The sequence below is a fragment of the Phacochoerus africanus genome, chromosome 9 (genome assembly GCF_016906955.1).
Source record: "Phacochoerus africanus isolate WHEZ1 chromosome 9, ROS_Pafr_v1, whole genome shotgun sequence".
In the NCBI taxonomy this organism is placed as follows: domain Eukaryota; kingdom Metazoa; phylum Chordata; class Mammalia; order Artiodactyla; family Suidae; genus Phacochoerus; species Phacochoerus africanus.
This window is the reverse complement of record NC_062552.1, coordinates 101054294-101175650: the sequence shown is the minus strand read 5'-3', so window position 1 is coordinate 101175650 and position 121357 is coordinate 101054294. Positions and strand designations below refer to the sequence as shown.

Genomic DNA, 121357 nt, shown 5'->3' with positions numbered 1-121357 from the left:
GCACATCTCTTCATGGGGAGGACGGTGAGGTCCTGTTCTCCTTATTGCCTCAATGTAGGGAAATCTTTCTGGATCAGAGGACTGGGCTTATGGGAGGATAGACAGAGCAAGTCCCAATGACATTGACTGACCATTTTCACCTTCGCCTTGGTCCTAAAAGATTGAACAATGGAAAATGTGTAGTAATTTCACAGTCTTGTGGAAGAACATGACTCTCAGCCCCAGAAAGGTCAACGACACCTTGACTACAGCATGAAGATCAAAGCTGACTACCACGAGCCCGCCTTCCGACGTTTCCCCTGTGAGACTGTGGTCTGGGAGTTCCCGTTGTGGCTCAGTGGTAACGAACCCGACTAGTATCCATGAGGATGTGGGTTGGATCCCTGGCTCCGCTCGGTGGGTTAAGGATCGGGTGTTGCTACAAGCTGCAGTATAGGTTGAAGATGCGGCTTGGATCCTGCCTTGCTGTGTCTGTGATGTAGGCTGGCAGCTGCAGCTCCGATTTGACCTCTAGTCTGGGAACTTCCACATGCCGAGGGTGCGGCCCTTAAAAAAAGAAGAAAGAGACTGGGTCTGAACATTTATATGGAAGAAAACACTGAACAGGGGCTGTGTTACTTTATGCCTCTTCATCTGGGACTTTGGAAAAACTAAACTGATCTATGTGTGGGGACCAGTAATTACTGTGTGGTTTGAGTGATCCTCTGCAGGGCCTGCTTTGGATGTGGCTGGGCCACTGGCAGTACGAATGGACCTTTGCTTCACTCGCAAATTAAATATGCTTCCAGGTGGCACCAAGGGGTAACTTGGAGGTCTTTAACCCCCTCCATCTTTCTATGATATCCATTAGGTCTCCTCCATTATTTGATATGGATGCTTTTTAATTTTATATAGAATACTGTGTAAACACAGCTTCAAAATCTCCAGCCACATTGCCCCCTACTAGGCCCCTCTGTGTAGTCATCGCCTCTGGAAGTGGCTGGATGGAGGGGCCATAAACTGGCTCATTTATATAGATGTTGGTCTGCTTCGCCCTGCCTTGCTGGTTGGAGCTGATCTACCTCTAGCTCTCAGGGAGGAACAAGTGACCCAGGCTAAGGCAGTTTAAATTTAGGTTTCCTATTACCTGCAACTAAAAAAGTCCTGAATGGGGTTCCCGGGGGGCTTGGTGGATTAAGGATCTGGAGTTGTCACTGCTGTGGCTTGGGTCACTGCTGTGGGATGGGTTCATTTCCTGGCCCGGGAGCTTTCACATGCCGCAGGTGCACCCAAAAAGAAAAAAAAAAGGGTCCTGATTAATACATCCAGCCCTGGCCAATGGACTGGCTCAGAGATTGCCATCTATCCCAAGTGAGTCTGTGTGAATCCGCTAGAAAGAGAAGCTGCCAGAAGCTGGATCTGAAACCACCAGAAGCTACCATGTGGAGAGAGTCTACGAGAGTGAAGCTAATGCAAAGAAGAGTAGAATAGAGCCAAGCAGCAGAGGGAAAGACAAATCAAGTTCAGACAGCATTGTCTGAGTTCCTGAATCCAGCCATGCCTGACATTAGCCCTACCTCTGGTGTTTTTAGTTATAGGGAACTGTAAATTCTAGCTTACTTAAGGCAGTCTGAATTTAGGAGTCTTGTTATTTGCAACTAGAAAAGTCCTGATTAATACACTAGGTTTTGCATCTGACTTATTTAGATATTGCATTTTAAAACTTACTGGGTATTGACAAATCCCAACCTTTTTGCAAACAGGAAAAAGTGGACCAGCAAGGTAAAATAATAATTTCCCCAGACCTGTTCTTCCAACATCAAAGGATGAAGTGATAGTTCTGGTTAAACAACCAATTAACTAGTCTTTTTTGTTTTTTTGGTTTTTTTTGTCTTTTTGCCATTTCTTTGGCCGCTTGCACGGCATATGGAGGTTCCCAGGCTAGGGGTTGAATCCGAGCTGTAGCCACCAGCCCACGCCAGAGCCACAGCAGCTCGGGATCCGAGCCACGTCTGTGACCTACACCACAGCTCATGGCAACACCGGATCCTTAACCCACTGAGCAAGGCCAGGGATCGAACCCGCAACCTCATGGTTCTTAGTCAGATTCGTTAACCCCTGAGCTACGACAGGAACTCCCAATTATCTAGTCTTTATGCTAGTGAAGCGATATTGTGTGCCTGTGAGGTATCCAAAGTTTAAGAAGTGATACCTCACCAGTTCCCACCTCCCATTTAGTTTGAAAGAATGACTTGAACACTAACGAACCCCTGGACCAAGAGTAACAAAGAGCTATTAAGTGACACAGACTTCAAGGAGCTTAGACTGGATTATTGCACAATAGAAAAATCATTCGTTAATCCATTCTATTCTCTACTCAAACTGTTTAGACTAAAAATTGCAAACTAGCAGCTGCCAGACCGAATTTGACTTTGCTGGCTCAACCTTAAAATATATATATTTTTTAACTTATCAAAGATTTCACGGAGTTCCTGTTGTGGTTAAGTGGTTAACGAATCCGACTAGGAACCATGAGGTTGCGGGTTCGATCCCTGGCCTTGCTCAGTGGGTTAAGGATCCGGTGTTGCCATGAGCTGTGGTGTAGGTCACAGACGTGGCTCGGATCCCGTGTTGCTGTGGCTCTGGTGTAGGCCAGTGGCTACAGTTCCAATTAGACCCCTAGCCTGGGAACCACCTTATGCCACGGGAGCGGCCCTGAAAAACGGCAAAAAGATTTAAAAAAAAAAAAAAAAAAAAAAACAGATTTCACACAAAAATCTAGATTCCTAATCTCTCCTGAAAAAAATCAAAGTCAGGTAACATGTACAGTCAGGGTAGGACAGGTTATGCTTCAGTGGCAAACATCCTCCAAATTGTAGTGGCTTAACACGAAAACTGTGGATGGAGGTAAATGCTCAGGATGACCGTCCTACAGGTGAGGGCTCAGTATTGCACCGCCATATCAGCACATATGTCCTCTGTCAGGAGCACACAGAAAGAGGGAGAGCTAGAAAGAGCCATGCACCAGCAGTTAAATGTTTCCTTCCAGAGTGACATATGCGGCATTTTAGCTTACATTGCATTGGCTAAAACAAGTCACACGAAACAATTTCAGAGAGGCAGGGAAGTTCAGTCCTCCTATGTACCAGGCGGAGAAGGGAACTGCCTATCAGTGAACAATTAATATTTGCCACATCGTGGACTCCCTAATGGCAACAATGGGCTACAACCCACTTGAAGCTGACCCCCCCCTCCTTTTTTTTTTTTTTTTTGCTTTTTGCTTTTTAGGGCTGCACTCGCGGCATATGGAGGTTTCCGGGCGAGGGGTCTAATCGGAGCTATAGCTGCCAGCCACAGCCACAGCCACAGCAATGCCAGATCCAAGCCAATTTGCAATCTACACCACAGCTCACAGCAACGCTGGATCCTTAACCCACGAAGCGAGGCCAGGGATAGAACCTGCAACCTCATGGTTCCTAGTCAGATTCATTTCCGCTGTGCCATGATGGGAACTTCCTTGAAGCTGCCCCGTTGAGATGATTCTTACCCTAGATTGACACAGTTTCCAACCAGCCTGCCAGGGCATTTACATGGCCTGCCCGATCTCTAGGAGCATTTGACTTTACAGCTTAAACAAAGCCAATGTCAATATCAGTCTTTCAGAGTCCCTTGTGATCCACAGAGTTATCACACATTTTTCAAAAACACGGTTTTTTAAATTTGCTAATTAAAATAATGCCATAGGGTTTCCCATGTGGCTCAGCAGGTTAAAGATCCAGTGTTGTCACTGCAGTGCTCAGGTCGCTGCTGTGGTGCAGTTTCAGTCCCTGGCCCAGGAATTGCCACATGCTGCAGGCATAGCCAAAAATAAATTCATTAAAAAATTAAATCAGATTTTGAAATGCCTTAGAGAAGTCTTAGGTGCAGGGCAGGGTGGTATCATAAAATCAAACAAGAAGCTGAGACTAGCTGTTATGTATTCTGCAAATTACAAAGACCTGTTTATGGTGGTTGCTTCCTCCTACTCTTCCCTTTTGCTCAATCAAATACCTACCAGGAGAGACCAGGACAAATGAGCCTTCCACTGTCTTCCATAGGGTAGGAGGAGAAGTAACATCGTAGTCATTTAGGGGATGGTCTGGTTTAAAGTTTTAAATTTTTCCTATATATATATATATATATATATATATATATATATATATATATATACATATATATATATATTCATGGCTGAAATATTAGAGAAGAAAATTTGAATTGAGAACAGAACTAACTGCTGCTTCTCTTCCACCAATAAGAATTTTATAAAATAACAGGAAACATGTCTAATGTTGTTTTTGTTTTTTTGGTTTTTGTTGTTGTTGTGGTGGTGGTGGTGGTGGTGGTTTTTGCTTTTTAGGGCTGAACCCATGGCATATGGAGGTTCCCAGGCTAGTGGCTGAATCAGAGCTGTAGCTGCTGGCCTACACCTAAGCCACAGCAATGCAGGATCTGAGCCACCTCTCTGACCTACACCACAGCTCATGGCAACAATGGATCCTTAACCCTCTGTGCAAGGCCAGGGACTGAATCTGCATCCTCATGGATGCTAGTCAAATTCCTTAACCGCTAAGCCACTGGGAACTCCTAAAGTTTTAGTAATAAATCAGCATCCACAGAAATACAGCCATCTCTTGGGAAAGCCCAGCATCTTCTCTTTGATCTCCAAACACAATTCTCTCGTTTAGTGCTGGGCCAGATGGGGTTAGGAGAGGAGTGTGGTGGAGATACGCTGTTCTCCCGAGCACTCCTTTCTTTGGAAAACCACTATCCTCCCTCTCCCTGAGGCCCTGAGGTGTTGTCAATTCTGGTGCCTCATCATCCCCACTCGAGTGTGGGTGTGTGGCCTCAGCTGGCCAATTAGAACAGTCCATTTCCTAAGCTACAATGATTGGTTCAGGGATGGGCCAATCAGGGCCAATCAGAGTCATCCCTGAGATTCATATGTGAATGTCAGGGAAGAGGGGAGCTCTTTTCCTTCAAAACACCAATGCAAGGATGTAGTTTGTGGCTATTGGTGGCCATTTTTTTCTGGTCATGTGATAAGAGACTGACTGAGAGTGGAACACATACAAAGACGGAAAGAGAGCCAAGACATGTAAAGAGAGAACAACCATGAGATCATCATTTGCTTCCTGAACCTAACAGGCTATGAGAACATGCTGAATCAGTCTTTGGACTTCACAGTGATGAAGTCAATACATCCACTTTCTGTTTCTTACTAAGATAGTTTGAGGGTTTTCTGCCACTTGCCACCAAAGAAAGCTGAAAAATTTGTGAGTAAAATGACCCACAGTCAAACTCACAAAGCACTGTTAAACTGACATTGGGAAATTTTATCTGCTTACTATTCTTGCTTCATCCATCAAATGCCACTCAACTATCCAAGACTAAATACAGAACTACACTGAGCTCCCTTCTTGCAGTTCAGGGTTCAGCTCGGCATTTAAATAATTTAGTCAGATGGCCTTGTTTGAATATTTGCTCTGAGCCATAGACAACATACCACCCTAGGAGAGGAGGCAAAGCGCAAAAAAAAGACATCCCTGACCGTAAAGATGACAGAATAGAGACCCAGGAAGATAGATAATATTCATTAAAATGGGGAAATGAGGACTTAAGTGGTCTAGAGAAAACCCAATGCATTCTGCTCTCAAAATATTATGTTTCAAAATATGCCCTGAAAAGAAGATGAAAGGTCCACGTAGGGATGTCACAACGTAAGTCATCTACATATAGGTGCTCCCTGAAGTTGACACCAGGATTGCAGGTTGAATCACCAAACTCCTTTAGATCAAAAATGATCTTAAGAAATATTAAACTTCAAACAATAGGTGATTAACACATTTTGAGTTTATGAATGAACAAACAGAAGCTGGTCTAGGACTCAGTCTTAAGAGATGCTGACAATGAACAAATGGGCATATAGGAGGAGGTAAAGTAGTTAACAAAGGATACCCCCAGAAAATAGAAGAAAGGAAGGCAGAGACAGAAGCACAGAACCTCAAGATTCCTCAAGTCCCCTGTCCCTTAACCCAGGAGTAGGCTTTCCCTCGGCCATGAAAGCCAAAATGGGTGGTCAATATGGTCAAACGTTATAGAGATAAATAAGATCTGAGATGAGTCCACTGTATTTGTTTAGATCTAGAAAGTACACTATTACCATAGGGATATATATTCAAGAGGCCTCAGTCATTATTAGAAGAGGGAGTTTAATCTGAAAAGGTAGGCATTATGCCACGAAGAAGTTTCCTCTTGACACCCACAGAATGCTGGTCTAGAAGGCTCGGGGACCTTTCCTTCTTGGTTTTTTTTTGGGGGGGGGGCGGGGGCATGCCCTTGGCATGTGGAAGTTCCTGGACCAGGGATCAAACCCATACCATAGCAGCAACCCAAGCCCCTGCAATGAAAAAGCTGGATACAGAACCTGCTGGGCCACAAGGGAACGCCTCCTTTTTCTTAATCCCTGTCCCCTCACACCTAGAAGGTGTTACTATGGATTGGCCAGATTCCTCAATAAAACATTTGGACCTCGGTTTCCCCATCTGCTCAATGGGGACAAGAATGGTGACGGCATTAGAAGGTCGATGTGGGGATTAACTGTGATACTTACAAAGCACCCTATCAATACCTGCCACTGGCTAAGAGTCCAAGAAATTTGGCTGCGTTCACACCATCACCGTCATCGCTACCATCACCGTCAATGTCACATTTTAGGCGATCCAAGCTTTCCTGCTAAGGAGCCTTCTTAGATCTGTCAAGCCCAGAGTGATTCCTCCTTCTTCCAACCTGAAATATCACATCCCTACCCACCTAACGATAATCGTACGCTATTTTGAATTCTTTTTATTTCATTTGCGTAGTATCATTTCAACGTGCTTGAAGTCACCTTCGTGTTAGGGACAACATCTTATCATTTTAAAATCCCTGTAGCCCCTACCATCTACTGACTTTACGGTTGACTTTGAATGAACACCTAAATAAGTGACAGCCAGAGGCCAGAAAATAAATTCTTTTGTATCCCCAGTCATGTCAAAAGCAGTCTGGGCTCTTGGCACTTAAAGAATATTCGTCCGATCGCTGCTGGGCAGAGTGAATGTTAAGATCAGTGACCCCTTGTGCAGCGCACACTGGCAGACCATTAAAGTGAGGAAGGGGCCATATTTTATAGACGAGGAAATTGAAGCCCACACTGATGACACAGATCTAGCTGAACAAAAGTTATGATGGGAATAATTCTCAGGACTCTTTTTATGCCTCGTGTTTTAAAACAACCACCAATAAAAAGTTATTTCAGCAAATGTTTATCGAAGGGGAAAAAAAGTCCCCTAGGTTTTCTGCGGGAGGTGGCGTTTCCTCTTACACTCAACAATTTTGGTGGTGCGGTAGAGCGAAGTGTGGGATGGAGCCAAGGGGGCCTTGTGACTGGGCTCTTGTGTGAGCCCCAGCCAGCGGGGGAGGGGTGGGATTTTCACTTCTAGGAAAGCTCTTCCAGCTCCAGGCGATCCAGGCCCAGTTTGGACACCTATGTTCCTAAAACACAGGGCCCTAAGTTGGCCCCAGGCTGCCTTCCAGAGAGCCCCCTTTCCCAGCTGAGTAGCTGGGCTGGGGGAGTCCCCAGGCCGGCTCACAGAAACCCATCCCAGGAACCAGACAAGAGCCCCACACTCGGAACCTGGGCAATGAGGCTAAACATTTACAATTAAAAGTCACTGCTGTACAAGGAGACATCTCAGGGCCGGCCCCAGGACGAGGCCCTGAGGGAGGCCACGCGTCCGCAGAGGGAGAGCGCAGGACAAGGGCGTCTTTGGTAGCCCTGGCCAGGCTCACAGCCTCCCTTTCAGGTTTTATGCCCACATTTCCCTACCCTCGACTCTCACCAGTGTTTCTCTATCTCTTAAATATACCTCCCTAATCCTCTCCTTCCTCCTTTTTAAAGCCTGCTTTTCCTTTCAAATACTTCCTCAAATGCCAACTTGTTATTTCTGTGCCCTCCCCTTCGAGAGCCTTCCCAAGAGCTCTGACTGAAATACTGGAGACCACAGGGCCAGACTTTCATTCATTTCTTCATTCAATCATTCAACAAATATTTGGTTATGTGGACAGGGCCGCGGCAATACAACCACACTCAAGGATGGCCCAGTTCTCCGGTGAGTGAATAATTAGCTAATTGACTAAATAATTACAACTGTGCAAAGGAGAATTAAGGGGTGTGATGAGATGGGTAGAGAAACAATGGGAATCAACCTTTCTCTGCTTGTCAGAGACTCTCATCCAAATCAGCTGGATGCCCCAGGCCCCTCCCTCTCAAGCACAGGAGCAGGTGTCCTGTAAAAAGCTCTCCTAGGAACTTGCATCCTCCTCCCTTGGGTCAAAGTTTCAGCGCTCCAGGTTGGGGGGGGGGGTCTCCTTAGACCCCACTGCCCAGCCCTAACTCTCCCAGCCCTCTTCACCATCTTGGGGCTGGGGCCCAAGGTAGTTATCCACTGCCATGCAAATACAAGGTTTTCACCTAGTTACCTGGTCTTCTAAGGTTAATGCTTCGTGCAAGGCAGTAGAGAATAGCAGTGAAGCCCGTGGACTCTGGAACCGGGCTATCCCTGTCTCTGATGCACACTAACCGTGTGGCCGTGAACACGTTACTTAATGGCTCTGTGCTCAATTTCATCATCATTAAAATGGGGTGTGTGCGTGGATGTGAGGTAGGTGTGTAGGAGATAACACTCCAACCATAGGGGTATCATAAAGAGGTAAATATATAAATATACAAGGAGGCACTGCCTGTAAAGCCCTTGGAACTGTGCTTAGCCCAAGTCGAGGCTCAGGAAAGGTGCTCTTGGATGCTACGGTTTGAAACTCCCCTGGCAATGTGTCCAGCCTTGGCCTGAACCCAGCCCAGGTCAGAGTCTCAGACTGCTCACCAGGAAGGAGAGGCTGGACCTTTTTAAAAGAGACAAGATGCTGGCAGCAATGAAGACTGCCCGGAAGCTAAACAGACAAGGGCACTGAAGCCGGCTGGATGTGCGGCAGGTTGACCTCAATTCTCTAAGACCAGGAGCCCCTCCAACTATCTGTGGCTTGAGAAGGGAGTCCGAGGAAGATCTGCTTTTGAGCAGGGCTCACCTACCTCTAGCTTCTTATGTGACCCCAAAGATCATTTCTATGCTTCGATTCCATTTTTCCATGGCAGAGGATAAGAGTCATAGTATCATGGAGTTTGAACTAAAATTGACCTTAGTGAGTCCATAATACAACCCTTTTATTTTCTAAGGAAAGTGACACCCAGAAATGTCACGTGACATGGGCAGCAGGGGCTAGATTCAAATCCCAGCCCTAGGACTTATGCTTGTCTCTGAGATTCATGATCCTCTGAGGTAAAGGGAAGGTAGGAATTCCACCTGCATAGGGTCACCATGAGAACTAAGAGGACCACATATGATGCACCACACCCAGGGCCTGGGTGTGGTTGGGTAGGAAGTCATAACGGCATTTCCCAGTGGCAAGTGACTGGTTGCTAATCCCTTCCTTACCTTCTCCACTGGGTTGACAGAAGAATAAAGGAAGCAGTAGAAGACTCTGAAAATCGAAAAGCCGTGTAATCATTCTGTGCTGTTAATATTACCCATCCAATTAAGATTTACTAAACCAATTTGGGGAACTGACCATTGCCTCAGGAACTAAAGGGTTAAAGTCCATATATAAAAACTCAGTTTCTGGTTCTTGGAGGTTTCTCATTTGGGACTAGGCTTCTCAAGAAAGGGCTTTCAAAGCCACAGTGCTTGGTAATCATGGTCTCACAGAGAAAGCTCACTTAAAGCAACATTCCTCCTCCTGCTATTACTGAAGCATCAGAGTAAAGCACATGTGTGGTGGGGGCTTGGCCCCCAGCCTCCTCTGAGAGCAACTGGGGGACCTGAGTCCATGATGCTCCAGTGGGACCAGCCCCTTGGGCTCATCCAGCAGAGACAGCTGCACCCACTCCCTGGGGGGAGGCTCCTTGTCTTGGGCCAGTGTGGAATTGCAGCCAAGTGCCTTCAAACCACCCAGGACCCAGTCTGGTGTCATCAGAAATGAGCCAAAGCCCACAGGCCCAGAGTCAAAGAAAGATAGCTAGGTGCTCTTTAAAAGAGGTCATGAGCAGTAAAATAGGAATCAAAATAAAATGAGGAAGATTTTTTTTTCCTCAATTTTTAATGTCAGAAAAATCTCTTTTTTTGGAGTTCCCATTGTGGCACAATGGAAACGAATTTGACTAGTATCCATGAGGATACAGGTTCGATCCCTGGCCTCACTCAGTGGGTTAAGGAGCTGGCATTGCTGTGGCTGTGGTGTAGGTGGTGGCTGCAACCCAGATTCCACCCTTAGCCTGGGAACTTCCACATGCTATGAGTGCAGCCCTAAAAAAAAGGAAAACCCTTATTTAGACATCCCCTCGCATCTCATCGGCCAGACTGAGTCACATGCCCACCTCTAGACCAATCCCTGGCCGGCATGTAGGGTTGATCAGTGATTGGCCTTCTCAGTTGGAGGAGGCATGGGTACTAGAACTAAATAAATAGAAGCTCTGCCTGCCCACCAGGAAGGCAGAAGTGAGCTGTTAGATGCCCAGCTCTAGCCACCAGTTCACAACAAACAAAGGGAGAAAACATTAAAACCTAAAGGATTGACTATGGCTTTGAAGCCCAAGCACTGGGTCCTAATTGTGCCTCTTACCAACTAAAAAAATTGAGTGGGATCCTTGGCCTCTGAGAGCCTCAGATTCATCTAACAAGGCTGTTGTGAGGGTCAAATGAGGTAATTCAGTCTTCATACAAGCCCTTGGCAGACTTTCACATCCCGCCTGAAAGGATGTCCTCTATCCAGTTATCATTGTCAATGAAAATGGTAACACGAATGGATCTTCTATGGAAATGTGTTTAGAGTTGACTGTTGGGGCACTCACTTCTTAGCCTCTATAAGCTATGGCTAAGTGACCCTTTGGGGCCAAGGTCAGCTATAGTATTTGTTTTTAATTACATTAAGACCTGGCTCATTCTTTATCTGAAAACAATATATGTCATTTAAGTTTCTTAAATCCTTTTTAAAAATAATCCAAAACCCCATCAAAAAATGGGCAGAATCTAAACAGACAATTCTCCAAAGAAGACATACAGATGGCCAAAAAACACATGAAAAAATGTTCAACATCACTAATTATTAGAGAAATGTAAATCAAAACCACTATGAGGTACCACCTTACACTGGCCAGAATGGCCATCATCAAAAAGTCTACAAACAATAAGTGTTGGAGAGGGTGTGGAGAAAAGGGCACCCTATTACACTGTGGGTGGGATTGTAAACTGGTGCAACCACTGTGGAAAACAGTATGGAGATTCCTCAGAAAGCTAAAAATAGAATTACCATTTGATCCAGCAATCCCACTCCTGGGCATCTATCCAGAGAAAACCATGACTCGAAAAGACACATGTACTCCAATGTTCATTGCAGCACTATTTACAATAGCCAAGACATGGAAACAACCTAAATGTCCATCGACAGAGGAGTGGATCAATAAGCTGTGGTACATATACACAATGGAATATTACTCAGCCATTAAAAGGAAAGAAGTAATGGCATTTTTAGCAATATAGATGGACCTAGAAATTATCATACTGAGTAAAGTCAGTCAGACAGTGAGACACCAACATCAAATGCTATTATTTACATGTGGAATCTTAAAAAAGGACACAATGAACTTTGCAGAACAGATACTGACTCACAGACTTTGAAAAACGTATGGTTTCCGAATGAGACAGGTTGGGGGGTAGGGGATGGGCTGGGGGTTTGGGATGGAAATGCTATAAAATCGGTTTGTGATGATCATTGTACAACTATAAATGTAATACAATTCATTGAGTAATTAAAAATAAAATAAAAAGAATCCAAAATTGCCATGCAAATTTCTTGTATTAAAATGCATATGTATCAATTACAAACAAAATTATGCCATTAGGGCTATTGGGGATAATATTTAATAAACATAAAATGTATAATAAGCATGTGACAAAATGTCGAAGTACATCAGTGGTTCTCAAGTAATCTCTCAAAGGTCAAGGTCAAGGTGGTCCAGGGTGTCTGCTGTGGTCGAAGATGACAGGATCACCTCAAGCCTGAACACCAATCTTTGTGCATCTAACACAAAGCTTTCTTCCCCAGAGCAGAAATAGAACAGAGTTTGGCTGGTGAAGGAAAGAGTGGAAAATGGGGGATCTGCCAGGTCACTCAGGCAAATGAAAAGCAGGTACATTACTCTTTCCCCTGCCTGATCCACTGGCATCAGTCCCATCAAGAGGCATGTTCTTTGGGCCTCAGAGCGTGTGCAGACTTGAAAGCCCTGGCTCTGAAAAAAATCTTCTACCTCAACATAATGTGGAGAGAAGTTCCATTTGGTCAGTCACCTGATCGTCTCTCCGAGTGCAAGGGATGGCCATGGCCCAAGCGTAGCAACAGCCAATCGATTGGCATCAGCTCTTAAAATGGTTCGCTTTTTTAGTAGTAGGCTATATATATGTATATATATATATATATATATATATTGGTCTTTTTGTCCTTTTAGGGCCACACCCACGGCATATGCAGGTTCCCAGGCTAGGGGTCGAATCCGAGCTATAGCTACTGGCCTACGCCAGAGCCACAGCAAGGCGGGATCCAAGCCATGTCTGTGACCTACACCACAGCTCACGCCAACGCTGGATCCTTCACCCACTAAGCGAGGCCAGGGATTGAACCCGCAACCTCATAGTTCCTAGTCAGATTCGTTTCCCCTGTGCCACGACGGGAACTGCAATAGTAGGCAATATTGACTGAGCACTTACTATATGCTACTCACTGTGCTAAGTGCTTTAGATTTATTATTTCCTTTAATACTCACAAAAAACCATGGAGTAGGAATATTATTATCCCCATTTTACAGATGAAGAAATGAAGGCGCAGGATGTTCAGCTAATTTGCTATAGATCACAGCTAGGTAGCAGGCAGAGTTAGGACTCAAATTCAGATAGTCTGGGTCCAAAGCATATGTTCTTAACCATACACAACATGGTGTTTTTTTTGTTTGGGGGGGGGACTGTTTGTTTGTTTGTTTGTCTTTTTAGGGTTATACCTGTGGCATGGGGAAGTTCCTAGGCTAGGAATCAAATCTGAGCTGTAGCGGCCAGCCTAGACCACAGCCACAGCAACATGGGATCCAAGCCGCATCTGTGACCTACACCACAGCTCATGGCAATGCCAGATCCTTAACCCACTGAGCAAGGCCAGGGATTGAACCTGCATCCTCATGGATGCTAACTGGGTTTGTTATCGCTGAGCCACAACAGGAACCTCCTGGTTTTGGTTTTTAATAGACTTTACTTTCAGGAGTATTTTTATTTTTATTTCTTTTTACCGCCGCATCTGTGGCATATGGAAGTTCCAGGGCTAGGGGTCAAATCCAAGCTGCAGCTGTTGGCCTAGGCCACAGCCATGGCAACACCAGGTCTGAGCCACGTCTGTGAACCATGCCACAGCTTGCGGCAATGCCAAATCCTTAACCCCCTGAGTGAGGCCAGGAATCAAACGTGCATCCTCGTGGAGACAACGTCAGGTTCTTATCCTACTGAGCCACAGTAGGAATTCCCTTGGGAGTATTTTTAGGTTCACAGCAAAACTGAGCAGAAGGTATAGAGATTTCCCAAATACTTCCTTCCCCCACAGAAGCTCAGCCCCTCCACTAGTAGCATCCTCACCAGAGTGATACCTTACAATCAATGAACCTACACTGACACATTCTCATCATCCAAAGTCCATCATTTACGTTTGGGTTCATTCTTAACGTTGTCCATTCTCCGCATTTAAACAAATGTATGAGGGCATAAGTCCCCCATTATAGTACCATACAGAGCAGTTTCACTGCCCTAAAAGTCTCCGTGCTCGGAGTTCCCGTCGTGGCTCAGTGGTTAACGAATCCGACTAGGAACCATGAGGGTTGGATCCCTGGCCTTGCTCAGCAGGTTAAGGGTCTGGCATTGCCGTGAGCTGTGGTGTAGGTTGCAGACGCGGCTCGGATCCCACGTTGCTATAGCTCTGGCGCAGTCTGGCAGCTACAGCTCCGAATGGACCCCTAGCCTGGGAACCTCCATATGCCGTGGGAGCGGCCAAGAAATGGCCAAAAAGCCAAAAAAAAAAGTCTCCGTGCTCCACTTCTTCATTCTCCCCTTCCCACTAGCCATCATAAGCCACTGATCCATTTACTGCATCCATAATTTTGCCTCCTCCAGAATGGCAAATAGTTGGAATGACATCGTATATAGCCTTTGCCGATTGGCTTCTGTTACTTAGTACTATGCGTTTACGTTTCCTGCATGTCATTTCATGACTTGATAGTGGGCTGCTTTTGAATGCTGGATAATAGTCCACCGTCCAGATGTACCAGTTTATCCATTCACCTACTGAAGGACATCTTGGTTGCTTCCTAGTTCTGGCAATTATGAATAAAGCTGCTGTAAACATTCCCTTGCAGGCTTTTGTGCAGACATGCTTTCAACTCATGTGGATAAACACCAAGGAGCACAATTGTTGGGTCATAGGATAAAATTATGTTTACCTTGGTAAGAAATCGTCAAAATGTTTTCCAGAGAAACTGGACCATTTCGACTTCCCTCCAGGAGTGGGTGAGAATTCCCATTGCTCAACATCCTCACCAGCATTTGGTGTTTGGGATTTGGGCCATTCTAATAACGTGTAGTGGTTTAATTGTTGTATATCTTCTCATTGCTTTTTTAAATGTTGTATATCTTCTTTGGTGAGGTGTCTGTCCAGATCTGTTGCTTATTTTTTTTTTAACTAAATTGTTTGTCTTCTTATTGTTGAATTTTGCAATATAGCATTTTTAAGGATAAAATTACGGATTCATAGAATGTCAAGGATGGAAACACCTCAGAAATCACCCAGTCCTTCCCCCTCACTTTACGAATGTGAAAAATAAGGCCCAGGAGTTCCCACTGTAGCTCAGAGGGTTAAGAACCTGACTAGTATCCATGAGGATGCTTCACTCAGTGGGTTAAAGATTTGGCGTTGCTGCAAGCTGCAGTGTAGGTCACAGATGCAGCTCAGACCCCACGTTGCTGTGGCTGTGGTGTAGGCCAGCAGCTGCAGCTCCAGTTCCGATTCAGCTCCCAGCCTGGGAACCTCCATATGCTGCAGATGTGGCCCTAAAAAGAAAATAAATAAATAAATAAGGCCCCAAGACACTCAGATGGGGCAAATCTGGAACCAGAGCCCGAGAATTCCTTCCCTCTCATCACAGTGCATGTCATCAGGCAATTTCCTCTGTGAGCAGGTAGCTCCCCAAGGACAGGGGTCACACCTGGCCATCTGCCTGTCTTTCCTTCGCACCTCATCTGGCACACAGTCAGTGAATGTCTGTGGGAGAGGGCAAGAAATGACCTTCCCCTGGCATTTATGCACCCTTTTCAAAAGGCAGGCCCCTCTGCCCTCTACTCTAATCTGTGGAATTGAAGAGAATTAAGAGAATTAACATTCTAGATCTTTCATGGTGCAATGTGGTGCTGGGGTCGGGGTGGGGGTGGGGTAGGGTGGCAGTGGCTGGCAGAGGCCATGTCAGCATGTAATTCTTAACATTGGCTATGCATCAGCATCACTTAAGGGCCTGGTTAAAAAAAAAAAAAAAGGAGTTCCCATCGTGGCACATTGGAAATGAATCCGACTAGGAACCATGAGGTTGCAGGTTCTATCCCTGGTCTCACTCAGTGGGTTAAGGATCCGGCATGGCTTGGATCTGGCGTTGCTGTGACCGTGCATAGACCTACAGCTGTATCTTCAATTAGATCCCTAGCCTGGGAACCTCCGTATGCCTCGGGTGTGGCCCTAAAAAGACAAAAAAAAACAAAACAAAACAAAAAAAAACCATCCCCAGCCATTTGGATTCCATGCATTATTTTAAGGTTTACCATTACCAGGTCCTAGGCTAAGCCCTTCACATGCCTTCACATGCAGGATCCTATTTACTCCTTATGCAAGCCTACAGGATGGGCAGTATTATCCTCTTCCACTCTGCAGATGAGGAAACTGTGATTCAGAGAGGTTAAGACACTCACCCAGGGTCACACAGTCTAGCATGGACTAGAGCCGCCATGCGAATAAAACAGCCTAACTGCTGTCAGAGCTATTGGTCAACCCGTGGCGTGCACAAAGGCACTGAGGTGTTTACGCTCAACCCTGTGCAAACCCTACGTTTTGAGACCCTCGTAGCTAAAAGGCAGGGACAGGGCACCCCCCCAGAAGGCTTCTAAGAGAAAGTTCTTCACCAGGGTGTGACCATCTAGGGGCTCTGAGAACTCTGTGTGAGCCCCGAATTCCAGCCCATCAGCTCCACCAAAAGACAGATCACAGACGCCCACACTCTTGTTATGATTTGCACACCATTCAGACAGAGTCCTGACTCTTTTACTTTTTTCTACTGGCGTGTAACATACAAAAAAGCCCACCAATCTTCAATGTACAGCTCCACCGCTGTTCACAAAGTGGACGTCGGGTAACCTGCTCTGCTTATTGCAGGTAACATCTTTAAACATCTCCAGTTATCTTAAGAGGTTTCATTGAAGGCTTCAAAGCAAATATTTTATTTTATTTTATTTTATTTGTCTTTTTGCCATTTCTAGGGCCACTCCTGCAACATATAGAGGTTTCCAGGCTAGGGGTCTAATCGGAGCTGTGGCCACCGGCCTACACCAGGGCCAGAGCAACACAAGGTCTGAGCTGCGTCTGCAATCTACACCCCAGCTCACGGCAACGCCGGATCCTTAACCCACTAAGCAAGGCCAGGGATGGAACCCACAACCTCATGATTCCTAGTCAGATTCATTAACCACTGAGCCAGGACAGAAACTCCAAAAGCAAACATTTTAAAACTGAGTCTTGGGAGTTCCCTTCATGGCTCAGTTGTTAAGGAATCTGACTAGTACCCATGATGATGCAGGTTCAATCCCTGGCCTCGCTCAGTGGGTTAATGATCCAGCATTGCTGTGAGCTGTGGTGTAGGTTGCAGATGCGGCGCAGATCCTACATGGCCGATGTAGCTCCAATGTAACCCCTAGCCGGGGAACTTCCATATGCTACGGGTTTGGCTCTAAAAAGCAAAATGAACAAACAAAAAAAAAGAGTCTCATTTCACAGATAAATGCCCTTTTACAAAAGGAATATTTACAATAATAAAATGGGTGGTGGCTGTGAGGGCTTCAGGAGAAGTCTCCAGGCTCTCAGGGGAGCGTGGCTGGGAGGATGGGGTCGGGGGTTTGGGGGGTGGCGGTGGCCACACTCCAGGGCAGGCGCTCTGCAGCAAGACAATAAATGCATCCCTGGTAAGGTGCCAGGACCCCTCGGGTTTCCTCTCCCTGCAGCTGCATGGACGTTGCATGAATTTCTCATGTCTTTTCCCACCCCTCTATAGAAGGAAAATGTGGGTAGTTGCTCCCTTTCTTTTGTGTCTCATGACTGATGCCAATTCAGAAAAAAACAAAACAAAAAAAAAACAAAAACAAACAAAAAAAAAGCTCCTGGATTTGATATTCTAGAAGGGCTTTTTGCGGGAAAATTAAAAACAAAATGAAATTTAAAAAAATAAGAAAACCAATAACCAACCAAAAACAACAGAGTGCTGCAAGTCTGAAAAGCCTGGAAATCACTGCGCTGCTATTTTAAACCAAACACAAACTGTTTAGGAGGCAGGTTGCTATTTCTTCCGGATCTCACCCTGGGAGGGGTCCTCTTACACTTAGACACGTCGGTTTTCTCGGCAGGCCATGGCACGGCAGTGACGGGGAGGGCCCTCTATGCTGCGCCGCATTTATATTTATACATCTCACCGTGATCGGTGCTCCCAGGCTGTGTGCTCTCAAGCCTGAGACTGAGAGGCAGGACGCAGGCAGTTCCAGCCTGGGCTTGACAATCGGACAAGCTGGGCTCCGATCCAAGCTCTATTACGGCCTGGCTCCATGACCCCAGGCAAGCCACTTACTCTCCCTGGACGTCAGTGCCCCCATGTGTAAAATGAGTCCTTGTCTGCACCTTCTGTGACCAGAGTGAGCATAAATGAGGCGTGTAAAGGGCTATCATCATGCCTGGCATGTTGATGAACTACTCCTCCAATCTTGCTAGGATAACCTGCATCCTATTTTCTGAAAATGCAGAAGAGAGCAGTGGATCCAGTACCAAAGTAGCAGGGGGGAGGGAGACAGTGAAAGGGTGTCTGGGGAAGGTTCTGAGTTCAGGGGACATTTGTTTGTCATCTGCCTTCAGGTTCAAGGGGCAGGTGTATGCCTGCAGGTCAGCAGAGAGACGTCCGCCCCGAGCCAGAAATAAAAATATTGATTCTTGAAGTTCAGTCCTGGAAGTCTGGGGTGTCAAAGCCAGAAATGCAAAGGTCTCTTTATCTGGATGGGCTTTCAGTCCAGGTTTAATCAGCGCTGCCAGCCAGGAAGGCTTGCCTTTAGAAACACCCGGATCAACAGGAGACTGGTCCAAGGAGAGGTTGCCATGACAACCCAGGGGCCAGGTCTGCTGGTCGCATTTGAACCCTTCCTCCCACACACATAGGCAAACACCACACACTCAGACTCACCTTGCAAGGACCCCAGCTCTCTGAGCCACAGAACTTGGGTCTCCTAGTTAGGACACCCTTCAGCGCGACCTCTCCTTGAAGCATTCCAAGCTCCAGGCTCCTGGAAGCCACAGGAGATTGCTAGTAGGAGATGAAATTGCCCTCAAGATCACTGGCCTCCCTAAGTAGTTCGCTGGAAATGATCAGCTTTAGAGCCCCTGGGACTCGGATAGAAAGGTAACCCTGGGCTCATCAAGGCTCCAGGGGAAAGGGACCCTGAGCCAATTAGACACTTTCATTCTGCCCCCTTCTCCCCATCCATCCCGTGTCCTACCCTCATTGTTCTCCCTTGGGACTTGTCCATTACACTCGTCCTACTCTAATGCTATAAAAGAAAGGTTTTGGAGAGTTTTCTTCCCAGGGACTTTTGCATTTTAATGAAAACTCTTGAAAATCAAAATGCTTTCAGCCTCAAGGAATAAACTCCTTAATGAGGAATCTTCAGGCTCCCAGGGAGGGGTGATGGGGAGTAGAAAGCAGAAAGAAGAGAGTTGAGGCAGGAGGTAAGAAACACACTTAATGGAGTGCCTGTTCTGGCTCAGCAAGTTAAGAACCCGACTAGTATCCATGAGGATGTGGTTCAATCCCCAGCCTCACTCAGTAGGTTAAGGAGTCAGCGTTGCTGCAAGCTGCAGATGAGGCTCAGATCTGGCATTGCTATAGCTATGGGATAGCCCAGCAGCTGCAGCTACCATTCAACCCCTAGCCCAGGAACTTCCATATGCTGCAGGTGCAGCCTTAAAATAGAAAAGAAAAGAAACACCCTTACTGAGAATACTAGATTTAAGGTCAACAGGCCTGGGTTTGAGTCCTCCCTGTATGACTTGGGTCAGAGCCTCAATTCCCATAGGGGTTCATAATGCTAAAGTCCCGTGGCTGTTAGCACAGATCCTGGCACAATGTTGCAAGCCCCAGGGTAGAAGCAAACAAGAAGACTGTTGTGCACCCCAACCAAAGACCAGGATTGGTTCTGACGTCCTGGGCCTGGGCTGCAGTGCTTCTCAGGGACACTCTGCCCAGCTACCAGGGGTGGACAGTAGGAAAAGAGGGGCCTGAAAGAAGGAACACATTCAGATGCAACTCTGTTTGTAAGTCTGTTTGTTTGTTTTCCTCGGGAGGAGACACTGAGAAAGTAGGAAAGCACGAGACGCTGAGAGTAGGGAAGAAGGGTGGTGCTTATGAGGACAGAGAAAGGGAAGCAGTGGGGACCATCTGCTCAGTCCCCAGGGGCCTCCAAGACACAAGCCCTGCTGAGTAAAATGCCTGAGCTACAGGCAAAGGACATGTTTCTCTGAGGACGTTCCTGGCCGTGACAGTGGCCAGTTTTAAAATTAGTGATGATTAGTGATGTAGGACAATCTCTACCACAAAACTGCTCTAACTACAGTGGATTGGCGTCTATAAAGCCAGTGCAGCTGCTTGACACAAAGGATGTTGAGCTGAAAGAATCCTCGTCAATTTAGGGGCGGTCTAGATGAGAGACACTCCCCCCAACACTGCCCCCACTGCCATATCCCTTGGCCAGCACCCTCTCTTCAGGGCAGCAGTGGGATGGAGCAGAGAGAGATGACCCCATCCCAGCTCTACCAATGCCAGCTTAGGAGATTCCTGCAGGTCTTGGGCCATCGTTGCCGGGTCTGTGTAATGACAGGATATGCGTCTACTTGGACAGTGAGGTTAAACGTTATATCTATGAGGGAACTAGTGTAATAACCAGGGACTTATCAGCACTCAACAAATGTTAACTTCCTTCTCTAAGAAACTAAAGAGCACATCCCCCCAACACACACACTGTTTTCCTCTTCTCCCTACACCCCTGGTGGTAGCATGGACATAGATTTTGTCAGGCATGCTCTCAATTGCAAATAAAATAAAATCCATCTAACAATGGACTAAACAGGCCTTCATTTTCCTCAAAGAAGAAGAAATCTAGAGATAGGAGGCCACTGGTTCTGGTTCTGTGGCTCAGCAACTTTCAGACTCTTGTTTCTTTGATGCTACTGCCCTTTCCCTCGTGGTTATAATATGGCTACCACAGCTCCAAGCATCACAGCCCAATTCCAGGCAGGAAGAAACTCACCAGCCGTGAGTTCCTTTTATAAACAAGGAAAAAAAATGTCCCCCAAATTCCCGGCAGATATCTTATTGGCATGACCATGTCCCATGGTCACTTTATGTATGAGGGAGCCTGGGAAAGCAAACCAGCCTATAGACTTGAGGCAGGCAAGGAAGAAAGAAAGAAATGAAGACATGGCAGTTGAGTAAGCCAACCCACAGTGTCCGCCACAGCTGTACATCACGTTGAAGACAATGCTTCGTTTATTTATTCAACAAGTGAGTACTGAGCACCTACTATGCCTTGAGCTGGGCGCTGAAGAGGACAGATGAGTCATATCAGACTTGGTGCTGGGGGTGATGGGTCCTTGACATGTCTGCATGCAGGGGGTTGTGGAAACAGCACCAGGTTTGGAGGTAGGGGCAAAAAGACTCCCTGGATGGGTGCTGACAATGACTGGGAGTAAGTCAGTTGTTTGGAGTGGAGGGAGGCAGGCCAGCTGCCCAGACAGTGCTCCAGGCAGAGGGAACAGCATGTGCAAAGTCCTAGCAGCAGGAGAGAACTTGGCAGGCATTCAGGGAACTGAAAGGAGATCCCCGAGGCCACCAAAGGTTATTCAAACAAGAAAGATCAAAAGCAGGCCACACAGATGTGAGTGAGTCAATTTGACTAGCGAGAGCATTAAACCGTGGTCTGCCAGTCCCTTCCCATGGGGGAGAGAAAGCACTGGTAGCTTCTTTAAACACAGAAGCTGCAGGAGAAGCAGAAGCCCTGGGGAGCTGCTGTGGACAAACTCGACTACCTTGCTGGCAAGATCCCTGAGAGAGAAGACACTGCAGACCTGGCCACCTGGGTCCTGCAGTCAGGGTGGGCTCTCTGCCTCTCTCTGACTTGTCTGCAGAAGGTCCTGGCACCTGCTGAGCCCTTGGCCGGGAATTCGCTTCCCCTGAGTCTGCACTCTCTTCACTCTCACCTCCTGTTCACCCTTCAGATTTCGCTTCCCACCCCCTCCCTGAAACACATCAACTCATGACAGTGCATGCACCAGGGACCTCCACCGTGTCACCAGCACGAAGGGACTATGATTTTACATTGATTTGTGTGGAATTTTTTTAAATTGATGAGCATCTCTCCCAGTGGACTGCAAGCTCTATGAGGGAAGGGACCATTGCCAGAAGGTATTTCCCTAATACCTAGCATCATGCCTGGCACGTAGGAGCTCAATAAATACTAGGAGCTAGGTCATATCAAACTGACAATATGCAACCATTTTTGAATGGTGCTTTCATATGATTTGGCCGAATATTAATTGAATGAAGGAAGCTGAGTTTTTCTGAACACTATTTACTGCAGCATGGGAATCAGTACAAGGAGGGTCCACGCTGGCACTGTTCAAAGAGCTGGTTTCCCTAAAATTCTAAAGAGCTGAGTATCTGGTCCCTGGTCATGTTTTTTTTTTTTTTAAATTATCAGAGCTGCAGCTGCCAGCCTATGCCACAGTCACAGCAACGCGGGATCCAAGCCGAGTCTGTGACCTACACCACAGCCCATAGTAACGCCAGATCCTTAACCCACTGAGCGAGGCCAGGGATCGAACCCTCATCCTCATGGGTCCTAGTTGGGTTCATTACTGCCGAGGCACAACAGGAACTCCTTTAGTCACGATCTGGACCTGAACAGGGCTTCTCACACTTCAATACGCAGCAGGAGCCCCAGGGGAGTGTGTTCAGATTCTGATTCGGTTGGTCTAGGGTGGTCCCTGAGAGTCTGCCTGTGTAACAGACTCCCGGGTGATGTCCATGGGGTGACAGCCAGAGGGAAGGAGGCCAAAATACAGACTTGGAGCAGGTTGGCATAGGTCCTCTGTACCATTAAGGAGCTCCCAATAAGGCTGCCCTCTTTTTTCTTCCTCAGCCAATACAAAAATCCAGAAACTCATTTGCAAAGAGTTGGGGAGTTCCCATTGTGGCTCAACGGGTTAAGAGTCTGACATAGTGTCTGTGAGGATTCAGGTTCAACCCCTGGCCTTGTTGAGTGGGTTAAAGACACGGCATTGCCAAAAGCTGCAGGTAGGTCCAAGATGAGGCTAAGATCGGGTGTTGCTGTGGCTTAGATGAGTTTTCCAGATCACCGAAGCTTGGCCCTCCAAGGGACGCAAACTTATTTTAATAGTTATTGATGGAAATGCTTTAAAGTTATTCAGTGCTATCGTGCCTTCTTCAGTAAATTGGACAGAACCCGACTCTTGCTGATATTTCCTTCCTTCTTGAAAAAAAAAAAATCTTTGAGAGTTCCCACTGTGGCTCAGTGGTAATGAACCTGACTCATATCCGTGAAGATGCAGGTTCGATCTCTGGCCCCAGCCCATTGCTGTGAGCTGTGGTGTAGGTCACAGACACAGCTCAGATCCTGAGTTGCTGTGGCTGTGGCATAGGCCGGCAGCTGCAGCTCTGATTCGACCCCTAGCCTGGAAACTTCCATATGCCACAGGTGTGGTCCTAAAAAGAAAAAAAAAATAAATCTTGGTGAAATACATCACATATGTGAATAAAACACACACGGACAACTTAAAAAATATAAATCCGTGCTTGCTCGCTCCAGCAGCATATATACTAAAATTGGAATCATACAGAGAAGATTAGCATGGCCCTTGCGCAAGGATGACACAAAAACTCGTGAAGTGTTCCATATTTTGTATATATTTTATATATATGCGTGACTGGGTCACTTTGCTATACAGTAGAAATTGACCGAACACTGTAAACCAACTATCATGGAAAAAATAAAAATCATTAATAAAAAAATTAAAAATACAAAAAAAAGAATATAAATCAAGTGGATAAGGTTAGGCCCACCATGGTAAGAGAAGGCAGTACAGTGCCTTCCGAGCCCCCTCTTTCCTCATTAACTACTACACCAGTGCACGTGTCTTCGCTTTTCTTTATTGTTTTATCACGTGGGAATGTGGCTCCCAACAATGTAATTCATTTTGCCTGTTCTTGAACATCATAGGAATTAAATCCTACTCAAGTATGATGGGGTGACTAGTTCCTTTTGTTGGACATTGTAGTTTTGATGATTTATTTACCTATTTGTTTATTTATTTTGTCTTTTTAGGGCCACACATGCAGCATATGGTAGTTCCCGGGCAAGGGGTCAAATAGCCACAGCAACGCACCCGAGCTGCACCTGCGCCTTCGCCGCAGCTTATGGCTATGCCAGACCCTTAACCCATTGAGCAAGGCCAGGGATTGAACCTGCATCCTCATGGATACTGGTTGGGTTATTGGCCTGCTGAACATTGTGTTTTTTTGATTCATCCCCGTTATCATGTGTCACTTGCTCTGTGTCTACACAGAGTAAATGGACCCTGGAGGGAGTTCTAAATGGCTGGACTGCAAGTAAATACATACACTACAGGGGATGAATCCTACGACATTTATTTTGGCTGTGAACAGTCTTTTGTTTTGTTTCGAGAGTGGTTGTTTTCTTACCCATTTGAGGGTTTTGTTTATTTTTGCTTCTTTTCTGGTTCCTGACAGTGTTCCAAATAACTGAGGTCGCTGTATACATCGCCTCTGGATAAGTGAGGTGCCGCTGCCCTTTGAATATGTCTAATTTAATTTCATATTAAATTTAATTAAATTCTTATTTAATTTTGCTTTCTGGTATCCGCCCCAAATAGCATAGCTTCAACTAGTAGGTGGCACATATTCCTGAGACAAGAGACACCAAAGATTCCAAAGAGCCTTGTTCTGCTGCCACCAGAAGCCTCTTTTAGAAACAGAGGTGTTTTGGCAAGAGAAGAAGTCGTTTCTATATACATTAAAAAAAAGAAAGAAAGAAAGAAACAGAGGTGTTGGAAAATTCTTTTATTAGATGGAATTCATGCATGCCTCATGGTTAGTTTGAGTTTAAGTCATTTAATGGCAAAAGGGAACCATCTTGGTGATATCTTATTGTTGAAAAGTATTTCAACTGTGGGTTACTGACCAATTCTGGCAGATGTGAGCAGAAAGGGGACTTATTGACAAGATATTGGATAACTTACGGAATCATCAGGTAGCCTGGCAGACCAGGTTTGAGACCATGCAGCCAAGAATGGTACCCAAAATCACTGGCCTAATGAGGACCTACTGCCACCACCAACTACTAGGCACTTCATCCTGCTTGCCCCCACCCTCAGCACTAGACCCTGGGTGCAACCCCTACTGCAGGAATTCAGGGTTCCTGCTGAGGCTGCCCTGGTAGAGCCTGGTCACATGCTGCACCCTAGCTGCAAGAGAGAGTGGGAAGACAAAGGCATTATTCAGGCTTGGAGTCCACACCACATGATAGAGAATTCAAAATACCTGTGGTTTTATACAAACCACAAAATAAAACAGCAATTTATTTCTCCCAGTGTAAAAAAGTTGAAGGCAAAGAATGCATGCACAATGCTCTGAAGCTCCTTCAACTCTGCCTTCGCATGCTGCCTTATGGACCAATATGGCTGCTTGAGCATCTACCATCAGGTCCACATCCCAACCATCAGGAAAGCAAAAGGCACAAAAAGGATGACCTCTTCCCTAACTACGACTTCATCACACACTCTGCTCATATCTCAATGGTTGAAACCATCATTTGGTCAAATAGAACATAAAAGAGAGTCTGGGAAATGTGGTCTTTAATACAGGTGGCCATGTGCCCAGCTAAAAAAAAAATGGGGGTTTCTCTTACTAAAGAAGGAGAGAATAGATATCAGGAGAGATGACTGACTGGTGGTGTCCACCGTAGCAAGTTCCTAGCATTTTCATCATCCCTCCTGGCTTAGGACCTCTGTTCCCTACCAAGGCACATAAAAGTGTGTATATGCAGGATATTTCCCAAACCCAGAAAGGGGGTTCTGAGCTAGACAACCCCCCCAAAAAAAGAGAGAGGGAGCAGAAACTGGCCACCGTTCCATTACTGCTGCCCTCACTGTAACTAAGGCAAGCTTAGTAACAGATTCACATCGTATGGAGCCTTTGAACAAAGGCATTTGCCAGAGGAGGCCTGGGACATGAAGGAAACGAGATCCAGAGGCACAGCTGGAAATAGAGGCATCCATACCAGATAAAGCTCTGTTCCCTCACAAGTTTGGAGGACTGGGGCAAGAATTCAAAGACAGACCGCATGTGAACTATCTAAAAGCGATTCAGCAAGCTAACGACTTGAATAAAATACGTCCTCTCCCTCGACCTTTACAGACTTACCTTCCTAACATTCTGGAAGGCCAAGGTCAACTTTAGAATGCTCAGGCTCCTCAGATCAGAAGGTGGAAGCACAGGGATGGACAGCCTGGGGTCAGGGCCTGTCTCCCTTTTGCTCAACCCTCAGTTCAGGGTCTTGGCCACCTGTATGTTCCGAATTTGGGCCACTGCCTGTGCCCCAAGTGGCTCTCCCTTGGCCCCTGGCTGCTCTGGCCACCCAGGACTAGGGAAACATGCTCCCATGGGCTCTGGAAGCAAGCGTTCTGGCCTGGGTCTCGGGGTGGTACTGGGTCGCATTGTCACACTGACCCAGCAGGGTTGTCCATAAAGTGAACTGAGAATAACTGGAAGCTCTTTTGAGAGTTTTTCCTATTAGCCCCAGCCTCTGGATTACTGGCTATGGGAGAGTATTTCTTCTGCTGCAACTGCATTGGGGGCAGATTTCAGCAATAAATGTATGTCTCCTCACCTCCGGAAACAAGCCCAAACAAAAAACCAAAACCAAAATAGAACAAAACAAAACCAGGAATCCCTCTTCCGTCCTTGATGCCCTCTGCCTATTTCTCTGTTTCCTCCTCTGACACCCTCCCATCAGGCTGTCTCCCATCGTCGTCCTGCTTTTTTCCCTGCTCACTTTCTCCCTTCCGCCCGCCTTCCCTGGCATGTCTTAACCCCTGCCATAGCGACAGGGAAAACAACAAAACATTGGGGCAGATGAGAGCTGGATTTCAGAGCCCTGAGAAGCACAGGCTCGCAGGGGGCCGGGACTTTCCATGGCGAAAGAGACCAGGGGAAAAACTTGAAATCTTGGAGAGGTGATGAGGAAAACTCGAGGGCTGAAAGAACAAGGGGCATCTCAAAAACCCATCAGAAGCTGACATAAAAGGAATAAGGAAGTGGTCCTGCAAAATGAGCAAAATGGTGATATAACGTCCCCCCCGAGCTGCAGAGCCTATGACCTTCCCAAAATACAGTCAACCTCCAATGGGATGAACTATTAGCAGAGGGGGAGATACTGGGGAGCAGATATTCAGGAAAACCAAGATCCCTCTTCTGGAGTTCACATCATGGCTCAGCAGGAACGAACCCGATGAGTAACCATGAGGACATAGGTTCGATCCCTGACTGCGCTCTGCGGGTTAAGGATCCGGCGCTGCTGGGAGCTGTGGTGTGGGTCACAGATGCAGGCGGCTCAGATCCCTTGTTGCTGTGGCTGTGGTGCAGGCCAGCAGCTGCAGCTGCCATTCACCCCTAGCCTGGGAAATTCTATATGCTGCAGGTGCAGCCCCCCCCCCCAAAAAAAAAATCCCTCTTCTGAAAGGAGGTAAAGAGTTAATATTTCTATGAAGTGGAATTCTAGCATTTTAGGCTTGGTGAGATGGTAAGGGGTTAATGCTTTCAGGGAGCAAGCCTGGGGTAACTTGGATGGGTGTGGTCCTGAAACTGATTTGTTTTAGAAGCATGGAAAGCCAATGAATGTACTTCTGGCCACAAGACACAACAGGTGAGAAAAAGGAAAAGCAGGAGGCCTGGTTTCTGCTTCCTGGAGAGGAGGTGTTGTTACAGATCTCCCAGGGAGCACACATGCCTCTCGTGAATGTGTATAAGTCTGGAGCACTCAGCTCTCTCTCACCACCCTAACCACCCTAGCTCTCCCTGGTGGCTGCTTCCCCAGCGTTCTGGCACGCTGGCTGCCAGCACCTGCCAACAACAAGGAAGCTGAATATCGTGGCTGCAGCTTTTGGAGGCTACTTACGAAAGAGATGACTAAGCCCTAGGGGCAAGAGGAGGGTGCAGCTAACTCCTAGCTCAGCAAGAACCGGTCTGCTATCAATTCCATCCAATTCAGCATTAACCAAGTGCCAGCTGTGTGCCTGGCTAGTCCCTGGGGATGTGAAGATGAGGAGGCATGGTCCCTGCTCTAGAGGACCAGGCATGCCCATGAGAAACTGTAATCAGAGACATGAATCCACAAAAAAAAAAAAGGAAAAAGAAAAAGTGGCAGAAATGATTTCATGGGGGTACGGTGATGGAGGCAAAAGGAGGAAGAGAGAGCTTCTCCATGTGTATGGTCAGGCTAAGAGTTCTAGAGTCCTCCCCAAACACACCCTTGTCCTCAAGCCTTCTTATCCAGTCAGTCTGCTTCTGTCACTTGAGTGACTCTCACACTGTCCCCCTCTCCTGTCTTGGCTCAGGTTCTCATTCAGAAGTTGGTCCAGGCTCTTCGCACTCAGCTCCCTGAGGCAGTTTCCTAGAACTCAGGTCCAATCAGCTCCTTCCCCTGCTTGGAAACCTTCCACCGTTTGCCTCTGCCACCAGAATAAAAGCTAAGCCCCAAGGTCCCTCACACCATAGCCCAAACTTGCCTAAGGCTTAAGAGTAGAGTGGGTTTCAGGGTAGTGACTTAATAGCTCAACATGTCATCAACACCCCCGCCTCCTCTGGATGTCCTCTCTGCCATCCATAGTGTTGTATTTAACCTTGGGCAGACTTCTCTCATGGTGATAAAATGGCTGCAGTAATTCCTGGTTTCATACCCACACTCCATGCCATGTAGAAGGAGAAAGAGAGAGAGCTTCTTTTCCTAAAGCTGCCAGCAAAGCCTTAGGTCAGAACTGGGTCACTTGCTCATTCTCAGGCAAGAAGGGATTTTGCTGATGCGTCCGTATTGAGGCAATTTGCCCCACCCTTAGGGATAGGGTGGAGTCAACTTCCTCCCGAGTACATTGGAAGTGTACAGAGGGTGGCCACCCAAGGAAAATGGGGTAGTTACCAAAAGTATATGGATGTGGAGGAGGCCACCACAGTGTCCACTGTAGCACCCTTCCAGCACCTTCTCCCCTCAAACCCCACCCAGATTCTTCCTTCTCCCTAACCGGTCTTGTGCCTTGATGTTGCTAAACCTTTGCGTGTGCTCTCTCTTCCACCTGAGAATGCTGCATTTTCTGCAGTGAATAACAATGTGTGTATTGGTGGGGGTGGAGCGGGGAGGGGGTCCCCCATACTGACAATAACCAGCTGAACTGAACCTACAGTTCCACTCAGTTCTGACATGGCATGAGAGTCCGCAGGTCAAGAGCTCAGTCCCACATCAGCCCTCTGTTTCAGGATACCCGTCCCAAGCCCAGACTGTTACATGTGCTTTGGATTGACTGGCTATGGATCAGAGGTTCTCATGACCCCCCTCCTCAGATTCCATTAATTTGCTGGAGTGACTCACAGAATCCAGGAAACCACTTACTCACTAGATTACTGACTTTTTATAAAAAGATGTAACTCGGGAACAGCCAAATAGAAGAGATGCATAGGGCAAGGTTTGAGGGAAGGAACAAAGAGCTTCCATGCCCTGTGCAGGTGCACCATTCTCCCCACATCTCCACGTGTTCACCAACCTAGAAGCTGTCCAAACCTCTTCCTTTTGGGTGTTTATGGAGGCTTCATTTCATAGATATGGTTGATCAAGTCATTGGCCATTGGTTGACTGATTCAACCTCCAGCCCCTCTCCTTTCCCAGGAGCTCAGGGAGTAGGGCAGAAAGTTCCAGCCCTCCAGTCGCAAGGTTGGTTCTCCTGGCAACCAGCCCCCATCCTTGGGTTCACCCAAAAGTCACCTCATTAACATAACAAAAACACCTTTGTCATTCTCATCACTTAGGAAATTCCAAGGGTTTTAGGAGCCCAGTGCCAGGAACAGGACAAAGACCAAATATATTTTCCTTAATATAAATCACAGTATCACAGATGCCTTTTCAGTCCTGGTTCTCAGTGTACACCTATTCACTTTTCAAGCCCTTGCCCAACAACACTTTTTAAATTCTTTAGATATTATGATCACTGTAAGAAAAGAAATTAGGTTCTTATTCACTCTCAGCATAATGCAACACCTGACACACAATAGGTACTCCATAGAGGCTTGTCCAGTAAGTGAATGCTGCAGCATTTCGAAAGCCTACAACAAGGAACTAATGTCTCTTCAGAATCTCTTCCAAATGCCTAAAATGCAAAAAATGTAAGAAGAGCTGTAATGTATAAAACACTGAGGAGGAAAGGATGGTGCCCCCATGAAGTTCAGATAGAGGAACGTTGAAGGGCAAGAGTTTGTCCAAATGTCTCCAGCATCATCCCGGAGAGATGCTTGGGTTAGAAGGAATGTTTTAGTTCACTTGGCAGGTCAGCATACCCTTAAATGGAAAGGGGTCAATCAGGCCATCATAGCCTGATCCATTAATCTTCCAACCATTTAGATTATCCTACTGGGAAGATATTGCAACATCAGCAGACCCAGGCACACCCCCCTCGCTTGCAATTACCATCTCATAATCCCCTCATAAACTGGCTTTCTGGTTTATCATTCTAATCTACATTTCTTAGTGTCCATTGGCCCAAGACCAACACTATGGTTGATTCCCAATTATCTTTTCTCTTTTTCTTCCTTAGTCACAGAACTACAACCACTCCAAATTTTAGATGGTCCCATGGTCACCTAAAATATAAACTATATTTCTCAGCCTTCCTTGTAGCTAGTTAGGGCCATGTGACTAAATTCTGGCCAATGGCATATAAATCAAAATAATATGTGTGTAACTCCTTGGAAGCACCATTAAAAGAGGGTGGTGCTTCCTTCATCTTCCTTTTCCCCTTTCTGCTGGCTGGAATGTAGATGCTCTGGCTGGAGCCAAAGCAGTCACACTGGACTATTAAGGGATTTGTAAAAGATGTCATTGCAGGGCAGAGCACCAAGATAGAAGGAGCTTGAGCTAAATATAACCGCAGTGCCATCTCAGATAGCCCTCAATGCCTACTTGAACATTTATATAAGAGAAAATGTAGTTCTGTCTTATTTAAGCCAATTTTGACACTAATGGCCTAACCTAATTCCAGGCTAGCAACTGTACTATCCCATACATGTGACAATCGAGCACTTGAAATGTGGCTAGTACAAACTGAGAAAGCCACACTAAGTTTTGACTTAGCACTCCAAAAAAGAATGTAACGTGGCTCATGAATAATTTTTATATTGAATATATATTGAAAGGACAACACCTGAGATATATTGGGTTGTCCTATTATTCTTTTTGCTTTTTAAAATCTTACCAGTAGTAAATTTTAAATTACATTATGGCTTACACCGTATAGCTATTGGACAGGGCTTCCGTGGGCCTTGTCATCTCTGTCCGAACTGATAATATCAAACTATTGAACCATGTAAAGCTGAAAGATGACCAGAAACTGGGCTCAGGCTGGAGTTCCTATTGTGGCACAGCAGAAACAAATCCAACTAGTATCCATGAGGATGTGGGTTCAATCCCTGGCCTCACTCAACTGGCCTGGGATCCAGTATGGGTCGCAGACACAGCTCAGATCCCATGTTGCTGTGGCTGTGGTATAGGCCGGCAGCTATAGCTCCGATTCCACCCCTAGCCTGGGAAATTCCATATGCCATGTGTGTGGCCCTAAAAAGCAAGCAAGAAAGAAAGAAAGAAAGAAAGGAAAGAGGAGTTCCCGTCGTGGCGCAGTGGTTAACGAATCCGACTAGGAACCATGAGGTTGCGGGTTCGATCCCTGCCCTTGCTCAGTGGGTTAAGAATCCGGCATTGCCGTGAGCTGTGGTGTGGGTCGCAGACGCAGCTCAGATCTAGTGTTGCTGTGGCTCTGGCGTAGGCCAGTGGCTACAGCTCCGATTAAACCCCTAGCCTGGGAACCTCCATGTGCCTCGGGAGCTGTCCAAGAAATGGCAAAAAGACAAAAAAAAAAAAGGAAAGAAACTGGGCTCAGGCTTACTCACCAAAGTCCAGACTTGAACTTTGCCTCTGGCTCTATCTGTCTTTCTTCTGTTCGTTGCAATCCCGTAACCTATTTGCCAAACTACCTTATCTGCAGCAAGAATAGCTATAATGCTTGGCACAGAGTATGGCTAAACTTAGAAAGAATGAGAAGAGAAGACAGGAGGTGATTGGAAAGTTTAAAAGGCACAAATCGGGAGTTCCCGTCATGGCGCAGTGGTTAACGAATCCAACTAGGAACCATGAGGTTGCAGGTTCGGTCCCTGGCCTTGCTCAGTGGGTTAACGATCCGGCGTTGCCGTGAGCTGTGGTGTAGGTCTCAGATGCGGCTCGGATCCTGCGTTGCTGTGGCTCTGGCGTAGGCTGGCAGCTACAGCTCCAATTCGACCCCTAGCCTGGGAACCTCCATATGCCACGGGAGCAGCCCAAGAAATGACAAAAAAAAAAAAAAAAGGCACAAATCTGGAATCCAGGCTCTAGTACCTAGCTAAGGTACAAGACCAGTCACACATACATGGTTTATCCGTTGCAGAGAACCAAATTTCAGCCATGCCACGCTTTCTTGGAAAGCTTCAGAAAGGGTTTTATATTTGGATCTCCAGGAGAAATACAATCATCCGTATAAACCTAATCCTCTGTCGATCTGAGGGAGACAGAGGTGCTTGGGGCACAGGTCTACATAAAGATTTTCAGGTAGGGCTCTGAGTCTTAGTGGAAACCACCTTGAACTTGCTCAGGCAAAAAAAAAAAAAAAAAAAAAAAAGGAAAGCTTCCTAGAAGAATCCTAGAGTGTCCATGGAAGCCATAACAAGGCTTTTCAAGGGATAGAAGCCAAAGGACTGAAAAACCACCAGGAACCCCAGCAGTGTCTCTGCCAACATGTTTCATCTGCACTTCTCTCTGAGGGTCAGTTTTTTTCTCCTTTCTCTGCAAACCAACCTTCTCTGCTTCTCTGTCCTCCCAGCCCCAACACACACACACACACACACACACACACACCCTTTCCCATCTTATCCATTCAAAAGACCAAATCAAACCAACTAGCTGTCTCTCTATCTCCAAATTGTTGATTGTTTTCTTATCTTGTTGCCAAACTCAGTGTCACCTAGATTTTCTCCTGTTTTCTTCCAGAAGCTTTATGGTTTTGCATTTCATATTTAGGTCTGTGATCCATTTTGAGCTCATTTTTGTGAAATATGTAAGACCTGTGTTGAGATTCTTTTTTTTTTTGCGTATAGACATCCAATTGTTTCAGCATCATTTGTTGAAAAGACTACTCTTTCTTCATTTAATAACCTTTGCTCCTTTGTCAAAGATAAAATTTGACTGTATTTGTGTGATGCTATTTCTGGGATCTCTGTTTTGTTCCATTGCATGTATTCTTTGATCAGTATGACAATCTGGATTACTGTAGCTTTATAATAAGTCCTAAAATCAGGTTGATCAGCCCTCCGATTTTATTCTTCTTCAGAACTGTGCTGACTATTCTAGGTCTTTTGCTTTTACATATAAACTTTAGAACTTGCTGATATATACATGGTAGTTCTGGGATTTTGACTGGATTATATCAAATCTATAGATCAAGTTAGGAGTAATTGACATCTTAACATATGGAGTCTTCCAATCCGTGCACGAATCCAACTAGGAACCATGGGTTTGTGGGTTCCATCTCTGGCCTCACTCAGTGGGTTAAGGATCCGGTGTTGCCATGAGCTGTGGTGTAGGTCGCTGATGCGGCTCGGATCCCACATTGCTGTGGCTCTGGCGTAGGCCGGCGGCTACAGCTTTGATTTGACCCCTAGCCTGGGAACCTCCATATGCCGAAGGTACGGCCCTATAAAAACAAAAAAAAATTTTTTGACTGTTTATTGCTGGTATATAGAAAAGCAATTGACTTTTGTATATTAACCTTACAGCCTTCAATCTTTCTATAGTAGTTGCAGGAGTTGGGATTTTTTTTGTTAATTCTTTGAGCTTTCTACATAGGCAATCATGCCTTCTGTGAAAAAAAGACATTTTTATTTCTTCCTAGTATGTATAAATTTTATTTCCTTTTCTTGTCTTATTGTGTTAGCTAGGATTCCCAGTACAATGTTGAAAAGAGTGGTGACAGAGGTTACCCTTGCCTTGTTCCTGCTTTTAGGGGAAAAGCATAAAATTTCTCACCATCGATCATAATGTTAGTTGTAGGTTTTGTGTAGATGTTCTTTATCAAGTTGAGGGAGTGTCCTTCTATTCCTATTTTTCTAAGAGGTTTTTATCGTGAATCAATGTTGGATTTTGTCAAATGTTTTTCTGTATCAGTAGATATGATGGTATAATTTTTCTTCTTTAGCTTATTGATGTGATGGATTACGTGGACTGATTTTGGAAAGTTGAATCAATCTTACAAACCTGGAATAAATCCCACTTGCTTATGCTGTATAAATCTTTTTATAAATGTTGGATTTGAATTACTAATACTTTGCTGAGGATTTTTTACATTTATGTGCATGAAACATAACAGGCTCGCATTGTCCTTTCTTATAATGTCTTTTCTGCTTTTGGTATTTGGGTAATGTTGGCCTCACAGAATGAGTTAGGAAATATTTTCACCATGTGAATTTCCTGGCAGAGATTATAAAAAGTAATATCAATTCTTCCTTGAATGTTTGGTAGAGTTCATCATCTGAACCTAGTGCTTTCTTCTTTAATAGATAAATACCTATTCACACTACCTATTTCTCATTATGTGAATTTTGGTAGTTTGTGTCTTTAAGGACTTGATCCATGTTATCAAAGTTATCAGATTTGTGAGCATACCATTATTCACAGTGCTCCTTTATTATCTTTTTAATGTCCATGGATCAGTTGAGATGACACCTTTTTCATTTCTAATACTGATAATTTATGTCTTCTCTCTTTTTTTCTTGTTTAACCTGGCTAGAGGTTTGTCAATTTTATGATCTCCTCAAGGAACTAGTTTATGAGTTCCTTGATTTTCTCTGTTGCATTTAATGCTATAAATTGCCCTCTAAGCACAACTTTAACTGCACCACACACATTTTAATAAGTAGTATTTCTATTTTCATTTAGTTCATGTACTTTTTTTTTTTTTTGCTTCTTAGGGCCACACCCATGGCATATGAAAGTTCCCAGGCTAGGGGTCAAATCAGAACTACAGCTGCCGGCCTATGCCACAGCCACAGCAGTGTGGGAGCTGAGCCACATCAGCAAACTACAGCATAGCTCATGGCATGCCAGATCCTTAACCCACTGAGCAAGGCCAGGGATCAAACTCTCATCCTCATGGATTCTAGTCAGGTTCTTTAACCACTGAGCCAAGAAGGGAATTCCTAGTTCAAATACTTTTAAATTTCTCTTGAGATTTCTTTGGCCTATATGCTAGTTAAAGTGTGTCATTTAATCTCCAAATGTTTGTGGATTTTCCAGCTATCATTCTATTATTGATTTCTACTTTAATTCCATTGTGATCTGAGAACATACTTTATATGATTTATATTCTGTTAAATGTATTAAAGTGTATTTTATGGCTCAGAATGTGGTCTGTCTTGGTGAATGTGCCACGTAAGCTTGAGAAGAATGCATGTTCTGCTGTGGTTAGATTGAGTGTTTTATAAATGTCAACTAAATCAAGTTGGTTGGTAGTGCTATTCAGGTAAACTCTATCCTCACTGATATTTTCTCCGCTTGATCTATTAGTTACTGAAAGAAAAGTGGTAAAGTCTCCAATACAATGGTGACTTCATCTATTTCTCCTTGCATTTCTATCAGTTTTGCAGCATGTATTTTGATGTTCCGTTTTTAGAGGCATACACATCATGGATTGTTCTAGATTCTTGGACAATTGACTCCTTAATCAGTCCTTCTCTTTATTCCTGATATGTATTGTTGTTGTTGTTGTTGTTCTGATGTCAGCTGTACCTGAAATTAATGTAGCTATTCCAGCTTTCTTTGATTAACGTTGGCACAGTATATCTTTCTCCAACTCTTTACTTTTAACTTACCAGAGTCAAGATATTTAAGTTGTTTATAAACAATATATAGTGGGTCTTGTTTTATTTTTCTGTCTTTTGAATTCACTCTGACAACCTGTCTTTTAATATTTATACTTATAGCATTGATATTTAACATGATTATTCATATAATTGGATTAAATCTACCATGCTTATAACTGTTTTCTACTTGTTACACTTGATCTCTCTTTTTCTCTTCCCTTTTCTCCTGTTTTCACCAAGTGTTTAGCTGAGTGTTTTATGATTCCATTTTATTTATTCTGTTAGCATATCAATCATGCTTCTTTTTAAAAAATTTTTGTGATGGTGGTTGAACAGCTATGAATATAATAAAAATTCATTGAATTTTTAAAAGAATTTTAATGGTTGCCCTAGAGTTTACAATATACAATTACTACTAATTTAAGTTCACCTTCAAATAACACTATTGTACTTCACATGTAGTACAGGATACTTACAACAGAATATTTCCCAATTTCTCCTCCCATCCCTTATAACATTGCTATCATTAATTTTACTTATCCATATGCCACAGTCACCCAGTTATAGTTTAGACTAAGGAATAAGAAGAAAAATAAAATTTTATTTTACATCTTTAATTCCTTCTCTGGTGCTTTTGCTTTTTTTAATGTAATTTGATCACACATCCTTTGCCTTCTCTCTGAAGAACTTCTTTTAACATTTCTTACAGGGTTGCTCTACTGGAAGTATTTGCCCTCAGTTTTTGTTTCTCTGAAAAAGCCTTCATTTCTTTTTCGTTTTGAAGGGTGAGTTCCCTGGATATAGAATTCTGGGTTGGTGAGGGTTAGGATCCAGCATTGTCCCTGTGGTGCTGTGGATTCCATCCCCAGCCCAGCACAGTAGGTGATGGATCTAGCGTTGCCACAGCTGTAGTATAGGTTGCAGCTGTGGCTTGGATTCCATCCGTGGCCCAGAAACTTCCGTATGCTGCGGGTGCAGCCAAAAGAAAAAAAGGCAAAACACATAGTAGTCTGGGCCTACTTAGTGTGGGTCAAGTTATCCTGTACACGAATCATATGATTAAAGTTTGGGTACCTAAGTTTTAACACTTTAGAACAACTTATCTTTCTTTGGTTTCAATAGCTGAGGTCTTACTACAAAGGCTCAAAGTAACTGAGTGAAGAGATTCTAAATCAGGTTGAGGTCCCCTTTCCTCACCTTAGTTATTACTTAAGAAAACAACCACAGGGAGTTGCTGTCATGACTCAGTGGTTAACGAACCCAATTGGTATCCATGAGGATGCAGGTTCGATCCCCTGGCCTTGCTCAGTGGGTTAAGGATCCGGCGTTGCTGGGAGTTGTGGTGTAGGTCGCAGGCGCAGCTTGGATCTGGCATTGCTGTGGCTGCAGTATGGGCCGGTGGCAGCAGCTCCAATTCAACCCCTAGTTTTGACCCCATGGGAACCTCCAAATGCTGCAAGTTCAGCCCTAAAAAGGCAAAAGAAAGAAAGAAAACAACCACGGTATAAATTTTTACACAAATCAGGCCCCATGTAAACAGCCCCTGAGCCATATTCTTCCTGGTGGCAGGAGGTTGGGTCCTCAGTCCACTCCTTTAGGGATAGGTTTCCAGCTCTGCCCTGACTTGGAATTCTCTACTTGGCTCCTTTTCTCTCTGACAGGCAAAGCTGCCTTCTCAGGATTCCCCCAGATGTCCTGGGGGCTGGGGTTGCTGAAACAAAGGTGCCATAGCCAATGTGCTAATGAATTCTTGAAGCTGCCTAGTGGAAAAGAGGTTACACGGAGCTGTTAAAAATGTTCCTTTCTCTCTTTTCTTAAAAAAGCGGGAGGTTTTCTTTTTTGTGAGTGGTGTGCACGCGCACACCCCCACACACACACACCAGGCCTCTAACCCAAAAAACTTTCACTTTCTAACTGCCCCAAATTACTCCAGTAATTTTCCCATCTCTGCGATCTCAGAATGCTCAGGTTCTGACCTGATTTCTGTTCTTCCCCTTCTGTAACCCAATCCTCTTTCTCAACACCCAGTTGTTACTACTGGTCTCACTGGCATGGCATTCCTTCTGTTTGCTAGTGTACTCTCTCTCTCTCTCTTTTTTTTTGTCTTTTTGTCTTTTTGCCTTTTCTAGGGCCGCTCCCAAGGCATATGGAGGTTCCCAGGCTAGGGGTCAAATCAGAGCTGCAGCTGCCAGCCGATGCCACAGCCACAGCCACACCAGATTCAAGCTGAATCTGTGACCTACACCACAGTTCACAGCAGCACCAGATCCCCGACCCACTGAGCAAGGCCAGGGATCAAACCCACATCCTCGTGGACACCAGTCGGATTCGTTTCTGCTGCACCACAACGGGAACTCCCTCTTCTCTTTTCTTATGGACCGAAAGCTCCTCAAGAGCAGGGCCCATACCTTAGTCTTCTTTAACCTGTATCTCCCAAAGCTCCTGGCATCCACAGTCCCTCATTCAAACGCTCAGCAAACGTTTCTTATTTTCATTTAACTCCTCTAATAACAGCGAACATCTACTGAGACACTGTTCTAGGTACTTCACATAGATGAAGTCACGTAATTCTCCTAAAAAAAACCCTCACATTATCCCCAATTTGCAGATGGGAAAACTGGTGCCCAAATTGGCTAAGTAATTGTCCGCAGGTCACAGAGCCAGTAAGTCACAGCAGAGCTGAGATTTGAACCCAAGTCTGTATCTGGCTCCACTGTCTTCTAAACGACTTGGTTATATTATCACACAATGTGCATAAGCCCCTGAAAAGATTTATCAGGTTAGTCTCCCTTTGCTGTCATAGCCAGAGAACAACTGGCTGGTGTTTAACTTTCCAGGAGTATTTGTCTGAAACTAATTGCATCACATAAGTGTTCCTTGATTTTGCTCCCACCCACACAGTCACTGGGAAATCCTACTTTTTTTTTTTTTTTGCCACACCCATGGCATACAGAAGTTCCCAGGCTAGGGGTCGAATGGGAGCTGCAGCTGCTGGCCACAGCCACAGCCACAGCGATGCAGGATCTGAGCCGCATCTGCGACCTGCACCACAGCTCACGGCAATGTAGGGTTCATTACCTCTGAGCTACAACAGGAACTCCCTGAGAAGCCCTACTCTGTATAGAGGGGTGAAGAGCTATAGTTGACTCCTCTTCAAATTTGAGAGTCAGGTTAAAAAGAAAAAAAAAAAGCAAACTTATGACTCTGGTAAAAAGCAAGAACATTGGGATGGAGGTGCCCCAGAGCTAGTTAAACAGTATTTCTGGGTGTGTCTGTGAGATTAGCATTTGAATCAGTAAAGCAGGTGGCTCTCCCCACTGTGGATGGGCATCCAAACGCCAGCTGGAGTAGAACAAAAGGCAGAGGAAAGAGGAATCTGCCCCTTTTCCTTCCTGCCTGCCCATGTGAGCTGCTAGGCACCTCTTGATGTGGTCTCTTCCTGCCCCTAGACTGGGATTTACAACACTGGCTCCCCTGGTTCTCAGGCCTTTGGACTCTACTAGGATTACACCACAGCTGCCTGGGTCTCCAGATCGTGGTCCATAGTGAGATGCAAGAGAGAAACAGGACAGCCCTGGCCTATAGGCCAATTGCTTCATTTTAGCTTCCACCATCATCAGATGCTTCTTTAGAGTTCACTGCCTTTTGTCCTTTTGTTGAAACATAAACATTTCCAGAAGAAAAGTCATGCATGGCATAAGCCAAAGGGGCCTCTTGTTGTGGAGTAGAGAAACCTGGTGTCTAGTCCCAGCCCAGGCACTATCTCTGTAGACAACAGAGATCCACCATCCACACACGCCATGCCTTGTCAAATAAGGTTGGGTTTGCTATCTCTGAGGACACTTTCAGCTACTAGAAACTGTGGTCCTTGATGCAGGTATGGGTGGGCCCCTTGGACAGCCTTCCTCCAGGATAAGATAGATAGTGCAAAAGCCTGATCAGAAGGCTGGCATCTCAAGACTGTTGCCCCTGAGTTGGATCTGGCCAAGGACAAGGAGAATGTGGGCCTGTGGACACTGCCAGGCCTCAGCCAGCTCCCACAGCTCCACCTTAGCAAAGTTCTGTTTTGGAAAGGTCCAGGGAGAAATTAATTGGTATAAGCTGGAAGTTGGTTGGCCACATTGAGAACTCAGCTTCCCCCTTCCCTGGGTCCCACTGGCTACAAAAGGAGCTTTGTCTGCCATGGGGCAGCCGGTCCAGGATGTGACCACCAGACGGAATTCAAACTTTAATAGGCTGCAGTGTCTGCTCAGAAATATACAACTCCAAGCTTCTGCACCTCTGCATCAATCCGGGAGATGGGGACTGGGTCTGGCCTGGCTCTGAAGTGTAGGGCTTGGGATAAGCCCCAGCTTGGGCCACCCTTCTTCTTCTCTGCCCCCCATGCCTACCCTGAAATGAAACAGAAATGGCCAGGAATTTCACCCAGCAGAAATGGCTGAATGGGTTAAAGGATTTCCCTTTCTCTGTGGTTCCCTCAAAGGTAGAATTTCAAGGCGCTGTCCAGGGTCTTACCTGGGTCAGGAGAGAGTATGGCACACGAATGGGATGGGCAGAACCCTATATTCAGAGGCCACATCACCTTCCCTTCCACCCTCTTCCCAGCCTCCTGCCCTGCTGAGGACCAACTGGGCTCCATCATACCTAAGAGCTAAGTGGTAAAATAAAGAAAAAACTGTCTCAGGTACTCCCCTACTCTATGGAGCCTCTTCCACCCAAGCCCTTTTCTTTCAGGGAAACCACTGTTTTGGTGGAGTCAAATCCCAGTGGAAGAGATGTGTGATGGCAGAGCACTTTCCCAGTGGCCATAAGACCTCACCCCATAGATGATTTCCATAAAAGTAAAGTTGACACTTCCATGGGGTGAAGGTGGGGAGGGATGGTTTGTGGGGGAGGAGAGCTGCTCTGGCAGGAGAGAGGAAGGAAGCAGTAGTTTTTTGGCTCTGAAAATGTTGCCTAGAGGCATCTTGGATTCTGCCCAGCCTGCAAAAAAAAAAAAGGATCATTCACCACTGTGGCTGCCCCAGCTGTAAAGAAGCATTGAGAGGGTTTGGTCCGTTCACCGGCAGCCAGCCAAGTGTGTGGCCATAACAGCTCTAATATCCAGTTCAGGCCAAAGGAGAATGCCCACTTGCTTATACTGGAAATCGGGGAATGATGCACAGTGGAGGGAGCGCTTGACAAGGGAAATGGGTTTAGACACACAGACATTATGGGAAAGGCTTTCTAGGCAGAGGGGGCAGAGTCAAGGTCCCATGGCTGGAAGACAAAGGTGCTGGGGGGAGAGTTTGGCAAGGCACACAGTATATGAAGGGCGTAATAGGAAATAAATTTGAAAAGGTCAATTGGGATCCAATTATGGAGGGAGGGCCTCGGGCCATGTTAAAAAAAAAAATTGGACGCTCTTCCACAGGCAATGGGAGCATTTTAAGATCTTAGCCAAAAAGTGGCTTAATTAGGGAAATAAACCAAAATTTGCTCAGCACCAAGGAGCAGGCACTCTAGCAATGTTATTACATATAATCCCACAGTGATCCCAGGAGGTAGGTGACAGAATCCCCATGTTGTAGTTGAGGAAATTGAAGTACAAGGAAGCTGGACACTTGTCCAAGTCACACAGTTAAATCCTCACATAGGTACAGCTGACGCTTGAACGACCCGGGTTTGAACTGCACAGGTCCACTTAAACACAGATAAGTGCTTTTTTTTTTTTTTTTTTTGGCTTTTGTCATTTTAGGGCCACGACCCTCGGCATATGGAGGTTCCCAGGCCAGGGGTCCAATCAGAGCTATAGCTGCCAGCCACAGCCACAGCCACAGCAACACCAGATCCAAGCCATGTCTGCGACTTACACCACAGCTCACGGCAACGCCAGATCCTTAACCCACTGAGCAAGGCCAGGGATCGAGCCCACAACCTTATGGCTCCTAGTTGGATTCGTTAACCACTGCACCATGATGGGAACTCCAAACACAAGTATCTTTCACTGAATACATATTACAGTACTACGCAATTGTTGGTTGATTTCTTGGAGGTCAGGGGCTGGCTATGAAGTTATATGTAGATTTTCAACCACAGAGAGGGTTGGTGCCTCTAATCCTCATGTTGTTCCAGGGTCAACTACACTAGATATTTCCTTCTTGTGCACGCCTCATGGATAAACTAAATGAGAGTGTTCTCCAGCAAAAGTGGACTGACCATCAAGGGAATACCAGGATAATGTGAGAATACAAGAAATGATGGAATTAACCCAGAGGCTGTTCAGCAAGCCTCAAGAGAAACTGGTGTCCAACAAAATGTCAGGGAGTCCCAAGGAGAAGGACTTCTAGGAGAATCTAATGGATCCAAGAAACACATAAAAGAAGTGAAAATTTGGATGATAAAATTGGGGCAGGATGGCAAAGACCCATCTTTCTTCGCCTAAAGAGAAAAAAGGAAACGATCAAAAACCCTGGGGAAAACAAACTGCTAAATGAGAAAGTCATGGTCCAAAAATGAAACAAAATAAGGAGTTCCCATAGTGGCTGAGCAGCTAACAAACCTGACTAGCATCCACGAGGACGAGGGTTCGATCCCTGGCCTTGCTCAGGGGGTTAAGGATCCAGCATTGCCATGAGCTGTGGTGTAGGTTGCAATGTGGTTCGGATCCTTCATTGCTGTGGCTGTGGTGCAGACTGGCGGCTACAGCTCTGATTGGACCCCTAGCCTGGGAACCTCCATATGCCGTGGGTATAGCCCTAAAATAACAAAACAAAACAAAACAAAAAAGGAAAGAAAGAAACAACGTAAGAGATAAGATGCATTTGAGCAAATGGTTGCACAGAGTAAGAAAATCTATTTGAACTTGGGGCTAAAAGTACGGTCCTTGGAGGGACACAAGTGTCTACCCTTGGACATACAGGGAAAGAAATAAAACTATTGACCATCACCAGGACTTACACTCATTTACTCATGCAAAATACGCTATTTCAGTTGCTGTTTAATGGTCTTCAAATTTTAGAATGGCTCATGAACCAAAAGGGAAAGGTTCATTAGAGTTTTAGGTCAGGATATAATGTTAACACACTTGACAATATACAAATTTTATAGAAAACGTGACAGGAAGACAGGGGTGTTGATGCTAATATCTTATGGGTAAAGAGTCCAATACAAATGAGAGCTGATGAAATGAAGTCATCAATAGGGGAACAAAAAAGAGTGACCACAGAATTCAAGAAAAGGGGGACTATTTTATGGGAATTAGACCTTACACAGTCATGGGACCTGATTCAACAGTCTATGTAAGCCTGTTGCCTCTGTGTCTGGAGTTGGACCTGTGGTCAGCAGGACCAGCAGCTGAGAAGGAAAGATGGAAGCAAGGAAGAGGAAGGACACCCTGGAATCCACAAGGACACCTGGAACCTGAATCTGTCTCCACCTCCAATCACAGTGGCGTGGATGAATTTCTGGATAAGCAGCTGGCCCTGCATGGAGCTGCACATGCCCTTTAGCCCAGGACACAGACGAGCTGAAGGAGAACTAGGAGGAGTGGAGGAGCCCCAGTCTGCAAGCTAACAAGGCAAGGCGTGTGTCAATGATAGATATGCGCTGCAGTGGCACCTGGCCCTGCACCAAACTTTCAGAGAGTGGAAATGGCTGTTGCCTCACCTCTGCCTTCCGAATTTTGCCTCCAAATGTCCCTCATAGCTAACCCTAACTTGGAACCCTGATGGGGAGGGTACTTTGGGAAATGTAGTTGCCGCTAAGTTGACTGTACATGCAAATGGATATATTCAGAAAAACTGGAAGAGGGACAAGGGCAACTGTTAGAGGATGGGTTCCCTGGAAGTCGACACTGAGACGGTCCTGTGAAAAGAGCAGGACCTTGCAGGACATTTGGTCTTCTCCAAAACATCCATAGGACATTTGGTCCATGCCAAGAGGCCCTTGAACCTGGGTTCCGTTCAAAACTTCCATGAACGTGTTTGGTACATGCTCCATGGACCAGTACTAAATTTCAAGGGCTTTTGGGACATAGACCAAATGTCTCCGTGGGCATTTTGGACAGGATCAAATATCAGGGACCTTGTGGCGTGGGCCAAATGTTGGCCTAACGGATGGGAAGGAAACAGGTTGGGCAGAGGAAGAAGTCAAACTTCAATGCAGACTCCACAACGCCTCCACTGACCAGCCCAGAACGCTGAGGTGAACACTCACTGGTCAAGTCCCGCACTGAGCGGAAATAGCCTGGCCTTATTCCCTCCCGTGATGCCCTGGGTAAAGTGGCTCTGTACCACTGAGGCTGATCCCAAAGGAGCCGGCAGCTGGCAGCCATCTGCTGACCACTAGTCCCACAGCTGGACAGCAAGTCCTTTTTTTTTTTTTTAATGGCTGCACCTGCAGCACCTGGGAGTCCCAGGCCAGGGGTGGCATCAGGGCTGCATCTTCGACCTATGCCACAGCTTGTGGCAACGCCAGATCCTTAACCCACTGAGCAAGGCCAAGGATCAAGTCTGAGTCCTCATAGAATCAATGCCGGGATCTTAACCCCCTGAGCCACCATAGGAACTCCAGCAAGTCCATTTTTGAAGAGGGTGTTTGGATGGTGCTTCTCCCGGTCTACCCAAGTTTATGGATGAGGTAAATCCTGCTTTATCCCAGCAGAGAGACAACAGATAAAGTTCCTCAAGGAACAACCAGGACACAGCAGGATGAGCATGTTATATAACTTAGAACCAAGAACCGAAGCAGTTGAGAGCTACTGCCTCCAAGAGACAGGACTACACCCAAGGCACATGGGACGGAGGTCTGCTTTGAACTATGAGCCCTTCTGTACCATTTTATGTTTCTAACCACGTGCATGTCGTTCTTCAGTTAAATATTTGTAAAGTTTTAAAAATTGGGGGTCTGTCTGATTCCAAGCGACATCTCAGAGTCACGGCCCTGGCAGGCCCATTTGAGGGTGAGCAGATGGAAGCTTCGCTTTCTCCAGGGGTGGGCAGGCACAGCTGTGAATGCCTGGCATGGCTTGGCTTGGCCAGCGGTACCTGGCCCATCCATTCTCAAGGTGGGAAACTGGCCAAGGCTTTCATCTTCTGCCCCAAATGGATGTGCGCCCAGGCCCTGAGAGTTGGGGGCAGTGTCAGCCCCCACATTCTGCCGGATGGGGACCTCTCCATTTCTACTGGAGGGCTGCTGAGTTTGCCCTCCCAGAGAAGAGCAGTGCTGTTTTGCACATCTGGACCCCTCCCAAACTTTAACATCTATGATTCAATCTCCAAATAGCAGAGCCTGACACCTGGGAAAGGTCAGCAGTCGGTTGGCACAGGAGCAGCAGCTGGTCCAGTGTGAGGGGCTCCTCAAAGGCTGGCTGCACCCGGTGGTTAATGGGGGAGGGGTTCTCGGGTCAGATGCTGTCCCTTCTTCTTTTCTTTTTTTTCTTTCTTTCTTTCTTATTTGTTTATTTATTTATTCGTCTTTTTAGGTCCACACCTGAGGCATCCAGAGGTTCCCAGGCCAGGGGTCCAGTCCAACCACAGCAACACAGGATCTGAGCCACGTCCGCGACCTACACCACAGCTCACGGCAACGCCGGATCCTTAACCCACTAAGCAAGGCCAGGGATCAAACCTGCAACCTCATGGATACTAGTCAAGTTCATTTCTGCTGAGCAACGATGGAAACTCATGTGTCCCCTCTTATTTTCTTACAAAAAACTTTGAGAAAAATGTATGAGTGGAATACAACTCCAGTACAGGAAGTGAGGAAAATAAAGACAAGTTCGCCGTAACTGCACCCCCACCCCACAGTCACTACCTCCTTGTCATGTTTTCTCTCACTTCACTCTCCAACTATCTTTTTTAAAAAATCCAGTTGTCATCACATTGTACATCAGTTTTGCTGCTTGCTAAATGTATATCATAAGTATTTTCTATGTTGTTATGTAAGCTTCATAGCTATAATTTTAAATAGCTGCATAATTTTTTTTTTGTCTTTTTGCCATTTCTTGGGCAGCTCCCGCAGCATATGGAGGTTCCCCGGCTAGGGGTCGAATCGGAGCTGTAGCCACCGGCCTACACCAGAGCTATAGCAACACGGGATCTGAGCCATGTCCACAACCTACACCACAGCTCACGGCAACGCCGGATCATTAACCCACTGAGCAAGGCCAGGGATCAAACCCACAACCTCATGGTTCCTAGTCGGATTCGTTAACCACTGCGCCACGACGGGAACTCCAATAGCTGCATATTCTATAACTGGAATCTAATATATGGCACAAATGAACCTATCTACAGAAAAGAAACAAACTCATGGACATGGAGACCAGACTTGGGGTTGCCAAGGGGGAGGGGGAGAGAGGGGGCTGGACCGGGAGTATGGGGTTAGTAGTTGCCAACTATTGTATTTGGAGTGGATAAGCAATGAGGTCCTGCTGTATAGCACAGGGAACTATATCTAATCACTTGTGACGGAACATGAGGGAGGATCCTGTGGGAAAAAAAAGACTATATAAGTGTATAACTGGGTCACTTCACTACAGAGCAGAAATTGACAGAACATTGTAAATCAATTATAACAAACCAATAAATTTAAATTTAAATAAATATATAAACAAATAGCTGCACAGGGAGTTTCCATTGTGGCTCAGTGGGTTAAGAACCTGACTGCGTCTATGAGGATGCAGGTTCAATCCCTGGCCTTGCTCAGTGGGTGAAGGATCTGGCGCTGGCGCAAGCTGCGGCCTAGATTTCAGATGCGGCTTGGATCTCATGTTGCTGTGGCTGTGGTGTAGGCCAGCACTTGCAGCTCCTATTCAACCCCTAGCCTGGGAACTTCCATATGCCACAGGTACGGCTATAAAAAGAAAAGGAGAAAAGAAAAAAAAAAATTAGCTGCATAAGATGAAGCCAAGGACTTTTGTCCCAGAACCTAATAACACGGGACCCTGGTGCAGAGTAGACAATTAAGTCTTTTTTTTTTTTTTTCTTTAATGAACAGAATGTACGATCAGGTCATAATTTGTTTTACTATTATTCTCTTACTGTGAGGTATATCAGGAACTCGTTTCCAGTTTGTCAAATACAAGTCTTATTTCTTTCCTGCAGAGCCTTCCTTTCTCAGTCAATTTCCCCAACGAACCCCTATACTCCGCTCTTTGCCCACTTCCCCCAAATCACACGCACTCTATCCTTCACTTACCATAAATCGGCCAGGGGTGTGTGGAGCAGGCCTGAGTGCCCAGCACTGGGTTAAAGAGAAAAGGCAAATCGTGCTCACGGTGGGTTAGCGTAGCTGGAAGCATGGGTCCCCTCTGAGCTGGGGCCCTGCGTGGACTTCAGAGGCAGCGTGTTCTGTCCACACTGCTGTCACCATCAAGTACCCTTCATCCTAAAATAGGGGCCCAGACCCTGGCCATTACTTCATCTCAGTGCGTAGGTTTTTTCATGTGAATTTAAACATTCAAACATCGTGAGCATGTAACATAAACACTCAACCCGCCACGGCATTTTAATGAGGTTCAACTGGGTTCAGCACTCCCACTACTTACAATCGTGCAAAAGCTTTTCGACCCAGATCACTTCCTTAGGCCTGGCCCGTCGCAGCCAAGACAAACTCTGTGTTTTCTGAGCACTTGAAAGTTTGGGGAGACTTATTCCAGGCAGATGGTGAACACCCACAGGGCCCTCCCCGGCTCTGCTTCGCTGGCCCAGCAGTTTGACTGAGCTTCTCAAAAACTCCTGGAGAGGAAATGACTGAGCGATAAACCATGATTGGGAGATGATGCTCCCCATGTGCCCTCGCCCTGCTCCTGTGCTTTGCTTTTTCTTTTTTTTTTTTTAAGGGCCACACCCACAGCATATGGAAGTTCCCAGGCTAGGGGTCGAATCAGAGCTGTAGTTGCCGGCCTACATCACAGCTACAGCGACGCCACATCCAAGCCGTATCTGAGACCTACGCCACAGCTCAGGGCAACACCAGATCCTTAACTTGCTGAGCGAGGCCAGGGATTGAACCCACGACCTCATGGATATTAGTTGGGTTCGTTACCACTGAGCCACAAGAACTCCCATGCTCCCTCACTTTTCACATTTCAGCCTCATCTGCGGCTCTTAGCCACTTGCCACAGAGCAAGGAAGGAGTTATTTCCATTTGACAGATGTGGCAACTGAGGTCTAGAAAGATAAAGTGACTTGTGCAAGGCCACACAACAAGGAACTAGTTGTCCAAGGTTTCTTCTACTAAACGGATTTAGGTACAGACTAAGCTGTTATAATAAAGAGGCTTTAAAATGTCCAGGACAGGAGTTTCCATCATGGCTCAGTGGTTAATGAATCTGACTAGGAACCATGGGGTTTCAGGTTCGATCCCTGGCTTTGCTCAGTGGGTTAAGGATCCGGCATTGCCATGAGCTATGGTGTGGGTTGCAAACAAGGCTCGGATCCCGAGTTGCTGTGGCTCTGGCGTAGGCTGGTGGCTACAGCTCCAATTCGACCCCTAACCTGGGAACCTCCATACGCCACGAGAGCAGCCCAAGAAATGGCAAAAAGACCAAAAAAAAAAAAAATTGTCCAGGACATGAGTAGGTGGTCTGGGCCATCAGGTGACTCTACCATCGTCAACATACAGCTTCCATTGCTGGGTCCAAAATGGCTTCTCCAGTGGTCCTTACCACCTGCCACAAGAAGGGGGAAGGGGAGAGGTCTCGGGTTCCTTATAGGGCCAACTCAAACATGGATCATGCCTACTCGCATTCCAGTGGCTGCAACGTAGTTGTACAGACATACCAAGAAGCACAGGAGGCTGGGTGGCATGAGCCCGGTTCAACCTCAGCTCTATCACGGAGAGAAGGGGAAGGGGTCTCAGTGGACAATCAGCACAGACATCATGGGTGATCCCAAAGGTGGCTGAGGAGGAAAGCTCAGGGAGGGCCCAGTTTCGGCGGCTCTGAGTAGCCTGGAGTTTGCTGCCTAATCACTCTGTCGCGCTCGTGGCCAGGCTCTTCTGGCCAGGGGATGGGGTTATGGTCCATACTGTCCCAGGCTGAGCATACACAAAAAACCAACACATGGAAACTGACCTTGACCACTAGGAGCTCACATTTTAAGGGGCAAAAAACATAAACAGGACATGCTGACCAAAGAACAAAGTATGAAACCAATAGATGCCTGAATGGCAAGACTTAGACCCATAGGAGACCAGGGTTTCCCTAGCAAGGGGCCAGGGCATCCAAGGATAAAGTGGAAATCCCTGAACTGGTCCTCAAGCCTTGTCTCCTTCCCCCCTTTCTTCCCATCACCTCCCCCTTACTCTCCCCACTCATCCTCTAAACATGACCTGCATTCACCTCTCTCCTTTGCTCTGCCAGCTTAGCTCAGATGACATCTCCTTATCAAGAGTTCCCTGAATCTCTCAAACAAAAATTCGTCTCCTTTGTCTCTATAATACCAAAGTACTTTAAAAATAATTTTTTTATAGCTACACCCACAACATACGGAAGTTCCTGGGCTAGGGATTGAATCTGAGCTGCAGCTGCGGCAACACCAGATCCTTAACCCACTGCACCAGGCTAGGATGGAATCCTCACCTTTGCAGCAAACCAAGCTGTTGCAATTGGATTCTTAACCCACTGTGCCACAGTGGGAACTCCTGATATGCATATTAAAAAGTACTTTGGGGAGTTCCCATGGTGGTTCAGTGGTTAACAAGCCTGACTAGTATCCACAAGGACGAAAGTTCAATCCCTGTCCTTGCTCAGTGGGTTAAGAATTCAGCATTGCCGTGAGCTATGGTGTAGGTCACAGATGCAGGCGGCTTGGATCCCTTGTTATTGTGGCTGTAGTGTAGGTCAGCAGCTACAGCTCCAATTCAACCCCTAGCCTAAGAACCTTCTTATGCTGTGGGTGCTGCCCTAAAAAGACAAGAGATAAATAAATAAATAAATAAATAAATAAATAAATAAATAAATAAAAAGTGCTTTGGGGAGTTCCCACTGTGGCACAGTGGGTTAAGAATCTGACTATAGGGAGTTCCCGCCATGGCTCAGTGGTTAACAAATCTGACTAGGAACCATGAGGTTGCCTTGCTCAGTGGGTTAAGGATCTGGCGTTGCCGTGAGCTGTGGTGTAGGTTGCAGACGTGGCTCGGATCCCACGTTGCTGTGGCTCTAGCGTAGGTGGGTGGCTACAGCTCTGATTCAACCCCTTGCCTGGGAACATCCATATGCTGTGGGAGAGGCCCTAGAAAAGGCAAAAAGCCAAAAAAAAAAAAAAAGAATCTGTGGTGGTTTGGGTCACTGCAGAGTAGAGTGTTCAATCTGAGCTCATCGCAGCAGGTTAAAGGATCAGGTGTTGCCACAGCTGCAGCATAGGTCACAGTTGTGGCTGGGATTCAATCCCTGACCTGAGAACTTCCATGTGCCACAGGTGCGGCCATTAAAAAAATGCATATCAAATCATTTATTGCATTGTATGTATTGTGATCAGTTGGGCATAAATGTGTCCCTCACTCTATCTAGAATAAGAATTTCACCAAATCTTGTACACCAGTGCTTAACACAGTAAAGTACCTGGAAAATAATGTGGGTTAAACAAATGAGTGACCCTTAAAATGACCCTCAAAATTGGGTCTTACATAGCGCCCTACATCTCCTGCACAATGTGTAGACAATGCCTAGTATGTAGTTGGTGCTCAGTAAATGGAGTTTGACCAACTTAACTTGAACTTAGTTAAAGAGATGTGCTATCAGGAACAGCAAAGATGGGGCCCAGAAGGCACGACTCACATGATGCCAACTCAGTCCAGTTGCCCTGATCAGATTTTCATAGCCTCTAGTTCCCATAGGTCCAGCTTGGTCTGCCCAGCAGATGCGAAGCTTGTGATACATGCAGCAGAGTTTGTCTGGAGTTGGGGCTAACCTCGCTGCTTTTTGGCTCCTACCCCTTTTCTCTCCCCACACTCACTCCCCAAGGCTCAGTCCTTGTCCTGCAGCTCTGGTCCTCACCCACCATCCGCCAGGGAGTCTCGGGTCCTTAACAGGACACTACTGGGTCTCTTTGTATTCAGGGTCTCTTTCATGCCAAGCATACCACCCAGCACTAAGGCAGAGTAGTGAACTGGAACAAAAAGATCCCTGCCCACATGACATGTAACACCTAGCAGGAGATCATACTAAGCTAAATGACCCCAAAGTGACATGCTCAGGTGCAACTGCCACCTGGAGAGTAGCTTCTGCCTTCAGGACCCCAAGCACTTCACACTCAGCATGTCTTCCCTCTGGAACCAGGATTCAGAGAACATGCATGTGTATTCACCATCCGAGTCCCAGACCTGCCTCCTGCCAGCCGTGAGCACATCCGTTATCCTCTCCAAACCTGTCCCTCATCTCTAAAATGAGGTCAGTGACAACATCTGTTCTGCCTTCCTTTCAGAGTTAGATGAGGACTTAAGGTGTGTGAAAGAGCTCTAACAACTGTGATAAATGTTGCTCTTAGAGCTGTAATAAATGGTGCTTATTACTGTTGTTATCATTAGTATTGTTATTCCTAAGTAACCCTTCCTCCTAATTTTTCCCCTCTGATTGTCAAGGGTGCTAGCATTCTCCCAGTTCCCCTGCCAGAAGTGATCTGTTGTTTCTCTCTCTAAATCTTTTCTCTCCTTCATCAGATACTGAAGCTTCCTGAGGGCAGCATAGCTCAGAGGCCTCCATCCCCCTGGCTACAATGATTGGCTCAAAGAATGGGCACATGACCCAAGCCAGCCAATAGGAATCCTTCTGGGATTTTCTCACCAAAGCTATGAAAGAAATAGTCCCTTTCTGGTGAGAGGGTATGATTTGGGGGCTCCAGCAACAACTGATACCTGTCATGTGAAGACAGCTTGTCTAAAGAGTAAGCCAGACAGAGTCAAGAGGTGGAGGGAAAAAAAAACTATCCTGGATCACACCGTTCCTAAACCCAGATGCAACCCAACCTCCTGGGCACACAAATGAAGGTAAGCTCTCTTTTACGTAAGCTTATTGAGTTGGGTTTCTATCATGCAAAAATGGAAGACTCCTGACCAGTTCAGGCCAATTTCTATTTGTCCATTTGTTTCAACCCCAGCATTTGATCCATTGGAGCTTAAACAAAGCCCCTTCCACTACATGGTTCTGCCACCATCCTGGCCAGACTCCGTCTCACACCTGGAGGCAGCCTGGTGGGGAGAGCTGAGGGATTAGAGCCAGATAGAGCTAGAGTGAATCCCAGCTCCAATACTCATCGATCATGTGATCTTGGGCTTCTTTGGCCCTCAGCACTTTCGTCTATAAGACGCAACAACTAATCCATACCATTCATGACTATTATGAATATGAAATAAAAAGATATCTATTAGGGCCTGGTGGACTCAATAAGAGGCAGATAGGGATTTCCCTGGTAGTCCAGTGGGTAGGATTCCATGCTTTCACTGCTGCAGCCTGGATTCAATCCCTGGTCTGAAATCTAGACCTGGGCTTGGGACTGAGAATCCCACCTTGAGCCATTGCATGCCATGGCAAGAGAGAAAGAAAGGAGGGAGGGAAGGAAGGAAGGAAGGAAGGTAGGAAGGAAGGAAAAGAGAGAGAGAGAAAAGAAAGAACGCAAGAGAAAGGAAAGAAGAAATAACGAAAGAAAGAAAGAAAGAAAAGAAAGAAAGAAAGAAAGAAAGAAAGGAAGGAAGGAAGGAAGGAAGGAAGGAAGGAAGGAAGAAGAAAGAAAGAAAGAAAGAAAAACAGCTATAATTGTCATAAAAATATAGTGACCTCCTAAATTTGAAAGTAGGGAGAAAGCAATGCATTGATCCCGTTTTCAGTTGGAGGCCCTGATTATCTTTCTCTGAGCACAAACATTAAAAAATGACCATAGCCCAGTCGGAGAAAATGGGGCCCTGGCAGCTGCGGATGCTTGGGAGTCACTGGGTAGAACAGGAGATGACAGAAGTGCTGGAAAAAGGGATGCTTGGGCAGGGATAGCCTCCCAAGAACCACGCAGCCAATCAGAGGCAAGTACCTAGAGACACCAAGCCAGGGGAGGTTGGGGCTGGGATAAAGGTCTGGTCCCGAGAAATAAGGAGAATCCTCTCCCAGGAGACGTTGAGGACGGGGTCACTGCTTAGGAACTCAGTAGATTCTTGATTGGCTATGAGTCTATAGTTTGCAGGCTCTCTGCAAAATACCAAATTGGCATCTACCATTTCCTTTTCACCACCAATGATCTGGCTCATTGTTCCTGAAGGAAGAAAACAGCACTAGGAGGCTGGTGTCTGGGTCTATGACCTCATTTGCAGTTGGCGGGCTCTGTGACCTTGGGAAAGCAGTCTCCCAACTCTGGCCCTTTGTTCCTTCACCTGCTTAGAGGGATGGAAAATGGGAGGTGGCTGATGTTCTTTCAATTCCCTTCCAGAGCTAACATTCCAAGTCCAGGCCACCCTCAAGCCTTAAGGGGTTAATCAGGCTGGGCCCAGCCCCCCACCACCCAGACCACACCAAGGGCTTTTGTTTGCAAAGAACCCCAGGTAGGGTGTGGGGAGGGTGCAGCCTCCCCAGTCTCCCTAGATGTTTATCCTGAGAGGAATGATGGGGTGTGCATGAAGGTAGGCAGCCCTGGGGACATTCTCCTTGCTGGACAGTGCTGCCTCTGTGACACCTCCACGTGGAGAAAGGTGAACCAGGAGCTAGGGGGTGAACGTCCCTGTTTAACAGCTTTCCGTTTGTTTACCCAAAAAATATTGTTCCATCATAAAAATTCCCAAAATAGTTCCTTCCCTGGCCAGACTGACTGGCGGGCGCCCAGCTTGGAAGCCCAGCCTTGCTGGAGACACACTCTCAGGGAGGCAAAATTAGCCAGGAAAGTTGGGGGCTGCAGTTTGGGGACCACCAGCTCCACACATCCTGTGGGGTGCAACACAGGGTCTAGAGCCACAGAAGCCTCTCTCGGGGTGGGGAGCGGGAGGGTCCTAAGGGCAGTGACAGGATTTTCTGAGGCTCAGCAAGTTTATTTTTAGCTAAGAAGGGCTTGAAGGGGATTGAGGGGTGGGTCTCATCAGCTGGAGGTGGGAAAAATGCTTTGCCCTCTGCTGGAATGGTCTCTCCCACACTCATATTCTGGCACCTTCTCATCCCACAGTTCTCAACTTTAAGCAGCTATTAAAGCCCTCCCCTGAAAATGACTCAAACGCGGGCCACAGCTCTTCAGTCTCAAAAGATTCTTCCTTCTCCCTTTGGAGAACTTACCACAGTTTGTACTTAGACATATGAATATCAGTCTTTCCATGGTCTATAAGGTTCTGGGGCAGAGAACATTGCTCAGAACTTATCCCCAGTACCTTGCACAGAGTAGGTGCTCAGTAAGGATCCTTCCCATTTATGAAATAACTTAATAACTTGCTTAATGTTTAGAAAACCTAATTAATTTGTTCCAAGGTCACACAACTCACAAGTGTCAGAGGTGGAATTTGAACGCAAGTCTGTCTGACTCCAAAATCCAGGTCTTAATCTCCACTGTCCTGCTCCACATGATCCATGAGCCTGGACGAGTCACAGAATTGAGAGGGCACTGAGCAGCCATAGGTGCATCTTCTCTGTCATTATCTTCCTGTCCCATGGTGGGGAAGAAGGAAGGTGTATAAGTTGTCCCCAAGAAGATTCAATTCTTGGCCCAGTATCTCACATGTAATAGGTGCTCAGTAAGTAAGTGTTGGGCCAGTATTCCCTCTGCCAGGGACCCCTGACATCTCCTGGTGACATACCAGTCTTGTGGGGACCTGTTTCCATTTGGGGATGAAAGAATAAAGGAGAGGGACGTATAAAAATGATTCCACCCCATCCCTCTAACTTAGTTCTCCTGTCTCCCCACCCCAACCTAACTGGAGCAGGACCCCAAATGGGAAAATGACCCTGTTAGCCATTCTCATTGGTGACTTACTACAGCAGCCCACAGCTTCCAGCTTCAAGCAAAGGTGGGCACACCCCTCCCAGTCTCCTCAAAGGTCCTATGTTTATACCCAGACCTACCCCATTCCAACCTCCCCATACCTTAAAATTTCATAACCTTATGCAAAGTGGAAACAAATTCACCTTAGAATTTAATAACTTCATCAATGGACTGATCCTCTAGATAGAAAATCAATAAGGCAACAGAGATCCTAAATCACACAATAGAAAAGTTAGACCTAATTGACATTTTAAGGACATTACATCCAAAAAAGTCAGAATATACATTCTCCTCAAGTGCACATGGGACATTCCCAGGGATCAATCACATACTGGGGCACAAAGCTAACCTCAACAAATTTAAGAGTATAGAAATTATTTCAAGTATCTTCTCTTACCACAATGGCATGAAACTAGAAATCAACCACAGGAAAAGATGTGAGAAAAAACTGACTACATGGAGACTAAACGACATGCTACTAAAACACCAATGGGTCAATGAGGAAATCAAAAAGGAAATTAAAAAATACCTCAAAACAAATGATATTGAAAACACAACATTCAAAATATATGGGATGCTTCAAAAACAGTGTTCAGAGGGAAGTTCATAGAAATACAGGCCTTCCTCAAAAAAGAAGAAAAATCTAAAATCAACAACTTAACCCACCACCTCAAAGAGTTAGAAAAAGAAGAACAATCAAAACCTAAAGTCAGCAGAAGGAAGGAAATCATAAAGATCAGAGAGGAAATCAATAAAATAGAGATTCAAAAACAATAGAAAAAAATCAATAAAACCAAGAGCTGGTTCTTTGAAAAGGAAAACAAAATTGACAAACCTCTGGCCAGACTCACCAAGAAGAGGAGAGAAAAAGCCCAAATAAACAAAATAAGAAATGAAAAAGGTGAAATCTCAATGGATATTGCAGAAATACAAAAAAAACCATAAAAGAATACTATGAATAATTATATGACAACAAATTTGACAACCTAGAAGAAATGTGCAACTTTCTAGAGACTTAGAGCCCACCAAAACTGAATTAAGAAGAACTAGATCTCGGGAGTTCCCGTCGTGGCGCAGTGGTTAATGAATCCGACTAGGAACCATGAGGTTGCGGGTTCGGTCCCTGCCCTTGCTCAGTGGGTTAAGGGTCCGGCGTTGCCGTGAGCTGTGGTGTAGGTTGCAGACGCAGCTCGGATCCCTCGTTGCTGTGGGTCTGGCGTAGGCCGGTGGCTACAGCTCCGATTCGACTCTTAGCCTGGGAACCTCCATATGCCGCGGGAGCGGCCCAAGAAATAGCAAAAAGACAAAAAAAAGAAAAGAAAAGAAAAGAAGAACTAGATCTGAGTTGCTGTGACTATGGCGTAGGGTGGTGGCTACAGCTCCTATTCAGCTCCTAGCCAGGAACTTCCATGGGCTGAGGGTGCAACCCTAAAATAGCAAAAAAAAAAAAAAAAGAGAGAGAGAGAGAGAGAAAGAGAAATAAATCAACTAAACAGATGGGTCACTAGAAATGAAATTGAATATGTAATAAAAACACTCCCTACAAACAAAAAGTCCAGGACCAGATAGCTTCACAGGCAAATTCTACCATACAAAGAAGAACTTATACCAATCCTTCTTAAACTTTTCCAAAAGACTGAAGAAGGAACACTCCCAAAGACATTCTATGAAGCCACCATCACCCTAATACCAAAACCAAAGATACTACCAAAAAAGAAAATTATAGGCCAATATCTTTGATGAATATAGATGAAAAATTCTCAACAAAATTTTAGCCAGCTGAATCCAACAACATATAAATAAGGTCATGAACCATGACCAAGGTGGGAATCATCCCAAATTCACAAAGATGGTTCAACATACACAAATCAATCAACGTCATACACCACATTGACAAAAGAAAAGTCAAAAACCACATGGTCATCTCAATAGATGCACAAAAATCATTTGACAAAGTCCAATATCCATTCATGATAAAAACCCTTATCAAAGTGTGTATGAAGGAACATACCTTAACATAATAAAATCTACTTATGACAAACCCACAGCAAATATAATACTCAATGGAGAAAAGCTGAAAGCCTTCCCCCTAAAATCTGGAACAAGACAAGGATACCCACTCTCACCACTTTTGTTCAACATAGTCTTGGAAGACCTAGCCACAGCCATCAGACAAACAAAAGAAATAAAAGGTATCCAAACTGGAAGAGAAGAGGTAAAATTGTCACTCTATAAAGGTGACATGATACTATATATAGAAAACCCTAAGGACTCCACACAAAAACTACTTGAACTGATCAAAGAATTTAGCAAAGTAGCAGGATACAAGATTAACATCCAGAAATTTGTTGCATTTCTGTATACTAACAATGAAATATTAGAAAAGGAACATGGAGTTCCCACCGTGGTGCGGTGGTTAACGAATCCGACTAGGAACCATGAGGTTGCGGCGTTCGGTCCCTGCCCTTGCTCAGTGGGTTAATGATCCGGCGTTGCTGTGAGCTGTGGTGTAGGTTGCAGACGCAGCTCGGATCCGACGTTGCTGTGGCTCTGGCATAGGCCAGTGGCTACAGCTCCTGATTCGACCCCTAGCCTGGGAACCTCCATATGCCACGGGAGCGGCCCAAAGAAATAGCAAAAACACACAAAAAAAAAAGAAAGAAAAGGAACATAAAAATACAACACCTTTTAAAATCACACCCCCCCAAAAATTAAATACCTAGGAATAAACCTGATCAAGAAGGTGAAAGATTTATATGATGAGAACTATAAGACATTAATCAAGGAAATTAAAGAGGATTCAAAGAAATGAAAAGATATCCCATGTTCCTGGATTAGAAGAATTAACATTGTAAAAATGGCCATACTACCCAAGGCAATCTACAAATTCAATGCAATCCCTATCAAATTACCCATGACATTTTTCACAGAACTAGAACAAACAATCCAAAAATTTATATGCTACCATAAAAGACCCAGAATTGCCAAAGCAATCCTGAGGAACAAAAACCAAGCAGGAGGCTTAACTCTCCCAGAATTCAGGCAATATTACAAAGCCACAATAATCAAGACAGTGTGGTACTGGCACCAAAACGGACATACAGACCAATGAAGCAGAATAGAAAACAGAGTAGAATGACCATCACTAGTAAGTTCACAAATAACAAATGCTGGAGAGGGTGTGGAGAAAAGGGAACCTTCATGCACTCTTGGTGGGAATGTAAATTGGTATAACCACTATGGAAAACAGTATGGAGGTAATTTAGAAAACTAAATATAGAGCTGCCATATGACCCAGCAATCCCCCTCTTGGGTATATATCTGGACAAAACTTTCCTTGAAAAAGACACATGCACCCCTATGTTCATTGCAGCACTATTTACAATAGCCAAGACATGGAAAAAACCTAAATGTCCATCAATAAATGATTGGATTAAGAAGATGTGGTACATATATACAATGGAATACTACTCAGCCCCAAAAAAGAACAAAATAATGCCATTTGCAGCAACATGGATCGAACTAGAGACTCACATATTAAGTGAAGTAAGTCAGAAAGAGGAAGACAAATACCATAAGATTTCACATATATCTGGAATCTAATATATGGCACAAACGAACCTTTCCACAGAAAATAAACTCATGGACTTGGAGAACAGACTTGTGGTTGCCAAGGGGGTGGAGGGGGTGGACTGGGAGTTTGGGATTAATAGATGCAAACTCTTGCATTTGGAGTGGATAAGCAATGAGATCCTGCTGTGTAGCACAGGGAACTATACCTAGTCACTTGTGATGGAACATGATGGAGGATAATGTGAGAAAAAGAATATATATGTATATGTGACTGAGTCACTTTGCTGTACAGTAGAAGTTGACAGAACACTGTAAATCAACTATAATGGAAAAGACAAAAACCATATAAACTTTTAAAAATGAAAAATTAAAAAATACCAATGCCAAAAAAAAAAAGAGTTTAATAACTTCAGGGAGTTCCCCTTGTGGCTCAGGGGGTTACGAACCTGACTAGTACCCATGAGGATGCAGGTTCTATCCTTGGCCTTGCTCATTGGGTCAGGAATCTGGCATTGCCGTGAGCTGCAGTGTAGGTTGCAGACGTGGCTCAGATCCCGCATTGCTGTGGCTGTGGTGCAGGCTGGCAGCTGCAGCTCTGATTCTCAACCTCTAGCCTGGGAACTTCCATATGCCGCCAGTGTGGCTCTAAAGAGCAAAAAAGAAAAAAGAAAGAATTTAAAAACTTCAGTTTACTTAATGAAACAAATCCACCATAGAATAAAACGCTAATTTTGTTGATCTAGAATATGAAATCTAAGTGAATAGACTGGCTTGCCTTGCAAACTAGCTTCAAAACAAGCCCCCACCACATTCTGGGAAGAGAGAGAGCGAAAGCGCTATGAAGAGTGAAGATGCTGCCTCAAGCCATTCCCCCCTCAGCGAGCAGAGGCTCCACAGAAGGAGGAACAAATGTCAGATATTCCCTCAGCAGCTGGTTTCAGGTCCTCCAACAATTAGCATCTTTTGGTTTGGCACCTCGAGCGGATTCTGATGTAAGAAGATGTGTGCGTTTTCATAGATCTTGCTCCTAAATTTAAGACAACAACTTTGTGATACACAAAGCCATGCATACATCCCATTTTAGGAGGGAAGTTATTTTCAAGGGATAATTTTACAGAACATGCTTTTCTTCTTTACATACTGACTTTAGGACCTGACCTCCACTTAGCATCCAACAATACTGTCGTTCACATTCATTGTGGGGAAATCAGACCATAGATCCAAACCAGGAAAAAAACAATCCCCTGGAATCCCACCACTCAGGGATAACTACCAAGCACTTTTGAAGGGCTTTTTTCAAGGCAGGTGTGTACAAATGAATATTTACTTTATCCATATTTTCTAAATGAAAAACTGGAAAGAAGATGGTCTTTTGAAATCTAGAAGTTGTCATTTTTTTTTTAAACGTCTTTTCTTTAAGAATACAGTGGGCTTGATTCTCGGCTTCTCAAACGCCCTTCCATACTCTGGGCCAATTTTCCACACTGTTAATATTTGTATCAGAAAACCCCCTGGCATCCTCAATTCTAAGCAGGTGAGAGTCAGAATCATTCCCAGTGGAAAAGGGCCCAAAGGAAGGAGGATGCATTTTTTTTCTTCTTTTCAGTTGGCCTCCGGTTAGCCCTGTAGGAAGCAGACCCAAGAAGACGGAATCACTTCCATAAATCACACCTATACTCTGTCTCCCCTGCTGCGTGATGCTGAGCCATCATCATCATGGTACAGACGGTACCACGTACCATTGGGTCCAGATGGTACCCAACACTTGTACCATCTAGAAACAAGTAGGCTCATCACCATGTCCTCTTGAGACCAGATGACACAAGGAGAAACTGAAGGAACACTTTGGCTGAGGGAGCGATTTAGAAAATGAACGCTCTCCTCTTGTCCCAATCAAACCATTTCTAGCCTCAGCTTCTTTTCGCAGTTGAGAAGAAAGGGATAATTTTGGCAAAGTGGAGTATCTGGGTAGCACCCCCAGCCACCTTGCCTCTCCTTCTGCACCCCGTCCTCGCCACCTGCCCACCCTGCTGCCCACTGGCCACTCAGGACACCTTCACCACGGCCACCTCAGCCAGTCCCACTTGAACGAAAGCATCCAGCAAGTGGACATGTGCCTGCCTTAGGATGAGAAAGCCCAAGCTACGTGAATCTGGATTAACAGTGCTAGAGGAGTTGCCCAAGTGGCACTTTGATGGCTCTAGACTTTTCAGTCTGAAGGCTCCAAGAGCGACATGTATCTTCTCCCTGCTACTATGCTTCAGGATGCTGTCTTCAAGGACCCCAATAAGCTGGTGTTCTGTGAAGTCTTCAGATGCAACTGAAAGCCCACAGAGACCAGTTGAAGGCACACGTGTAAACAGATCACAGACATGGTGAGAAACCAGCATTCCTGGTTTGGAGCGGAGCAGGAATATACTCTCACAGACACAGACGAGTACCCTTCGCTTGGCTTTCCAAGCGCTTCCCTGGGCCCCCAGGTCCATACGGCTGCCATGGGAGTAGACAAAGCTTGTGGCAGGGGTATTGTGGAGGCTCACTACCAGGCCTGCTTGTACACCGATGTCAAGGTTGCAGGGACAGAGAGTTCCCTGGTGGCCTAGAGGTTAAGGATTTGGCATTGTCACTGCAGTTGCTCAGGTTCAATTCCTGAACCAGGAACTTCCACATGCCATGCATGCAGCAAAAAAAATAATAAATAAATAAATTGTGTGTGTTTGTGTGTGTGTGTGTATAATCTTTTTATATATAATCTTTTATAATATAGAATAATTATATATAATTATTATAATTGTAATTCATAATTGTATATATAATATATAATTTATAATATTTTATAATAATATACAGAATAATTATATAATTATATTATTTTATATTATAATTTATATATTATATAATTTATATATAATCGTTTATAATAATATACAGAATAACTATATATTATAATTTTATGTTATTTTATATATAATATATAATTTATACAATCTTTTATAATAATATATAATATTTATAATTATATATAATTGTAATAATTATGTATTATAATTACATATATAATCTTTTATATGTATATATAAAAGATTGCAAGGGCAGAATGCCAAGGTCATGCCTGCCTAGTGGGAGTTCCAGAAAAGACCCTGCGAAAGGATGGACGTGGGACATCACGTCCATCCTTTCGCAGGATGGTCCATTTCATCAGGCATCATCTATGCGAAGACTTCGGAATGAGAGCAACCTGAGATCCTAAGCCCATCCCTGGAACCTGGAATGGTGCAGGCTGCAGCACCAACCTCAGCACCAAGGTACCTCCTGAGGTATCTTGAGGAGGCTTGTGGAGAAGCTGCATAAGTGGAGCCTATGATCCAGGGGGACCTGGGTAACGCCTGGTACTTACCTGGACTCCACGGAAACCTCCAACATCAATGACTTTTCTGCTGGGGTGGCCAACCGTGGTGCTAGCATCTGATTCCTCGGACTGTCAGCCAAGAAAAGAAGGGTTCCTATGAAGACTGTCACCCCTCTGCCAACTGTGAGCCCTTTTCAGGAACAGAAGCCTTCATCCACGTGTCTTTACAGCACAACTGGCAGTGAGCCCATCCAGTACAAGAACTACGACTTGCAGCCATCCAAGCCCTCCTAATTCTGCATCCCATTCCCATGCTGGCTTACCCCTCTCTCAATTGTCCTAATAGCTGTAATTCAAAGGACAGGGTATCAAGGTCTTTTTTTTTATTCCTAAAGAGAGAGAGAACTTGAAGAGCAATAGGGTTCAGTGTTGAGTACTAACTAGGAAAAAAAAATATGTTCAATACACTATGTATTTTCTAAGGGCCTGGGTCCATTTCACTTCACTTTCTTCAGTGTTTGGTGGTTGCAAATCTAGTCCAAGATTGACTGCAGATTTGCAAAATCAGTGGTTTTGATTAAGCATTTGGACTTTGATCTTTGAATGGAATTAACCTTAAAAAGAAAACAGCGCTGCTTAGATGAAAGAAATCACCAGCCCCTCGCTCTCTTGAGCATAGAGTTACTTCTACGCCATGGCCAAGTGACTACTAAGGAATTTGATAATTACCTTTCCAGTTAGAATAGCACATATTCACTGCTCAGATTCAAGAATTTATTTAAAAATGCAACTATAAATAGTGCAGGTACTTCCAGTTTCTAACATCAGTCTTGCAAATTTCCTGTACTTATGAATAGCCTGTTGTTCAAGCCACCCAACCACAGTCAGCAAATGGACTCGCGTGAGCTGGCACCCCTTTGCCACCTTTGTATTTATTTAACCACCTTGTTCTCAGAATCATTTAAGATGACTTTTAAAAATTACATGCAATGTAATGAAAGAAAAACAATAGATGTATAAGAAAAACATAGATATATGTCAAAGGGAAAAAAAAGAAAAACAGAAGACGAAGATGCGAAGGATGAAATTTCAGTTCTGCAGATTTTGAGGGTCTGTTCACTGGCTCAAAAATCGCTTCAAATTTGAATATAAACAGGAAAAAAGGGGGGAAACATGGTCAGTTATAAAATCTATGGTGTCCATAAAATAAAAGCCAAGTGTTTAGGAGAAAAACAACTATTCCTCAAATGAAGACCTCAGAGAAATTTCTTCCATTGATCCTCATAAAGAAAACAACATTCTTACCATAAACACAACAAGGAGTTCCAGAAGTTTGTCTCTTAAATCGTCTCAATGTGTAGTTCCCACTCTGGTGCAATGGGATCGGCTGTGTCTCTGGAGCACTGGAACACAAGTTCAATTCCCGGCCTGGCACAGTGGGTTAAGGATCCAGCGTTGCTGCTGCAGCAGCTCAGATCTGATCCCCGGGCCAGGAACTCCACATGCCACGGGGCAGCCAAAAAAGGAAAAAAATAAATATAAAAATAAAAATTGGCTTTTCTGAGATAAATTTGTATATCATAAAATTCACCCTTTAAAAAAAATCTCTCTCTTTTTTTGCAGGGGGCTTTTTAGGGCCTCAGCATATGGAAGATCCCAGATTAGGGGTCGAATTAGAGCTACAGTTGCTAGCCCACACCACAGCCACAGCAACACAGGATTCGAGCTGTGTCTGCGACCTACACCACAGCTGGATCCTTGACCCACTGAGCAAGGACAGGAATCAAACCTACATCCTCATGGATCCCAGTTGGCTTGGTTTCCACTGTGCCACAATGGGGGAAAAAAAAATCTCAATGTGTGCTGATGGCTTCTTAAGAAATCTGCGTTGCTGAAAAGCATTTCCACTGGAGACAAAAAGCACATGGTTTATATCCATAGCTGGTGTGATTCAAGGAGAGATTTTCAGAACTGAAAGAATAGACCGTATTACCTTCAGACCATCGTCACCAAATTTTATTTCTCTAAACCAAGCATTCGTCAGCATCATAAGCACAATGAGTTTATGGATACGTTCTCCCTAACCAGCACCTGTGATGCTAGTGAAACATCACTGTATTTGCTTTAACTTGAGCCAAGCCGGGGGTAAGGTCAGTGTCCCTGGTGGGCAGTGCTGGGAAGTGATCCCCACCCTCCCCTTTCTTCTCTTGCAGGGAAGACTTACAACGTCGAGTTCTCTCCATTCCTCCCTCTACCATTCAAGGTCTAGTTGGGCCCATCTCAGGCCAGCCTTCCAATTTTGTACTGCCTCTAGACAAGCAGAGCTTTCTGCCCCATTCGAAATTTTCTCAATCCCCCTCTTTGTCCCAGGCTCCATATCTCCCTCTATGGGGTGCTCTCCAGCCCCTCTGCCCACCCTGACCTCTTCCCACTCCCCAAACATATGAGGTTGACCAGATATCCCGGCGGGGGGGGGGGGGGGGCCGGGGGTTCCAGGAGCCATGTCTGTGGAATTGTTCTGGGGTTCTGGCTGGGTCCAGGTTTCAGAAGGTCATCAGTGAAAGCAGATCACTCCTGCTGGCTAACAGGGTATTCATTTCACGGGGCTGCGTGTGACTGGGCTTCTGTAATGGTGTTGACATGCTGATTTGGGGTGACTCAGCCACATCAGACGTGGGGAGAGCTCAGGGTTCTGGGCTTTCAGGGGGATCACCACGTGATTAGGTTTGAGCCATGTGGGTGGGCTGTGCATCAGCTCTCTCCTGCTCCCCCCACCCCCCAAAAAAATCAGTGTCAGAAAACACCCACACAGTAGGGTGACCCTGCTCACATGCACAGACAGTTTCTTTGTCTACTTTCTTCCCTGCTCCTACCTAGTGATCCCAGGAGGAACAGTGGTTCCCTCCTTCTCTCCTTCTTCACTTCATTCCCTTTTTCAGCAAAAGCCCAGCCCTAATCACATCTGATCAACTTAAACCCCAGGGCTCATACTGTCGTAGAGAACAAGAAGGCCATAAGTGTAAAAGTCAAATTATCCGTACCCAACACCCAAGACCGTCAATACCTGGAACACTCAGAATATCTAAAGGTCCATCCAAAATTCTCACCAAGTCTTCATCTACCTGCACTGCCAATAAAACTGCTCATGCTTACCACCAACATCCATGATAATTAAAAATGAATTCGTAGTTGGTTTTATAGTTCTATTTAAGCACAAGTGGTGAAAAAGTAGTGTTTCATACTTGCATTAATTCCAAATGGGCAGCATTTCAACTATATATGAAATTAAACAAGTTTCGAGGATTAACTAAACCACATAGCCATATATAACATTGTTTTTATGGGAAAATGTATTCCCAGTTCCCATAACCACTCTCTAATTGAACTTCTGGTGTAGAAAGTTGGGTACTTCCTATCCAATATCACCCACACACACAAAAAACAAGAATTAGGAATACTGACCACCACAACAATGAATCATGCCTGAGTGTCTACAGAAGGACAGATTGTTCCAGAAACAGTCACTTCTGGAAGCAATGAATTCTTCCAGAAATTCATTTGCGATATTGGTGCAACAAAAAAATTACAACAAAAATCCCTTGATAGCGTGTACATGTGTCCACACAACATACCCATGCAAGTATACACATATCCCGCACAAAGCTTTCTGAGGTGTGAGGGTTGGATCAGACATTAAACCCTGTTCACTACAAGAGGTTCAGTTTTGTTGTATTAAGACTTGTTATATTAAAGACATCGCATGGGGTTGCACTGTCTCTCCAGGAAAGTGACACAGACACTGGGGAGAGTTGTACTCCATTCTTCGCAGGCTACTGGGAATATTTAAACCTCTTACCCCCAAAAAAACCATTGTTCCTACTGTTGCTTGTGAAAATGTAAATACGTGTCTGTATGAAATTAAATTACGACTGATGGGTTGGGGTGCAAGAGCCATGAACAGGCATCCTCCATTTCAGATTAGCTCTTCTACTGCCAGTGCAACCCTGGGTAAGTCATCTCACGTCTCTGAACCTCCATCTGCTACATTGTGAAAGGGCAGAGTCAGGCCAGAGTCACATCAAAGAATGTCCGGGAATGTTCCCCTGGACCAGCCCTGCATCCCTTCAGGCTGTCATGATGTCCACTATTATGGTGGCTGGAGGGACGAGGCTGGGATCCTTGGACCAACTTCCTAGGTAAGAACTGAATCTCACTGTCACTTAGGCAAAAGCCTGCATGCTCTCGCCTCCCTCCTCTTTCTCCAGACATTTGGTGGCCTCCTGTGTACACAAACTTACAGAGCTTCGTGCTGCCAAGTATAAACAGAGTGGTGTGCATACCCTGAAACTATGAGGGAACAGCTGATAGTATCATAACAAAAGGCAGAAAACTCAGCAAGCTCGTCCAAACCACACAGCAAATGCACGGCGTGATGCTCACCCTGCTGCGGGAAGAGCTGGGGGGGTTACCGAGGCTGAGGAGTCTCCCTTTTCTCACCTGCCAGCTCCGTACCCGGAGGCCCAGACAGCAAGCCTAGAGCGAGGTGAGGATGGATTCCTCCTCCAGCTTCCACCCTCCTAGAGCCATTGGCTCTGGATGGCCCCTGAGAATGTTAGCCAGCTGCAGTCTTGGCCGCCCAACAGTCAGAAAAAGGCCCTCCTAAGTCCTGGTTTTCCTGGCACATAAATGCAGCTTCTAGGATTAAAGGGGAAGAGAGGAAGGCTGTGTGAGGTGCTATGTATGGCCAGTGACGGAGAGGGGGGGGCCCTCTGGAGGGCTGAGTGACATTTTTATAATTCCAACAGGTTATGGATTTGTTTCTGCCACATGCATCTAGGAGGCTAAACCAGGACACACTAAGAACCCAGAAAGAGGCCTGCACTGTGGGCCGAATGAATTATTCTGCCACTGGATTGGAAGCCCCAAGAAGGGGTGGGGGTGGGGGGAGTGGACGGGGTCTGTCATGCCCACTATTGTGGGCGTGGCTTCACATCCAGGAAGTCCTCGATAAATATTTGCTAAATGCCTGTAGATTAACCAAAAACCAGGTAGGCTTTGAGTGAGAGGAAGCCTATTTTAAACAAATCGTGAGTGGAGGGCCATTCCCTAGGATGAGACTCCAGTTGAAATAAGGAAGTGAAAAGAAGGGTTACTTGGCATGGCAGGTCAGTGGTGAAGCCCTCCCAGAACCAAAACATGCCCCCCAGAAACCCTGTGAGCCCCCTTCGGCTGCTTTTGCCCCCAAAGCTTTACATGCATCAAATATAGGGGGCTGGGCTCTTAGCTCCAGCGGGGTGACATGGTGACCTTTGCGGCTGGTCTCAAAAGGCCCAGCCTTGGAAAAGAGTTTGTCATTGGCTGAGAGCTTGGCAGTGCCCTGCAGCCTTCCACGGGGCAACTCTGACCAGGCCAAAGCCCTTGTTCCCGCTGAACCTGAGGCAGCGGATGGCAGCAACAAGCGTGGAAGCCAAGAAAGCGTCCCTTTTCCCACGCCAAGCCCTCTCCCCTTCCTCACTGACTTGAGCTCTTCCTCCCCAGGGTCAATAGGCAGTAAAGTCCCTCCAGCTCTTCTAGTTGCTAATTTCTGAAAAGAAGGTTCTGGGAGCTGTGATTGTCCTGTACCCCCAAAGACTTTCACACCAAGGGAGGTGCGAAGATGCTGGGATCAGATGGTGCCATTAACAGCAGCCAGGGTGGAACTCCCCACCCCCAGCACCCGGCCTTGTGAATTTCACAGCCCCTTAAGTCTGATGGGTCGACTCTTAAGGTTTCTTTTCTTTCTTTCTTTCTTTCTTTCTTTATTTTTGAGCCACACCTGCAGTATATGGAAGTTCCCCAGCCAGGAGTCAAATCAGAGATGCAGCTGCCAGCCTACACTACAGCCACAGCACTGCCGCTTCCCCACCTATGCAAACTTCACCGCAGCTTGAGGCAACACTGGATCCTTATGGAGTATCCTGATGGATATTAGTGGGGTTCTGAACTCACTGAGCCTCAACAGGAACTTTTTGTTGTCGTTGTTGGCATTTTGCCTTTTCTAGGGCCTCTCCTGTGGCATATGGAGGTTCCCAAGCTAGGGGTCTAATCGGAGCTGTAGCTGCTCACCTGTGCCAGAGCCACAGCAACGCGGGATCCAAGCCGCGTCTGCAACCCACACCGCAGCTCACGGCAACTCTGGATCCTTAACCCACTGAGCAAGGCCAGGGATCGAACCAGCAACCTCATAGTTCCTAGTTGGATTCATTAACCACTGAGCCATGATGGGAACTCCAGGAACTCTTATCCTTTAGGGTTTCTTACACCCAGGTCCTGCCAGGAGAACGCAGGCAGGGTTGTGGGGACATATGTCTCTATCTCTGAAATTGGCTCTACGGCCCAGTGTGGGCAAACCCATAGCCTTTTGAGGAGGCAATGAGATAATGCATGGGTAGAACTAAGCCCAGTGCCAAGGAAACAGCATGCATTCCACGAATATTTGTTAGCAGCTACTCTGTGCCAAGAAGTACGTGTTCTGGGCACTAAGGATACAGCTCTGGAGTTCCCATCATGGCACAGTGGTTAACGAATCCGGCTAGGAACCATGAGGTTGTGGGTTCAATCCCTGGCCTTACCCAGTGGGTTAAGGATCCAGCGTTGCCGTGAGCTGCGGTGTGGGTTGCAGACACGGCTCAGATCCCACGTTGCTTCGGCTCTGGCGTAGGCTGGTGGCTACAGCTCTGATTCAACCCCTAGCCTGGGAACCTCCATATGCCGCGGGAGTGGCCCAAGAAATGGCAAAAAGACAAAAAAAAAAAGGATATGGCTCTGAACAAAATGAAGTTCCTATTCCTCTGGATCTTCCATTCCACTGAGGGAGACAGATAATATACAAACTTTTGGGCCATGATATAAATAAAGTGGGATGGAGGGATGGGAAGCTGCCATCCAGAATGGAGGGTCAGGAAGTCCTCCCTGAAGGAGGCCACAGAGCAAGAGCCACCAGCAGTCCCAGAGCCGAGGGGCCTGAGGCATGAATAGGACCTTCCCAGGATGCATAGCTGTGCCTTCGCTCAGAGTGGTGGGGGAGGGTGACGGGGAACAGAGGAGGAGGAGAGCTGTCATTCATCCTTCTACCTTCCAGAGAGTGTGGAATCGTTCGAATGAACTTTACAGAAGCCCTACCCTCGCCTGCTGCAAAGGAGTCCTTGTTGGGGGTTTCTGCTGTGGCACAGTGGGTTAAGGACCTGACATTTTGGCAGCTGTGGCATAGGTTGCAGCTGTGGCTTGGACTCAGTCCCTGGCCTGGGAACTTCCATATGCTGCAGGTGTCGCCAAATAAAGAAAAAAAAAAAAAAAAAGGAGTCATTATCCTGAAGTGCTGCCTATTAAAGATTATCTTCAAGGCTTCAAATCCACATCACGGTCCCCTCTGTGTTGGGGTCGGGCCCGGGGGCTCCTGTCCCAACAGCCAGTGTCACCAGGCGCTGCCTCAGTTTCCATAGGATGGTCAGCCTTTGGAAGTTTAAAAACCAAACCATTCCAATCAAGTTCTTGATCTGGCACTTACTGACATGTGTCTTCGTGTGGGAAAGTCACTTGCCATCTGTGAGCCTCGGTTTCCTCTTCTGCAGTGGGGAGATGGCACCTACCTTGGGAGTGGCCGGGAGGCTAATAAAATGAGATATTCCAGGAAAGCACTTAGAACAGAGCCTGACACACGTAACTGCCCCCACAATGTTTGTTACAGGAGTTCCCCAGTGGTTCAGCCGTTAAGTATCCAGCACTGTCATTGCTGTGGTACAGCTTTGACCCCTGGCCCAGTATGCCATGGGCGTGGCCAAAAGAAAACCAAAAGTGTTTGCTACATACCCTTGGCCTCATCCTTTATCTCGCTGTGTACTGGACTCTTGACCTCTAAACCTCTCTGGTGCCCAAGTGGCTATGCCCCTACCCAAGGAGCTGAGAACTGAAGGCCACTAAGAGTACATCCCTGTACTGGAGAAACAGGAATACATACTGGAGAACCTGAGGGAGACCCACATCCTTCCAGAAAAGCACTGGCCCTCAGGAACATCCGCCACTTTGCCACCTAGCTTCTATAGGTGCTACTCTCAGCCACAGTTCCCCAATTTCCCCTGGAGAACCTGCTCCCTCACTCTCAGGGCCAGCACCTCAAACGGACGCCTCTCCTGGCTCCAGGGTAGAACACATGATCTGGGTTCTCAACCAATCAGCACACTCCTCACCACACTCTTCACCACAGCAATTGGTCCAAGTTCAGATGGGGTCCCCTATAAACCAATGAGCAACAGGCCTGGACTTTTTGGGGGGGTGGGCGGGGGATGTGCTCTCTTTCCTACTGAATTAGATTTTAGAAGATGTGAATTAAAGCCCCTACAGATCTCTTTCTCCTTAAAATCAGTATGGTTCTACTACTATGTGAATTTTAAATACAATTTAAATATAAATGTGGTATTTATACTCCAGTCCCCTCAGCCACTGGTTGAGAACTGCTTCCAGATGTTAATTCTCAGGCATTCTAGCCTGCCTCGACTGTGTGCAGGTGGTCTCTGATAGGCAGCGAAAGCCCTCAGGTAAAGAGATGCAGATGTTACCAGTTGGAAATGGAGCCAGCATCCACTGAAATGGGAAAGGGCCAAGGGAATAAGGATGAAAAACCTACAGCATCTGCTACAGGGATCTTCCCTCCATGTGGCTGTCGTGGAGCTGAACTTGCCCTCTTGGGCCACGTCTCAGATCTGCTCAAGTTGAGACCCTCTACATTCCCTTGGCCAAGGTATAGTTCTGATGGGGATAGGAAGTGGCTACTCATGACCCTGGCTGAGAGAGTCAATAAGCCTCAGCCTTGAGAATCCTCAGAATTAAAAGTATTGGGCAAAAGATTACTTTCTTTTTATTATTATTATTAGGCCTGCACCCGCAGCATATGGGGGTTCCCAGGTTAGGGGTCAAATCAGAGCCACAGCTGCTGGCCTACACCACAGCCATAGCAACACAGGATCCAAGCTGCATCTGTGACTTACAACCACAGCTCACAGCAACACTGGATCCCCGAACCACTGAGCAAGTCCAGGGATCGAACCCACATTCTAATGGATACTAGTTGGATTCGTTTCCACTGCACCACAATGGGAACTCCTGGGCAAGAGATTTCTAAACTGAGATAATGCGAGCCTGGGGTTGCCATGGACCGCCACAAGGAGAAAGCCTGCTGGAAAATGAAACCAACACAGACAAACCCAGAGCTGAGATACTGAGTCCTGATGAGATCATCTGAACACCTGGATCTAGCCGTGTCTCAAACTCATGCCCTTGGACTTTTTAATTAGATGAAACAATGAATTCCCTTTTAGGAAGTTCCCATTGTAGCTCAGTGGTAACGAGCCCCACCAGTAACCATGAGGGTTTGATCCCTGGCCTCACTCAGTGAATTAAGGATCTGGCATTGCTGTGGCTGTGGTGTAGGCTGGCAGCTGCAGCTCCGATCGGACCCCTACCTCAGGAACTTCCATATGCTGCAGGTGCAGCCTTAAAAAGCAAGAACGAATACATAAATAAATTCCCTTTTAAATTAACTTGAGTTGTGTTTCTATCACTTAAAATTATAACAGCCCTGACATGAGTTCCCGTTGTGGCTCAGTAGTAACGAACCCGACTAGTACTCATGAGGATTCAGGTTCAATCCCTGGCCTTGCTCAGTGGGTTAAGGATCCAGCATTGCCGTGAGCTGTGGTGTAGAGGCAGTTCAGATCCTGTGTTGCTGTGGCTGTGGCGTAGGCTGATAGCTACAGCTCTGATTCAGCCCCTAGCCTGGGAACTTCCATATGCTGCAGGTGCAGCCCTGAAAAAAAAAAAAAAAAAAAAAAAAGTCCTGACTAATATGTGGGGCAATCAAGATTCTCCAAAACATGGTCCCAATTCAAGTGTCTATTGTCATCTCCTACAGTTCTACTCACACCCTGCATGCTTCCAGACTGGTTGCTAACAGTACTCTCAATGGATTTCATTTTTACATATGCACAGCACACCCACTCCCACATCATTCACCTCCTTCCCATCCTCCAGGACTGCCTACCTCCCCACAGTTCAAGGTCCAGCTCCAGTCCTGCCTCCTCTAAAAAGCCATACTGCTTACCCCAAACCTCAGCTCTGCACCATTCACATGGTGCTTTTCATAACTTGATTATTTCTGTAATGTTGGGGCGAGTATGTTTTTCAAGACTAGAAGCCATGTGTGTAACTGTCTTTCACAATGCCCAGAATGGACTAGTATTGCAGTATGCAAAACGAAACCCAGGTTGACTCAGATCTCTTTTTGAAAGTGTCTTAAAACTAAATAAATAGTGGTGACAGTTTGCGTTGGCCGTGTGAAGAGCCTAGAAGGCAAGCACTTCTTACTTTTCTGTTTTGCCTAAGACCAAACAAGCAGAATGCTGCTGAGGGAGGCCTACGAGAGAGTCTATCATTTCACCCACGCAGGGAGGCAGGACCTTCTCCTGTGCATCCCAGGCTGCAGCTCACAGACCCCTGGGAGCAGATATGTGCCATTGCTGACTTCTCAACAGGCCTGGCATCATCTCTCCACATTATAAGAATATTCACATTGCTTGTGTGTGTGTGTGTGTGTGTGTGTGTGTGTGTGTGTGTGTGTGCAGACATTTTTCACCTTCCTGGGGAGACACATGTGGCCTAGATTTTGCCACTTAGACGAACCACAAGAGGCTTTGCTTTGAAAGTCAGCTGAGGAAACAAGAAGGGTGCAGGCACATACCGGTGGGCCCAGGTGGTGGCAGGTTTCTGGGAATGGAGGGGCCAGTGGCAGGGCCTGCCTTCAGCAGAGGCAAGCATGGTTCCACAGCTGGCAGTGGCAGCTGCTCTCCACCAACCCAATCCTGCAAGGTGGTCCCGGGACCTGTTCCCAGAGATTCAACTTAGAACCTGCTCTACCAGCCCTTCAAACAATCCTGCGAGCTTCCCAACGTGCCTGGCTCAAACTAGCTAGAGTGAACACTGTTGTCTGCAACTGTGTGCTCTAACCAGGGCAACCCCAATGTCAGCTGCCTGGCCCAGTGGCTTTCCACAAGTCCCAGGCACTAAATGAAGTTATGTGACCCCCCTCCTGGCTGATGGCCAACTGCAACCCTTCTAGAAGTCAAAGGCCCTGGAGCTTTTGGATTGATCTGCTCTTTCACTCTTGGAGAGAAGAGACCAGGTAGGGAGCAAGGTCAGAGGGCCCTGGAAATGTGCTCAGGTTCCTGGCATTCTGGAAGTTTTTCCTAGTCTGATTGGGGGTCTTCCCGTTTATCCCAAAGGTGAATTTCATTTAATTGGAACATTTCACTAAATACATGTAAGAGCACTCTGTGTCTCTTAAAGGTTTTTATGGCACCAGAAATTCAAGATTGAAAAAATACAAAAATTAAAACCCAACTCTCTGTCCCAGTGTGAGGCTGCCTCTGACTCTACAGACCAAGTTCCTCTAGTTCAGGTTCCTCTTGTTGGCTTCTGACTCAGCTAATTTTCCCCTTCTTTGGGCCTTTTTGCGACCTTTCTCAGCTCTCCCACCCCTGCTCCCGCACAGCTGCCTAAATCACATTTTCCCCTGGAGTGCCTGGTGACTTCCCAATAAAACCTGACCATATGTCTGCAAGGCCCAGGGGTCTGGAGCTGGGGTTAGGGTTGGGGTTCAACCTTCACAAATGCCTTTTCTCTTCTGCTTGCTCTTGAATTCTAAGGAAACCCTTCTCTCCCTCTGCCTCCCACCCTCTAACCCCACTGGTTCCACACACTAGGCCAAGAATTCCCCCATCAGCCAGTTTGGCTGTCTGTCCAAACTTTACAGCCTCCTTGATGGGGGCTGCAGGGGACAAGGATACCAGGTTTGGGGAAATGTCTCGATTCTTCTAGTGCAGAGACATGCGTATGCTGGCGTTATTCCCACGTGGCTACCACCAATACTCCATAAGAATTCTCCCTGACCACATACCAGTGTTCATTCATAACGTTTATTCCCTAGAGAAATGGTCTGGACTGAACCTTGTAGGAGGGTAGGTTCAAGAGGGCTTGCCAGGGTCCGTCACAGATAAGCTTTTGTGGACAAGTCCTGGCCAACAGCTTAAGGGGAAACAAGGTCCCGGGAGGCCCCCAAGTGCCTGATCATGTGACAACCCCTCCCCCCCCCCCACAGCCCCGGCTCTGATACAAGGACGTCCTGTTCCTCTTAGAGTGATGGCTCTATTGGGGAAGTGACTGTGTCATATCTGGGACAGGAAAAAATCTATTTCAAGTCCTCAAGTAATCACTCACTGGAGTTAATGTAGCCTTTTCAGGAACTGCCCGAACAGTGGAGAAAGCTCAGTCATGAGGGAGAGTAACTAGAAGCCAATGTGGCCACGGCACATGAAGACCACCCTGGAGGGAGAAGAGGGGAAGGGGGTTGCCTTGTCACTCCTCCACTGGGACACATTTCTGCACAGCCATGAAATGATGACAGGTGGGGAGCAATACACATGGCCCCCAAACCGAGACGCAGAGGCCTCGCCACACTTGCAAGCAGGCTGGCAAGAATGGGCACACCCTCACCTTCACAGCATCCTTGCATTTCAAAAGCACCTTGAGCCACAGGATGATACCTGTGGCAAAAAGCAGACCCAGAGCTCAGAACTTGGTTTGTAAATGCCATTCTCCAGGAAAAGGAACCAGGGATCCCTAGAGAAAGAACTGATTCTAAGGCAGGAGCAAGGAAAATACATGGTGAGGCGTTCCCATCGTGGCACAGCAAAAGGGAATCCAACTAGGAACCATGAGGTTGCAGGTTCAGTCCCTGGCCTTGCTCAGTGGGTTAAGGATCTGGCGTTGCCGTGAGCTGTGGTGAAGATTGCAGACGCGGCTCAGATCTGGTGTGGCTGTGGCTCTGGCGTGGGCCGGCAGCTGTAGCTCTGATGAGACCCCTAGCCTGGGAACCTCCATGTGCCGAGGGTGCAGCCCTAAAAAGCAAAGAAAGAAAGGAAAGAAAGAAAGAAAGAAAGAGAGAGAGAGAGAGAGAGAGAGAGAGAGAGAGAGAGAGAAAGAAAGAAAGAAAGAAAGAAAGAAAGAAAGAAAGAAAGAAAGAAAGAAAGAAAGAAAGAAAGAAAGAAAGAAAGAAAGAAAGAAAGAAAGAAAAAAAGAAAGAAGAAGGAAGGAAAGTGCATGGTGAGCCTGGAGCCTCTTACTGTATGAGAAAGTGAAGAAATGAAAAAAATGGAAGACACGTCAAAATGTGAGACACAAACGTCATATGCTCTCACTGATATGTGGAATCTAAAAAGAAAGGATACAATGAACTTCTTTGCAGAACAGAAACCGACTCACAGACTTTGAAAAATTTATGGTTACCGAAGGAAACAGGTTGTGAGGGAGGGAAGGACGGAAAGTCTGGGATGGAAATGTAAAATTGGGTTGTGACGATGGTTGTACAACTATAAATATAATAAAATTCATTGGGGGTTTTTGGGGTTTTTTTGTTTTTTTTTTTTAAAGGGAGTTCCCATCCTGGTGCAGCGGAAACTAATCTGACTAGGAACCATGAGGATGCGGGTTCAATCCTACCTCCCTCAGTGGGTTAAGGATCCGGCGTTGCCGTGAGCTGTGGTGTAGGTCCCGCATGCGACTTGGATCTGGTGTGGCTGTGGCTGTGGCACAGGTGGGCAGCTGCAGCTCCAATTCAGCCCCTAGCCTGGGACCCTCCATATGCCATGAGTGCAGCCCTAAAAAGAAAAAGGGGGGGGAGACACAGGAACCAACCTAAAAGTTCCCAGTGACCAAAGCTGCAGCAGTTTAAGAAAGTATTGGGTGGTGACTCAATAAAATAAAATAAATATCCATTACTCCATGCTGAGATAAATAAATAATTGAATACATAAGTTCTGGAGAAGGAACAAATCTTCACAGAAGAATTTCAAAGTATATATGTAGATGCTCCCTCCCCAAGGGAGTGGAGCTTCCTTCCCTCCCTTAGAACGGACTTGGTGGTTCGCTCCCAATAAGCAGAGTCTAGAAAAGGAAAAAGAGTAGCTTTCCAGAGGAGGAAACTGGCAGAGCGCCTTACCCGTGTGATCAAGGTTAACCTCACCACTGATTCGTCACGTTGGTGTTGTGCCTCCTGGTGTGGTGCAAAAGGCAATGGCACTTACCTCTGTGGTGTTCTTTCAGAAAATCCGTAACTCCGGTCTGATCCAGAGAAAACCTCAGACAAACCCAAACTGAGGGCCATTCAGGAAAACACCTGAAAGTATCAAGGTCATGAAAAATAAGGAACAACGGAGAGACTTACAGATCAGAAGAGGCAACGTGGTATCCTTGAACAGAAAAAGGATGTTCGTAGGAAAACTGGGGAGATCCAAAGGCAATCTGTAGTTTAGTTAATGGTATTAGACCAATGTTAATTCCTTAGAAAAGCACCCCGGGAAAATGCTACCTTGTAAGAAAGGATCACTAGGAGTTCCTGTTGTGGCGCAGTGGAAACGAATCCGACTAGGAACCACGAGGTTGCGGGTTCGATCCCTGGCCTTGCTCAGTGGGTTAAGGATCCAGTGTTGCCGTGAGCTGTGGTGTAGGTCGCAGATGCAGCTCAGATCCCACGTTGCTGTGGCTGTGGCTGTGACTGTGGCCAGCAGCTACAGCTCCGATTAGACCCCTAGCCTAGGAACCTCCATATGCCGTGGGTGTGGCCCTAAAAAGAGGGGAAAAAAGAAAAAGAAAAAGAAAGGATTGCTACACCTGCATTTAGAGGTACAACTGGAATTCTAGACCACTAACTACAGGGCACCGTGGCACCAGGGACCAGATGCGCCACAGTTTGAAACAAATTCTAGGAGACCACAGTAAGAGGAGAAGGGGTGAGAGTTGACAGCAGAGTGGGAGATGGGAATCCGTGTGGGGCCTTCCAGCCTTCCCCAATGTCTCAGCGACATGAAGGGGCTCCTGCAGAAAATCACTTCTCTTCTAGCCTTTAGTTCTTACCTCTAGGCAAAGTCATTTTATGGAAGCTATTTCTTTGAAAGGGGCCGGGTTTGTGATCAGAATCTATTGTCAAGGAGAAAAAGTTCCTTCTCCCACTCAAATGCCAGGCAGGGGGTGGTGCCAAATGGTCACAGGACCCTCATTTTCTGCAACAGTGGTTGCTTTGTGTGAAGGGGGCAAGATGCCAGGGCAACTGCTGGGGAAACTGCCGGCCGCCCAGCATCACAGGGCCCAGAGCATTTGGGGAATTTCAGACGGGGACGGGTGGAAGAAAAAGAACTTCGCCAAGTGATCCCCGCCATCTCCTGGGAGTCCTTGCCAAGGAAATAGCAGAGAGACGCTCTTCGTTCCTGTCTCACAGATGCCAACGGCAGCCCTAACGACATCAGAGCAGAGCCCTCCAGAGGGGACACTGTTTAAAACGAAGCGTCCTCTAGAATGAGTTACCAGAGTAACCAAGCTTCTCAGAGAGAGGGGCTAATTCCTTTAGACGTTGAACTTTGGTAATTCCGTTTTAATGGAGACCTTTTCAAAGCGTCTTACTCACTTCCCCACCTTATTAAACAGAGCTGGCAGAACCTAAATTAAACTTTTCTGGGTGGCTGCAGGTCATCATGGTGAACAGCAGTTATGCCAAGTGCTTTGACACAGAAGTGCATTCAGCGTTTGGGACATTTGTTGAATGGATGGTGATCTCAGCCACGGCCCTGAAATTCGCTTTCCTGAAAGAATCCCTGACATCAGCTTGTTTTTCCTTCAGAAAAGTGCATTGCATGTTCCCTCTTCTTCACAAAGGCAAAATAGAGCTCTGGCTCCAGAAGCTGTGTGACCTTGGCCAAGTGATGTCATCTCTTCGTGGCTCAGATTCTTTATCTGTAAAATCAGGAATAATGTTATGAAATCAAATAACGCACATTTAGAACATGCACAGGATGCATGAGAACAATGCTTAGTAGAATAGTCCCCAGCACATAATAAGAACTCAGTGTGTTAATTACTATCTGTAATAAAGACAAGTCCCTGGGAGTTCCCATTGTGGCTCAGCAGTTAACGAGCCCGACTAGCATCCATGAGGTTGTGGGTTCGATCCCCGGCCTCACTCAGTGGGTTAACAAGCCAGTGTTGCCATGAGCTGTGGTGTAGGTCGCAGATGCGGCTCAGATCCCTGGTGGCTATGGCCGTAGGCTGGCGGCTACATCTCCTATTGGAGCCCAAGCCTGGGAACCTCCATATGTTGTGGGTGCGGCCCTGAAAAGGAAAAAAAAAAAAAAAAAAGGCAAGTCCCCAGACCTGATTCCATCAACCTCCTTTTGCTGTGTGTTCACTGGTATCACTGTCTGGGAAGCCACACTGCTAATGTCCTCATCCCCTAGGCCTCATGTGGCCACCAGCCCATTGTGCAGGTTCTAATCAATGCAGCTCACCTCCAGCCTGCACCTTGTCTAGTGAAAAACGGCAGAAAGAGATTTCCCTGGGTGAGGGTCCTGGTGAGGGACCAGGAGCCTTTGGAAATCCATCCAGAGGACGCTCTCTGCAAAGGTGTGCTCAGGGCGGCGCCAGCTGTTGGACTGGTGGGAAAGGAATGTGGTCCCCGGGCTCCTGGGGCACTTCCACCGGGTTTGGAAGACCTCACTGAGATGGAACTAGAAAGCTCCAGGAGGCACAGGCCCAGGGCTTCATCAGAAACTGGAGGCCGGAGTTCCCGTCGTGGCGCAGTGGTTAACAAATCCGACTAGGAACCATGAGGTTGCGGGTTCGGTCCCTGCCCTTGCTCAGTGGGTTAACGATCCGGCGTTGCCGTGAGCTGTGGTGTAGGTTGCAGACTCGGCTCGGATTCCGCGTTGCTGTGGCTCTGGCGTAGGCCGGTGGCTACAGCTCCGATTCGACCCCTAGCCTGGGAACCTCCATATGCCGCGGGAGCGGCCCAAGAAATAGCAACAACAACAACAACAAAAGACAAAAAAAAAAGAAGAAACTGGAGGCAGGAGGGGTCCTGGACCCCTTGAGGCAGCCAAGGTCCCGGCTGGCACGGCCCCTATAGCCCCCTTCCCCAAAGCCCTCGAGGAAGGCACACTCTGACTTCCAAGTCGCCTCTCTAGCGGTGACATCACCCGCAATGTTTCCTGCTGAGAGGAAGTTAAGACCTCGCCGGCCACAGCCGCGCCCGGAGCCACCCCCTGACCCCGCGCTGGGGGCTTCGGAGACCATCTCCAAGGATTTACCGAAACGCCAGGTCGCCTTACGTCTCAGGTCACCCATCTCACATTCTGCGCCGTTCCTGCCCGGCTTAGAAGGGGCGCTCGTGGTCAAAGCCGGGGAGGCCTCTCTCCACCCGCTGGGGGGCGCTGGGGCGCTTCCTTCCGCACCTCCCTCAGACCCTCGAGCCCCGCGCCCACACGAGACTGCGGAGACTGCCGCCTCGTGGCCCCGCTCCCACGGGAGGATCAAGCCGCTCCTTTCTGCGGCTTCCCTTCTCCTGCTTTGGCGGGCGCCCACCTGCAGGCAGCACCTCCTCGGCTCCGCCAAGGCCCTGATGGAGGTGCCCGCGCCTGCGCAGGTGGAGCCCTTCCCCTCCTCTGCCAAAGACACAAGACCCTCTCTCCTTGTAGGTACACACATACCCGCCCGGAACTTCCCTCCACTGACAGAGTAACTGAAGGGACGAGCAAGAGACGGGGCAGGTTTAGGGGAACCTCTCTCCTGGAAGCCTGGAGGGGCACAGACACACCCTGGCACCCTGTGGGTGGACCACCGCAGTTTCGTTTTGCCCTCCCCTGCCTCTTTTTCTTTCTCAATATCAGCCCCTCTCTCCTCCCACCCGCTTCTCTCTCTGTTTCCTGCTCCATCCCTTCTCCCAATTTCTCTCCTTTGGATGGATGCTTCCTGCCAACCAAGGACACAAGTAGGGCTGAGGGGGTTCCCTGGGCCCCTCAGATCTTCTCCTGGCCCCACGGGGGTTGGGGGTGGCTGCTGATCGCTGAACTAGCCTCTCACTCACAACCCTGCACTTCCCCAAATTCACTCTGCTCCTTCCCCCACCACCCTGGTTTGTCCAGTGTGGTCTGGTTGAAGGAATCAGATCTACACCAACCTGAACATCCAGAATTGCTGCCCAATACTTGCTGCACAGACAAAGGGTTTTCTGGCTGTACCAAACACTTCCCCAGAGTTTTTTAAATGCCACCTTATGACGTAGCATTCATTTTGTTGGGTGCGATAATGAGATTGCCATTATATTTTTTAGGTCCTTATGAGAGATATATTCTTGTAAGTATTTCCAGGTATTGAAATGATGTGATGGTAGGCAAGTAACAGGATGGGAGCATGGCCTTGGGCTGATGTTTCCTGGAATTAGGCCATGGGTGCCTGAGGGCCCATTGTAGGCTCCTGTGGTTCTATATCATAGAAAGTGTAAAATAATACCCTGGTAATTAAAAGAGAGAGAAATGAAGAGAGTTTGGCCAAACCACATTGTTGTAATATTTATAATGAAGTGAGCTAAAGAAGACATTTGCAAGGCGACATACACCGTCTCTATTAGGGACCCTCCTGGGTGGTCCCCATCTTCATAGTCTGCGTGGAAATTGAGAGCAGTGCCTGCAGGGTACTTGTGCTAGACGGACAAATCCGCTGCTGGAAGGGAAGCAAGCTGCTGAGAGGAACCCTGCTCAGCATGGGTGAGCCCTTCTGCTTTCTAAAATATGACTATGATTTCAGGCAATTCTTCCCCCGAAAAAGCTTATAGGCAAAGAGTATCTGTTATATATGCGAAAGCAATATACAGTTAAGTATATATAACTTTCATAAGTCATTTCGACTTCCTTTAGAATGCCTTTCATTATGCTGTCTTTTTCTTGTTCTCTAGAATGCACTATCAATTTCTTCTCATAGTCATGACTGTCCTTCTCAAATCATCTCTAGTATCTCTATATTCTGTGAATTCAGGTGAAGTATCTTGGTTTCTATTTATGTAAATCTTTTTCTTTTTTTTTTTTGTCTTTTTTGCCTTTTCTAGGGCCGCTCCCACGGCACATGGAGGTTCCCAGGCTAAGGGTCCAATCGGAGCTATAGCCACCAGCCTACACCGGAGCCACAGCAACGCAGGATCCGAGCCGCGTCTGCAACCTACACCACAGCTCACGGCAACGCCAGATCCTTAACCCACTGAGCAAAGCCAGGAATCGAACCCACAACCTCACGGTTCCTACTCGGATTCGTTAACAACTGCGCCACAATAGGAATTCCAATTTATGTAAATCTTTGAAAAATGTACATTCCTGCCATGGTGTAGTGGGTTAAGAATCCAACTGCAGCAGCTTGGTTGACTGTGGTGTGGGGTTAGACCCTGGCAGTGGGTTAAAATATCTGGTGTTACCACAGCTGCAGCACAGGGTGCAGCTGCAGCTCGGATTCAATCCCTGACCCAGGGACTTCCACATGCTGTGGGTGCAGCCGATAAATAAATAAATAAAAGCCATTAGCTATTTTTAAAAAGAGAGAGAGAAAATAAGTAAACGAACAAAGATTGGCAGAATGTTAATAATTACTAAAACGTGGCGATGAATACATGTGGGTTCACTGTACCACTTTCTCTACTTCTTTGTATTTTGAAAACTTCCATGATAAAAAAAAAAAAAAGTTTAAAAAATTTTAGGAGTTCTGGAGTTTCTGTCGTGGCTCAGTGGAAATTAATCTGACTAGTATCCATGAGGACACAGGTTCGATCCCTGGCCTTGCTCAGTGGGTTAAGGATCCTGTGTTGCCATGAGCTGTGGTATATATAGGTCACAGACACGGCTCCAATCCAGCATTGCCGTGGCTGTGGTGTAGGCCAGCAGCTGTAGCTCCAATTCAGCCCCTAGCCTGGGACCCTCCATGTGCTATGGGTGTGGCCCTAAAAAGACCAAAAAAAAAAAAAAAAATTAGGAGTTCCCCCGTGGCCTAGAGGTTAAGGATCCAGTATTGTCACTGCTGTGGCACAGTTTCAGTCCCTGGCCTGGGAACTTCTGCATGCCTCAGGCACAGCCAGAAAATAAATTAAATAAATTAAATAAATAAATAAAATAAAAATTAAAAAAATAAATAAAAACAATTTTTGAAAATACCACCTTATCCTGAATGCTTCAACTGTGTAAGGCCACTCTCCCTCCTATTTAGGGTGCACTGCTGAGCTGTGGATGGACAGATGTTTCCCCGAGGTCTCCAGTGCAGCTCCTGCCTCTTCTCTCAGATGAGCACAGTGACACGCGCCAGAACCCAGACCCACTGTGGCCGGGCAAGGCTGCATTTACATCTCCGTGCCTTTGCACCTGCTATTCCTTCCGTGTGGACCGCCCTTCCCTAACCCACCTACCTACCTCTCGCCCAGTCTTGCCCTCTGCTGTCAAGCCTTCTCTGACCCTCAGGCTGGCTTTGTGCCACCACAGAACCTCGTACACTGCTCAGTGTTATACCATTCACTTTGAATTCTAATATTTGCTTTTATGCCTAGACCCTACCCTAAACTAAACTTTTAGCTACTCAAGAGCAGGGATTTTTAAAATTCAACTTTCCAGGAGTTCCCATTGTGGCTCAGCGGAAACAAACCTGACTAATATACGTGAGGACTCAGGTTGTATCCCTGGCCTCGCAGTGGGTTAAAGCATCTGGAGTTGTCGTGAGCTGTGGTGTAGGTCGCAGATGCGGCTCAGATCTGGTGTTGCTGTGGCTGTGGCATAGGCCAGCAGCTACAGCTCTGATCAGACCCCTAGCCTGGGAACCTCCGTATGCCGTAGGTGTGGCCCTAAAAAGATAAAAAATAAAAAATAAAAAAATAAAATAAAATTCAACTTTCCAGAGTTCCCATTGTGGCTCCGCCATGAAGATGCGAGTTCGATTCCTGGCCTCGTCCAGTGGATTAAGGATCCAGTGTTGCTGCACACATTGGTCACAGATGCAAGCGAGGCTGTAGTAAATAAATAAATAAATTCAACTTTCTGTAGTCATGACTTCAATACCATCTGCATATTCTTGACTCCAATTAACATAACCAGCCAGACTCTCCTCAGCACCAGAGCCATAGATCCAAATCTAGATGTCCCTTGAACATCTCCTCTTAGATGTTCTACAGACCCCTAAATTCAATGACCCCAAAAGCGAACACATTGTCTTTCCCTACATTTACCCCCCCACACCGCTTCCTGAGCAGGTGGACAGGACCACTCCCCATCCAGTCACTCAAGCCACATGTCTGAGCTTCCCACTTACCCCCTCCTCTCCTTCACTCTATCCGCCACATCCTGTGTAGTTCTTGAGAATGCACCCCCCCCCCCATCCTCACAGCCCCTTCCTTGTTCGGGAACCGTCATCTCTCACCTGATCAACTGCAAACCCTTCTTAACAGTTCCCCAATCTTGCCCTCTCCTCTCCTTCCTTCTCAGTCTCTGTATGAAAGCCTGATTTTTGTTGTTGTTGCTTTTTAGGGCCGAACCCATGACATACGGAGGTTTCCAGGCTAGGGGTCAAATGAGAGCTACAGCTCCCCACACCGCAGCCACAACAATGCAGGATTCAAGCCTCGTTTGCGACCTACACCTCAGCTCATGGCAAGGCCAGATCCTTAACCCACTGAGCAAGGCCAGGGATCGAACCCATAACCTCATAGTTCCTAGTCAGATTCATTTCTGCTGCGCCACAACAGGAACTCCGAAAGCCTGATCTTTTTAAGATGGTCTTTTTGGGAGTTCCCATTGTGGCTCAGTGGTAACAAATCTGACTAGTGTCCATGAGGCCCCAAGTTCAATATCTGGCCTCGCTCAGTGGGATAAGGATCCAGTGTTGCGGTGAGCTGTGGTGTAGGTCACAGACACAGTTCAGATCCTGCGTTGCTGTGTCTGTGGTATAGGCCAGCAGCTGCAGCTCCCATCCAACCCCTAGCCTGGAACGTCCATATGCCATACCTGCAGCTCTGAAAGCAAAACAAAGTTCTTTCTGGAATGTAATGTGATCCTAATAAAATTCTTCCACGTCTCCCCAAAATCCAAATTTCTCAACATTAAAATGGATGACAAAACCCTTTGGGACTGACCTCAGCTTATCTCATTGTTTACAGTTTCTCTCCCAATCTTGCCCACCAACCCCCAGTATACACACAAAATAAGCTGCAGCCATCCAGAATGACCTGCCATTTCCCAGGGTGCTATATGCACTCTCCGCATGGCACAGGCAGTGTCACTCACCAAATATCACATGTGCTTGCCTACATTTCTTGCCTTGTGGCAATTAGATGGAGCCATGTAACTAGTTCTAGCAGATTGTGAGCAGAAGCCAGCGGTTACATCTGGGTTAAAGCTATGAATTTCCAATGCTTCTCCCTCTCTCTTCTTCCTCAGCCACATATTGAAATGGTGGAGTCTTGAGATGGAAGCATCCTGGATCACTGAGTCACCACATGGAGGACAGTTGCCCTGAATGCACATCAAACTTTTCTTAGGGGAGAAAGAAACAGTTCTTGTGTTAAGCTACTTTGTGGGGGGAGCAGTTCTTTTACTGCAGAGTAACCTAGCCTATCTCCTCCCATTCTTTCGTACATCCTCTGTCTATAAAGAGTTTCCCTCCTGCCTCTCTACAGCCACCTCCACACCCAGCCAGCTCCTATTTTTAGAGTTGTGTGTGTGCAGGGAGTTTTTGTGGTTTTTTTTTTTTTTGGTTTTTTTGTTTTTCATTTTTTTAGGGCCACGCCCATGGCATATGGAAGCTCCCAGGCTAGGGGATGAATCCGAGATATAGCCACTGGCCTATGCCACAGCCACAGCAATGCCAGATCCTAGCCAAGTGTGCAGCCTACACCACAGTACACAACAAAGCCGTATCCTTTAACCCACTGAGCAAGGCCAGGGATCGAACCCTCATCCTAATGGATACTAATCAGGTTTGTTACCGCTGAGCCACAATGGGAACTCACCCTATTTTTCTATCAGGCTTAGTTTAGCTGTGACTTCCTCCTGAACTCCCAAGTCTAGATCTGGGATTCTCACTGAGAACTTCCTTAGCAACCTGTGAAATCCCTCCTAGCAATTTGCACTATACATTATACTGGCCATTCATTTGCCTCTTAATCCCCACTGGGTCTGCAGAGCTAGACCCCATACCTATCTCATTCATGGTTCTGTCCGCAGCACCTGACGACACAGGGCCTGCCTGTAGGGGATTTAACAAATATTTGCCCAGTGAATAAACTTGATAGTCACAGGACCCAGACCCTAGCTCAATAAATATTTGTTAAATTAGTGCATGAACAAAGGACTTTACAACCCCTAAAATCAAAAGGGAAAAAAAAAAGATTTGGGTTCTACAAAGTAGCCTGATACCCATACTACAGTCTTGAATTATGCAAATACACTCACAAGCTACTTTAGATATGCAAATTAGCATATCTAAAGTCAACTATTTGACTTTAATGAGTCTCTAGTCCTTCTTCTAGTGGGTAAACTATTCGAAATAATTGAGGAATTGGAAGGGTGGGAAGTTCCCCTTTTAAATGGCATATTCTTTTGGAGAAACCAAAGGCGAATGTTGAAAATCTGCAGCCAGATCCTTACCCTACCCCTCCCTCACTTTGTTCGTGTTTGTTTAACTTTTCATCCGCATTACCTACTGGGACCACAGAAGGACCGCTCTTAGGCATTAAAACAGCGGCTATGTAAATAAGGGAAGCATCTTAAGCTCTGGTGCCATTTAAGGCCACAGCTGTCCCACAAAGCCACAGGCACTGCTGTTGAGTCAGGTGGCTGGGAGAGACAGGGAGGGGGGCTGAGCAGCCCCCTCTCCTTAGCTGTCCGATGCCTGCGGTGGCACTCAGGCCCTTGAGCTTCTCCATTTGTCATTTTCAGCAAAGCCAAGAGCTCCAGTCACTGGGGACTTAGGCAGGCAGCTGCAATTTTTCCCAAGGGTTTCAGCTCAATCTGGGTGAAGCCTTGAGAAATCATCGGGGAAAGACCCATCGATCAGACTCAATTCAAGGCAGGAAAGATTTATGGAGCATGTACACATAGGAGTTCCTGGAGGGAATACTAAAGAAATCTACGTCCCAGGTGGCACCTTCAAGGACCTGAGCTTCATGAAAAGAGCCAGAGTTGAGCATGTGAGAAAAAAACAAGAGGACAATATAAGGCAGTGTATAATCAAGTGCTGTGTTATGTGGTTTGGGCTCTACAAGGATCAAAAAGCCAAAGAGTGATGAGACCAGGAGGCAGCAAGGAGGACCTCATTATAATGTTGGATGCCTGCTCTAAGCCAGATATCACACACCTTAGGGCTTAGGCTGCACAAACCCCTTGAGACAAAGTAACTTTCCCAAGGTGGCAGAGCCGAAGGGTAGAACCAGAAGTCTAACCCGGACCTAACCTCAAAACCTGTGTTCCAGGCCACCTCAAATATACAGCCTCATAAAGGGTATTAATGATATGACTGGGGCCCTAAGCTAAAACTTGCCCATATATCGCTTTTTGCCCCACTTTATCTTGAGGAGTGTCAATACTTGGAAAAACTGAGGCTCCGAAAAGTTATGAGCCACGGGGCAGAAAATTGCGAGACCCCCTAGTTGCAATACAATTCAAATTTATTCCAATTCAGATATCCTGTGCCTTTTCGTTTTCCCCTGCCATTGATTTTTATTTAAACCACAGAATTTTTAAAGGCGCAAATGTGCTATTTTAGGAGCTGGACACATTGAGATATTGCCTGTTTCTGAAAGACAAACTGATACATGTTTTTACTGCTGCCGTCCTTCAGAAGTCCTTCCTAGATAGTGAACATGGCCTTGAGGTGGGGGGCAGGGGAACACCCACCACCAACCTAGATCATATTCCTCATCAGTCCGACACCGGCTGAAACGCCCCTGAAATGTCATAGGTGAGCCTTATAAAGCTAGCTTCATGCTATATGCCTTGGATTTTTATTTAATGTTTTTCCAATTGCCATCAACACGTCAACCGTATCAAACACCCCTGTATGCCAGGCATAGTACCAACCCTTTTCTCGGCACAAATCCCCTTCTGGAGGCCAGGAAACTGAGGATCAGGAAGCTTAAGTTACTTGCTCCAGATCATACAAGTCAGTTGCTGAGCCAAACTTCCTGTCTCTGAGACCAGAACATGTTTTTATATCTTTCTCAGTCAAAATTCTCACCCGAATAGATGGTAGGGCACAGCTTAAATCATTTTTTAAAATGTTTTAAACCAGCAAAATGTGCATTTTGTTCATACCAAAATGCAAGAACCTGGAGTTCCCTGGCAGCCTAATGGTTAAGGATCTGGTGTTGTGACTACTGTAGCTTGGGTCACTGCTGTGGCATGGGTTCGATCCCTGGCCTCCCGCTCTGTGGGTTAAGGATCAGGCATTGCCTCGAGCTGTGGTATATGTTGCAGACTCAGCTCCGGACCCCGAGTTGCTGTGGCTGCGGTGTAGGCTGGCAGCTGAAGCTCCGATTCGATCCCTAGCCTGGGAACTTCCATATGCCGTGGGTGTGGCCCTAAAAAGCCAAAAATAAAAATAAAAAATGGAGCCGTCTACAGGCCAGGCAGAACCCGCACAGGTTGAGCATGGCCTCCAGGATGGCCTGCAGTGAGGTATCCTCCTGGCCCACACGTGTATGGGCCCTGGCAAGGGTTATGGAGTTTCAACTCCTCTCAAGAAGGGATGACACTTCCCACTGCGCTGGGGAGATAATCCCAGAGAACTAAGAAAAGAGGAGTTCCCGTCGTGGCTCAGTGGTTAATGAATCCAACTAGGAACCACGAGGTTGCTTGTTCAATCCCTGGCCTTGCTCAGTGAGTTGAGGATCCAGCGTTGCTGTGAGTTGTGGTATAGGCCACAGATGCGGCTCGGATCCCACATTGCTGTGGTTGTGGTGTAGGCCGGCAGCTGCAGCTCCGATTAGACCCCTAGCCTGGGGACCTCCATATGCCGTGGGTGTGGCCCTAGAAAAGGCAAAAAAAAAAAAAGGAAAGAAGAAAAGATATTCAGGTTTCCAGATTCTCAGCCAGGGAAGAACACCAGCTGGGGCCAAGTTAGACTTAGGAGACTAGGGAGCCGGATGTGGTCCCGAGTTCTCTCAACAGCAGACCCTTTATTCCTCAGGCTGTAAGTCAGTTGGCAGACAGTCCTTCAGTGATGCCCTGGTCTCCACTTACCCTGTTCTGGGTTCTGGGGATGGAGCGGGCAACAGACAGAACAGAAAGAACGCTGCACTCATAGAGTTTATAGCCGATGGGGAGGAGGCAGAAAATACCAAGCAATCGGTCCCTGGGTCCTTGGGTTCTTGGGTCCCTGGGTCCCTGGGGGAGGGAAGGTGAAGCAGGGCAGGGAAGACAGGCATGCTGGCCCAGGGGCACTTCTGGGTCCGGGGCATCTGGTGACCGAGGCTTAGAGGAAGGGGGCAGTGACGGTGTGTGGTGGAAGGAGGGGGGCTGGGGGCTCCCAGGGGGTCGAGGTGGGGAGATGGGAGGAGGGAAAGGAAGGGGTCAGCTGAGTGCTGGGTACCACCCCACGGGAGCCCACCCTCGAACAGCCCTCTTCCTCAACCTTCGGGGAAAGCTACACCCCCGGGAGACAACACTCATGATGGTTTAATTTCTTACGGGAAAATAAAGGAAGAGGCTGAGATTTGTGTCGGGGTTAATGTGTATGGGAGCCCAGAAGGGGGAGAGCAAGGGGAATCAGGAGAACTGGAACGGGTCCATCCCCCAGAACCCAAGGTGGGGGGCGGGGGGGGGGTGGGAGAGAGAGGGCAGGATGGCAGCACTGGGCCCTGCCTGGACAGCTCAAGCCACACATTCACTCTCATGCACAGGCCCGGCCTTGCTTTGGCGATTTCTCCAGGTGTGAGCACCCAACACGTGACCCAGACCTTGCAGAGTCCCACAGCTGATGCAGGCCAGGGCCTCTGCTAGATAGACCTTGATCCCTGCTCTTGACCCCAAATAGGCTTCCCCAGGCCCCAGAGGCTGTGGTGCGACAGGACGCTGGCAGAGCTTCTTCTGAGGAAACCACTAACACCTGCCCGTTTGCTAACAATGAACTTTAATGGGCATCAGGGGCCACAGAGCAAGAATTTTCCCCCAGATGCAGCATGTCCTCCCCTTGGACTTGAAGTACACGCCGTGGTGACACAGCCAGCTCTGGGCAGTGACTAACCCGGGTTTGAGATGAGTTGTTCCATGATAGGCAGTGAAGCCTTGGAAAAAGCCCGCTCCCTCTGCAGGGGGTCTTCTTCCCCATCTGCAGTTGGCTCATCCTGAAGTCATAGATTTGCCTTCCTCTTCCCCATTTTCTACAGCCCCTTGCTATCCTCTTCCTGTAGGGAAGGAAGAACGGCTCCCGCAAGACCAGAATCCACACTTAATCACACCCATCTTCCTCCCCTGAGCTCCTGCACGTCTCCTGCCTTCCAGGGGCTGGGGCAGCAAGGCCTGTCGCTACTACACAGTCCTGTCTCCCCGGATCCCCCAGCTTGGTAGGCTGGGGACAGCCAGGAACAGCTACAGTGCCACATGACCTAATCAAGGTCAGCCCCAGGACCTGGAGGCTGGGGCGTATAAACCAGCCTGGGTTTATACCAGGTTGAGAAAGACTGCCCAGAGCTGGTGGCTGGACTGGCTGAGAAGCAGGGACAGGACGGTTCAGACAGATGCGGCGGCATGAGCAAAGACATGCGCAGAGAAGGCATATCGGGGTCTGATGAGCAGGTTGGTGCACTGCACTCTCGTTTACATTTCTACACCCCGATGAACTCAGGCATGGCTGTGGGACTTACCCGGCCGATGAAATTTGAGCAGAAGGGACACTCATGTCATTTCCAGACAGAAAGGCATGGCTCCAGAGCCAGTGTCCTCTTTCCCTACCTCTGTCATAGTGGAAGCACGTGTCAAGCTAGAGCTTCCATCTGCCTGGATCCCAGAGTGACCGTAAGGAGCAGAGCCCCCTGCTGGTCGGAATAGCCATGGGATGTGAGCAAAAAATGAGCTTGTCACTGCCGCACACCCTAGCCTGCTCCTGATGCTGCCGTTGGTCTGGTTACAATGGGCTCCTTTGGAGGGTGTCAGGAGACAAGCCTGCATACATATTCAGTCAGCTAGATCTCCTCTCACTCTTTTTCCAGATTTTTCAGAGCCGCACAGCTCAGTGGGTCAGAATCCTAGATCTGCCCTTTACTAGTTCTGAGACCTTGAATATTTTAGCGAAACCCATTGAACCTAAGTTTATCCACCCGTAAACTGAGAATAATGGAAAGAGCATTACCTGCTTCACGGGGCTGTTGTGCTTCCTGAGTAAATAAATGCTGGGTCCTACCCCCCAATCATGATGCTTGGACCACCAGTCCAGTCACCAGGGTACTTACTTAAAGTACAAATCCCGGGAGTTCCCATAGTGGAGAAGCAGAAACGACTCCGACCAGGAACCATGAGGTTGTGGGTTCAATCCCTGGCCTCGTTCAGTGGGTTAAGGATCCAGGATTCCTGTGACCTGTGGTGTAGGTCACAGACACGGCTCAGATCCTGAGTTGCTGTGGCTGTGGCATAGGCTGGAAGCCACAGCTCCGATTCGACCCCTAGCCTGGGAACCTCCATATGCCGTGGGTGCAGCCCTAAAAAAGGACAAAAGACAAATAAATAAAGTACAGATCCTAGAGTTCCCTTTGTGGCTCAGCGGGTTAAGAACCTGACATAGAGGTCGTGAGGATATGAGTACGATCCTTGGTCTCGCTCACTGGGTTGGGGACCCAGCATTGTGGCAAGCTGTGGCACAGCCTGGTAACTTCCGTAGGCTGCAGGTGTTGCCATTAAAAATAATAAATGGGATTTCCCTTCATGGCTCAGTGGTTAACGAACCCGACTAGGATCCAAGAGGATGCAGGTTCGATCCCTGACCTCGATCAGTGGGTTTAGGATCTGGGGTTGCATGAGCTGTGGTGTAAGTCACAGATGCAGCTCTGATGCCACGTTGCTGTGGCTGTGGCACAGGCCAGCAGCTATAGCTCCAGTTCAACCTCTAGCCTGGGAACTTACATATGCCGCAGGTGCAGCCCTAAAAAGCAAAAATAAATAAATAAATAAATGTTTAAAAAAATAAAATGCAGATCCCTCACCCCCCAGCCCACATCTACTGAGTCTGAATGTCCGCAGGTCGTGCCCAGACAGCTGCACTTTTAGAAAGCACTCCAGGTAGTGTGTCTCATGCTGAAAAACCACTGTCCTTAAGGCTTTGACAGACAGTCAAACCTTCTGCATGGAGGAATGATGGTTGCACAGGAAGTGGCTTGGTCTGAGGCCACCAAAAATCTTCATCCTGCCACTGCTCAGGTGGCCACAATGTCTTGGATAAAACCCAAAGGCTCGAAGGCTCTGTATTACTTAGCGATCTGGGAACGTCTTTTGGAGCTGGCGCCGTCTGTGCAACTCTGGCACTAGCCAGCACCCCACCCCTGACCCCCAGTCAGCCTGGATGTGCTGGGTAGCTTTTGATGAGGTATTTTTCTCTGAGGGAGAGCCTTCAGCAAGGTGCCTCTCTCCACCCTGCTCCCCACTACCACCCCCGGCCTGGCTTACTGACACTTGCCTCTTGTGAATGTGGTACCTGTCCTTTTGCTTTTTTTATTATTTTTTATTTTCATTTTTAAATTTTATTTATTTATTTATTTATTTATTTATATTGCTTTCTAGGGCCGCACCTGCAGCATATGGAGGTTCCCAGGCTAGGCGTCAAATCAGAGTTACAGTTGCTGGCCACAGCCACAGCCACGCTAACACCAGATCCTTAACCCACTGAGTGAGGCCAGGGATCGAACCCACAACCTCATGGTTCCTAGTCGGATTTGTGCCTGCTGCACCACAACAGAAACGCCAAGGCTGATTCTTAAAAGAACAGAGACTCTGCAAGATTGAGGCCAGAGAGGTGACTGCAAAACTAGACCCTGAGAAGTAGCTTTCTGAGCATAGAGAGCCACCCAAAGGCCACAGAGGAGAAAGATGCTCTAAGCTACCTGTATCACTCCCCCGCCAGGCTCAGTCAGCCCCTCCTGGCCAGCGGCTTCCCCCTAACCTGTGCCACCACCATTTGGCTCTTTGGAAGCACGGCTCCAAAAGACACATGGGCTCAGGCCCACACATGTGGCCCCTGCCTGCAGAATCGGGTCTTCACTTCTTGCTCAGATCCTTCCAAATCACATTGCACCTTGTCTTTCCAATTCCTCTTCCCACTACTCTCCCAACCCACTAAATTCCCTCTTCCCTCCTTGCCCTATGACTTACCTGGAACGGCCTGTAGCAGAGGCTGCTGGTGCCCCACCCAGACGCCCTTCCTAGGCTGGTGCATCATCCCCAGATACAAGGTACAAAAGACTGCCTCCCTTGCCTCCAGGGAGGCCAAATCTGTGGTGCTGTCCACACTCCAGAGCTCCCCATGGGTCCATGGTGTGGCCTCTTCCCATCTCCTATCTTGTTTTCCTTACTTGCTCACAGACTTTTTCTCTGGAGAGATAAATCGCCCTCAGAAGAATCCCTTTCTCGGACTCCTCCTGTGGTGCAGCAGATTAAGGATCTGGCATTGTCGCTGCAGCAGCTTGGGTCACTGCCGTGACGCGGGTTTGATCCCTGGCTTTGGACTTTTCACATGCCACAGGCATGGCCAAAAAAAAAAAAAAAAAAAGACTCCCTTTCTCAGGCTTTGCTTCCAGGAAGCTTCACCTCCATCTCCCCTGTCACCTGGGATGTTACCTTGAGGCAATGGCAGCCTCCGACTACACTTCTGGGCAGGCTCTCCCAGGCATGGGTCCCAGAACAGAAAGGCTTGCAGGCCAAATGAAGGTGCTTACACCAAAGGGTTTATTTAATCTATTTCAACCATGGTGAGAAGCAAGGGCAATGCCATGGGACAGGAAAACACATTTAGGATAAGTGCAAGCAGATAGAAGGATCACCTACCTGAATCCTGGATTATACAACCTTCACAGATTTTGTTCTCCCTCTGCCATAGCAGCCTTCCCTCCTAATGGCAGGGCTACAAGATGGCCACAGACGGCCTGTGTTGGGAGGATTCAGAGGCAAGTGCACCTGTTATGAATTGGACTCTACCTGCGTTTCTTGGACATAATGAGCGTCCCCATTGGGCGGCCACCTTGGGAGTGACATCACTTCAATCTGGAGAAGACGGGATCCAAGCCGCTTCGATATTTAAGGTTTACATGACCCTTTCGTTCCTCTGATGATAAGTAACATTCTCATTTCTTTCACCATTTTATCTGCATTCAACACATACACATTCCGTGTATTCCACCTGTGTCGAAGCTACTTCTGTGCATAACGTGCCTCGTTTTCTGTAGCAGAGTTGAATATTCTTCAATTACACAGCAAACACAAGACAGTTCCCTTTCCCCAGAATTACCATCTCCTGCCCACTAGCGCCCACAGCTCTTCATGCCTCCCCTAATAGAAATCTACATTCTTCAATAACAGAACTAGGACTCAACTCAGGATTCAAGCACGGGTCTGTCTAGTTCCAAATCTGACGCCCACACCATTGTACTATGCAACTTGTTATTTGGGAGCTTGGCTAATTTCCCTGGAAACTGGTAGGGAGCCTGTCTTTCTTATCTCTGTATTTCATGTGCACTCTCTCTCCCTCTCTTTCCTGCTCTCTCTCTTTCTCCCTCTCTCCATCCCTCTTTGCACCTCCCTTCTCACATGGACGGACACAGGGCTTGCCCATGGCGGGACCTTGAATGATGCTTGTAGGGTTCAACTGAATCTATTAACATTTAAGAAAGAGAACAGCTGACCGGCTTTCCTGCATCAGCATCGCTTGACTTAAAAAGCCAGAGGACAGAAGTAGGCTCCCCCCTCCAGCAAAGCTCTGAACAGGATTTAGAGCTAAATCCTGGTTTTCCTTTGCCAAATTCAGACTGTGAACACCAGGGTCCTGATGTCTCTCCAGATTCGAGAAAGCAAAATCCTACCCCCGTGTGACTGACTCTAAAACCAGGAGCCTCTGCCCCTTTCCAACTGGTCCACGCATCGCAGCACTAAAGCTGAGCTTTCATGTGTGAAACGTGTGTGATGAATCCCCAGAATAGCTTTGAAGGACAAGGTACGAAAGTAAACCTGGAGTTCCTGCTGTGGCTTAGCGGTGACAAACCTGACTAGTATCCATGAAGATACAGCTTCGATCCCTGGCCTCGCTCAGTGGGTTGGGGATCCAGCGTGGCCATGAGCTGTGGTGTTGCCGGCAGCTGCAGCTCTGATTCAAGCCCTAGCCTGGGAACCTCCATATGCCGAGGGGGTGGCCCTAAGAAAGACCCCCAAAAAAATGTAAACCTGTACTATTACTGAAGAGGGGGTGATACAGTCCATTAAGAGATAAAAATCTCACTGTTGGCCAGTCAAGCTCATACACAGGGCTTTACTTTAGGTTCAAGTCATCAATCCCAGCACACACAGAAGTCACTGGAGATGGGGATTTGAGAAGGACCCCATGCTCTATCAAATGACTCCCCCAGCACCTCGAAAGGTACAAGGTCATAATAACCTATAATGGAAAAGAATCTGAAAAAGAACATATATATATATATATGAATCACTTTGCTGTACACCCGAAACGAATACAACATCGTAAATCAACTGTCCTTCAAGTCAAAAAATTTTAAAACAAGGCACATGTTGCAACAGAACAAAGGGTGGGGAAAAAATGTAATTGTAATGTATACATGTAAGGATAACTTGATCCCCTTGCTGTTCAGTGGGGAAAAAAAAGAATAAAAAATACATAAATAAATAAATAAATAAACTTAAATTTTATTATTATTAAAAAAAAAAAAGGCACAGGGTCTTTGTTCCAGTCTTTCATCGCTGCACCGTATATATACATAGGCTTGGCCTCTCCTAGTTAGTAGGGAAACCTCTCCCCTTTGCACCCTTTCCCGTATTTTCTCTATCACTTAGGATGCTTTTGGTCGATGATGATGGCAGCTGATATTTATTGAGTCATACGTTGGGTTCCAAGAAGCAAACTCTGAGACGAGCATGCAGGATGTGCTATTTGGATCAACACCTGCAGAAAAGGAGGGAAAAGCCGGATGGGGCAGACAGGAGACGTAGGAGACGTAGAGCTGAGATGGGAGCCCAGAAAAGATCTCCGTCAACCCATGAGAGCTCCAGAACTGGGGTGGCCTTTCGGAGCTGTTCTGACTTGAGGCAATGGGTCCAGGCCTTTATAGCTCCTCATAGATCAGTCGTTGGATGCAAACTGATCCCCAGACTAGGCCATGACCTTGAGTTCATCTTCAGCTGGGGCAATCCTTGTAAAGGACGGGCAACTGAGGGCACCCAGCAGCTGGAGAAATAAGTCCTCTATTCTCAAAGTGGGATTTGGATGGCATGTCCCCGCCCCCAGGGCAGCCACTTGCTCCAGGCCAGGTATTGTCCTATATCCTTCACCTTCTCTCACTGAATCCTCACAAAAATCTAATGAGGTAGACACTAGAATTATCTCCATTTGCATGTAGAAACTGATGTACAGAGAGGTTAAATAACTTGGCTGATGTCACACAGCTAGGGGGTGGTGGATCCAGGATTTAAACCCAAGAAGTCTGGGAGGTCCCTTATAGTTCAGCAGGTTAAGGATCCAGGGTTGTCACTTCTGTGGCTTGGGTCACTGCTGTGGCATGGGTTCAGGAACTTCTACAAGCCAGGGGTGCAGCCCCCCCCCCAAAAAAAAACAAAGCAAAAACAAGAAACTGAAAAACCCAGGTAGTCTGATCCGATGATCATCTGCCCACTGCTTCTCCCAGGCTAGTGAAAGAAAAGCCAACGAAACTGAATGTGGATTTTTCCCAAGCGTGTAGAACAGCGTCTAGCAAATAACAAGCATGTGGGATGTTTTGAATGAATGAATTGGTTCACAAAGGGAAAAATCCAGTGCCACGAGTTTCAGGAGCAATTGGGAGTCTGGCTCCACTTCTCTGCTCTCTGCCCTCTTCTAAGTGTTGGCTTTGTCCTCATGATGGCTTCCATCAAGGTCACAAGATGGAGCTACAGCCACCTGTATCAGTGTCTACACCAGGACAGAGGAAAATCTCCCTTCCATGTCCATCAGAAAATTCAAGCGGCACACTTCACACTTCACTCTGAACCAATCACAGAGGCAAAAGGAGGCTACTCTCCTGATTGGCTTAGAGGAGTCCAGATCCCCCTTGACATCTCGCCAAGCCCAGGAGGAGAATCTGGGTGCTGTTTGGAAGTGGGGAGAAGAAGAACGAATATGGAATAGGTAACCAACGAACATCCACCACACTCTTCATCCCATGGGCGTCCAAGCCCTTGAAATTTTTGTTCCCTCCCCAGGGTCTGGCTTCACCTTCTCCTTATCCTCATCCTTAGTGTCCATCCCCCACCTCCATTCCACTATCGAGGCTTTAGGGAAAAGGGTCACCCTCAGGTCCTGTGGGGGAAGATGAACAGGAAGAAAGCAGCCTCAAAAGTTCCCATTGTGGCTCAGCAGTAACAAGCCCGATTAGTGTACATGAGGATACGGGTTCGATCCCTGGCCTTGCTCAGTGGGCTAAAGATCTGGCATTGTCACTGAGCTGTGGTGTATGTTGCAGACGTGGCTCAGATCTGGTGTTGCTGTGCCTGTGCTGTAGGCCAGAGGCTACAGCTCCCATTCGACCCCCGGCCTGGGAATCTCCATCTGCCACGGGTGTGGGCTTAAAAAGACAAAAAACAAAGGAAATATTTTATCTCATTTATCACTGAGTTTTTGACACCTGTAAATAGTGCCTACAGCATAATGGGTGCATGGTGACATATTTTTTAGAGGAGGGATGGATGGGTGGAAGGAAGGATGGATGGACGGATAACCATCTCTTCTGTGTTGCTGCAGTAATAGGATTAGTTTCTTCCTCCACCTTGAGGGGCATTACTAAAAGACCTCCTTCTGTTATCCTCAACTTCAAAGGGACAGGCGGGCCCCAGGATGGTGGCTGGAGAAGAACCCGAGCGGAAATGTGGTCCGATCTCAAAGAAAGCACAGACTGTCCTCATGCCCTAGAGAACATCTGATCCATAGATACTGGTCACCTGTAGGTAGGCGGTCTCCAGTTTTAGAGAGAGCAGATCAATGACACCGTTTTCTCTATACGCACTTTACAAATGTGAAATGTAAGATTGTTTTTCAGCAATCTTTTCAATTCTTAATAATTAGTAAATTGATAGAAATTGCACATATACTACAAGGCCAGCAGTGGCCAGCTCACCTCAGCGGATGTTTGATTAAGCAGTGTTGATTATCTGAACCACACAGGTTCCCGTTGTCCACGGGCTCTCCATCCGCAGCATGAGGAGACTAATTGTATCTATTCTCATGTGGTGATCTGGGGGCACCAATTTAGAAAAGAATAAAAGGCCACAGAATTTGAAGCTAGTCTCCCTAGGTTCGAATCCCAGCTCCACCTCTTACTCTGCAGGGGAGTCTAGAGCAGGTTGATCCATCTTCCTGTGCCTCCTATCCTCATGCATAAAACGAGGGTACAGCTACTGGCCCAGGACTGTTGTGAAGATGAATGAGTTAATAAACCACCGAGAGGCACGCCTGGCTCATCATCAGCACTAAATAAATGGTGGCTGTTGGAAGGTCTGATCTTCAGTGATGGAAGAAATCGGTCACCATGCAAGTCTCCCTCACACAATCCAGCCACATATATAACACGCACACACACATACAACTAAACACACAACACATCCATACCCCATGCAACACACACACAGAGCAAAACTACAAGACACACAACACACATACATACACACCACAGCCAAGGATGGTTTCATGCTCTGCTAACACAGGCTCATGATTGATGCTTAGGGCTCTTCCCCATTGTATTCATTGTGACATCACGAAATGTCGTGATAAAGCAATTTACCACTGCTCGTTCCAGTTGCGCTCAGAGTAGATTATTCAATACCAACTTTGTTTCCTAAGCTTCTCAGCCGTAGCGTCGTCTCCAGTGTAGTGTGGTGTTTCAGGGCAGAGCTTTGGAATCAGATGGACATCGGTTCCACTCCCGACGTTACGATTAGCAGCTATGTGATTGGGGGTCAAGCTGCTGTGCTCCTCCAGCTGCAGCATTACTCTCATGTTATGGATGAGGGAATAAGCAGAATGAACACATACTAAGCGTGAACTTCGGGTTGTTTTCCATAAAAAAGATTCACCTTGCACAATTCTTATAAAGAACGAAAAGAAAGGTGTGTGTACCACGTTTAGATTAGCGCCTGGCACATACTGATTAATGCTAATGAACATATGTTGGGTAAGTGGTGCTGGTGGTGAACGGTGTATTCTTTAAATAAGCAAACAACAAAGTTGCTTTGAAGAACTGTTGACAGTTAATGGGACTCTCTGACCATAATTTGAGGTCCACCCACGCATTCAGGTTCAAGGTGACGGAGCCAGAATCAAAATGGCAGAGGAGTAGGACATGGAGCTCATTCTCTGCCCCCAAATACATCAAACGAACAAACAAAAAATCCATCTATCTGTGTTCAAGACCCGGTAAACTTCGACCCAGCTTTGTGTTGTAACTGTACCATTTCCCTTCATGAAATTTGAGAGGTTATGTTTTGACATTGTTTCATTTTGTTTCATTTCCTCTTGTTGGGTGGGCTTAACTGGTTTCTCAATTTAGGCAGGGCAAAAGGGAGAAGTATTTTAAATGGCTGTGACAGTCCGAATTGGTCATACCTTCGGTCTCTGAGAATAAGCCCCAAATTCTCTTCTACTCTCCTAAAATATTTGGGTTTTTTCCACATCCTCTAACTGCCAAATATAATCCCTTCCTTCGTTTCTTCAAAGCTCCCCCTTTCTCCTTTCATCGTGTCCCCTGGCATTTGGGTACCTAAAAAAAATGAATTGTGAAATAACACCTTAATCACATTTCACGTTCTTGTGCTGCATTCCTGTTCACTACACGCTTTCACGCCCGTTCTTCCTCATTGGCTGAAGGAAGACACGCCCCCTTAATGGATGACACAGCAGAGGCCCAGCCAGGTGAACAAGCACGCCCTGGGTGTCAGCCTCCCAGCAAATGTCACTGTCTCCTGGTACAACAAGAAGACTGTCTTTAACTGAGGTAGATATATATGCATAACATAAATATGCCTAACATAAAGTGTATCACTGTCACCATTTTGAAGTCACCGTTAAAACTGTGGTGCAACCATGGCCACCACCCATCTCCGGATCCCTTTTCATCTTCCCAAACTGCAGCTCCATCCTGGTTAAAGAGTGACTCCCCATCCTCCCCTCCCCCAGCCCCTGGCTACCACCATCCCACTTTCTGACTCTCTGAAGTGACTGCTCTAGAAACGTCATAGCTTATGGGATTGTCCTTTTGTATGACAGATGGATTAGCAGCAAGATTTCTGGAGGAAGTTCCCAAGATTCTCTCCTCCATCGGCGTTTCTTTTGGCTAATGTTGCACTTTAGCCAGAAAGAGGGCCTCTTCTTTATTCTACAGGAACCCACTCTCATGGACACAAACACCTTTTAGGCCGTGCCCTGAAAAACAGAATTTCCTAACATTTTGTTTTCTCAGAATGCTATTCATTCTTCCAGGAAATGACTTGAAGTGTGGTCATCAGGAAAAGAAGAAAAAAAAGAAAGAAAGAAAAAAAAACACACCATAAAGAAACTCCTGGAGAAGGACTTAGGACATGTTCCTGGGCCACCTCGGAAGTTCCCAAAGGCCCCTCTCTCCTCCACTGGCCACTGTGTGTGTGTGTATGTATTATTTTTGTCTTTTTGTTTTAAAGAACTCTGTGATCCACTTCAATTCATGTTTTGCCCAGAAAGCTAACACAGCTGCAAATCCTTTCTGCCCGGAAAGCCTTCCAGCTTTTCCAGAGGCTTCTTTGCTGTTTCAGTGGCCACTTCCCTCCCTCTCAGGCCAGCCAGCCTCTCTGAGCCCATTGCCCCCCCACCCCACCCCGGGGCTGACCCCACCTTCTGAGAGAAGCAGCCACTCCCTAGAAGTGACTGTGCCGTCTCTGTGGGTTTCTATCACTTGAAGAAGCACAGCCCCTTCCCTCCCCATCTCCCAGGCGCACCCCAGCCCCCTCGTCGGGCTTCCCCCTCGGAGATCTGGCTCTGCTGCCTGCTGGTAAACGGCTGGCCATCCCCATGACAACGACATGGCCCAGAGCCTGGATGACGCCAGGCCTGACTCTTCTCCCAGCCTCACCCACGTCTGTTTGTTTGGGTTCCAGCTGCTTTTGTTGGGCTTCATTTTGCTTGTCCGTTTGAGGCAGCTTCATTGCCGATTGGCCCCAGGGGGCTGCGCTTGGATTCCCTGGGGTTCTGGGAAGTCAGCCTCCTGCCTGGGCAGGAATTTCCTGGCACCGTGGGGTATTTCCCCATTATAATAACAAGATCTAGAAGAGCCCTTCATGCAAGGCAGAGCCCACAGGAAACCTGGGCATCAGATAATCCACTAATACTCTGCCCCCCCAGGCAACTTCAGGGCACTGTTACTAACCCAACTGTGTGCCACGCTCCTGATGACAAGTGGGCCTGTTGTTTGATGAAATGAAGGAAACGTGACAACGTGTTGGCAGAAGAGTCCAGGTGTGCAGAAACATCAAAAATAAACCGAGGATGAAGAAGAGACAGCTGTATGGATTTTGAGGAACAGTGAGGTGAATGTGGTGACAGACATCCAAGTGACTCTTTTTGTTTGTTTTGTTTTTTTGTTAGGGCTGCACCTGCAGCCTATGGAAGTTCCCAGGCTAAAGGTCTAATCAGAGCTGCAGCTGCCGATCTACACCACAGCCACTACAATGCCAGATCCTTAACCCACTGAAGGAGCCCAGGGATGGAACCCGCATCCTCATGGATACTAGTCGGGTCCATTACTGCTGAGCCACAACGGAAACTCCCAAGTGACACCTCACCTCATCATTTGGGGTGGTTTTGCCTTTATTATTTGGACAGTGCAGAAGCCGGAATCTGGAACATTGTTTGCAACTAATTTGAAAACATACCTTCTAGCCTTTTATCATTTCATCAGGTTTTTTGTTTGTTTGTTTTTCCGCCCTGCGGCATATGGAGTTCAGATTAGAGCCGTGGTTGCGATTTACATTGCAATGCCAGATCCTCTAACCCACTGTGCCAGGGCTGGGAATTGAACCTGCATCCTGGCATTACAGAGACACCACCAATCCATTGTGCCACAGCAGGAACTCCTCATCAGATTTTTATCTCTCGAATAACTCATTTTAGGAGTTCCCTGGTGGCTCAGTGAGGTAAGGATCCGGTGTTGTCACTGCTGTGGCTCTGGTTCCAGCTGTGGTACTGGTTCGATCCCTGGCCCCAGGGACTTCCACTTGCCATAGGCACAGCCAAAAAAGAAAAAAAAAAAAAACCAAGCAAACAAACAAACTCACTTGGCTTTAGAGCTCCTGAGTTTATCCCAGATCCTCTGATTTCTGACATAAAAGGTCCATCTCTTGCCTTGACCTTTGAAGCAGTGTCAGGGCCGCCTCAGCTCCTCATCTATAAAATGGGGCTAAATAATGCCAACCAGCCAGGTCATCCCATACTTAGCTCAGCTCTGCCACTTATTGGGCTGCTAATATCATCAACTCCTACCTATGCCTTCTTCCTGAGGATCCTGACACTTTTTACAGGAATTCTGTCATTGATTCATTTAACAAATACTATTTACTAAGCTTCAGTGGGCCAACCACTGTGCTAGCTGCTAGGGATAAAATGATAGACAAAATCAGACACAGTTCTGATCCTTTGGTAGCTTCTGGACTAGTGAGGGAGATTGATATCAATCAAATAACCACACAAAATGTAAAATGACAGCTGTGTCATGTGAGCGAAGCCATCTCAGCCCCTCCAGGCCAGCCCAGCCCCTAGCTGAATACCAAGGAGGAGATCAGTCTTTGCCACACTGAGCAGATGACTGTCTCAGCCAACTCCTGTCATAATTCCTGACCCACAAAATCATGAGATACAATAAACCAGTTGCTATTTACCACCCCTCCCCCCAATCAAAATGATTACACTGTACTAAGTGCCTGGAAGCAGGGGAGATAAACCACATTTTAGCCTCTTTTCCTAGTTAGGATTCTAGAGTTAAGGTAAGTTTAGCTATAGGAATTTAGAATGGAATGATTTGACCTCCTAAATGCTAAACCTTAAAGCAAAGCCTAAGGATGCAAATTCTGGATCCACAATCCTGAAGAAAGATCCTGGCAGGGAGTTCCTGTCGTGGCGCAGTGGTTAACGAATCCGACTAGGAACCATGAGGTTGCGGGTTCGGTCCCTGCCCTTGCTCAGTGGGTTAACGATCCCGCGTTGCCGTGAGCTGTGGTGTAGGTTGCAGCCGCGGCTCGGATCCCACGTTGCTGTGGCTCTGGCGTAGGCTGGTGGCTACATCTCCGATTGGACCCCTAGCCTGGGAACCTCCATATGCCGCGGGAGCGGCCCAAGAAATAGCAAAAAGACAAAAAAAAAAAAAAGATTCTAGGAGTTCCCCCCAGAAAAAAGATCCTGGCAGTTTTCTCCATTAAACCTTGTTTCTCTGAAGAGCGCCCTCTTCTGGCTCAGGGCGTTTTCTCCAGCCAAGATCTGCCTCGGCTTTTAAAAGGATTTGTGGAATATGATGCCCTTTCCTTCACCAAAAGTGTGCTGAGCACCCAGGCCCTGGGGATAAAGCTTGCATCAGACGAAGGCTCTTCATCCTTGTGGGGCTGAGAGTCACTTGAACTCCCAAACGTCTCTGAGAGTGTAGGACAAGCTTCGAAACTCCCATTTGATTGACGAGGAACTGAGACAAGGGAAGTGGAAAAAACCTTGTTAAATTATTGATAATTTAGGAGTTCCCATCATGGCGCAGAGGAAATGAATCCGACTAGGAACCATAAGGTTGCAGGTTCGATCCCTGGCCTTGCTCAGTGAGTTAAGGATCCAGGATTGCTGTGAGCTCTGGTGTAGGTTGCAGACATGGCTTGGATCCGGCGTTTCTATGGCTGTGGCAAAGGCCAGCAGCTGTAGCTCCAGTTCCACGCCTAGCGTGGGAACCTCCGTATGCCGAGGGTGCAGCCCTAAAAAGCAAAAAAAAAAAAAAAAGATAGATAGATAGACAGATAATTTAGAACTAAATGTTGAGACGCCAGGAAACAAAGAACTTGCCACTGAATATTAGACTCTGCCCAAATTCCTCACCCCCTAGAACCACAGCCTGCCTTGTTGCCCTCTACTTCCTAACCTTGAGTTCCCTCCCACTCAGGAAGTCTCCCCATCGTCCCCTGAACCAGGGGACCTCCCCTCCATGTTTCTGTGACCGCTTGCCTTCCCCTTTGTCTCTGCAATGACTATTTCTCCAAAGCCAACTTCCTCCTGAAGACCCTCAGCCCTCCCCGACATCTCCCCCCCCACCCCCCACCCCCCGCCCATTGCCTGGCAGCGTAACATACACTTGAGAATATATGTCCAAGCAGGCACCTCATTGTAGCACCTGCCACATCCTGTGGAGAGGATCCGACAGACCCGGGGTTCAAATCTCAGATCTGCTAAATACTTGCCTGTGATGTGAGAAAATGATGTCACCTTCTCAACTCATGTGTCTCCAATATGGATAGCAGCTGTTCTGAAACTTAAGCGATATGTTTAAAGCACTTGGTACATATAAACACTCGGGCCCAATATATGTCTAAGTCATTTAACACGTTGAATTTGGTCACCTGCTTGAACTGCACGATAGCCCTCAAGGCACCTAGTACAGTCTTGGGCATATGTAGAGGGACAATAGGCATGAATTTTAAGCCTCACACAAAATTCTCAGGGAACAAGATTTTCTGCTAAAAGCAGGTGGGTACACAGAGTCTAATGACATATAAGAATATACTCGGGAGCAGTTCCCATTGTGGCTCAGTGGGTTAAGAACTCCAATAAGGAGTTCCCGTGGTGGCTCAGTGGTTAACAAATCCGACTAGGAACCATGAGGTTGCGGGTTTGATCCCTACCCTTACTCATTAGGTTAAGGATCTGGCTTTGCCACAAGCAGCCATGTAGGTCACAGATGCTGTTCAGACCCTGCATTGCTGTGACTGTAGTATAGGCTGCCAGCGCCTCCACTCCAATTCGACCCCTAGCCTGGGAACCTCCATATGCCACAGAGAGAGAAAGAGAGAGAGAGAGAGAGAGAGTGTAGAGAGAGAGGAGAGAAGAGAGCTAGAGAGACTAGATAGATAGAGAGAGAGATCTGGGTGTTTTAAAATTCCTGCAGGCTGGCTTGTTGGTAAATGCTTGTCATGCTCCTACGTGGCCACAAGAGGGCGCAGCAGCTCAACCTTAACTGTGGGACTCAATGGTGTGTACAGCAGAAAAGGGCTGTAGTCTGGAAGGCTTGCTGCGCAGAGTGGTCCTGGAACCAACAACATGGGTATGACCTGGGAGCTGTTAGAGATGCAGAGTCCTAGGCCTAACCCTAGGGAGGACCCTGGCCCCCCAGAATCAGAAAGAATGTTGAGAAGATCCCCAGGTAATTTATACACACATTTAAGTTTGAGAAGCACTGGTTTAAAGTTTCTAGTCTTAGAAAGGGAATCACTGGAGTTCCTGCTGTAGCTCAGCAGATTAAGAACCAAACATAGTCTCCTTGAGGATGCAGCTTTGGTGTCTGCCCTCACTCAGTGGGTTCAGGATCCAGCATTGTCTTAAGCTTCAGTGTAGGTCACAGATGCAGCTTGGATCTGGCATTGCCATGGCTGTGGTGTAGGCTGGGAGCTGCAGCTCTGATTTGATCCCTAGCCCAGGAAATTCCATACGCCTTGGGTGTGGCCAGCCCTAGGGGGAAAAGGGGGCGGAATCCTGGAGTCCTCTTGTGGGGCAGTGGGTTAAGAGTCTGGTTTCATCACTGCAGTGGCTCAGGTTGGTGCTATGGTGTGGGTTCAATCCTCGGCCCAGGAATTTCCACATGCTGAAGAAAGAAAGAAAGAAAAGAAAGAAAAAGAAAGAAAGAAAGAAAGAAAGAAAAAGAAAGAAAGAAGAAAGAAAGAAAGAAAGAAAGAAAGAAAGAAAAGGAAGCCTGCTTTCCTGGAGAGATAAATGGGAGAGGAGCTAGCAAAGGCATTCCTTGCAGTTCCCAAGTCTCCTGCTCCTTCAGCCCACCAGCCAACATCAATTAGGATGGGTCTAAAGACACAGGAAGGGTGTAAAGTCATTTTGCAGGTCACAAACGAACTGGCTTAGTCTTCTTCCATTTCAGTAGCTGTTAGCTGAGTGTCTCCTATGTGCCTGGCATCAGGGATACAAGAATGAGCAAAAAGCAGCCCCAGATCCTGCCCTCATGGAGCTTTCACCCTAGTAAGGTCACCAAGGGTAAATACAAAGACACATAGCTACACACCTTGACCTTGCTGTGCGAGTACAGAGGGCCGTGACACAGTAACCGCAGGAAGGGGGCAGATTGATACCGAAAGGTCTGGGGAGGCCTCTCTGAGGAAGGAGTTTAAGCTTGGGATCTGAAGGGTACTTTGGAATTAGCCAGGAAGAGTGGGCGTTCCTGGCAGGGGAAACAGAATGGACAAAGTTCAGCCAACAGGGCGGAACGTGGGCACTCAAGGAACTGAAAGAAGACTGGCCTGGAGTGATGCAACGTGGGGCTGGGGGGAAGGCAGGAAGTAGCCTCTCGGGGCCGGGGACCAGAAGATACAGGCTACACCTCAGATCTTATAGACGTGGCCTCCGAGACTGCACAGGGCCCTGCACCTTGCTGTGTCCAAGGGTCCCTGCTCCACATGGCCCGTGAGGACATCTCACCCGTCCATGGGCTCCCATTCCCCCCCAAGCCCACGCAGTCCTCCGCTAGCCTTTCCTCAGCCCATCCCCACCCCAGCCCCTTCTCTCTCACTTGTCCACATCCACCCTCCACTCCCAGCATCTTACCCCTTCACCATCTAAACCTGCTCGAGTTCTCTCCCTAACTTTCCCAGGCAACTAGATCTCCATTTCAAGAGAATTTCTTCCCCTGAAGAAAAGACAAGCCATAAATCAGAAACAATCACCATTTACTGAGGGCTCATCCTTGACACATGTTTTTTCCACCCAATCCTCATGACAATCCCATTCCATGGTTCTAATCACTCCGGTTTTACGTTTCAGGAAATTAAAGCTCAGATAGGGTACGTCATTTCCTCAAGATTGCACAGCTAGAAACTGGTTGAGCCAATACTCCCTTCTCATTTGTAACAGAGGCTGTGCACTGTCCTACATGACACGGAACTGACGGCACGGCTACATCTCAAAAGCCTTAAAAAGGAGAACACTCTTGGCCCACCTCGAATGAAATAACCTCAGATGTGTACCAAAATTTAGCCACAAAGGTATCTGCAGCCTTGCCTATCATAGCAAAACAAACAAACAAAACTTAGAAACAACCTGAAGGTGTAACAAGATAGGATTGGTTTAATAGTTGGATGTTTATAACTAGAATCCTATGTGACTAGCTATTAAAATGATCTTGGAGGAGTGTCCGTTGTGGCGCAGTGGAAACGAATCCGATTAGTGACCATGAGGTTTTGGATTCGGTCCCTGGCCTTGCTCAGTGGGTTAGGGATCTGGCGTTGCCATGAGCTGTGGTGTAGGTCGAAGACACAGCTCAGATCCCTGTGTTGCTCTGGCCCTGGTGTAGACCGGCCGCTGTAGCTCCAGTTAGAGCCCTGGCCTGGAAACCTCCATATGCCACAGGTGCGGCCCTAAAAGACAGAAGCCAAAAAAAAAAGTAAAATAAAACCATCTTGTAGAAAAGATCAAAATTGTTGGCAGTGGCTATCTCTGTGAAGGGATTATAGGTAATTTTTATTTTCTTTATTTCAATAATCTGAATTGTCAAAGGTTGTACCACGAACATCTTTCTCTCTCTCTCTCTTTCTTTCTTTCTTTCATGTGGAAGATCCTAGGCCAGGAATCGAAGCCACGCCACAGCAGCAACCCAAGCCACTACAGTGACAACGCCAGATCCTTAACCTGCTGTGCCACCAGGGAACTTCATGAGCATCTCTTTTGGAAAGGGAGGGAGAAGCAAAAAAAAAAAAAAAAAATCAGGAGGCATTCGAGTTTTGTGCCTTTCTATTTATTATTGTTACCTATGAAAAAAAGCAAGCATACTGTTCTGCTGTGAACATTTCAAAAACATCTTTATTACAAAAGCAATATGTGTGCTCGCCAAAGACAAAAAATCAGAGAGTACAAACCAGTAAAAAGAAGAAAGTGAAAAACACACTCCTTCCTCCCCAGAGACAACCCACGTTAGCCCCTTCGTGACTCTCCACAAGCCGAGTTTCTCAAGATTCTTTCTACCTTTGAGTTCTGCTCCAGGTGCTGGTCCCTGGGGGCCCCTGGGCTGGGACTGGAAACACAAGTTGGGCAGGAGGCTCGCAGGTTCCTCCGTGATCCCCGAACAACTCCCAGAACTGTAAGAAATGACAACTCACGGAGCGTAGACCCTGGCCTGTCCAGGAGCACACAACCCCTCGGGGGTCACTGGGGACAAGCGCCATCAAGCGTAGGGCCCGAAAGCATGCTTCCCCACACGTTTGGGATTGCAACACTCTGTCACTGCTGGATTGTGCAACCCTCCTTCCCCCTGCTCGAAGAACTCCAAAGAGAGCTTTTGTACATTCCCTTCAGTACCTTCCCATACGTGCCGCCGAAGGGATCAAAGGTCACCTTGGCTGGAAGAGCAGTATAACCCTCCTCCCCCGACCCCTGGGATAATTGCTGGCCATCCCTCTGGGGTGGCCCAGGTCAGGGCTGCGAATGGCAGCTTGAGGGAGCTGTGTGGGCAGGTCCTGCCATGAGGGAGGCCCCACCAGGCCTGGGAGGCCAGCTCCCCAGGGCAGGACGTCTCTGGGCCTTTCCACACACACACTCTCCGCAACAACAGTCTTCCAGGGTCCGCCCTGCCCTCCTCGTCTTCTTTCACGAAAGTCTCCCCCCCCTCCCACCCCTACCCCAGGAGGAGGGGCCCCGGGCTGCGGGCACCTGGCCCTGCTGGGACCACACCCTCCGCGCAGCCCTCAGGCCAAAAATGTTCCTAGAGCTGCTGTGCAGGCCACACCATTCCTGCTTTCTTCCAACGTCACACTGTCGAGTCAGGGCCCAGACCCAGGGCCTACCCTGCCCCGCCCGAGCTCCAGGAATGGAGCCAGTCTCATTGCTCGTCAACAGGTTCACTCATTCTTGAAACCCCAAAGATTTTGTTTGGGGGCTTTTTTGGCATTGTTCTGTTTTGTTTAGCCATGCCCAAAGCGTGGGGAAGTTCCAGGGCCGGGGATGGAACCCACGCCATATCAACCCACACCACAGTAGTGACAATGCTGGATCCTTAACCCACTGAGACACCAGGGAACTCCGAAACCTCAAAGATTTTGGAGACTCTCTTCTCCTTTATACCTGGCTCCTCTCATAGGCAAGAATAGAGCTTCTGTTTACTAAACTCCTGATATGCCTGGCATTTTATAAGCATGGAATGCACACAAGAGTTTAGGGGGTAGACACAATTGTCCCCACTTCACAGATGAGAAAACTGAGGCTCCAAGAAGTAGAGTGCTCTGCCCAAAGTCAAACGATTAGTAACAGGAGTTCCCGTCATGGCACAGTGGTTAACGAATCCAACTAGGAACCATGAGGTTTCGGGTTCGATCCCTGGCCTTGCTCAGTGGGTTAAAGATCCGGCGTTGCTGTGAGCTGTGGTATAGGTCACAGATGCAGCTCGGATCCTGCGTTGCTGTGGCATAGGCTGGTGGCTACAGCTCTGATTAGACCCCTAGCCTGGGAACCTCCGTATGCCACAGGAGCAGCCCTAGAAAAGGCAAAAAGACAGAAAAAAAAAAACCAATTAGTAACAGAGACAGGACTCCACCCAGACCTGCGTGACCACAGCGCTCACACACTGCTCAGGAAGGTCAGTGCCCAAGGGAACAAAGATCACATCTGAGAGTTCCCATGGTGACACAGCGGAAACAAATCCTACTAGCATCCATGAGGACAAAGGTTCAATCCCTGGCCTCGCTCAGTGGGTTAAAGGATCTGCCATTGCCATGAGCTATGGTGTAGGTCAAAGATGCAGCTCGGATCCCACCTTGCTGTGGCTGTGGCATAGGCTGGCTCCGATTCGACCCCTAGCCTGGGAACCTCCATATGCCACTAGTACAGCCCTAAAAAAGGCCAAAAAAAGAGAGAGAGAGATATCATATCATCTTCCCTCATTCCATTCACAAGACAGCTAAAATGGAAAATAGATTGATAAACTGTTCGACGGCCCTTCCTTTTGTGCCAGGCACTATTTTGCACTTTGCAAATATCATCTCCATTTACCCTCCCCATATCGCTAAGAGATGGGTGGTTCTTTTTTCAGACGAGAAAACTGAAGCACAGAGGAGAGAGTACCCTTGCATGAGGCCACACAGCAAGTGATGCATCTGCCTAGACCTGACTCTAGAGGCTCTGCTGCCAGAAGCAGATCCCAAGAACAGCCACCACCCCCCACGCGCCCCCAATTCTCTGTCCTTTGACCTTCCTGTGTCTCCACCCTCCTCATCTGGCAGTCAGTCCATTTCACACTTCCCCATCCCTCTCTGGGGGTGGTTCTCTTGTGAAATTACTTTGTGAAACTGCATCTTGTGCAAGGCTGTCTAGATCACTACCTAGATTTCCCCAAAGAACTGAGAAGAAGGTTTATCGAAGCAAAGGCTTGGCGTTGCATCTATGGAAATCAATCAATTACTTCATTCACTATCACAGGGTTGAGAGCAGGTCTTGTCCCCAGACACACAGTGGGCATGATGGAGATCTATGACACCAAGAACCTGGCCTCCACTCTCAAGGAAACAACAGTAAAGACAGCATGTCTGTGCACGGCAGTATTTCATAAGATCCAGAGGAGAGGAGTCAGAAAAGTTGTTAACAAAGGAAGCGGAATTTGAAATAGCGTTTGAAAGAAGGGGCAAGCTTTGGCTAGCAGGAAGGGAAAAAAAAAGCAGTCCAGGCAAGAGAAACAAGAGAAGCGTGTTCTCTGTCCAAATAAACCAGATGCTCAGAAATAAACTAAAGAGAGGAAAATCTGAGACTGAGTTTTTTCTGCCAAGTTTTGCTATTTCCATCAGGGTAAACAAAGAAAATCTCTTCCCCCAGCCCTGTTGCCGTTACTGGAATTGGAGAATGTCCACCAGGGGGCAGAGCTGCCACTTCTGCTGCTAGAGCCCCAAGTGCAATCAAGCGAGAAAGGCGAAGGGTCCCAGACTCTTCAAATCTACCGGTGGCTGGGATGGCCCGGGCCGATCCGTGGGCATCAGTCTTCTCGGTCTGAGCTTCCAAGGAGCAGAAAAGGGGTTTCCATCAGGCTACAGATGCCTTCTGCTATCGTCTTGACTGAGAAAAACTTAATGGGAGGCTTTCGTAACTTTGAAAAATGACCAAGTGCTTGTCTAAGACTGGTTGCAGGACAGCCAACTCAGGTTCTCTGGACGAGGGGAGCCATTCCAGCCACTGGGAGGGGGAATGCGTGTGGTTTGGGGGGACTACACACCTCCTGACCATCACCCCCAGACCCTGGGGTTATGCTGAGGGCGATATGGGGCAGTAGGCTGCTACTGGCATCCTTTAGGAGTCCTGAAGTCAGTATTTAGCCTTACTGTACATTCCACTATCTGAGCCAGGCAACAGGGTCCTGAAGCCACAAGAACAGAGGGGGTTAGAGGTGAGGTGGAAGAAACACTAGTTTGAAATGCCCGAAATCTTGACATTTATCTCTCTAACTAGCTGTGCAAGTTTGTAGGGCTGAACCAATTTCTCTGAGTCTCAGTTCCCCCATTTGTAAAATTCAAAGGCTAAATTAAAGGAATATTATCTGATGTGCGTTCTAGCTCTGAAATTATGAAAAGCGCACATTCCTTGGGCCAGAAGAACTGAGGAATGGGCAGGGGTTAGAGCGGGGGCGGAGCTGGGGGGGGGGGCGTGGGATTTGCAACCAAGCATCTTGAAGAGTTAATCCCACACCCGCAGTCGGCTCCCCCAGCAGTGGCCACTGCGGCACTGCCCGCCCCACCCCCGCCCTCAAGGCCAGACGGCACACACCCACGGCTCCCTCCGAGACTTCTGGAATCTCACTGCATTCCTCCCAGGAATGTTTATTGCCCTTTACATCTGCAAATCGCTATACATCAGCAACCCTGCTGCGCGATTATTAATCATCGCGGCAATATTCCTTCTTCCGCCTGTAAGAGGAATTGCGGGGGTCTGGATTTATGAAGGTGAAATCCGAAGGTAATTTGCCTGATTCATTCAATTACCAGCTAACTACAGTTAATCAAGTGCCTAGTATGAGCAAGGCACAGAGAGACTCATAAATCCAATTACTATGGGGTTCCGAATTGAGGGGTCCGAAGTGTAGGGGTCTTCAAAGAAGCTCTGATATTTCACTATGTCATGCCCCCCATCAATTAAAAAGTGACGGAAGATCTGCCCTTTCAAGCTTGATGACGCTGGGCCCCACCCCCACAGTTCATTTTACCTGGCTAGGTACCGGGAAGTGACCTTCCCAAGGTCACTTATCCCCCAAGGCACAGCAGTCATCCCAGAACCTCAGTCTTCAAAGCTTTCCACTGGGCCATGGGAGAGTTTTAAAATCAAGCCTATAAAATGTAATATGGAGTGAGGGGAGGGATGGCTGTTTCCATGATTTCCGGGCACAGAGTGAGAAAATCGTGATCCCAGCTCACCCACCCAAAGCAGACGAGACAGCCCAAATCTTGGCTGCAGCCTTAACGAGACAAGATATGTTTGGGACCCCTGCGCTCATCTATCAGTCATCCACGCCCTCCCTCGGGGTCCCCATCGCCACCGCCCCTCGCCTCCGTTCAGGTCGCAGGAAAAGGTAGCGGGTGGCGTGGAACACAGGGGTCGAAGCGCCCCCACGGGGGCGTGGCCGGGGACAGGGGCGGGGCGAGGCCGGAGTCCGGCTCTCAGACTCCTCCCTACCCGCGGCGCGGCTGCTGCGCCAAATATGGGCAGAGCGGAAGCGACGGACAGACGTCACGGCGCCGGGTGGGGGCCGCGCTGCGGGGCAGATGACGCGAGGCGCTGACGGCGCCTACGTGTCACCATGGAAACCAAACAGTAAATAGAGGGCTTGCGAGCTCCTGGCACTGCCTGACCCTGCGACCTGGCCTGGAGCAAAAGGCCGGAAGCTGGGAAGGGCCGGGAGAGACCTGGGCTTGGCAGACGAGGGCAGAGGCGCGGCGAGGGTGCTGAGAAGGCGGAGAGGGGATGCCGAGAGAGCACCCTCTCTGGCAGGTCTTTGGGAAACCGGCTGTCCCTCAGCCGAGGATCCAGCAGGGGCAGGTCAGGAATAGAAAGAAGGAAGCCTGCCTGTCCTTTTTGAAGGGCTTCCTCGGCCTGCAAGGTTGTTGGGGAAATTGGTTTTGCTTTGTTTTATCTTACTGGTGTCTAAAATTCAAACATGGGAACCACACTATCCAGACTCAAATTCTAGCTCCCACCACTCTAGGTGGATAATCTTGAGCAGATCACAATCCTCCTGCGCCCCTACACGATATTATCCATAAAATAAGGATACTAAAGAGTGCCCATTGTGACTCAGCGATAACAAACCTGACTAGTATCCATGAGGATGCGGGCTCAATCCCTGGCCCCTCTCAGTGGGTTAACGAGCCGGCCTTGCCCTGAACTGCAGTGTAGGTCACAAATCCGGCCCACATCAGTTGTTGCTGTGGCTGCCTGGGAACTTCCATATGCCATTTATTACTTTTAAATTCTCAGCGGGTCATATGACCCCTTGTTGATGACAGACCCTGGTGTGACCCCCAATAATTCCTGCCTCCAGGTGTCCATGTAGGGGATTTGGGTTTCCCTCCCCTTGAGTGCAGGTGGAACCTGAGACTTGCTTCTAAGCAGCAGAATAGGGCAAGGGTGATGGGATTTCACCCCTAGATGATGTCATTTTACATAGACATGCAGACCTAGTAGGTTCTCCTGGTGGGCTAGATACAGCGAGCAGCCCTGTTGAGGAAGCTTACACATCAAGGAACTATGAGCGGCCTCTGGGCCTAAAGGTGGCTCCCCTGTGACAACCAGCAAAAGCTCAGGACTCTGTTATCCAATCCCAAGGAAGTCAAGTCCTCCAACAACCTGGATGAGCTCAGAAGCAGACTCTTCGCCATTCAAGCATTCAGCTGAGAATGCGCTTGGTTGACACCTTGCTTACAACCTTGTGAGACCTTGAACAGAGGACTGATCTAAGCTGTGCCTGGACTCCTGACCCACAGAGGCTGGGAGATAGTAAGTGTGTTATTTTAAACTGCTCAATTTGCAGTAATCTGTCAAATGGAAGTAGAACACTAGTCCACGCCTTTACCTGTACCTGGAACTTGCCTGGTGTCCCACTGTAGTGTTGCATACACTGCTCGGGCTCTCCACCCTAAATGATACGGGATGGGCCCCTTCCATGCATTTCCACAGTCATCATCTAACATTGTCATTGTCTTGAAGCTGGAAGGGAGGTTGTTTTGTTTTGCTTTTTAGGGCCACACTCACAGAATATGGAGGTTCCCAGGCTAGGGGTCGAATCACAGCCACAGCAACACGGGATCCAAGCTGCCTCTTTGACCTACACCACAGCTCATGGCAACGCCAGATCCTTAACCCACTGGAGAGGCTAGGGACCGAAACTGCAACCTCATGGTTCCTAGTAGGATTTGTTTCCGCTGTACCACAACGGGAACTCCTGTAAGGGAGGTTTGAGATTTTTGAATCCCACTCCTGATTTGGCAGAGAAAACATCTCAGAGGGTTTAGAGGCTCATACCAGATCCTAGAGGTACATATTTGGCGGAAGATTTTTTTTTTTCCTTTTTCTTTTTGGGGCCACACCCGTGGCATATGGAGGTTCCCAGGCTAAGGGTTGAAGGGGTTGAATCAGAGCTGTAACCACTGGCCCACACCACAACCACAGCAACTCGGGATCCGACCCTCGTGTGCAATCTATACCACAGCTCACGGTAATGCCGGATCCTTAACCCACTGAGCGAGGCCAGGGATCAAACCTGCATCCTCATGGATCAAACCTGCATCCTCATGGATACTAGTCGGGTACGTTAACCACTGAGCCACAACAGGAACTCCCTTGGGGGCAGATTTAACACTCTAGCAAAGCGGTTAGCATTTTGGACTATAAAGAGCTGATTTCAAATCTCAGACCTAGGAGTTCCCATCGTGGTACAGCAGAAACAAATCTGACTAGGAACCATGAGGTTGCAGGTTCAATCCCTGGCCTCGCTCAGTGGGTTAAGGATCTTGCATTGCCATGAGCTGTGGTGTAGGTTGCAGACACGGCTCGGATCCCGCTTTGCTGTGGCTGTGGCGTAGGCCAGCAGCTGTAGCTCCAATTAGACCCCTAGCTTGGGCACCTCCACATGCTGCTAGTGCAGCCCTAAAAAACAAACAAACAAACAAATCTCAGATCTACCACTTGGCAGCTGTGCGACCTTGGTTAACTTACTTAACCTTTCCTAGATCATATTAGTAAAATGAGGATCCTGGTAAAATGAGGTTCTGCATCATATCTGCCTAAATGGTTTGTGGTAAGCACGGAATGAGAGCATGCATTCAACAAAGCAGTAGTTGCTAGAGGCAAAATGAGTAGCAAAGCAAATATGGTCCCTGATTTAGCATTGCCTGCAAAGGGCATAGTTCAGCCTGGCACTTAGAAGCCCGTGTGAAATGTTAGCCATTATCAATAATATGTCCTAGGGCTCCAGGTTCTATCCAACCACATGCCTCCAGACAAGCTCTATAAATTGACATCTTAGAACCTCTACCTTGTAATTCCAACCGCCTACACCCCCGCCCCAGGATATTCCACAGGCACCTTGAACTCAACCTGTCCAACACAGACCTTACCTTTCTATCCCCCAAACCTGCTCTTCTTCCCAGAGCCACAAAGTCATGGGTAGACCCACAAACCTCCTTGTGTCCAGCCTGGTAAACCTGGGAGTGAGCCGGGTTTCCTCCCTCTCCCTCACCTCCCACATCCACTTAATCACAGAGTCCCGGCAGTCCTACCCCCTAATTACCTCTTGTTCCCTCCCCATTCCCACCACCACTGCCTGGGTTCAGCCTACACACAACTGAGCTAAGTAAATACCAGGCTCTTCATGATCTAGCCACAGTCACCTCTTCTTGACCTATCTCTAGCCCTCTCCACTTTGATACTATGATATTGATGTAAACGAAATCAAATATATTTATACGATGCTCTCTAATTTATGCCTCCCCTTGCTCTTCCCTCACCCCCAGAGTCTATAGCCTGGAAACCAAGTGCATTGTCTTCTGAGTCTATGCCTTTACCGTGCATATTCCTCTGCCTCCTGGAATCCACTACCTGCCATTTGTCCATTTAGCAAACTCCATCCATCTTCAAAGCTCAGCTCAGAAGTCGCCTTCCCAAAGACTCCCCCAGACAGAGCTCATCACTTCCCCTCTTCCTGTAACACATGCATTTCTCATATTAATTTTCGTTGTCACAGTGTGTGTGATGCATTTATGAGTCTTTCTCCCTTTCTAGACCAGGAATTCTTTGAGGACTGTGTCTTCTTCACATCTGAATCCAGCACCTGATGCGGAGGAGACACTCAGAAACTTTTTCTTGAATGAAATGAAGCCCGTGCTTGCTCCAGAAGGTATATATTTTCTCCCCTGAAGTTATAAAGGTAATACATAATACCTAACACTTCTATAATACTCCTGTGTACCCAGGCACTGCAATAAGCTCTATACACACTAACTTATTTAATGTTCACAATAACTCCAAGAGGTGGATACAGTTATTACCCCTTTCATAGATGAGGAAACCAAAGTGCCCAGGGTCGAGGAGCCAGGTCTCAAAGCTGAGTCTCTGCTCTGAACCATGCTGCTCTATTGGATCCAATTCCTCAAATCCAAATTAATTTATCATTTTGCTTGGATAGGTTTAGCTGCTATGACCGTCTCATGATTGCCTAAAAATCCTGAAAATGAATCATTCTTTCTATAGATATGACCAGAAATTTCTCCCCAAAGTAAACATGGCAGCGATCGGGGTCTGTGCCATTTACCCTTATGATGGAGGTGCTGCCTTTTGCTCCACAGATTTTAGCAGGGACCCATTCCCAGGGGCCTGATTCTCATGTAACTGATGATCAAACCCCACCGAGTTCTTAATCACCTGATTGGACCAAACCTAAGTACCATGTCGGTGTGAGCTGAATGTTAAAGCAGCTTCTTAATGAGACTTGATCACCATCAGGCCAGGCAGCCTCCTTGGGACAATGGCCAGAGCCCTTTCTGCTCTTTGTCCTCTTGGACAGCTGCACAATTCTTGAGAATAGCAAAGTAAAGATAACTTAGATTAGTCCTGAGAGGGTGTGTGGAGCCATTGAAGTGAATTGCGTTGCAAATAAACCGGTTTATACTTCTGTCGCTTTCACCTGTGTACAAAGTTGAACTCTATTCAGCCAGCACCCTTCAGGGACTTTGAACCCATTCATCAGAAGTCAATATACTTTATTCCCATATCCTTTTGTGCAGGTCTGGGCATATCCTTGGTAAATGATGATTGTGACTTTTTTTTTTTTTTTTTTTGCTTTTTAGGGCCACACCCGCAGCATATGGCGGTTCACAGACTAGGGGTCCAATCAGAGCTACAGCTGCTGGCCGACCCCACAGCCACAGTAATGCCAGATCCAAGCCATGTCTGTGACTCATACTGCAGCTCATGCCAATGCTGGATCCTTAACCCTCTGAGCAAGGCCAGGGATCGAACCCGCAACCTCATGGTTCCTAGTTGGATTCGTTAACCACTGTGCCACAACGGGAACTCCATAGTGACACTGATATTGGTAATGATCATGACAGCCACTGACCCTATTCTACTCTCATGCAGACCAAATTGTAAGTTTTATTATTTAGTATACCAGTTGCTAGGAACCAATGAACTCAAATGGATTTGTGTGATAGTCTGAAAATTTTATATCAATGAGAGTGAAAAATAAAGTTTTGTTTGTTTCTGTGAAGATGATTATATTTACATATGCATCTACTCTTCATTTTATATTAAAACAAATTTTTCAATTTATAATTCGTCTAGGAAGTTCTCATGGTGGCTCAGCGGTAATGAGCCTGACTAGTATCCATGAGGATGCTGGTTCGATCCCTGGCCTCGCTCAGGAGGTTAAGGATCCAGCATGGCCATGAGCTGTGGTGTAGGTCACAGACACAGCTTGGGTCCTGGGTTGGTGTGGCTGTGGTGTAGACTGGCAGCTGCAGCTCCGTCTTGACACTAGCCTGGGAACTTCCGTATGCCACAGGTGTGCCCTAAAAAAAAAAAAACTACAATGAGTCTAGAAGTGTCACTAACCTGCAGTGTAGTTGTTTTTGTTTGTTTTTGGCTTTGCCTGAGGCACGCAATGGTGGTCAAGCCAAGGATCAAACCAGTGGTGACAATGCCAAATCCGTAACCGCTGGGCCACCAGGAAACTCCAGTTTGTAGGACTCTTGATAAGAATTAAAAAAAAAAAGAAGAAGAAGAAGAAGAAGAAGGCTTGCTCTTCCACTCAGGAAGAAATCAATGAAGAACATAGCTCATCTTCACTTTTAAGTTCTAATTATCTCATTTTAGATATTTGCGTATCTGCCTTCATCCATCCATCCATCTTCATTCATTTGACAAGCATTTGAGTCCCTAATAACCTTGAGGATAGAGAGGTGATCAAGACAGAAAAGGCTCCTAGTCAGGCGAAACTTACAGGCAGCGGTGAAGGGTAGAAATTTGTTAAAAAGGGAAAGAGAACATAGATGAAGTGCTGCAGAGAGTGATAAAGGCTGTGAAAAACAAAGAAGGGCAAGGGATGGAGAGACTCATGGGGCAGGAGTGTATGCAGAAGTTCCTCTAGATAGGAGTTCCCATCGTGGTGTGGTGGAAGCGAATCCAACTAGGTTTTGGTTTCGATCCCTGACCTCGATCAGTGGGTTAAAGATCCAGCGTGGCCATAAGCTGTGTTGTAGGTCGAAGACACGGCTCGGATCTGGCGTAGCCGTGGCTGTGGCTGTGGTGTAGGCCAGCAGCTACAGCTCTGATTCGACCCCTAGCCTAGGAACCTGCATATGCCGCAGGTGCAGCCTTAAAAGGACAGAAAGAAAAAAGAAATTCCTCTAGAGAGAATGACCTGGGAAGGCTTCTGGGAGGGATGTTCTTTGGGCTGAGTCCTGGATGACAGGAAGCAGCCAGCCTGGGAAAAGGGGCCCAGGCAGAGGGACAGCAAGTGCAAAGGTCCTGCAGCAGGGACACAGGTGCTATGTGTCAGGAATGGAAGGAAGGCCTGAGGGAAGGACAGGAGGTGGCGGGTGGAGAGGAAGCAAGAGTCAGCTCTTTACTGTTTATAGGAAAACAGCACAGCTTAAAACACTCTGAGGGAGTTACCTGTTGTGGCTCAGTGGAAACGGACCCACTAGTATCCACAGCGATGCAGGTTCAATCCCTGGCCTCGCTCAGTGGGTTAAGGATCCAGTGTTGCCATGAGCTGTGCTGTAGGTCACAAGTGTGGCTAGATCTGGCATTGCTGTGGCTGTGGCATAGGCTGGCAGCTGCAGCTGCGATTAAACCCCTAGCCTGGGAATTTCCATATGCACCTGCAGCCTTAAAAAGCAAAACCAACAAACAAAACCCACCAAAAAACAAACAAAAAAACCCACTCTGATACTCAGCATTCAAGTGATGCTCATAGCTCACTGATTTTCTGAGGAATTTGATTATTTTGTGTTTGGAGGAAGTCTCACACCGTTTAAAGAATGAATTTTTGTTTTTGCTTTTTTTTCTTGAAAAATATCAAAACTTCAGCCAGTTTCTTTAGAGTCATCATCTGAAACCTTTCCCTTTGCCTCTGTCTCAACTCTGTCCATTAATTAATGATGGCATGATTGATTTACTTTCCTTCACAAGTGGAAGGTTGCTGTTGATACGGAATTACTGTTATGAGAAGAGATTGTTAAATGCTACACTTCAGTTTTGATGATTACACAAAGATGCAGAGATATGCAGAGATGATGCAGAATCTACAATCCACTATCACATAAAGATTTTTTCTTCTTCTATCTTTTTCCATCTAAAGTTAATTTGGACCTGGAAGCACAATGGCAGTGCATTCACTTTGAAGTTGAATGGGCAGAAGTAAGCCGGGGAGGTAGTAGAGGAATTCCAGGAGTCAAAGCTGGAAGTGGGGTATGTTTGAAGCCAGACATAAAAGATGTGAAATCCCCATTGTTTAATTTCGATACAGGGCCAGAACAGGAGAATTTAGAGAATATGTGTGGACTATATTTCTGCTTGTGGAAATAGTGCGGAATTCATTTGTCCACCCAGCAAATATGTGTTAACCCTGTACTATGTGCCAGGCACTGAGCCAGGTCTGGGGATCCATTGATGAGCTAAGGTAGACATTCTTCCCATTGGGAAATGACCTCCGCGCATCCTTTTTCCCATCCCGTGCTGTCGTACGAGTATCTTTTGTATCAATGGACAATGGTGCCCTGAGATAGTTATTTTGTTGAGACCAGTATAAGGCCATATCTTGGGAGGAGGGGGTCCTTCCCTGAAGAAAATTGACATTCCCAGTGTTCATCATCCACGGGAGCTGCTGAATCCCGAGTCAGAGGAGGATTTGGAAGGAGCACCTTGGCTAGAAAGTGAGGGAATTCCTTTCTTCCCATGAACCCATGAACGTGGTGGCCAGAAAGCTTGATGGGAGGTCAGCCTATGGCAGACCCTCTCAGAAGCCTGTTGAAGAAAGTCTCTGTGTGAAAGGCCCTCTCCTGGACCTTTATTTATTTATTTATTTATTTATTTATTTATTTATTTATTTATTTTCTCCTGGACCTTTAATGCAGTCTTGATGGACCTGCCTGGTCTCAGCTGGGCTATGATGAACTAGAGGAGGGGTCTGTGTCCAGACCAAGGCCAGGGCTGTCGCGTGGAGAGTCACGTGCTCTCTCTATAAGCAGCATGGGGCTCACAGGGGCCATTAGTCAGGTCTCTGAGAGCAGCTCGGTGTCCAGGGCTAGATGGCCAGCCTCCCTTCCCCATATGAGAAATCTCCTTCCATGGTTGTTACTGCTCTGCATGTGATGGAGCCAGCTGCTTTCCTTCAGATCCCTTCCTGTTACTTCGGATCTAAGTGTTAGTTATAAGAACGCTGTATTTAGTTTAGGTTGTATCTAAAGGCTATAGAAAGTTTATCCTCCGAACAGCCAACAGGGAGTCTTAAGGCCATTTTCATGACTGCCTGACAGGCAAAAATAATACGCAAGTGATGTGAGAGATTGGTGCTCTTAAGAGCCTAAAGCTAGTTGCTTTCAAAAGTCAGTTATTATGTGAGGAGCCAGGGGATCACAGGCGAGAATACTCACCCCAATGGAACGGTCCTTTGAAGTTAAAACTTTCAACTTGGCTGAGTATGACATCCCATAACCACCCAGTGAATTTCATTATCGCCAAAGCATTGAGGCTGGCCCTGAAGCTCCTCTCCCACCTTGCAGGTGTGCAGACCTGGCCTCTGGCTGCCAGGCTTGGTGCCCAGGTGAGAGCAGAGAGCAGGGGAGAGAGGGCACCGCCTCCTTTCTTTGTGGTTTGTACCTGTGCGTGTAACAGCCCCATTACCAGTGGTGTCCCAGACAAAGGTTATGTTCTTGGTTAAGATGATAAAGTTTCGAAGTTAAAGCTTATTCAGTATGTTGACTTCTCCTTCCCGCGCTATTATGTAACTTTCTATTTACCGAATGATCAATCACTGTTTGTACTGTTTGAGATCTCTTTCAAATTCTCAGAGCCAGCTTTTTTCTCCCTCCAGTGTAAACTAAAGGTCAGGCACATGTTAAAGAAACCTCAGAAACTGCAGTACATTTATTACTAAGGGACAGGACGAGAACCCTCCTTTCCTTCAGAGAAAAAACAAAAAAACAAAAAAAAACACCACTACATATACAGTCTGTTCAAGTTAAGGATTGAAAAGTCGGAGGTTGCTCTCGTTTGTTTTCGAAGCAGGCGAAAACTTTTTTTAAACCAAGTGTTAGGAGGCAGTTCAGCCTGATGAATAGGGTAGGGAGTGAGGAAGTTAAGATTCCAGTCCCAAGGGTTTGAGATTGTCATTTTGAAATACTGAGAAGTCATCCTTCTAACCATTCAACTGTCCTCCCTTAAGGCGGGGGAGTAACTGTCACGTGACTTTGTGAAGCGTTCAAGAGGTTTGTGCAAAGCTTAATTGTTTGCCGAGAGGATTCCTAGAAGATCAAGACATTTAAGTTTAATAGTAGCACAACTGGATTTAAGGATTTCCCCCCTGCCTTGGACTTTCAAAACAGAAGAAGCAGGAGGACGTTTCCTCAAAAGCTCTTGCCATGCAGTTTCCATTCCCAGCAACTGTGAGTACAGACGCGGTACCGCAAAGGCAAGACACGTGTTTGTCTAATAGTCCAGCGTCAGCGCTAGAGTTTCTTTCTCTTTGATAAGGGATCAAACGGAGGGGTGTGTCCCCTCCAGGAGCTGCCCTTCTCGACAAACTGGTCTCCGATAATACCTCTCAGA

At 47.0% G+C, this 121357-nt stretch overlaps 1 non-coding gene and 1 pseudogene across 1 annotated transcript; both read left to right on the top strand.

Annotated features, from left to right (window-relative positions):
- Nucleotides 1-8152: 8152 nt before the first annotated feature.
- Nucleotides 8153-61924, top strand: LOC125136753 (glutamine synthetase-like; annotated as a pseudogene).
- On the top strand, nucleotides 23357-23463 carry LOC125137076 (U6 spliceosomal RNA). The gene has a single exon (XR_007137382.1). It is a non-coding gene; the product is annotated as a U6 spliceosomal RNA (small nuclear RNA).
- Nucleotides 61925-121357: the final 59433 nt, after the last annotated feature.